The sequence below is a fragment of the Neophocaena asiaeorientalis genome, unplaced genomic scaffold, assembly GCF_003031525.2.
Source record: "Neophocaena asiaeorientalis asiaeorientalis breed wild unplaced genomic scaffold, Neophocaena_asiaeorientalis_V1.1 scaffold72, whole genome shotgun sequence".
NCBI lineage: Eukaryota > Metazoa > Chordata > Mammalia > Artiodactyla > Phocoenidae > Neophocaena > Neophocaena asiaeorientalis.
This window is the reverse complement of record NW_020185336.1, coordinates 9,012,738-9,156,916: the sequence shown is the minus strand read 5'-3', so window position 1 is coordinate 9,156,916 and position 144,179 is coordinate 9,012,738.

Here is a 144,179-nt window from a genome sequence, read left to right as displayed (position 1 = left end):
ACTGAATAGAGAGCCATATCCAGCAGAAAAGACATCCACAACCCAGCAGTTTGTGCTTTACTGTTCTAATGAGGCTTGCGCTAAGTCGGGATAGTGAAGGAAATGGGCTTGATTACATCGAAGAAAGGAAACGAAAACTGTCAGGAGACAAAATGTTGAACTAATTACTTTTATTCACATTGTAGGTGCCAGTGCCACTCTTTAAATAATATTAATTTCGGGCTTGTCCTTTATGTCTAATTTCCTCTTGGTTTTTCAAATTAGAGTCCTTGTCTCACTGGGTGCTGGATCCTTGTTACCAGATTTTTAAGATGGGATACCTTTGGAATTGAGGAATGTCCAGTATAAATGCAGGTGTACTGAGCCAGTTTAGAAATTTCTTATAATTTTTTTTCTCTACCTCATAATGAAATTAATCACCATTCCTGCTAGTCCTGTATGTATCACCTTTGCTAGCTTCCAGGCTAAATATATTTAAAGAAAGGTACCTGTGCTATGAAGGCTCACAGTCCTTTGGGGACTAGGACAGAGCAAGTTCTTCATCTTTCTTTCAACAGTCTGAGATAAAATTTACTTCATGAAAGGAATGTGAGCCTCATGTTCCATTCCTTTTCATTTAACTAATTCTCACTAAATAAAATACCAATAAGGAGCAATGAGTTTCTTCAAGAGAAAAATCTAATTGTGAAATAAATACAGAACTGAAGTTGGAGAGGTAGCGCACATCTGTGCCTGTAAACTGATTTTTCTTCCTCTTTTCATTCTTGCGATTTGGAATACCTGGATTGTTATGTGTATGTTATCTTTAATGTCGAAGCTGGATTTGAAGGGAATTAGAGTTTAATGTTTAGATCACATGCTCCTCATAGGATTCATTTGCAAAAGAAATATTTGACTCACTCAATATTGCTCTACGTAAAAATTCTGAGAAACCATTTTGAGCTTTTTTGTGATCAATTTGGAAAATCTTAAGTCACTTAATTCTATTAGTGCTAAAAGTTTACAAATTGCTTTCGTAGAAATCATCTTGTTTTATCTTTATAAAAACCCTGTGAAGTAAGTAAACATCTCTTATTACTTTTACTTGGCAGGTGAGGAATTGGGAGTCAGAAAGTTAATGTGGTCATTTATGGTATGCAAACCCAGGGTTCTAATTTTTAATTTTAGTGCCCTTTTACTTTTCCTCATGTGTGAGATCACATAACTCATTTCCCTACCTTCCTTAAAAGCAAGGGGGGTGGAAAGCTACGGCCCCCAAAGCTAACAAAAAGCATGTAGAACTTGAAACTGGATAGAAAAACATTTTAAAAACAAAACAGAACTTGAGCCTTCCTGTTCATTCATATGAAGACACATTTAAACCAGCAACATTATCTTAGTGGAAGCACATTTTATGAAGAACCCCATTCCATGCGGCAAAACCAAAGTTTTGTACTTTCTCAACTCCTCCTACATCATCAGTATGCTTCAAATTGACAAAGCGATCCACTAATGTCCTCCTTCTGTCACAGTCAAATTGACCTTTATCTCTCCCACATCTAGTGACACCTTACCACATTGTGTTTATCAGGATTCATACCTGAGGCAAAGGAAACTAATCTTCCAGTGGCAGTATTTGAGGGGCGCATAGGTGGCAAAAGCAATTGTGTTAGGTCTGCCGCCAAACACAAACAGCCCTACCAGGTAAGCCTGGCTAGTCAGTCTCCTTCTGTTAGACCATATTTTCACTGAATCCCCCTTTGAACCTAAGGAATTTGCTTACTACTACCTGTAGAAGAATATGTCCTTGTAGAAATTTCTCTTGGCCAAAATATGCAAGTCCTTATTAGGACAAGAGAGAGCCCGTTCCCTATAGCGATTGATGTCTTTCTGCATGAATGTGTTCATTGACCTTTGAGGCCAGCAACATAATTTTATGTGTATATGGGGGTTGGGGGACGATGTCATTTCTTCCAGGATAAAACAAGAAAAAAATCAGTAAGGTTGCTGCTTTTTACATATGGAAAGAGAAAGAAACACATTTTTCCTGTCTCTGAGTGCTAACACAGACACACACCATAGATTTAGAGGAACTTGTGTGGCCGTTTCATTTTCACATAGGAAGTAGAATTCAAGCAAAATTCAAGTGACATTTTCCAACATGATGCTCAAGTTATAAATAATAATGGTTCCCAGTTTTTTTTTCTTATATCAAAATGAGCCCAAAATGATTCAAGTAGGTATCGCTACTGTAATTTAATCAATTGGTCAAAAAGGAATGCTTATACTAGTGGCAAAAATCTGAAAAACATATTTTTCAACTTTTCAAAAAATTTGCTTGTACATCTGGTCCTGGCTGGAAAAGCAAGAGGTATTAATAGGTCATTAATGGTGACTGTCCCAAGCTTCTTTCAAGAAACCTTTATTAATAAGACAAAATATCTTATTAATACTCTAAATTTTTTTCTAATTCCGTAGCACTTCTTTCATTTCCTGATTTTTAAAATGTTTTCAGACATTTTACAAGTAGCCAAATGTTTTATATATCTGTTTATTTTTTGTCATAGTCTTTCCTAAAGTGGGCTGTTTTCACATTTTCTGTGTGGCTTCTCACTATTTTTGTTAGTATTAATTTGATCCTCTGGTTTAAGTGATCAGTTTGAACAATTTACACCAGGTGAAGGAACATAAATGAACTTCCAAAAGTGAGCAGATACTTGCTGCAAAATTGTTGAGGTTGGAGAATAATTTATTTACATGCAAAGCTGCAGACTTTTTGATGCTTGACAGAATGGAGCTACAGTGGTTCTCAAACAATGTACGTAGACAGTCCCCTCACCCAGCATGGGTGAACTCTGAGAGTTCATTTGTAACTCACTTGTGTGGAACTCAGAATGCATTTTCATGCAGCAACAATATCATAACAGTGATTAGGAGCTCAGGCCAACTTCCCTCCTCCCCCTTCCCCCATACACAATGTTGTTGAAACATTGTTTTACATTTTCAGAGAAAACCTATAAAAATTATGGGTGTTTTCATACTAGCAATCAAACAACACAGGAAAATAACAAAACTGAAAAGGAATATTTTGGAAATGCTGGTGCTTGAGGAAAGCAGGTTTAATTAGAAGAGGATGAGGATGTAGGTGGAGATGGGTGGAAATTCTGAAGGATACTCCTGGGCCCACTCAAAGGCTCTAGCAGTGCCGGGTGCTGGCTTGTGATTATGTCTCATTTCACTTCACAATTGGAGACTCTCCCTCCCTCTTTATTACAGGTGTATCATGAATGCTTATGAGCCATAATTGAGGCCATTGTTTCTCCCTGTAGTCACAAATGGAAGGAATTGCTCAGGGTGCAAAGGATGATTCCGAGGTGACCTTGCAGGAGATAGAAGAGGGAGAATGGGAGTATTGTGTTTGGGAGAGAAAAGCAACATCAAAGGCAGTGACCACAGCAACCACCAAAGTTTTCCTGAGGGGAAATTAACAGGTTATAAATGACCCCTGGGAGGGAAAGATGAGCAGCCAGCACATCCAGGACCCTGAAAGGAAGAGGTGTGTAGTTTGGACACATTCCCACCCTGCACAGGGACTTTCTCTAGAAAACACTAGGGAAAGGGAAAGTTAAGGTAGCTGGATGTGTATAGTATGAGTGAGGGATTCTTTCTTTGTCAGTACTTACAAGTTTAGAAATGTCTACTTTTAACCTATTTTTTTTAGGGAGTTAGAATGAGTGGAATAGCTCCCTATATTTGTTATGCTGTTTTAAAAATTTGTGACTCAGTTACATAGATACGTATGAAACCGAGCTCACAAATTATCTGAAAATGCATATATATGTAATAGACCTATTTGCTTTGTTGTCACTGCCCTCTGAGTCACTCTTAAACTAGACGGCAACAAATTAAGCATAACTGGATTAAGAAAATTTGTCCTTTTTGTTCATCCTAACTACTCAGTGCAAATCAAAGAATTTGTTTCTATGGGCTTTCAAAATGGGCTCTAGTTGCATATTCTTTCAAAATTTGCTTTTCATAAATTTTGAAAAAATAACACATAGTAAAATGTTGAAAGTCAAATTATTTTTTAAGCAGTTTATAAGCTGTGTGTGTGTGTGTTTGTGTCTATGTGTAGGTATACAAAAACAAAACTGATCCTTGGAATGATATATGCACTTGAACAGAATCCTTAGCTGTAGATATACAAAGGCAATAATCCCATTTTATTCCATTTCCTTCATTGATTACTTTTGAAATATTGGAAATAATTTCCTATTGAAAATAGTGAACAGTTTTGATGGCTCACTATGTGAAATGTACTGTGAATAACTCTTCCCAAGAATACTGTGAAATGGGTTTTATGTAAATCCTATGTGTCAAATGAGACAACTGAGACTCGAGGTGTTACATAATTTGTCCAAGATCACACCTACGGTAACTGGTGAAGGAATTTAAACACGAATCTGCTTTATTCAAAATCCACTGCTCCTTATGTCAAAGGTGCTTGAAAATAGACTCTAATGTAGAGAATAGTTAGCATGGAAGAAAAGCCAAGTTTCCTTACTTACTCTAGGTATGCTAAATTCGGCACTGCTTGCTTCAATAGTGAGCTCTGAGGGCAGTGATTACAACGTAAACCGTCCCATTCCCCACAGACTGACGGATCATTCCATTCCTTTGGTGATGAGATGGCCTCCAGCAGCGCCTCTGGTCAGAAGGAGGACAAGTGAGAGGGCTCAGGGAGAGCTTTACACAGTCATTACCACAACTGAAAACAACATCAAATTATTCTTATGTTGGCCAGTTTCCCCTTTCCACAGAGAAAGGACTGCATTTTTGTGAGATTAGAGGTTTTGTTGATCAATAGAGTTACATAGTATTAAATAGTTACCAAGGGCTTCCCTGGTGGCGCAGTGGTTGAGAGTCCGCCTGGCGATGTAGGGCACACGAGTTCGTGCCCCGGTCCGGGAAGATCCCACATGCCGCGGAGTGGCTGGGCCCGTGAGCCATGGCCGCTGAGCCTGCGCGTCTGGAGCCAGTGCTCCGCAGCGGGAGAAGCCACAACAGTGAGAGGCCCGCGTACCGCAAAAAAAAAAAAAAGTTACCAAGCTTGTTTTTAATGTTTGGTTTCTTTCATTCTGGGCTTTAAGTCGTATTGATAAACTTTCAGTTTACAGTGACCTGCTAGACATACATGTTTTCTCTTGTCCTTCCCAGGACCGTCCTCCCATCTGAATAAATGCATAGAAGTATAGAAAGACATAATCTCCTAATGCATAAGAGATTTTGAGGGGTGAGTCAGAAATAAATAGATTTCAACAAACTTCTGAAAGGCAGAAAACAGATAAGCGTGGTAAATGGATGAAATGGGAACACCACAGCCCAGAACACACTACAGCAGAGCTACAGAGAAGCCAGTTTTCTCTCAACGGAATTAGTGGGAAAACCTGGGTGCAGAGTTAGCACCTAATGGAGAGGACTGGTCTGAGATTCAGAGATGAAAATGGGGAGAAATTTTAAAAACGTTTATAAAGGCCAAATGCAGATATGGCTCTATAGGTAGCCAACATTTACCTCCAGGTAGAAAACAGATAGGTCTTCTCTGAAGATATGGCCTAAAATGCCTGTAGAAAACTAAATCTTTGGGGCAGTGAAGCTCTTCTCATTCCTGAACTCAAGAGGTTCCAAAAAGAGTCAGGTTTCTACCTGAGATAACCTATTCTGCCCACTTCATGTGGAGCTCCTGACTGGAATTCTCACCCACAGGTGAGACTGATGGAAAACAATGTTATGGACCTTATGACACAGGTAACCCACACTAGGTACCAATTTCTTCCCTCTTAGGTATAAATCATCACTCTTTTGGTAACACCAAAGAGAGAAAGGGAAGTAAACAAACAGAAAAATGTATACAGGAGGAAAGAGATTATTCAGGCAGCAGCAAGGAGTTTAATATACACTGTGGTCCTCAGCCTGGCTGCTGGTACTTAAGTATTTGTTATTGGTCCTAGAGAAGTAAGAAGCTTGTGTCAGAATCTAAACCAGCTATGGCGTTAAGCATCACACTCTTGAACTAGCTGCTTGTTTTCTCCTTCCCTTTTTTGTTTTTTTTTAAACTTTCATTGCAGGACCTTCTCTGTAAAGACAGAAGAGCACTCATTTACATTGTGATGCAAGATCCTTAACTTATCACAGACTGGGATTTTTAAACAGCACATGTAACTTTCTCAAAGAAATTTGAGAAAATACAGTATCCATGGAACAAGTACAAAACCCAAGATATTATAAAAAGATAATTAGAGAATGAGACAAGGATGTATTGATTAGCAATTATTTAAAAATTGAGATATTTGAAGATAAACTCAAAGACATTCCCAAAGAGAAATAAAAAGGTAAAGAGACCAAAATTATAGAAAATAAATAAAAAAGAAGCCAGCAACCCAGGAAGTTCATTTCACTAATAAGTGTTTGAGAAAAAGAAATAGTGAAAGAAGACAGAGGGAAATTATCTAAGATTTAAAAAAAAAGATCATTTTCCAAAAGTGGTAAAGAATAAGTTTTCTGATTAAAAGTGTACTTGATTATTCAATGGGATGAATTTTTAAAAATCCAGTCCACATGAGAACACACTGAAATTTTAGGAAATAAATAGAAAATCTTAAAATCTTCCAGAGGGAAAAACAGAAGGATCATGAATTATCCAAGTGGATTCTAAAATACTACAATGTTCTCAATGTTCTGGATATACTGAAAAATATATATACACATATAGACATATACATAAATATATTCAATATACAGTTCTATAACCAATTAAACTTTTCATTACATGAGGGTAGTATAAAGACACATTCCTGCATGCAAGAATTCAGGAAGTTTACTTCACCTACATCCCTTCCACATGCTGTTACTTAAAGATACGCTGCAGCAGAGTAAGCGTGTCTTCTAAGAATGAGGAAGAGGTGATCAATCCCAGAGTATGTAGTTTAATTCAATCCAACTGGGCAAAGAAGGAAGGTTTGAGAATATTAATTGTGCCCAATCCCACTAACAACCGGTGAAAACTGGAGCCAGAGGATAGAAGACTCTGAGAAGAGGTTTCGTGGAAAAGGGCAGACTCAATAAATTAGGCGGATTTTTTTAAAAGCCTGAAAAAACTGTGGCTACAAAAAACGACAGAAGAAGAAAATAAACTCCAGAAGAAAATACCCTCAAAAACATCATGATCAAAGTATGAAACAACTGGAAATATGATTGCTTAGATTCATAATTATAGCCTAGGAAAATAGAATCCATTTTTGTTGCTGTTGTTGTTTTTGTTGACCATAGGAACATTTTCCGTCAAGTCTTCCAGAGGTCATAACAGTTGAACAAGAGACAAAAAGTTATATTGCTAGCACACTAATTGGCTCTGCAGTGAAAAATCTTTACATAACCATAGCAATATAAAGTTTTATAGTGTTTTCCAGTTTGTAGAATCAATTCATGGCCAGAGTTTGGAAGACAGCTTTTGCTTACAGAAAGAATTTAAATGTTAACAGTGTTAACAGGTAAAAATGCAAGAGTAATAGACAAAAGGTAGGCTAGGAAAAGCGGGAGAAGAGATAGAGGAAGAGGAGTTAATGTCTTTACCTGACAAAGTAGGGAAAAAGGTGATGTTGTTGAAAGTGATGCATCAGACTTCACACCACAGCGGTATAAGCTCATGTTTTGAAATATCCCTTTCTATTCAAACCACATAGCAATTCTTGACAATATGATTGCATGATCTACTTCCATAAACCCATCCGAAAAAGTCTAGTCTCCCTGGACTTCAGGGGAGGGTGGGCGTGATCTAATCATCAAGTTGCTACAATCATTTCTATCCTGAACTGTGATAGGCAGAATAATGCACTCCTCCAAAGATGCCGATGTTCTAATCCCCAGAATCTATGAATATGTTACCTTACATGACAAAATGTAATTTGCAAATGTGATTAAGTTAAGAACATTGAGATAAGAAGATTATCCTGGATTATCCCATGGTCCCAATGTAATCACAAGAGAGATTCCCTTTAAGAGGGAAGCAGGAGGGTTAGAGTCAGGGAGAGATTTGAAGATGCTACATTGCTGGTGTTTGAAAAAGGATGGAAAGGCCAAAGAATTCAGGTGGCTCTTAGAAGCTGGGAGAGTTAAGGAACAAAACTCTCCATTAGAGTCTCCAAAAGGAACACATACATGCTGACACCTTGATTTTATCCCAGTAAGACCCATTTTGGATTTCTGACCTACAGAACTATAACATAATAAATTTGGGTTGTTTTATGGCACTTAGTTTGTGGAATTTGTTACAGCATCAATAGGAAGCTAATACATAAGCCAATTTACACAGCTTCTTAAGAGAATGGATTTCTACCATTTCTCTGTCCAAGGTTACTTTCAGGTATTGTGGTCAAAATACGGTAGAGTCCAGATGATATGGATAGGCAACTATATTAAGTTTATCTACTCAATATTTCTTAGTAGTGTTTCGATCCTGCCCACACATCAGAAGCATCTGAGGTGCTCTAAAAATATTAAATGCCAGGCCCTCCAGTAGACCGATTAAATAAGACTCTCTGGAAAAGAGGTTTGGGCATTAATATTTTGTAAACGGTCACTAGGTGATTTTATTGGGAAGTCAAAGAGTTGAAAATTAGTGGTCTACACTGACTCAAAGAAGTCATTGGTAGACACAAGAGGTGGTGCTGTACACAAAAATCTAAAACATGTAGGACCACTGTAAGACCTTAGTAATAACCCACATTCTTCTCTTGTTCACCTCATGTTCCATCTCTAGGTGATGTGTTTTTCCACCTGCAACTGCTATATGCTTTATAGTCACCCAGTTCCTTCCCTGTAATATAATTATAAAAAAAATTGAAAGCATTTTTTCAAGACGTCCAAGAATGCTGAATGGACAATTCTAAAACCTTATCTCAACTCAATTAAGTCCTACTGAGATCTTATCTCTCTTTACTCCCTATGTCAGAAGAATGAACACTATTCTCATAGTTTGCTGGCTTCTCTTCTTTGTCTGTTAGATCCTATTAATGCATACTGCCTTTTCAATTCTGTTAACTCATTTTATTTCCACTAACTCAACTGCATACTACTCCTGTACTATACAACCCATTCTCCTTCTGAAAGTCTCCTCTAACTAATTATGTACAGAAAGAGATCAAATGAAAAAGACATAGCCACATTGAACAGCAAAGTAAACCTCATTATCAATCTAAATCAGAAGAGAAATGTGAAGTAGTAAGTCAGGCAGAGGCTGGGGCCTGCTGCATAATTGATCTGTTGGTTGAGGAATGAGGTTCAAGTGTGAAGACAGTAGAAGAAAGGTCATGCTTGAAATCAGGGACTGAAATAGGATATCCTACCAAATGTAAAATAGATAGCTAGTAGGAAGCAGCCACATAGCACAGGGAGATCAGCTTGGTGCTTTGTGACCACCTAGAGGGGTGGGATAGGGAGGGTGGGCGGGAGACGCAAGAGGGAGTAGATATGGGGATATATGTATATGTATAGCTGGTTCACTGTGTTATACAACAGAAACTAACACACCATTGTAAAGCAATTATACTCCAATAAAGATGTTAAAAAAAAAAAAAATCCCTAACCTAGGGAGTGAACTAAATAGAGCTGTAGCAGATCACTGATGAAACTAAGCCTTACGTAAATTGTACTGAATTTTTAAGGAAAAAGGAGGAGACTCAATCTTGCCTCTGAGGCCTGGGTCAAGCCACCCACTAGCTCAAGTATCTGGATGTGAAGTATTCATAATTATTCTGCAGCATAGGAGTAACATGCTTCCAACACAGACAATGTTTTGGCCAGACAAAAATAAATGAAGATAGATAGATAGATAGATAGGGCAAGAGTGAACAAATGCCCAATCAAGAAAGATCTGTAAAGTTTTATTAAAAACTAATGCTAAAAAAGACAGCAAACAAAATTAAAATCAACTACTCAACTACTGGGAAATAAATAAATGCAGACAAAATAAAAATAATAAACCAGCTTGAAAAAGACTTTACATATTTAGAATCTCAAAGACATAAAAGATTAAATTATATCTACTAAAATAAAAAAACTAAGAAATTTAAAAACAAAGCCATTTGTTAATTAATTAAAATAATTATTAAAAAGTTAAAAGACCAGTCTTGGACATATAAGAAAGAGCCAATTAGAAATGCTGGAAATTAACAAAAATTGGGATTAAAAATCTCAAGAGAACGAATTAATATCTAGATGGATAGACATGAAGAGAGAATTCATGATCAGAAGACTGCACCAGGGGTTTTATCCAGATTGCAACACCGAGTGATCAAAAGTAAAAAATATTAAAGAGCAATTAAAAAAACCCAGCAAACATAGGAAAAGATTGAGATATTCCAAGGTACATCCAACAATAAAGCCAGAAGAAGAGAATAGAGCAAATAACTAGGAAGAAATACTGAGGGTAATATGGTGAGTCCTTTCAAGAAATGTAAAAAAATAATGTACACAGGTCCTGAGTAAGACAGAGATAAATATCTACACATATTGTTCTAAAACTGCAGAACATCTGTTATAAAAAGAAAATTTTATCACCTACCAGAAAGGTGACAAATTACCTATAAAAGGATGAAATAAGGGGATTTCTCTGGTGTTCCATTGGTTAAGAACCTGCCTGCCAATGCAGGGGACGTGGGTTTGATCCTTGGTCGGGGAACTAAGTAAGATCCCACATGCCGCTGGGCAACTAACCCCGCGCGCCACAACTACTGAGCCCACGTGCCCTAGAGCCCCTGCACCACAACTAGAGAGGATCCCACGTGCCTCAAGGAAAGGTCCCACATGACACAATGAAGATCCCACGTGCTGCAACTGAGACCTGACACAGCCAATAAATAAATAAATAAATAAATAAATAAATAAATAAATAAATAAAAGTAGCCTTCTCACTAGCAAAAATGGTGCCAGAAGACAAACTAATACTATTTTCAAAATGCTGTTATTCCTAGAAATCATTACAAGCCACACTATTATTCAAGAGTGAGGACAAAATAAGTGCATTTTCAGATACACAAAAACTAATCACTCATACACCCTCCCAGAAAGAATTACTCTGGGCCATGTTTCACAAGGAGAATATAAATAGAGGCAAGGAATGATTACAAAAAGAATGGTCACTACAGAAACTGGAAAATTTTGTCAATAAACTAATCATTTTTTAAATAATTATATTCTTAAAAAGGAAGATGCAGTTAAAATGTAATAATAGGAAGGAAGTGGGTAGAGGTGCAAATAAGCTTTTTTTTAATTTGAGCAAAAAATAAAAATAAGGACTATCTTGGAATTTTTTATAAGACTACACAGGTATTTCTGAAAGTGTATGGAACAAGAAATACATGTTAAAACATTTTTTTTTTTTTTTTTTCCAGTATGCGGGCCTCTCACTGTTGTGGCCTCTCCCGTTGTGGAGCACAGGCTCCAGACGCGCAGGCTCAGCGGCCATGGCTCACGGGCCTAGCTGCTCTGCAGCATGTGGGATCTTCCCAGACCGGGGCACGAACCCGTGTCCCCTGCATCAGCAGGCGGACTCTCAACCACTGCGCCACCAGGGAAGCCCCATGTTAAAACATTTTAATTAAACTTAGATATTCAACCAATGTAAGATTCAAACAAATTTGAGTACCACGAAAGAGAGAATGGAGGGAGATAGTGTGTGTGAATCAAGTAGATAATCCAAATAGATATGGAATCATTAGATTCAAAGGGGTGCCTCTATGTGGGATTGCAGTTTGTAAAAGGTGGGATGGAAGGGGTTTTTTTGTATGAACTCTTCCCTACTATTTTGTTACCTTTTTTGATAAAAATTAAAAAAGAATCCAAGTTAATGTACGGTGTTTGTGATAAATAGTGATCCATTTGCTAAAACCCAGCAACACTTAACTGTCATTGATGTCAAAGGCATTTGTTTATTATAAAATTTTTCCACTATTAAATTGGGCAGCACTTGCTTTCATGAGATGTAGTTTGCTGTTACGAATAACAGAATTGTTTCTATTTAGTTTAAAAGCTCCCTTTCCTGAAAACAGCTGGGTTTTTCTACAACTAAATGTGGTTAAAATAACCCTTCCAGTCTAAATAAGTCTTCCTATTCAATTTTACAGAAGGAAGCAGAAGACAAAATAAAACCACCCAGATTTAGAACTAAGATATGTGCTTGAAGATGCCAGTGTTCTCTAATGAGCTTTTCAGACAAAGAACTCTGAACTTAAAAGACTCAATGACACCTAACTGAAAAGAAAAGTCTCAAGAAAATAAAAAGAAATTTTCTTAAATTTAGATTCTCTTTGGGGATTGGTCATAGAAGCTATTTGAAAATCTCTGCATTTCTTCACAGAAAAATTTTAACGCCGTTTTATGTATTTCTTTTTTTCTCATGTTTATTTTAAACACTAAAATAATGTTTCTTTAAAAATTTATACGTTGCAGAAAATTTAAAGGAAGGGAAAAAAATTACCCATGGTTTCATCATAGGATTTCAATTTCTGTGAGTTTTATTGTTGTGTGTATAGTCTTCCATTCTTCTTTTTAATCTCTTTGCGTGGGAGGTTTGGTTGCTTTTTAAATTTCTCTTTACATAATTGTAATCAAACTGCATATAAAATTCTGCTCTTTTAAAGTAAGCATTTCAAGAAGTGGTTCATCCTCTTTAAGTCCTTTGGAGAACTACACACTTTATTTTTTGATATGTAACAATTACATTTATTTGTTCAATGAATATTTCCTAACATATGCCAGGTACTGTTTGTCCTGGGTGCTAGAGAGAGAAAAAAATGATCTTCCCTCCTGGAGCTTACACCCTAATGGGGGAAAAACTCACACTGAGGATAATAAATAGTAGTTTATATAGCATATTAGAAAGTGGTGTATACTATGGGAGATGTATATCTGAATAGCAAGATGAGAAGTGCTGGGGCAAGGTTCCAGTGCAGGTAGGGAAGGAAGGTCTCACTGGGAGATAACATTTGAGCAAAGATGTGAAATTGGCAAGAATGATGATCCACGGTGATTTCTGAAAGAAGGATGTCCAGGCAGGGTGAGCAGCCAGCGCAAAGGCCTTGAGGTGGGAGCACGCTTGGCCTGTACAAGGAAGAGCAAGGAAGCTAGAAGGGGTGGTCAAGATGTAGGGGAACAGAAGAGCTTAGTGTAATTGGTGGCAGAGGGCAGGTCACATAGTAGGATTCAAATCATTAAGTTCTTTGACTCTTGTTCGAAGAGAAATGGGGGGCCAAATTCACAGAAATTAGTTTCTGTGGAAATTTGAGCAAAACATTTAATATATAAAAAACTAAACTGGAGAAAATACTATATGCTGTATTGTAAAGAGGAAGTTTTCAGGTCCTTTCAGGAAGGACTAAATGACCTTTCAATCTTTTACTTCTAAAATTGAACTCTGTTTAGTAACATTCTATTCAAAAATGCTTTTGGAAGAAAAATGTAGTATGATGGGTTTGTCACTGAGTTATGACACAGCAGGGTATTTAATCTGCCCTTGATTTAATCTTGAGACACTTGGTGCCAGGGCATTCTGACTATGGTCTCTGCTATGGAATTCTCTGCTCAGGTTGTCTTTTCATTTAAAATTAATTGAAAAAGTATCTATCTGCTGCTGTTTTCAACCGTCTGAAAATGCATAAACGTTGAGTAGCCTGCAAAGTGTTTTTGGACTTCTCTTGTCTTCCTGTGTATTTTGTGGATGGGAGAACAGAGCAGTAAGATCAATGGGGTTTTAGTTTTATCATTATAGAGGGAGTCATACAATTTTTACATTGCTATGCTTTTCATTGCATGAATGATATTTGGGATAAACAAATACATGTAAAAGATCTACATGAATATGTTAAGAGTTGTAAAAAGGATACCCACAGTCCATTCTGTCTTTTATCATTGATGTGATATTCACTCACTTAATATTTATTGACTTCTTATTCTGTATCTGGAGCTGTTTTAGGTACTACAGACACAAAAATGAAGAACAGTATAGTTCCTGCCTTTATAGATTTTAAATTAGCAAGTCAATGTAGTGTGTTAAATGCTATGATGGTAGAAGTAAAAGATGCTATAAGAGCATATAGAGGGGGCATCTCATCCAAGATTAGATGTGCAGTGTTATTCAGGGCATGTTTCAAATACTTAAAGCACACATGCATGCACACAAAAATTCAAGCTTCGCATTTGCCTTTTTAAACACCTGAAATGGAATGTCCCTGGGACTGTTTTTCCTAGTAAGCAGGGTTTTTTAATTAGAGAACTGGGTCTGCTCCTCATTCTAAAGAGATAATCAGAGGATGTCCTTGATAAAATAAAGTGAACAGATATTTACTATTTCCACAAACTCTGAACTTTTGGATGGTCTATTCTTTCACCTCATTAGAAACTTCCTACTCCTAGCAGAGTTCTAACCTGGGCTATAATTGCAGCAGATACTACCAGATTTTCAGCTAGTTGAAGTCAAACAAATAGCTGGCTTCACCATCTTGGTTACTAGCAATTGGTATAGCAATTGTATTACATGTAGATACCCAATGGAAAACAACCAAGAGCCATTTTGAATGGAAGCCTTAAAGTTCCACAGAAAAAAAATTGACTGCCTCAAGTAAACTGGTTGGACAAACTGGATTTGGGATTGTCAATACAGGTGTCACACCAGCAGCAGAGGACAAGCCTCTGTTTTCCCTTTCCTTGGATGTACTTTAGAGATAAGACATGAGTCCCACTGTACTATCCAATAGTGATGGAAGAAAGAGTATTCATGGTGATTTTTAGTTTTCTACTTAGCCTGCAGCTGCAACCTGATGTTTTCCAATGTATAGTGTTCCTGTTTTCACAATCACTTTTTTCCCATGAAAAACTAACAGCTTCCCCTTGTGTTTTGTTGGCAAGGAGTTGGGATTTTATTTCAGCAAACTAGTAAAGTAGAAACATTAACTCCCATGCCCTGGAGGAGAGAGGATGAGTCAAATATCAAGATAAAGACCCAACACTTGCCATGCTGGAAGGAGTTAGAATAGGTCCATGCTTTGAATAGAAATCCCTCTGTGTGCCACAAACAAATGTAAAAAGTCTGCAAAAGCTTCCAGCAGGAAGTAATTTCTAAGCCCTGAATTATGGGAGGAGTTATCCCAGGGAGGAGTGGTGGGGATGAATTTCAAGCAGACAACAGGTTGTGTTACCTGAAGCTAGAGAGAAAATGAAACCTATAAAGAAATGAAGAGGTTCATATTCAGTATGAGTTGAGTGAAGAATATGAGAGTACAGTATGTACCAATGCACTGAGAAGGGCTGCGTGACCGTTTGAAGAATCAATGACTGATAAATGTGTAGGTTTGTCCTGAAGAGTCGCAACTTATTTGAATTGTGATTATGAAAAATTTGTGATTTTCAAAAGAACTGGCAAAGCTCACTACAATCCTTTTCTTGGAGAAGAGAATGAGATCCAAATTTTAATTTTTGGACAGAGCTCCAAGTCCCAGGGCCTTAACTTTAATGGAATATCACTGTAAATAAAAGAATAAATTTGACTCTATAATCCTCCAAATGTATTTTGAAGACATTTTATGTAAGTGAATCTACATACCAAAATGTTAAAAATATGATGCTCTAAGAAAAGTCCTCAGATACACATTATTTAAAATAAAAAGTTCTTAACTTTGTAGTAAACAAAATCTATTTGTAATACATTTTTTCCTAATATTTAGATGATACATTATTCTTGACTTTATTTTTCTCATATGTTACATTTTCTGGAATCGAATTAATTTAGCCTTCATGTACTTTGAAATCATATACTAGGTCACCTCAAACTGATCTTTTTTTTTTTTTTTTTTTTTTTTTTTTTTTTTTCTACTGAGAATATCATCTTAACATTTTCAGTGGAATACACATTCCAGACAGTTGGTATCATTTCTATTTCTCTATCCAGTTCCCCTTGCTTGCCAGTAATATGTAAGTGTATGATATTCACTTGGAATAAAGAAGACTGCATTTGCCATTAGGCTGAACTCGTGGTGTCTCCATAATGACAACAGGTTTCTGACACATGGCTTTAGTTACTTTATATAGTGTTGTAGGCTGGAAAAAATGTGAGTTCTAGAGACTCAGATCTAAGCCTGAAACTTAGCTCTTCATTTAAGACTAAAAACTCAGGAATATTCATTGCCTTCTCCAAATCTCAGTTTTCTAATATGCAGTGGTAGTAAGGCCAACGCTCCAAGGTTGTTTTAAATATTAAAAATTTAATGAATATATACAAAGTGCCTACAACATGGTTGAGACTTAATGAATGATAGTTGTGACTATAATAATAATGATCACAGTATTTACATAAACCAATAATATGTATTTATGGAGATTGAGAAAAGAAGTTAGAAATCTTAAAGAAATAGCTTTTTTTTTTTTCTTTGCGGTACCCGGGCTCCTCACTGTTGTGGCCTCTCCCGTTGCGGAGCGCAGGCTCAGCGGCCGTGGCTCACGGGCCCAGCTGCTCTGCAGTGTGTGGGATCTTCCCGGACCAGGGCACGAACCCGTATCCCCTGCATCGGTAGGCAGACTCTCAACCACTGCGCCACCAGGGAAGCCCCCAAGAAATATCTTTTAAAGAGATATGTGATGCTTTCTTACAAATAATTTAAATGAGTGAAATCATCAAGTTAAATATTATATATCATAAAATAAAAATTCAAATGCTTCTTATACATAACTAGTTGCTGGGTATATAAAGGATAGAAGTGTAATTTGAAAGATTTTAGCATTTCTGTAAAACCTAAAATATAATTTTATTGCATATTTGTTTCTGGGACTTTCACCTTGTTATGCTATGTATTAAGTTCAGAAGTTTCCTATAACTACACTTTCACTTTCATTGATCAAAGATTATAAAATGACATAATCAATAAGCATAATAAAAATGAGTATACCCTATTCTTGATATGATGAAGCTTATTCATTTCTAGTAATATACAATGTTATTATAGTATATACATTATAAAGTAAAACTACATAATGACTATAATGTTAGCAGTCATTGATGATCATTGCTTGTATCAGAGGTCAACAAACTATGGCCCATGGTTTGTTGTCATGCAGCTTATTTTTGTAAGTAAAGTTTTATTGAAACAAAGACATTTATTCATTTACGTATCGTTTATGGTATCTTTCGCGCTATAACAGCAGAGTTGCAGCAGAGACCACATGAGTCTCAAAGTCTGAAATACTACCTGACCCTTTACAGAAAAAGTTTGCTGATCTCTGGCCTAAATTCATTATTTTATAAAAATGGTCATTTTAGTTGTGTCTTTCCTTCTTCAGTTATTAGCTGACCTATTGCAATAAAGAGAAAATTCCTCTCATCATCTACTTGGATACCTTGAAGTGCAAATTGTATAGAAGAAGCAGAATAAGTATTTTATTTGCTAGTTTTAAAAGTAAGTTGGTTTCTTGGCATCCTCCAGAGGCCAGCGATGAGTTGTGGGGTTTTTTAAGAAGTATTGTTATCACCTCATTGATTTAAATATTTTAGATGTACTGTATTTCAGTTCCTTGCATGTTCCACGTTTACTGATGCTAAGTTGTCCCAGCTTGTACTATTAAAAACATCAAGTAGGCTTCCAAGTCATTTTATGATTACCCTATCAGTCTGTTTCCTTGCTTTGGTATGACGAACTGTTTCAGGCTCATAATTATATATCCTGCCCAAGGTGTGGAATCTGCCATTTCCCCCGAGGATCCTTGTATTCTTTTAGAGAAAAGTGTTATTAGAGACCACTATAAGGATATAGGGATCTTGCTAGATCATTGTGTCTAGGATTTTTTTAAGTAGACTTAGCTAAAGAATTTTTTTTAATACATCACAATTACTTATCATTCATCAGGACTACAGAATTTTTACTTAATCTCATCTATCTTATGTCTGTATCCTGTTTCTCCCTTACCAAACCTCCCTGGTTCTCAATGAAACCATAATAATTACTTATTTGGTTTTTATCTCACTATACAATATACATACACAAAAATTTAAGAATAATGATACCAATTAACTAAAGATGCTATTTTTCCCCCTGTAGGTTTTATCTCACTATATATATATTTAATACACAATTAAATATTACACATTTTAAAATTATTTGGTATATTGCTGTTCTGTATTTTGTCACAAACTCAACTACAGAGTCAAGTTTCATATGTTGAGTCATTATCTTTACTGTCTTCTCTGATCACAGATTATACTCATAACTCTGGACAGTCATCTTAAGGTTTTTATTTTTCACTTCAACTAGAACTATGAAAGAGACAGTTTGTGGTCCTTTGGTTCCCCTTGCCCTTTTCAGAAGAAACATCTTTCATGCATAAGCAGTTCACCACTGAGCAGATATTAATACAATGATTGCTTGGAATGTGTATTTTTCTTATACTGGGATAGCCAGCCTTATTGGTTAGTGCTGCTGTGTACGAGCTTAGGTTTTAAGTTAGAAATATAGCGAGAACAAGGGTATATATGGTGATAATCTTGTATGCTTTCTTAACTGAATAATTTGGCATTCTAGAGTCATGTTCTGCTTACTCTGTGCTATTTTTTTTAATATAGAAATATGGGAAATAAACTACTTTAAACATCTTATAAACAATAAAAAAACCCCACATGATTTAGGATAGTAACAAGGGAAACGTAATACTTGATGGACCCAACGGTCTCAACTACTGCCTCAAATATTTCTCATAGTCAATACAACATTTAGGTAAGATTTTGCATATGAAAATCTTAATTCTTGGAAGTGAAATAAAATATGTCAGTGTCAAGGTAGAATAAGAAAATGGCTATTAAACAGCACTATGCATGCCAATAAATCATGGGGAATCTCTCTCTCCCTTACTCGCTCTCCCTAGTGGGATAAACATGGTTTGTCACATTCAGAGAATACTGTACACCGTAGGAATAATCAGAACATATTGTTAGCTCCAATTTTCCATCATTTATTTTTCACTGCCAAACAAAATAAACCTCACCACACAGTTTAGTCATGGGTAGAAAGAGAATTAGCCTTTTAATGGGAGCCGCTGTTTTAAAAAGTGGCTCTTAGAAGTAGAAGATGGAAGGAAACACTGCTCATATTAATGAACAATTGTCCATTGTGCTTACTAATGCTATATAGAAAAGCCTCTTTAAAAAGTTTTCATTACTACATATTTTGCATAATGCCCGTATTAAAAATCAATGTACTATTTGCCTCTGAAAATACTGCAGCTGATTTCGAAGTCCGTTTGAAAGAAAACTGAACTCAATAGACACAGACTGATTCTTCATCCATCTGACATGTCATGCCAACAAATGGGTTTTTTGTGTACTCTGTCAGGGTCTTAATCAGTGTCAAGACAGCCCCCAGCACCAACTCAGCTCTGAAAGCTCTCCTCACACTTAATCCTTCAACTTGTATATGTTGTAGAGACATTCAGATGAGGCATGATAATACACATGATTTACTTGGTTCTGTCAATTCTTGGATTTGTCACACATCAAAATTGCATAAAGCTGGATCTCTCCCACCTGAACTACTTAGAGAGTACATTGCAAAGATAATAATTCTAATTGCCATGCAGAACTATTTATTGTAACTTGATGTTTGCATTTTTATAAAAAGAGGTTTCGATGAACCCATTAGTAAAACTCTGTAATAATTAGGTCCTCATGAATAGGTGTTTGTGTATAGACGGTTTTCTTGCTTTTTAGCTACTAAATATATGTAAATTAACACATGGTGTTATGTGAGTTAAGGTTGAATAAGTGTTTGCTTTATTGGAACCATTTAAAATTAAAGCCTTTTGGTGAATACATATATATGAACAAATTAATTTTTTTTCTTTTTTTTGAACAAATTAATTTTTATTTAAAACTCAGCATATTGCTTATGTGTTTCAGATTAAAATAATATTTTATAAAGGAAAACAGTTGCACGAAACTGAACCGTATACATTTCTTAGTTTGAAGTATAGATTGGCTTATGTCTCTCTAATACTGACCCAGGAACTTCATAGCTGGATTAAAATTGAGGATATATTTTTCTCTCCTTCTTCAGAGAGAAAGACAACCCTGGTGCAGGATGAACAAAGAAACCTTTCTTTGTTCAATGGAGAAAGGATGACAGGACAAATGAAAGGTTAATTCTATGGTATGAGAAGCTAAAACAATGTCTAAAATACTGCTAGAATTGATAGAAGAGTTCAATTATGTGACAGGATATGAATTAAATGTATATAAATAAAAAATTTTGATATGATGTTAAAATTAAGACCTTATAATTAAACTGATTATACTCAAATACTTTCTAGCTATTGCATCATGGATAAAGTTGCTTAACCTCCGTGTTTCAGTTTCCTCATCTATAAAATGGAACTAGCATTAGTAATTGCTTCCCAGAATTGGGAACTATCCAACTGTATTAATATGTTCAGGAACTTAGTTTGAATGGTGGACATGTGCATACAGAGATGAAGGCTATTGGGCTAGATAGACACTGTAAATAAAAGGCAAGTTAAATGCCAGAAATGAAAAGTACATTACCAGACATAATGTAAGTCTTAATCAGAGTATACAGTAAATTGCTAAACGTGATTCACAAACATCTAAACTGATGAAAATCAAAACAAATACAGCGAACATTTAATTATACTGGGATTTTAATAAATATACCCCTTTGCATATTTCAACAAGAGAGAAATTTTACAAGGTTATTTGCTTTCTAAGAAGTGTTCCCTCTTCCAAACTTTTGATTCAAATGCCAGGTATTTAAACTCCTCTTTCCTGTGTATTGTACCCAGAGTTGCTCTGCCAACTTCTGAACATTACTTGCCTTTTGTCTTCTGAAATGTATATAACGATAGCCAGCTTTGCAGGTCATACCGGATGGGAAGTCAAGCGAGCCTTTATTTGACATCCAGTTTGTCTGGCATCTGACATTAGCATTGCTAACTACCTAATTGCTAAGTGCTACCAATTCAGATATTGTACATCATTCATGGACTCTGGCAACCATTTTATTTTTAAAGGAAAACAAGAAGAAGTATTTTATAGAGTATCAGGTATAGTGAAACATACATTTGGCTGTATAAATGAACTGATTTCAGATATATACACCCAAATATGCATGTATACATATAGATATATATGTTAGCAAGTAAATGATAGGAAATAAAAGTTCTTAAATATTGAAATAGTTTAATAAAGGTATTGGATTCATTTTTAGATGTTTTAAATTTAAATTTTTTGATACTTAACCTGGATTTGTTCAAATTTGCCTGAAGAAAAGGGTTAGGTTTAGATTTATTCTCAAAGAAAGGCATCTAACACTATAATAGTGAAGAAATGCTATACACAGAGGGAAGTCACAGAGGGAAGGGAAGACTACAATCTAACATTACAGAATAAAAAATAAAAGGGAAAGATTTAAATATATGTAATATACCCAATGAGATTTATTTGTCTAAAATCCTTCTATATATATGGACCTGTGTGTACACTAAGTAACTCTCAAGGTGTAAGTTTAAGGATAAAAGCATGTACAGTAGAGCTTGCTGAACAGGTTCTGTGGAGACTGGTGGAACATGATTGACAAGCAGTGACGGGCTGTAGCTTGGCGGAAGAGACCGGTCTGCATAGAGTGAGTGTGAATGTCGAGGCCTGCAGGAGGCTTTATTTGATTGGATCACACATGAGTGAGTATTTCTGAAAGATGAGGACAGTACAATCAGGAAAAGTTCAGTTTGAAGATTGGAATAAAGTCTTTGAAACTAGAAGCTTTCTTTTTTGAATTATAGAGACAAAGTATGCGATCTAAACACAGTGCCCCTTGTTTCATTAAAGAGAAAGCAAGAAAGAGGAAGGGAGGGAGGGAGGGAAGAAAGAAAGTAGTAAAAATGGTCAACTGCATGACTTGGGAGTAGACTGGGACATGTGCTCTACCATGTGTAATTTTCCTCAACCTTGGAGCACTCTTGGGGCCATATAAAGTTTAGGTTTAATCTGACCTACAGGTAAAGAGATGAACTAGATACCCTTATACGCTTTCAATATCCTTTCCAACCCTGTGTTAGCTTCTATTTGTGCTATTCTTAAGGAAAATCATGGCTGGTGGAAGGAGGGTATAGACATTCTAATAACTACATATTTTGAGATCTCGACTTTTCTGTTTTTAGTTACATTAGAATGCCTCTAAGGGATAGAATTAATTTTTCTGAAATAGCGACTCGCTCGTACAAATAACTCACGTGGCTTAGGGCACTAGTCAATTGCAACTTCATTGCCAATGTACTTCCCAGTGAATGTGTGTGTTTTCTTTTGAAAACATTGCCCTGTGTTCTCAGAGGCATATTTGGGCAAAGGCAAATGTCATAACCCAAAGGTCTCCAACAAAAGTATACGCTGCTTAGAGACGCTGCCATTGAAGAAATATGGCACCGTGGACTGCCAAGAAAATATTCAGCATCCAAGTCTGAGTGAGGATTGTTTTATTTCATAGTGTATGAAACAAGCCTGTCAGAAACCTTTCAGTGCATGCATACATTTCACTATGAAACCAAATTCTCATGCCTTTCTGCTACCACTTCCTTCTGGGAGAAAAAAAAACAGAAGAAATAACTAACTAATAGAATAAGATAGTATAACTCTAAATCTTGCACAAAATGAATCTTATTCACTCATTATTCAACAATTATTTATGGAGAAAATAAAAGCTGTATTAGGTTCTATGAAACTGCAAAGAATTTTAAGACCCAGAAATTAGAATATAGGTTAAGATATAAGACACACAGGGAAATTGGAAAGCAAATGGAACCAGAAATCCCTTTATTATATAGGCTTTATTTTTTACATCATTGCTAAATTTTCACAAAGAAATGGGAAAGATTTTAACAAGTGTTTATTCGCTTATTTAAGAGTAGCAGATATAACAAAGACCACCCCCCCAGACTGACCTCTCTGTGGCTCAAAAAAATAAGTCTACTTTTCATTGACTTCACAGTTCCATGCAGGTCAGGCAGCTCTGATTGATAGGCTTTGCTAAAATAATAGGTATGGATAATAAAATACTGCATCAGCTCTCACTTAAGCATAGTCACTCGGCAAAATTCTAACCATTACTACATCTGATTCTGTGCCCCTTCTGCATTTCTTTGATCTGTTGACTTTTCCACATGGTTATTTCAAACCTCCTTTTCTCTCCTCAAATCTGTACGTACTACCTTTTCACCTATCCTCATCCTCAGCTGATGACCCAGTTCTTATTTGAGCAAGGAAATTTAAGCAATCAGAAGACAATTTCTACCAACTTCCAACACCACAATTACCCACCAATGGCGTCTGTACACTTATAGGCTGTCCTCCTCCCCTTACTATGGGTGAACTGTCCACGTTCCCATCTAAGGCCAGTCTCTCAATTCTGCACTGGATCGTCTCTACTACTTAAAGATACCACCTCAGTGATTCTTCCCTTTCTCTTCTTTTTCATTTATTTTCTACCCTCTACTGGATACTGTTTATCAGAAATATGATTTTATTCCCTTCATCTTAAAAAAGAAATTCTCCTGACTCCAATTATGTCCTCTCTTACCCCACTTCTTTGCTTCCCTTAATACAGAAAGTCCTCAAATCTGTGTGCACATTCACTATCTCCAGTTCTTCTCTTCCTGTTTTTGCTTAAACCCACTCTAATCAAGTCTGGTTTACATCTCAAACCATTATTAATGGTCAATTCTCTGACCTCATCTTACTCTGTCAGCAGCGTTGAACACAGTCACACTTTCATTTTGCCTTTTTTTTAAAAAATTGAAGTATATCGTTGATTTACAATATTATGTTAATTTCTGCTGTACAGCAAAAGTGATTCAGTTCTGTATATATATGTACATTTTTTATATTCTTTTCCATCCTGGTTTATCTCAGGATATTGAATGTAGTTCCCTGTGTTATACAGAAGGATCTTGTTGTTCATCCTTTCTATATGCAGCACACTCTCATTTCGAAATACTTTTTTTCAAACATCTTCCTGGACAGTAAGATCGTATTGCTACTCCGCCCAAATCCTATCCGTAGTTCCCATTTCCCTCCGAGTGAAAGCCAGATTCTTAAAAGGCCAGGGTGCTAGGCAGCTCATACTAGGTCATTTTGTTTCACCACAAAATATGCATATCATTATTTTTATTCTCCTAATGAACTTCAACACTGTTCTTCTTGACTTTCCTATTTCTATCAATTATTTTGTCTCTAAATTTCTTTGTACTCCATACACACATTTACCCAGTCTTACTGGATTTTGTTCTCGATGTCTTTTTAAGCACAAAAAGATTGTTATCGTGTTTTCCCTAAAAAGTGTGAGTGAGCCTCGGTAGAATTCTACCTTACTCCAGCAGTCATCAGCTTTTAAATTAACTATTTTATCTCCATGTGAATTATCTATATAATTTATTTCTCTGTATTAGTGCAGATATCATGACCTCTTAAAGCAAGATAGAAATGCCCTTCGCCTTAAGGAAAAACAGCCACACAAATGAATTTGACTTGTAAACAAATGATTCCGCTTTTGTTTAGTTAAGTGCTGAAGAAACATCAGAGGTTACTCAGAAGCATAGGGGAAAGAATGAATCCCTGGGCTGGACTGGGGAGGAAGGAGCCGAGGCGTGCTTACCCTTGGGCAGGGACGCTGAAAGCGGTTCCTGAAAGATGAGGAGTGTGTCAGTGATGGCTGAATCCGTAGACGTGGTTGAGGTCTCGAAAGGACCAAATTTGTGTTAAATGAAGATCTAGAGTTAAGAACTGAATTCCTGTCACGTGAAACTGGTCAAAGTTTCCTGGGTTTGGAAGATTACTCTTATTTATTGAAACTGCAATGATATTTAAACAGTTTTTGTGAAAATCCTTGAAAACAGCAAGGAGTAGTAAATATATTTTGGCAATTAGGATTATGAAAATATCTAGGCTATGATATTATAACTGAATTTAGGTAGAGAGGTTGCAGAACTAATTTAGTCTCATCTGAACATAGCTGTGAAATGTCAGAGTTTCAGGAATATCGATTTTATACCGTGTACTATAAAAAGAGGATAACTCATGACATGATAAGGAGTAGCATCTCCTGTTGAAATCTAATGCTTCCTTATGATCAGTTCAACACATATTTTAAAGTGCATTATGCAATAAATTAAAAATAATGATTTTGAGAGAAATTAAGCCATAACAGTCTGAAATCAGTTTGCCCACACAGTTAGTATGTTGATTAATGTCCTGTTAGGCCTGAGACACTCATTTTTATCTCATTATTCAACCCAGTGTTTTCCCACAGCTCTTGAATAAAAATGTAATTATTGCTCTAAATTATGTTATTATTAACTTTCACATGGCATTTCTTGATAAACAGCAGCACAAAATAAAGGACCACGAGGAACAAGAAAGAATAAAAACCACGTAAGTATGTGGAACCCTTCACTATTCTCAACAGTGGAAAGAAGAGAGGGTAGTGTTTTTCCCTACAGAATTACGATCTAGAGAGTATCATATTAAGGGTTTTAAATATTGATGTTGCTGAGCCTGCATTTGTCAAATAAAATGCAGTTGACAATAATAGCAAATATTGAATCTTGTTCTAAAAATCTGTGAATATAGGCAAAGGCTCTTCTCATCTGCCCATACTTATGGATTCTTGACAGAGTGATCAACACAAAGGTTATTCACCCCAATATTGCCATATTTTCTTCTAATATCTGAAGTTTCAAAAGGAACATTTTTTGGTGACCTTTACCTGAAACAAACATGACTTCGGAAACAGAGCTCTGGGATCAGATCTGCACCTGGGTACTTAAATGGAATACTTTCTTCTTATATCTTGTCAGAGATATTATACAATGCAGAATCACAGAGCATTTTGGAATTCTCTAAAGATAATGTATCAATCCTCTGCTTGAGTTTTATAACTAAGATGGACCTTTTCAGAGTTAGGCTTTTGACATTGTTGTGCAAAATGGCATTTTCATGCATTAATCCCCACAAGAACACTGAGTGCTACCCAGTAATGTTATCACATTCAATAAAAGAGACTGCACCAGAGTTTGATGGCTGCAGTTTCTTTAGCTTGATTATTAAAAAGGATGAAGTGTTAAAGCATCTGCATTTATATAGAAATACCTGTATTTTAAGCCATCCTAACAATATGCCAAGAAGCTAATAATCTAATAAATAAGCATCAGTGCTGAAATTCCATAACAGGTGAGGCTCAAGGCCAGAAGGACAGCAGGGTTTAAACGAGAAAAAGACTCAGTCTTTGCTGAGTCAGCGTCCAGAGACTCAGCAAAGCACCATTGACAACAATGCCAAAGACCTACAATAAGGGCAGCAAAACTGGGGTAGAACTCGAGTCACAGATGCGTTATTTTATATTATGTTAATTTAACACAAGGCTCAGAGAAGTTATATAAGTTGGCCAGTTGGCCAAGATCATGCAACTAGTTGGTGGTAGAGTCTCCTCAAAAGACTGTGTGTGTAGAAAGATAGGAACATCAGGCATAGGAAGCCACATCCTGCACTAGAGGCCTGCTACAGCAATCAGAACTTAATGATAAGAAAAAGATTCAGGGGCTTCCCTGGTGGTGCAGTGGTTGAGAGTCCGCCTGACGATGCAGGGGACACGGGTTCGTGCCCCGGTCCGGGAAGATCCCACATGCCGCGGAGCGGCTGGGCCTGTGAGCCATGGCCGCTGAGCCTGCGCGTCCGGAGCCTGTGCTCCACAACGGGAGAGGCCACAACAGTGAGAGGCCTGCGTACTTCCAAAAAAAAAAAAAAAAAAAAAAATGAAGTGGTATATAAAGAAATATTTTATCACTTTAATTTTAGATTATAGATTACTTAAGAATTTCCCTATGCTCACATAATCGAAATAAACACAGAACTTACATTTCTTTTGCTGCCTATTATGTTTGAAATTAGTCCAGCTTTAATGTTACATATCCTTAAAATTAATATACAAGCTGCTGAAACATGTGAACAGTGCTGGGATAGAACTGAATTATCTGAAGTCCATTATTGGAAGTCTTTTGGCCTGCTCTTTTTTATTCACCTGGAGTTGTCATGTAGTTAAATACCAATCTCACTTATTACATACAATTTGACTTAATACTTGGGCTTTTTGCATGTACTAAAAAGGCTTATCTCTTGTTTGTGTCAGGACTGTGGACATAAGTGTCAAGAAAAAGAGACTCTTTTCTTTTGAAATGTGCTTCTGATCATAATCATCTTGATCAACTTAAGGGTAATTATCTTCACATTGATATTTGAACTCCAGTCCTGAGAACTTCAGGAAGAGTTAGCTTTCACTTTCATTCTTCAATTGTCCAAGACCTGGAAAGAGATTCTCAAAGACCTGCTCAGTCATGCTGCCAAAAGATAATTCCAGAAGACTTCAGTCTGCTTTCAAAATATCAAATTCATTCTCCAATGAAAATTTTCATTTGAGGAAATCTAAAGAATAAATTACAGACTTGAAAGTAGTGAAACAACAGAAATCATAATACTCATTTGACTGCTTACGTTTTTGCATTTTATTGCCAGATTGCTTTATAACCACATCTGTTTAATTTAAAGGATTTCCATACATATGGTCAAATTTCTTGCTTTCTCTCCAAATGTACATTTCCAGGTGACCTGAGCAGGAGTTTACAAACATAGCTGCACATCAGAATCCATGAAAGATTTTTAAAATAGATTTTAGAGGCTCATCCCATATTTACAGATTCAAGCACTTGCAGATCACTCTCTAGAATATCTCTAATGGGATATTCTTATACTTGAATGCATTTAAAAACTGAATCATCTTTTTCACACCTAACTATAATTCTCTTTATATTCTCCTATCTTATCAAAGATACCATTGATCCCTGGGTTTGGAAAATTCATTATATTGGTACCCATCTTTTTCTCATCTGTTTCTAACTGATCTCAAAATCTAAATCATTATAACTTATTGAAAGTTTTATCTTTCTACAGTCATGAGTAATCTGCTCCTGTTTCAAACAAATCAAAACCAAACTAACCAAACAAAATATTACATAAGATCCTTAGTGACAGTGAATCCCAAGATTCTGGTCAGAAATTAGAAGAAACATGGGAAGTTCTGTTGAGTAGGTATGGAAATCTAGTTCAAAGCAGCAAGGCTATCTTTAATATCTCCAATAGGTGCCTGGGAGCAGCCAGTCACCTGTCACAGTTTCTTCACACATATGCACACATGTGTGCACAATCAAAGATGGCACAAAGACAAAGTTCTCCAGCCCTTGGCCTTAGCTCCATATTTGTGTTCCCATACTTGCATGTGTCATTGAGATAGCAACAAGCATTTAAATGTGAGCTGTAAAAGGTTTTCAATATTATTTAAGGAAAGAGGGAGGAGATCCAGGAGAAAGCCATTCTCCCTATTTCTGGATAAAAATCTTACTATTTGTGGCTAAATAAGTATGGATAAGTTAAAAAACAACAAGCAAACAAGAAGTAGGGCTCTTCAGCTGGTTCTTTGCATAGTAAAAAGTGTCCATTGAATCCATAAATTGGAAGACCAAAACACTTAAAAATTATTTCTTCAGGAAACAGTAAGATTCATACCATGGCTACTTTTAAATCTCCATAAAAACAATAGAAATTAATTTCTTTGAACAAGAATTGCATGGTGAAATAACACATGGAAATGAAGAGGAAACTAGATGAGAAATATTGAACAGAAATAGAGAGAGTCAAAGAGATGAGTAAGGAATATTATAAAACAAAACAGGCAGCTGCATATTTTGAAAATATAAACAATAATGAGCAGAATCAATAAAAGAGGTAAAAGAAATGAGCTGAAGGTTTTGGAAGCCAATCAGTGAAGAATAAACACATAGATGGTATTTTTGTTTGTTTTTGGCATAGATCAAAACAAGTAAAACAGAAGTTACATTCAAAAAGAAAAGAAAATTTCCCTGAACTTAAAATGCGCACGAGACAGCAGAAAATGTTAATAGCAATAGTTAACTAGGTCTTGATAAAATTATTGAATATTAAAGACACTTTTTTATATTAAATATTAAGAAAACACCCAGTATGAATGAACAAAGTTACTCGCACAATGAAAAATTTTAACCTTTTAGATTAGTCATTAGAACACTAACTGCCATAGGATGACATAAGGAATTCTGAGTTAAATAGATTTCGACCCAAATGTTCCTTACTCAGTTTAGTTGATTAACCATTCATTAACACATATAAAGGGGAAAAAATGTACACCTGTAGAAACACATTATAGAAATTTAGTAGTGGTAGAATATTTAAATATACTGGATTCATTCTTGACATATCAAACATATATAGAGGATTTGAATAATATAATAATATGATTTATTGATTAGCTATGCCAAACTGTTATGTCTGAAAAATAAAATGTACGCTTTCTTTTCAAACACCTGTGGAAGTTATTTTAAAAACTGATTATCTACTAGATCTTTAAAAAAATCTCAATATATTAAAAAAGAAGCACAAGTCCAGCACACCAATTTCCATTAAATCCATGAAATAAAACTAAAACTTAATAACAAAGCAAGAAAAATACAATATGACCTCTTAGGAATTAAAAAAATACTGTAAAATAACATTTGAATAAAAAGAGTCAAAGGATATCAAAGCCATCATAACAGATCATTTAGAAACTCAGGACAGTGAGAAAACGATATCACAGTTTATACAATGTATTCAAGTCCAAAGTCAAAGGAAAATTCATAACATTAAAAAGATTGTACAACTACAAATAAATATATTATAAGTAATTATTATTATATAAGCATATCCAGACAATACATATTATATAACATATATATCATAACACATATTATATTATGATATAACATATAACAATATATACCAGATTGTATAATATTATACATACTAATATTTAGAGTATTCAATGTAAAGGCCATGTAAAGAATACAATAAACTTAGACACTGTAGTAGAAAAATAAATATAGATAAAATTAATAGATTAGAAAAAAACCCTAATTTATAAATTTGAGGGTGCATTTTTGAAGTGATTTTTTTTTTTTATAAATTTATTTATTCATTTATTTATTTTTGGCTGTGTTGGGTCTTCGTTTCTGTGCGAGGGCTTTCTCCAGTGGCGGCAAGCGGGGGCCACTCTTCATCGCGGTGCGCGGGCCTCTCACTGTCGCGGCCTCTCTTGCTGCGGAGCACAGGCTCCAGACGCGCAGAGCTCAGTATCTGTAGCTCACGGGCCCAGCTGCTCCGTGGCACGTGGGATCTTCCCAGACCAGGGCTCGAACCCGTGTCCCCTGCATTGGCAGGCAGACTCTCAACCACTGCGCCACCAGGGAAGCCCTGAAGTGATTCTTAAGACGTGGTAAATGTCTTGTAAGAATCCTTAGCAAAAGTGAAAAACTACAAAGTTAAAACGTTACAAATTAGAAAAAGGATGTAAATACTGATGTTCAGGAGAACTAATATCTGTAGATGAACACTATGCAGAATTTCGTAACAATAAATTTGGAAATCTCAAAGAAATGAAGAATTTTCTAAGAATATATGTATTAGTATAATTGACAGAATTTTAACCAAATACATTATAACTTAAAAGGAATTTAAACAAACTGTCAAAGAACTACTCCCAAGAAAGGAACTTGACTGAGAAAGCTTAAATACATTCATCACACATTCAAGAATAGGTTAATTACTAGATTTTTAAACAATTTCCTGCACATGTACTAAAAAAGAAAGGTTTACCAAGTTATTCTATAAAGTCAGTATAATTCTGAATTTAATACAAGAAATTTAACATGCAAAAATGTCAAATGCAGACCATTCTTACTTATAAATATTAGCAAAAATCTAAATATTTACAAAACAAATTCATCAGTATAATATCCATTGGATATATAAAATTTATTCTCAGGATGATAGGATGGATCAATGTTAAAAAATCAATACCTCCTCATTTTAAGGGGTCAATAGGAAAAATACTTATTGTTAACTACACATATACCACAAATAAAATGGACAAAAATACAATCACTATTGATTAAAAAAAAATAACTCGTTATAAAACAAGAGTAGAAGAATGAAGAAAATTACAACCTATCTCTATCTAAAAGACAGCATCATGCCTTAAAAAAAAATTTGTGAGGAAGACATACATGATTAGCACCACTATTATTTAACATCATCCTAGAATTGTTATCTGATGCAATTAGTCAAGATCACAAAATTAGAGATATAAATATTTAAAATATTGCTAATGTTATGATTTTTTACTCATATGATGGTCTATACAGAAAATCAGTTAAGATGGCAGACTGTATAAAGCAAAAGCAAGCAGTAAAGCATAATTACATTAAAAATATGTTTTCGGACTTCCCTGGTGGCGCACTGGTTGAGTCCACCTGCCAATGCAGGGGACACGGGTTCGAGCCCTGGTCCACGAAGATCCCACATACTGCGGCGCAACTAAGCCCGTGTGCCACAACTACTGAGCCCGTGTGTCACAACTACTGAAGCCCATGTGCCTAGAGCCCGTGCTCCGCAACAAGAGAAGCCACCGCAATGAGAAGCCTGCGCACCGCAATGAAGAGCAGCCCCCACTCGCGGCAACTAGAGGAAGCCCGTGAGCAGCAACAAAGACCCAACACAGCCAAAATATTAATTAATTAATTAATTTTTAAAAATACATGTTCTCAATCAAAATACTTATGGTGCTGGTATTGGGGAGTGGGTAATGACAAAATCATTTTATAAAGGAGCTATTAAAACACACTTTGAAAATTCCCAGAAAATATATTAGCAAGAAAAGTGATGTTGGGGGACTTGCTCTGCTAGATGTGAAAAGAAATCTGACAAATGTGTCAAAATGTGTATACAAGAATGATTATCTCAGTCTTACTAGTAATGATAAAAAATGAAAATAATTAAGAATTCATGAAATAAATCTTGGGAATCTATCTATGGGATATTCTCTGGCCACTAAAATAGTCCATAGCTTTTGAATGGAAAAGATGTCTACTTTTTACTACTAGGTTTACAGAGTAAGTATATTCCAGTCTGATTACTTTTTTGTAAAGATAAAATCAGCATATACGTATTTTTACATGTCTGAAAGGAGAGCAAGTGTAATGAGGATAATGGACATGCTCTATTTTCTTTTTTATAGTTTCAGGTACCCTTATGCTAAGATCTTTTTAGTCTTATAACCTTAAAAACAATATTGGTATTGAAATGAGGGTAATGAAAAAGTAATTTATCTGTTCCTCCTTTCTCCAGCTCGTTTTAAAATTCTCTTCAACATATTTCAAAAGTTCCTCTCCAGCATTTCTTTTTTTCTCCAGCTCTGTGGAGCTGTAATTGACATATAACACTGTGTAAGTTTAAGGTGTGCAAAGTGTTGATTTGATACACATTATCTTGCAACAGGGTTAACATTGTAGCATTAGCTAACACCTCCATCACACCACATAATTACCATTTCTTTATTGTGGTGAGAATATTTAAGATTATCTTTTATTTTTTTTCTTTTTAAAAGCTGCTCCTGGAGCAATATGTCCAAGAAAGAGGAAGAAAATATCGTCCATGTACAGTTGAAAAATGATTAAACCAAGTCAATCATAAATATAAAAGTTAAAACCCTCTTAATGAGGCATAGTAATACCTGAATTACCACTGGTTCCCTAAAACCAGAAACAAATTGAAATAAAAACAATACTCATCCCATTAACAATATATATTTCACTCCCAAAGGTTTAATTGAAATATTGTTGCAATGCTGAGTTCATCTGAAAAATTAATATTCAGAATGATGTGTCAACAAGCAGGCATATTTGCAGTGAGAGGCCCGCTTACCGCAAAAAAAAAAAAAAAAGACAAGTCTAAAAGAAGTTGATTGAAATGTTCAAAGTTTTTAAAGTAGATATTGTTTATATTCTGATTATAAAAGTAATATACTGTTGAAATTTGGAAAATAGAAAACAGTTTGAAGAAAAAGGCTTTTATAATCTTACTGTTATAATTGCTATTAATATAGTAAAAAATAATATAATATCTTTGTATGATGACAAAGGTGGTCAAAAGATATATACTTCCAGTTATAAGATAAACAAGTACTAGGGATGTAATGTACAGCATGATAAATATAATTAACACTGCTCTATGTTATATCTGAAAGTTGATAAGAGAGTAAAATCTCATCACAAGGAAAAAATATTTTTTCTTCTTTTTCTGTTATTTTGTATCTATAAGAGATGATAAATGTTCACTAAACTTATTGTGGTCATCATTTTATGATGTATGTAAGTCAAATTGTGCTGTACACCTTAAACTTTTACAGTGCTGGATGTCAATTATATCTCAATAAAAGTAGAAGAAAAACATGTCAATTTTCCATAAATGAAATTAATTACATTTTAATTGGTTTCTCATCAGAATTTATTTAGAACTTTACTAAACCAATGCAGGTTAAAACAAGATGCTATTTTACATCCAGGAAATTTTGAAAAATTAAAAGATTTTGGTAATATGTAGTCTTGACAAATGTGTGAGGAAATAAATACCTACTGGTAGGAGTGTAAAAAAATTTTTTTGGTGTTTTTCCTTCAGTCCTTTTTCATTTTGGAAATATTTTTCCCCAAAATTGAAATCATACTCCACACATTGTTTGCATCTTTTTTTTTTTACATAATGTTATATTATAAACATATCCCCAAGTCACAAAGAGTTCTTCAAACACATTGTTTCATATTATTCCATTTTACGCATGCATGTTAATACATCTAAACATTTCCATAAAGTCGGACATCTGGGCTGTTTCTACTTTTTCAGTATTAAAAATAATACTTCAATAAACATTCAAAACATATATACATATTTTTTGTATCCATTTCTAATCTTCTCCTTAGGAAAAATTCCTGGAAGTGAAATTTCACAGTAAAATAAGACATTTCATAGATTCTGGATATAACTTCTTTCCAGAAAGCTTGTACTGATATACACTCTCAGTAGGTACAAGTATGCCTGACAAAAACACTGGGAATTTAGTTTCTTTTTTAAAAATAGATTTCACTTCATACCAAGAGTATAGCATCCATAAAATTTTCCGTACGGTTATTCATTTCACAATAAAGGGAATTTTCATAAGGGAAAGACCAAGGAATTTCTATTTCTTCCCCCCAAACAAGTAATTTCAGTTTCCCTTTGAGGTAGTCCATCCTTACTATTTCCCAGATGTCAGTTTTCCCTTCTTATTGGTTTTCTGTTGCTCTGGAAATCTCTTCCAAAGTGGTTATATGACCTCTGAACTAATTGTCATCTTTTGTACATGATTCACTATTTCTTACCATCGGACACTATACCTGTACTATGTATATCTAAACCCTTGTGTTTCTTACCAAAGAAAGCATCTTGACATGGTAGAAAGAACATGAATTCTGCCTTGAGAAAAGAGTCCCAGGCCCTCCTTTTGCACAATGCGGCTAAATTTTAGGAAGCTGAGCTTCCATAATTCAAGGATTGTTGTGAAGATCACAAAATGATGAGAAGGTACCTAGAAACTAATATTAATTAGCTACTGAACACTGTCTTTATGTTTATGAGGTATGAGTAAAAGAGCTAGAAATACTAGGTATCATTTAGAATTAAAATAATCCCCACCTATTGTATAGGTAAACTGAAAATTAAAATGTGTTGTATTTTGAAGGTGACAGCAGCAATAACTCAAAATTCAAAACTCCTTCACTTATGTTTTTTAAAGGAATCTCTAGGAGAACAACACAAATTAAGATACTTTAACAGGCTAGAAATTATTACTGAATCATGTACACTATTCCTGCAAAGGGGGTTGCCTGATTTCCTTTTTTTTTGGTGGGGGGGTTGCCTGGTTTTCTTTTAAGTGATATACCAAATCTTCATTGGAACTGACTTTCTTTAAAAAGAAGCCTGTGCCTATCAAATTGCTTCTAATATGACATAGGCATGTAAAAAGACACGTTTCTATATTCCACTCCAAATTCTTCTTGTTGCCTCTAAAAAGTTAGGGGATATAGTGCTTACAATTTTTCTGTGGTGATTGGAAGACTGGAATGAAAGCTATTTTCTGAGCCACACACACTGTTAAAATCCAGTAGATTTCATCAACGATGATATTCTTAATGAATTTTAAGGGGAAAGAAAGGGATTGTGAATAATTTTGATACCATCTTGTCTTTCACCAGTTGCTGCTAATCTTTTGAAAGCTTTTCTATTTTTGACCTACATTCATACAGACCCTGCTGTTTGACAAAGACTGTTTTCAAGTCTGATTGACAAGAGCATTGCAGGGACTCCAAGACTTGGAGATATTTCTCCTAGAAATATAAAATTCCCTTTGGATAATTAACCAATGCCACAGGGAACTTGAAGTACCTAGAAATCTGACTTTCCAGGACAACATCACTCTACTGGAAGCATTGAAGAAACAAAGCCCTTCTCCCAGCATGCTCTTCACTGAAAACTGAAGTCAGTGGCCTGTGGGGAAGAATCAATGGATCGGCGGGACACCAGACAGCTAAGACAAACACTGGGAAAAAAGATGCAATTACTGTATGTCTAAAGTAACCTCGTGCAACAAGGTACTGATGTTTGAATGAACCCTGCAAACAATTTTTCTCACAAGTTTCAGTTGTAAAATGGTGGACTTATGACCCGAATATTTGGTTGCTTAAGATTCCTGCTTTATGATTCTATTTCTGACTAACTGTCCTCTAATTCCTTTCTCATCTCTCTTATGTGCAAGGTCCACCTTAAGTGTTACCTCTTTTCTCAATGACCGCTTTCTCTGAATTCTCATTTTTGAATACCATTTAAATATGAATGGGGTACTTCATCCTACTCAAATATCGTCATAAGTATTTGGAGACACCAATAGATTACGTTATCACCAGACAATAGACAAATGAATGTTTAGTAAATCACGTACCTAGGATTCTATACCATTGAGGATAAGAATGAAACTTTGAGACTGATATTCCTTATTTCATGACCCACATTACAAATGTTCCCTGGCTTCTCTCCACAGGTTTCCAAGGAGATGTCTTATGAGGGATGGCTCTGGTTAACAAGATTCAACCTTTACACCAGAGAAATTCCTCTTTTATCATTTAAAGATATGGTTTTACGTGAGATTTCTTTTGAATCTTCTGCTCCAAACAAAACAAAACAAAGCAAAACAAACAAAAACCTCCAGAAGCAATCAACTATACCTCTTTTAATAGTTTCAACTGATATTTATTTCTATATTCCTATTCAATAGATGGGTAGTGCTATTTTTAAATTTTCAGTTTTAACTATTTTACCATTTAGGGTCCAATCAGGAGACAGAAATCACAACAATTGTTTCACCAAAGAAAATTAAATATAAAGAATCGTTAACCATGTATAAAGAATTTTTAGCTAGGTAACTGCAAAGGCAAAAAGGAAAACCAAGTTATCAAAGAGGTAGCCACTAAAAGAAGCAGCTACCAATCCTAGGTCTATGGGAACAAAGAGAAAGGGTTGGAATTGTTAGAAGTTTGGAGGGACCCCAAAGTGCTGGGACTCCAATCTCAGAGGAAGAGGGGCCAGCCTACTGGTGAGCCCCTGCGATATGACTGGTTCTGTAAGTGAGGCTAAAATTACAAACTGGATTCAACTGGAGTGATATGCTGTTGCTGAGGTGAAGAATATTATAATATTATTTATTGTCTTCCCGCTATGTAAGAGGAAGGTTTAGTTCTCTTACATTCTCCACCCCTCCGTCCCTCTGCCTACTTCCTGACACTCCCTTCAACTCCCCCCACCCTGTACACAGCACAGACACAATACAGTTGTATCATTATCTTAGTTTAATCCAGAATTGCAGTGTTTACATTACTTGATCTATGTAAATATATTCACAGCTGAGCCACCTAATGGACCATGAATTACTTATGAGTGCAAAATTTATATTCCCTGGAGTTAATAATTCTTTGGTGTTTTTTCTGTTTGTTTGCTTACTTGCTTTTCAGTGCCCCCTTCAGTAATGAACCCTCTCACTGTTGTGGCCTCTCCCGTTGCGGAGCACAGGCTCTGGACGCGCAGGCTCAGTGGCCATGGCTCATGGGCCCAGCCGCTCCGCGGCATGTGGAATCTTCCCAGACCATGGCAAGAACCTGTGTCCCCTGCATCGGCAGGTGGACTCTCAACCACTGCACCACCAGGGAAGCCCATGGTTCTGCTTTTTTATGTGGACTAGTTTTATTCCTTTTGGTTGGTTGATTCCCTTAATTTTAATGGAACACATCCTCAAATATTTCCTTAGAAAAGGAACATGACAGGTAAATCTTTGAGAACCTGAATATCTAAAATATATTTCATTTAATTAATCCCTGAAATTCATTTTCAGCTTGGCTAGGTTTGGACTTCAACAAATGATTTTTCCTCAGAATTTTGAAAGCATTTCCATAGTTTTCCAATTTCCAGTGAGGCTGTTGAATAGTACCATTTACATTCTTGTTTTTTTTTGTGTGTGATCTGTTTATCTCCTTTGGGGGCTTCTGGCATCTTTGGTTGACTACCGGCATTCTGAAATTTCATGGTGATATGAGCTGAGGTGTTTTTTTCCCCTCTCTCATACTAAGTCTTCAGTGGACCTTTCCATAGGGAAATTCATGGCCTTTAGTCCTGGAAAGTTTTATTTTATTATTTCTCTGGTAACTGCAGTTCTCTTCCATTTTATTTGTCCCTATGTCCTGGAACTCCCACTATCCACATATCAAACCTCCTAAAATAATTATGTAATTTTCTCCCATATTTTAAATCTGTCATTTTAGTCTAGCTTTTGGGAGATCTTTTCCACTTTATCTTTCAATTTTCTATTTCCTTTAAAACATTTTGTTTTTAATTTCCAAGGGTTCTTTAGGTATTGTTGTTTTCTGAGTGTTACATTTATATGACATGTTTTTTCATGGATTTTGAAAAATCTTTCTAAAGCTCATAATCTTATGCTTTTACATATTTAAAACTTCTTTATCTACATATTTATATATTCTTTTCAGCTCCCTGTTTCCTCTGAGTTGCTTTTTCTTTGGTTTGGTTTCATTTTTCGTCTTAAAAGTTTTCGTCAAGCATCTGGGCACCTTTGGAGGTTGGTTAATATTTAAGAACAAAGCACTTAAAAGCTGATCAGAAGTTCTGAAATTCCCTGGTATGCTTCCCTGGAGAGTGATTTAATGAGACACTGCCATTTTTTGGGGACTAGGTGAACATATTTTCTCTTGGACCAGTCTCCCATAGAGGAAGACTGGCAAGGTTCTTGGAGGCAAGTTGTTGAGGGAGCAGGACCTTTCCCTGGACTCCATGGAGTTCCATATGGCTTCTTCCCCTGTTTCCCAGCTCCTCATCTCCCTGCTGCCATGGTGATATTGGTATCTGAGGTTCATGGTACTAGTTCAGTCTTTCTTTATGCAAACCTCTTATTATACAAGAGCAGGAAGGGATCTAGATTACTAACTAATTTTATTCAGACTTTTAGACAATCCTCATGTGTTCAGCCTCTCATTTTCCCATATGTCAATGCCAAGAACCTGCTAAGACTCTCCAGGGTACTGAGACACAAACAGGATTCCTTAATATCCTGTCAAATTAATTACCACTGATGCACTTGCTTCCAAGCTATTGACATTTTGTTAAAATCTCTTTTATGCTATTATTGATGCTTCTATTTTCTTTGCCTCTGTGGGTTTTTATTTTGACCCTTGTCTTTCATTATAGTGAAGACTTTGGAGTAGCAGGGATAAAAGTAAATGTTCAGTCCACCATATGAACAGAATTTTCAGTTTGATTTATTTAATGATCATTGTTTTTATTAGCTATTTCTATTTTTAAACTAAGTTTAGAAGTTTATGGTTTTTTACCAAAATTTCAAATGTGCATATCAACATGGAGATTTTTAATAGTGCTGTCCAATGAATTACTGAGTCTTTTCTATATTAACAATTATGACCATATTTGTGTAAGTTTATTTCTGAACTCTATTATGTTCCACTTATCTATAATATGTCTGTTTTTATGCCAATATGATACTCTTTTGATTATTGCAGCTTTGTAAAATGATTTGAAATCAGGAAGTATGAGGCTTCCAGCTTTGATCTTTTTTCCCAAGATTATTTTGGCTCTTCATGGGCATTTGTGGTTCCATATAAATTTTATTATAGCTTTTCTCTTTCTGTGAAAAATTCCATTTTGGTAGGATTGCACTGAATCCATAGATCACTTTGAGTAATATGAACATTTTGACAATATTAAGTCCTCTGATCCATGAACATAGGATGACTTTCCATTTATTTATGTCTATTTAATTTCATCTCAACAATGTTTTGTAATTTTCAGTTTAAAAGTCTTTTGCTCCCTTGGTTAAATTTATTCTAAGTATTGTTTTGTTTTTGACACTATTGTAAATGAGATTGTTTTAACTCACTTTTCAGATTGTTTGTTGTTAGTGTATAAAAATGAAACTGATTTTTACATGTAGATTTTGTATCCTACAAATTTGCTGAATTTTTAAATTAGTTCTGACAGTGGTGTGTGCGTGTGTGTGTGTGTGTGTGTGTGTGTGATCTTTATGGTTTTCTATATATAAGATCATGTCATCTGTGAACAAAGATAATTTTACTCTTCCTGTTCTATTTGGATGCCTTTTATTTCTTATTCTTGCCTAATTGCTTTGGCTAGTAGTTCCAGTACAATGTTCAATAAAAGTGGCAAGAGTAGGCATCATGTTGTGTTCTTGATCTTAGAGGAAAGGCTTTCCATCTTTAATTATTGAGTGTGATGGAAGCTGTGAGTTTTTCACTTATGACCTTTATTATGTTGAGGTAATTTCTTTTTATTCCTATTTTGGGTTTTTTTATCATGAAAGGGTATAATATTTTGTCAGATGATTTTCCTGCATGTATTGAGACACTAATTGATTTTAGCCATTAGTTCTGTTAATGTGGTTTATTACATTACTTGATTTTGTAATATTGAACCATTCTTCCATCCCAGGGATAAATCCTCCTTGGTCACGGTGTACAATCTGTTTAATGTGCTGTTGAATTTGTTTGCTAGTATTTTGTTGAGGATTTTGCATCTGTAATTTTCAGATATATTGGCCTGTAGTTTTCTTTTCTTAAAATGTCTTCTTGGGCTTTGGCATCAAGATAATTCTGGTTTCATAGAATCAGTTTGAAAGTGTTGCCTTCTCTACAGTTTTTTGGAAGAGTTTGAGAAGTATTGGCATTAATTCTTCTTAAATATTTGGTAGAATTCCCCAGTGAAGCCATCTTGTCCTGGGTTCTTTGTTGGAGAGATTATTGATTACAGATTCAATCTTATTCATTCTAGGTAAGTTTAAATTTTCTATTTATTCATGATTTAATCTTGGTAGGTTGTATATTTCTAGAAATGTATTCCTTTCTTCTAGTTTATCCAATTTATTGCCAAATAATTATTCATAGTAGTCTCTTATGATCCTTTTAACTTCTGTGGCATCAGCTATAATGTCTCCTCTTTCATTTCTGGATATATTTACTTGACTCTTCTCTCTTCTGCTCCTAGTTAATCTAACTGATCATTTCTAACAAAATCAAGCTTAATTTTGTTGATTTGTTTCTATTGTTATTCTAGTCTATATTTCATTTATTTCTGCTCTCATCTTAATTATTTCCTTCAATCTGCTAACTTTGGGCTTAGTTTGTTCTTCTTTTCTAGTTCATCAAGGTGTAGAATTAGGTTAACTTGAGATCATTTTTTTTAATTGAGGTAACATTGGTTTATAACATTATATATAAGTTTCATGTGTACAACATTATAATTTGACTTCTGTATACACTGTAGTATGCTCTTGAGCCTCTCTAGTGAATTTTTTTAGCTCAAGTATTATAGTCTTCAGCTCCAAAATTTTTGTTTGGTTCTTCTTCTTATATTTTCTATATCTTTGCTGATATCCTCATTTCATTTATGCATCATCTTCTGAGCTCATGGAGCATCTATATGATGGTTGTTTTGAATTCTTTATTCATATATTTCTATTTCTTTAGGATCAGTTTCTAAAAATTTGTTTTGCTTCTTTGTTTGAGCCATGTTTCCTTGTTTCTTTGTGTGTCTCATAACTTAGTGTTAAAATCCACACATTTGAAAAAATAGCCACCACTCCCAGTCTTTACAAACTTTAAAGAGGCTTTGTATGAGGGAAGACCCTCACTAATCAATCTGACTAAAAGTTCTGGGAGGCTGTGAAACCGTTTTGAGGGAGATGCAACTTCTCTGGTCTTGTGCATGCAATTTCTCAATCATGCACAAGTTTCATTAGGACCCATTTGTTTATTTTTGTTTTTATTTCCATTTCTCTAGGAGGTGGGTCAAAAAGGATCTTGCTGTGATTTATGTCAAAGTGTGCTCTGCCTATGTTTTCCTCTAAGAGTTTTATAGTGTCTGGCCTTATATTTAGGTCTTTAATCCATTTTGAGTTTATTTTTGTATACAGTGCTAAGGAGTGTTCTAATTTCATTCATTTACATGTAGCTGTCCAGTTTTCCCAGCACCACTTATTGAAGAGACTGTCTTTTTTCCATTGAATATCCTTGCCTCCTTTGTCATAGATAGTTGACCATAGGTGCATGGGTTTTTTTCTTGGCTTTCTATCCTGTTCCTCTGTTCTATGTTTTTGTTTTTGTGTCAGTACCATACCTTCTTTCTCAAGATTGCTTTGGCTATTTGGAGTCTTCTGTGTTTCCATACAAATTGTGAAATTTTTTGTTCTAGTTCTGTGAAAAATGCCATTGGTAGTTTGATAGGGATTACATTGAATCTGTAGACTGCTTTGGGTAGTATAGTTATTTCCACAATGTTGATTTTTCCAATCCAAGAACATGGTATATCTCTCCATCTGTTTGTATCATGTTTAATTTCTTTCTTTAATTGCTTTAGGTGTAAGGTTAGGTTATTTATTTGAGATATTTCTTGTTTCTTAAGGTAGGATTATATTGCTCTAAACTTCCCTCTTAGAACTGCTTTTGTGGCATCACATAGGTTTTGGGTTGTCGTGTTTTCATTGTCATTTGTTTCTAGGTTTTTTTTGATTTCCTCTTTTATTTCTTCAGTGATCTCTTGGCTATTTAGTAGTGTATTTTTTAGCCTCCATGTGTTTGTATTTTTTACAGTTTTTTTCCTGTAATTGGTATCTAGTCTCACAGCATTGTGGTCAGAAAAGATACTTGATATGATTTCAATTTTCTTAAATTTACCAAGGCTTGATTTGTGACCCAAGATATTGTCTATCCTGGAGAATGTTCCATGAGCACCTGAGAAGAAAGTGTATTGTGTTTTTGGATGGAATGTCCTATAAGTATAAATTAAGTCCATCTTATTTAATGTGTCATTTAAAGTTTGTGTTTCCTTATTTATTTTCATTTTGGATGTTCTGTCCATTGGTTAAAGTGGGGTGTTAATGTCCCCGCTGTTATTGTGTTACTGTCGATTTCCCTTTTTATGGCTCTAGCATTTGCCTTATGCATTGAGGTGCTCCTATGTTGGGTGCATAAATATTTACAATTGTTATATCTTCTTGGATTGATCCCTTGATCATTATGTAGTGTCTTTCTTTGTCTCTTGTAATGGTCTTTATTTTAAAGTCTATTTTGTCTGGTATGTGAATTGCTACTCCAGCTTTCTTTGATTTCCATTTACATGGAATATCTTTTTCCATCCCCTTACTTTCAGTCTGTATGTGTCCCTATGTCTGAAGTGGGTCTCTAGTAGACAGCATATATACAGGACTTTTTTTTGTAATCATTTAGCCAGTCTGTGTCTTTTGATTGGAGCATTTAATCCACTTACATTTAAGGTAGTTATTGATATGTATGTTCCTATTACCATTTTCTTAATCGTTTTGGGTTTGTTTTTGTAAGTCTTTTCCTTCTCTTGTGTTTCCTGCCTACAGAAGTTCATATAACATTTGTTGTAAAGCTGGTTTGGTGGTGCTGAATTCTCTTAGCTTTTGCTAGTCTGTAAAGGTTTTAATTTCTCTGTTGAATCTGAATGAGATCCTTGCTGTGTAGAGTAATCTTGGCTGTAGGTTTTTCCCTTTCATCACTTAGTATGTCCTGCCACTCCCTTCTGGCTTGCAGAGTTTCTGCTGAAAGGTCAGCTGTTAACGTCATGGGGATTCCCTTGTATGTTATTTGTTGCTTTTCTCTTGCTGCTTTTAATATTTTTTCTTTGTATTTAATTTTTGATAGTTTGATTAATATGTGTCTTGGTGTGTTTCTCCTTGGATTATTCTGTATGGGACTCTCTGCGCTTCCTGGATTTTATTATTTCCTTTCCTATGTTAGGGAAGTTTTCAACTACAGTCTCTTTAAATATTTTCTCTTCTTTTTCCCTTTCTTTTTCTCTTCTTTTTCTGAGACCCCTATAATTCGAATGTTGGTGTGTTTAATGTTGTCCCAGAGGTCTCTGAGACTGTCCTCAATTCTTTTCATCCTTTTTTCTTTATTCTGCTCTGTGGTAGTTATTTCCACTATTTTATCTTCAGGGTCACTTATCCATTCTTCTGCCTCAGTTATTCTGCTATTGATTCCTTCTAGAGAATTTTTAATTTCATTTATTGTGTTGTTCATCATTGTTTCTTTGCTCTTTAGTTCTTCTAGGTCCTTGTTAAACGTTTCTTGTATTTTCTCCATTCTGTTTCCAAGATTTGGGATCATCTTTACTATCATTACTCTGAATTCTTTTCTGGTATACTGCCTATTTCCTCTTCATTTGTTTGCTCTGGTGGGTTTTTACTTTGCTCCTTCATCGGCTGCGTATTTCTCTGTCTTCTCATTTTGTTTAACTTACTGTGTTTGATGTCTCCTTTTTGCAGGATGCAAGTTCAAAGTTCCCATTGTTTTTGATGTCTGCCCCGAGTGGGTGAGGTTGGTTCAGTGGCTTGTGTAGGCTTCCTGGTGGAGGGGACTGGTGCCTGTGTTCTGGTGGGTGGGGCTTGATCTTGTCTTTCTGGTGAGCAGGACTGCGCCTGGTGGTGTGTTTTGGGGTGTCTGTGAACTTAATATGATTTTAGGTAGCCTCTCTGCTTATGGGTGGGGTTGTGCTCCTGTCTTGCTAGTTGTTTGGCCTGGGACATCTAGCACTGGAGCTTGCTTTCCGTTGGGTGGAGCTGGGTCTTAGCATTGAGACAGAGATCTCTGGGAGAGCTCTTGCCTATTGAGATTATATGGGGCCAGGAGGTCTCTGGTGGACCAATGTCCTGAACTCGGCTCTCCACCTCAGAGGCTCAGGGCTGACACCCAACGGGAGCACCAAGACCCTGTCATCCACACGGCCAGGTACATGTGGATTTTCTTGCCTTTTGGGAAGTCTGAGGTGTTCTGCCAGCATTCAATAGGTGTTCTATAGGAGTTGTTCCACATGTAGATGTATTTTTGATGTAGTTGTGGGGAGGAAGGTGATCTCCATGTCTTTTTCCTCTGCCATCTTGAAGGTCCCCCTTAGTAATGTATTTATTTTTATTCATTCTACTTAGAAATTGTTAAATTAAAGATTAGTTTCTTTAATTCTGGAAAACTTTTAGCTGTTATTTGTTCAAACATTGCTGTCTTAAATTTTTCACTATTTTATTCTGGAATTAATATCCAACATACATTGGAGCTTCTCAGTGTGCTTTTAAAACTGCTTTTTCATATTTTTATCTCCTTCTCTTTCTGTGCTGTGATCCAGATAAATTTATGAATATAATATTTCAATGCTCCTAATAAAGTCTATTTTGATAAGTTAAAGTTTAATAACATCTATAATAATTCCAAGTTCTATAATTTATTCTTTTTCGTGTCCACCCAGTTTTGATTCATGTACACCATTTTTTATTTTATAATTTTTGATTTATTAAAATGAAAGTTATAACTTGCCTCAATGAGAACAGTCAACTCAACTTATTTATTTCACATTAGTTTTCAGACTATTACATAAAGTTAAATTCACCTGGGGTCAACTTATATTTTGACAGTAGGCTGTTTTAAAGGGAATATTTTTGGTTTATTTTTTACCTTTCTCTCTCTCTTCACATTTCTCGTACTAGTGGTTTTTGAAGTTTTCTTGTCTGGCCTCTATGCCTCTAATACGGAACCAACACATAAACCTCCTGCTCTATTGTGAAGTGGGAGAGAGTATGTAACACCAGTCTGCTGAATTACTTTGTTCAATTTCTGGTCAAAGGATGCTGTTTGTTATCCTATCTTTCTAGGCTCAGCTTGTTACTGCAAAATCCCAGTGGAATTCAGCAAAGGCGACTAACTTCAAAAAGTGAGTCCGACTCTTCTTCTTCGTCTTGTGAGGAACACTTTTAGTTTCATTGAACCAAAAGTGCCGAAGTCTGATTGATTTTGCTTCTGTGTCTGAAGACCAAAAGTCCTGTGGTTTTATACATTTGTTCCTTTTTCTTCTTTAGAGTTGTATACCCCAGGGCTACTATTTATAATCTCTAATTCTTTAGTTTACTGCTTAATATGATGAGAAGAGTAGAAATGTGCCTTAAAACATGATCTCATTGAACCTTGTGAAGGAACATTCCTACCTACCTTTTTGTGCAAACTTTCTGAAGATCCCACTGATCTACTCAGTGGGAGTCATCTCACTTCCCTCACTTCACTTCATCCCTAAACACTGGAGCAATAGTGGTAAAAATAGATGCCAGTTTTAAGCTCACGACCTTATTTTCAGAACAGAATTTGTTTCCTCTACTGAACACGAGTGTCTAAGTTGCAGAGCTAAACACATTTCTGGAACTAGAAAAACTTCAGGATACAAATTAACTTAATATCTAGAATAAGATTCAGTATAACTGTAATAAAACCACTTACACAGGTTTTAGTCATTAGTAAAATAAGTGTTATAAAAATCGACTACCATTTGTTGAGTATTAACATGTCTTTTATATATAATTTATGTACAATTCATTCAGTGCTTACAACATAGTTTTTATGGACCTTTTTAAACACTAGAAGGAAATATGTACTTAGTTCAAGCTCTTTGCCAAAGGAAATCCAGGAAATTAGTGACTGGACTGGAGTTAGAACCCAAGTTTGTATGATTTCTTAGTTCATGAGCTTAACTATTGGTTTGGCCAAAAAGTTCTTTCAGGTTTTTCTGTAAGATGTTATGGAAAAACCTGAACAAACTTTTGGGCCCAATATATTACTACGACTACATTGACCTGATGTAGCATTTTGAACTCTTTTAGTCTTGACAGAAAACAGTATCCAAACTTTAAAAAAATAGATGTTTGTTCATATAACTGGGAAGTCTTGGGGTAAAAGTGGCTTTAGGAATGGCTATATATAGGCTCAGACAACATCATTAAAATGTGGTTTCTCCCTACTCCTGGGAGCCTCTCCTCCATGTGTTGGCCTTATTCTCTGGATCTGTGTAATAGCAGAATGGCTACAGCAGCCATAGCTTCACATCCTCTCAGGCTCAAGACCCAAGAAAAAGATATTCTCTTTCCAGGAGCTCTCAACTTTTCCTTAAAAATTACCCTTATTGTAGCAAGTTGGATCCTGAGCCCACCTGTTTACAAATCACTGAGGCCAGGGGAATTGACTGTGCTGATTGGTCTCAACCTAGGTCACAATGTTTGTTCCATCTCTGTAGATAGGAGAGGGAATCCCACCCAAAGGGGTGGATTACTGCTCCCAAATCATCAGCAGTTACCAGAAATCAATATGTGGTTGTTAGGGGACCAAAATAAATGCATGTCCACCTTGACTGTAATTAATTAATCTTGAGAAGATTTTACTATTAAAAAGTATCATCCATTAGCATCAAATGTCTCCTACTTCTGCAAGAGGAAATCAGATTTGTAAAATATACTTTTGAGCTGGGAGAAATGATTGGTATTGACAATATTCTTGGAATGATGTTGCTCTGGAAGCACAGTGTGAGGCAGTATTACCAGCAAATTGATGCTTGCCTTTTATTCACATGAAAGAAAAGACGTGGATGCGCAGCAGTTGAGAAGGAGGTGTGAGGGATGCTTAGCTTGATTGAGAAAGGTTAATTACATGTGAAATGAGGCTGGGATTCCGAGGATGTTTGCTCTAGATTTTGTGTAGTGTTATATTAACACTGGGATTCTCTTTATTCTATTAACAAAATAAACTCATTTTGTTTGGTTTCATTTTACAGTTGCTTTAATCCCACTGAACATTTATACTATTATTTAATTTTACTAAACATTTGTGGATAGTAAAATACGTATAGAATCAAGCAACTGCAGGATATTAAAGACATCCAGTTCTTACGGAGACTTGATCTGCTAATTAGCCACACCAATTTTATGGATCATTGCATCTCACTTAAAATGTATTATCATACGTTTATAATCTTTCCATAATAAGCTTTTATTGAGTGCATGAGCCAACTTCCGTGTGATGTACAAGAGAAACTCCCCTTCCCCCACCTAAAAAATATGTTCACAGGCCTGGTAAATCACAATAACATTCCACTGAAAATGGTCTTCCTGGCTTACATGGGACCACAACAGAACATGCAAATACCTGAGGAGCAAAGAGTCAGAGTGCTATCCAAAGAGGTTCAACAAAAGAGGAGGATGGAGAGGAGGAAAGCCAACAACTAATATACTGATGGACAATATAAATTTATGAAGAAAACATGTGAGGGTCACTTCCCACTTATTGTCCAACCTTATAATATTCAGAGAGCACTTGGATTACGGGTCTGAATAGAGAAATGCTTTCAGATAATCATTAGCCCATATACCCCAGTAACTTGTACTCAAAGACGGGATGGAGTTGTAAAGTGCTTTTATAATACAATATTATTGTTAAAGGCAAAAAAAAAAAAAAAACACTTAAATGGAATAAATTAACATTTTCTAGTTTCTTAACAGGTATATTCATTTTCAGAATTAATGACTTTTGAAATAAATTTAAAAAACTTTAGATTAGCTACTCCTTCTTGAAAAGAGTCAGGTTGAAATGCTACTAAGTTAAACAGCGATGATCAAGAAATCACCCCCAGCCTTCCTTTTGTGTCCTAGCAAATGGCTCACTGTAAAGAGCCACCTTTCTTCATATGGCTTCGATAAGACTCATGAATGAGCCCCTTATTTGCTTGTGACAAGGCTAGATGTAGAGCCTCCAAATTCTTCATCTCATAAATGATTAGATGAGTTGTTTATTCCTACTGACCAATTTGGACAGAAAGCCCACTAACTTGACTTGACCAAACTTAGGCTGTTCTCTTTTCTTCAGGACCCTGAACTTTAGCCCACACTTGAGCACTGGAACATTTGAAAATCCCCTCCTTAATGGCCCTGCCAGAGAATTAGCTGACCTCCAGAAAAGACATTCCCCAATCAGCTATTTAGGCTCACCCCTCTCTCTAACACCAGGTCCTTTTCTAGCCTTGTTTACTCCTCCCAACAAAAGCAAAGCCATTTGCTGCCTGACTTTTGAGACCCTCACAGATGTAATGATGGGAACATTTTCTCTATTGCAATTCATAGTCCCACTTCCCTTATCATAATCATTCCTTTCCCTCATTGTAATAGTTCTTCTGAATAATTTCTTTCCTTACCTACTTCTGGGTTTTTTTAATTTGACACTACAGTTACTTAAATCAACTTAGAGTATTTATCAGGAATCATTTGCAGACAGAAAAATCTCAATAACATTTGTTCTCTCTTTTTATCTTAACAGAAATGTAATAGTATGTTTTTAGAGGTTCTAACAGTACAAATAAAATTATTAATAGAAAGATATATTTACTACACCTTTAAACACCAAACAATGCCTCACAACACAAACCAAACACCTTAGCCTCACCACCAATTACCTTTCTAAATTCTTACCTCTTTTAATGAGTCATCATTCCCTATGCTGCCATGTTGGACATTCCAGGGTCATCTTTGAATCTTCCCTCAACCTATTATCCATAATCAGGCAGTCACCAGGTCAATTAATTTTACCTCTAATTAAAGTCCCTCACGTTTCTCCCTTCTTTTTGATTCCATTGTCATCATCCTAATTCATACTCTCTGTGATACCTCATATGAATACTATTACAGTACTTGCTTGATCTCTGTTTCAGTGAGACTCCCCCTCCCTCTGGCAAGATGAGTGTGGGTTTGAAGAAAGATGGGGCTCTGGCAGAATGTTTGGGGTACAAGTTGAATTTTAAGGTCAGAAGTCAAACCAGGAGTTGTTCTTAGAGCTCCTGAGAGATTTGGTAGCAAGATTATAAATGGAAAGCTCAAGGCTATGTTTTGAGAAAACCCTAATTTGAAAGTGCAATGAAGAGAAAAGAGTTGAATGGCAAATATAGAGGAAATAAAGGAAAATAAACATCTGAAGATTAAAGTCAAGATCTGAAAGACAAGAATTATTAGGTGGATTAAAGAAAATCAGGCTGGGATTATTTTGTATGTGAGAGGAAAATATGAAGAGGTACAAGGTGATTCCTGTGTAATTGTCTCCAGAGTTGGGACTTAGGTCCTGGTGGTTCAGCAGGGGATAGTGTCAGGATGGGTATTCCTGAGTTAAATAGGCTGGGTCAGTCTGCTGGAAACTTACGTTTTCCTGACTTAGCCAGAGCAGTATATCTTGAAATGTTTTGAGACATTATTGAGGTGAGAGATTGGTTCCCATGTCTGTTCTATATGACTTTTTTAAAAAACACCAAATATTGTAGTTTTGGTGCTATGATGACCTAGTCCTTTTTTTTTTTTGACAACTTTATTTCCCCATGATGAGTGATTCAGTTGGGTGATTCAGGAGGGGAGCAGGCAATACTTTTGTGGGCTGGCAAAGCTTTCCTCAGGCTGGTTCCCTGCTCATGAAGTGGCTGGCTCTGACGGAATAAAGGCACAACTTCTCAGCCTGGTAGTATTATCTGGAATTAGAAAGCTTCCAGGATCAGAGGCCAGCTTCCGTGGCTATATTTTCTCCACAGTGTTTTCTTCCCTGGAGTAAGTGTCATTGTGTTGAGAAGACCGATTAGTTTTGAGCTAAACCTCCAATACCATTTAAAGCACCACATTTTTCAGCCCGTATTTCTTTGATCACACTATTCCCTTTTCTTGGATAATGTTCCTCCTCAAGAATATAAAGCCTCACGGGAGTTTGAACTATTTGTGAGCATGAAATATACATTTACATAAAAGTATATTTTATTGGAAACTTCCTAACATAACAGAGTCTAGTACAGTAGTGTTGTGATGGTTGTGAGAATATGTTTCCTCTTCTTTTAGAAATAGATCCATCAACCTTCAGATGGACACATGATTGCCAAACACAAATATTACATGTTCTAGCCTCTCTGGTTGCTAGGTGTAACCATGCAACTAAGTTTTGGCCAACTGGGTATAAGTGAAAATAGCAAAAAAAAAAAAGAAAATAGCATGTAAAACTTCTGGGTGGTGTTCTCAAAGGGAATGAACATGCCCTCCATTTCTTTTTTTTTTTTTTTTTCCCATTGCCTGGAATGCCAATAAGAATTTGATGCCAGGATCTGAAGCAGCTATCTTGGCCATAGAATGGAAGCTGTGTGTGCAAGGAGGCAGAATCACCATATCAGTCTTGGACTGCTTAAACGTGTTTTTTTTTAACTGTTGCAAAATTTTTAAAATTTTATTGGAGTATAGTTGATTTACCATGTTGTGTTAGTTTCAGGTGTACAACAAAGTGGTTCAATTATACGTGTACATGTATTCACTCTTTTTCAGATTCTTTTCCCGTATAGGCCATTACAGAATATTGAGTAGAGTTCCCTGTGCTCTACAGTAGGTCCTTGTTGGTTATCTATTTAAATATAGTAGTGTGTGTATGTTTATCCCAAGCTCTTAAGTTATCCCTCACTCCCATGTTTCACCTTTGGTAATCATAAGTTTGTTTTTGAAATCTGTGAGTCTGTTTCTGTTTTGTAAAGTTCATTTGTATCATTTTTTAAATTAGGTTCCACATATGAGTGATATCATATGATATTTGTCTTTCTCTGTCTGACTGACTTCACTTAGTGTGATAACCTCTAGGACTGTTTACGCTTGAACTACTAGAGGACACAGAAAGGTATTTTATCTCTGAAGGAAAGGATGAATAAGAAGTACTGTCATTGGAATTGACCCCTCTATTCTGCCTTGGCTTAAAAGACTTGACATTGTATGGCTGTCCCAAGTAGCTTAGTCAGAAGCCCCAACCTGGAGGGCTTTGGACTTGGTTTGTCACACAAACATATGTTGATTAGCCCATATATTGTTTTAAAATTAATTACCAACATTTCTACCACAGCAGATTGCACATGAATATTCTTATACCTGGATCTCTTAAAATATCACATGATATAGCAACACTCAGCCCACATCCTGGCCTTCACCAAGTGACAGGAGTCAGTTGTGCCTTTGGATGGTACTTGTGTTGTTACACCCACCAGTTCAGACCAGTTTCACTCATTTGTGTGACTGCCTGCCTGTGTGGCCATTTGAGTTTGTGACCTTCCATGTAGTATTCTAATAAAAATAGACTTCTGTTACTGATGAACACATACTGCTTCACACTCATACATACTATTGAAATGGTCACAGTAAAACTGTTTTACTGGAATTTTCTTCTCTTATTAGCTCTTCCAGGTCAGAAGCTAATTACCCTTTGCCCTTTGTCCTTTACACACACTCTGCTGAAAACCACACTTCTAAACTGTTTTATGGCCTCCAATCTAATTGAAGACAGTCCTGCATGAGTTTAATCTCTCAAGCAGTTCTCAGCATGAATAACCCTTCCATAAAGAGTCAGCTTCCTCTCATGGGTTCTCTTCAAGTCATTTTCCTGGGAGCCATGTTACTTGCCTCTCTGCACAATAAATAGGCCTTATTAATAATTAGAATTCTAGCCCAATCTGTCATAATTGGGAGAAAATCTCATCTTCACAACCTAATAAACACCTCAGAAAATCAGCATCTTCATCTGACTTACAATTTATTTCTTTGTATGAAAAACACTGACACTTGGAGTAAAAATTACCTAATGCATTGCTGAGAATTGGTAATTTAAAACCAGTTAAGGTGACACTGAAGTTTCTTTAATTGGAAAGAATCACAGAAAAATTTTAAGAGCACTTACCTTTCGATAGAAGGATGGAGGAGGAATGATGACTGGAAGGGACTACTTACACTTTATACTGTTCCAGAATTTTTACTTTATATCTATTCATATATATTATAGTTGTTTACATAAAATTAAATGTCCCAATACAGAGACATCTGGGTGATGAGATTTTGGATACTTTACATTTTTTAAAAAATTAAAAATAAATATGCTAATAAGGAAATATAACTAAGATATATTATGAAATAAATACAGTGTTATATTATAATACATATAATACAATTCTATTTATATAACTAAAGCCTTTATCTCCATATGTACATATGCACATGTAATAACATTGAAAATGAGCTACCACTGGGAGAGAACATGAACAGAACAAAAGGAGACCATCATGTGTACTTTACATATGTTTATATTGCTTAATTGTTTCTGAATTTTACATATTACTTGTATAATTTTAAAAAGTCATCAAAACTTAAATGCAAGTCATAACCTTGACCAATAATTCCATTTCTGAGACTATATTAAATATAGTAAAATGTGCATACAAGTGCCTTTGTAAAATAATTTGTTTTGAAAAATTGAAAATAATTTAGATATCCAGTTATAACACACATATTAATTATGACAAATCACAAAACTTAATGTTGTTTAGTCATTAAAAATCATTATTACCAAGCGTATGTAGAGTCACGGAAACATTTGTGATGTAATAGCAAGTGAAAAAGAGTTAAATATTCAACTTGGTAATAAAATAAAACAATTAGAAAAAAATGCTAGGAGAAGATACACCAAATGTTAATGTTACTGTATTTTCACAAAGCATTATTTGAAAATGAAAGATTTTTATAGCTTCTCAGTCATTGGGTCCACTGTGCAGCCTGTAATATGAACATAAATATCATGGAAACAAAGTATACCAAACTGTTTTTTTTTAATATCCAGGAAATTAAAGTTTTATCAGTTGGAACCAACTTCAAATTACCTCTAGATATATTTGTGAAGTTTTTTTTTTTTGGCCTCTCACTGTTGTGGCCTCTCCAGCCGCGGAGCACAGGCTCCGGACGCACAGGCTCAGCGGCCATGGCTCACGGGCCCAGCCACTCCGCGGCCCGTGGGATCCTCCCGGACCAAGGCACGAACCCGTGTCCTCTGCATCAGCAGGCGGACCCCCAACCACTGCGCCACCAGGGAAGCCCACTTGTGAAGATTTTTAAAGGCACTCTAACTTAATATGTAAGGTGAACATTAGAAACAAGTGGAATTTTGAACAGCCACACCATTTTTACACACATATTTCAATGTGAATTTACGTATAAAGAAAGAATAAATTCTCCCATGTAGGCAGAGTGTGGACTCACCTCATCTCTGGGAATATTATTTGGTAAAGGTAAAATATACTTTCATTATAATCACAAATATATTCTCTAGCAAACTCCTGCTAAATGACTTTTATCTTACTGAAATTAGCATCTGAACGGTCCACTTTGCCTGTTTTTTTTTTCTCATTCATTTGGTTAAATGTGTTTTTGTTTTAAAGTTTTCTTCTTTCTACTACGTTTGCTATTTTTCTAGTACAACAGTGAAAAAGGTGTGCCTTTTAGACATTAACAATTTTCAAGAAAATTCAAGCAAGACTTTTATCTTCCAGGCTTTCTTGCATCATTCCTGCCATGGAAAGAGTCTAAGTTTTCTGATTTGCCTGTTCATTGTATTAAGTTACTTAGCTGTGTGCCAGAGAAAACCCCTCATGGACTCAAAAATCTCCTCTAATCACCCATGGCATGGCAAATTTCTTCTCCCATAAGTTCTTGCCTTTCTCCGCACAATATAAACCCCCTATACTCTTGTTCTATGTTTAATGTTTGAGTAATAATGCAATGGGATTTGAATGACAATCTGGAGAACATTCAATAAGTGATAAACTCTTTTCACCCTTCATCTTCTCTTACCCTGAAGTCTTTCCCCAGGTAAAGCCCCATAACTTTCTGCTGGTCACTTTTCTGCAGAGTTCAGCAGCCTTAGCTACTGTTAGTATATATTTCTACAAATATTTCTTTTCATTGTCCCTTTTTATTTTTACATTACCATATCTTACTTAATCTTTTGCAATATAATCTAAACTTTAAGTCACAGTCGCAAATAGTGGGATTCTACATCTTTATCAGGAAAGCAGGTTTAACCTATAGATATCTCTCTTTGTGGTCTCATGACCAAACCCTATGAACTACCAGATGAGTGAAAATTGAATAGTTCTTATTTTTGTAGGCACACCTAAGTTTCAGTTTATACCTAGATGACTAAATTGTATTCCGATTTAGAAATATCATTTTAGTACAAATGTTTCCCTCGAAAATGACTGATACAATATTACTTTTTCTATGGTCCTTATAGAATTTACTATAGTAATTCCATTGCCACCTTACTTTTCTCAGCTGTCCATTTCCATGCCATTTTCAGGTGCATTAAACCATGTGTACATTAAAATTATAGAGTACCACCACTCTGGGGGCCGGGGGGCACACAAATGATTAAATAAATGAACTAAATACTTTTCTACTTGATTTCTACCACTCGATTAAGCAACAATTATTGTTCAGATCTAAATTAAACATATTCTGCAAAGGCATTCTTCAATGCTATCTTCCTTTACCACCTTAAAAATCTACATCTTCTTGATATCTATAAAATAAATGTTAAAATATAAAGCAATTCTTTGAAAATCAAATCATATTGCTAACCAAAAAAATATGAAGAAAAAGGAGGTTTGACTCCCAATCTAGGGAACGGTAGAAACTCCCTGAGATGTTTGGAGTTATTTTAGGTGTGTCAAGGGGTTGATTGCTTCTTCCGTCAGAAAATAATCATTACGGAAAAGACCTGGCAAATAATTGTGTAGTCTGGGAAAACACTCTACATGTATCAAGAGTGAAAAAGAAGCTCTTATGAAAAAGGGAAAGAGATACAATTTTAGTGGACACAGCTTAAAGTAAGTTGAAATGGGGAGCTGCTATTTATGCTGAGATCCTTTGTCATAGAGTGTTTCATTCTATCGGCTGGGAAAGCTATATTCCATACCAAAACAAATTGTCACAGCTTCCAGTAAGCCAGAAAAGAAAAATCCAGTCCCATACATTTTTCTTAGCACTACACTAGGAAAATATTATCCCACCTCAACAAATGCGATGTGTGTAGTGATACGTGAAAGAATAAAAAGATAGGTATATATATGTATATAGTATTCATGCAACATATTCAGAAAGTTCACTCTTCAAAATGGTTGAAGTTAAAACACTCTTGTATTTTTTAAACGATGGGCAATCTTAATGTTGACAATCTGATGGGGAGAAAAGAGTGTAGAAGTACAGGTGTTCTCCTTAACCTAACACTTGGTTTTCCATCGCTTTCTGAATCTTTCACATTTGCATTTAGAGAGAAGAAAAAAAACAAATCACTCTCTTCAGTACATGCTTTACATATCAGTATAAATTAAAAGTAAGAAACTTGGAACCTCCCTGGCCATCCAGTGGTTAAGACTTCAACATAAAACAGAGGCAATATTATAACAAATTCAATAAAGACTTTAATAATGGTCCACATGCAAAAAGAAAATCTTAAAGAAAAAAATAAAAGTAAGAGACTTCACATGGAAGAAAAAAATGAATGGCAGGGGAACGAGACTCCCTCGGCTAGAGGCTATTCATGTTATCTCACAACTGGTTGGTTGTGCCTGTGTCTTTACATCAAGGTCAGATTAGAGAGTTGTTGGGTTTTTTTTTTTTTTTTTTTTTTTTTTTAGGGGTTTTTTTGAGAAATAGAATGAAAAAAACATGGAAAGTCAGCTATGGATATCTTTAAGTCTTTAATATATTAAGAGCAATATCAAGGCATAATGTTAATGTTTTGTCTTGCTGAAAACCATGCGCTATTTATAAGCATAATAATAATAATAAAACCAATACGAGGTTTATGTTACTGAATTCACTTCTTTGTGTAGGAAAGTATTCCATAATGCCCTACTCTTTTCAGATGCAAAGATGGAAAAGAGGGTTTTTTTTCCTTTCAGTAAAAAATCATTAATATATTCAAGGTTTAACTTTCCTTTTACAAGTGTTTCTGAGTGTACCATATGGCACCAGTTAGATTTGAAGGAATTCATTTGCTTTTTAAAAATCTGAGTGAGGTTTCCTTTCATAAGCTCATACATACTGGTTATTTTTTAATAAGCATAAAACTTCTATATAACACCAAATGCATGATTTAACAGGAAGGAATGAAAAATACATGGCGATATAATAATTGGCTCATTTAGTTAAGAGCTGATTTGAAGCTTAATAGCAAAAGATAAGCAGTCATTAGCTTATTAGCTCAAGTTGGACCCAGTACTTACTTTCTAAAGTAAGTGTTGGAATACATATCTTGACAAATTGTAAAATGCCTCTCCCCCTTTCAGTGCCCCCTCCCTACTTCTGTATTCACAAAGAGGAGTGAGCTTGTTCCTGCCAACTGAGTCAGTTGGGATGGAAACATTAATGTATTTGAGCAGATGTGTGTCAACATCACTGCAAAAAAAGGTTGTCTGTACTCTGCATTGGCACAACATCCCAAAGTAGAAGCCACTAAGATTCTATACTTCTATTAGAACTCTCCTGTAAAATTACAGTTGAAGACTATAATATAGAAGTTTCAAAGATTTAAATGTACTTGGTGAAATCATTCATTAACAGGCCCTGCTGACTCTTATGAAGGAAGGAGGCTTCAAACAAAGATATTATCAGAACACTCTTTAGGAAATGTGAGTAGGAACTAAATAGGAGCTATACTAATTAATAAGCTAGTCTTTCTTGAGCCTTATTATATTTTCAATAAAGGAACTAGTACAATAACCTACTGTTGATGCATTTAGGTAAATTGTTCCCAAGTTTGAAGGGCCTAATTTTTTTCTCTACTAGATTTTCAATTCAGTTTATGTTAATTTCTAAAAGGAGTCGTCTTACTCTTCAGTCACAGAAAATTTGTCTATTTTTCTCCTACACAATTTTTTCCAGTAAAATTAATGGAATAAGATTGTATCTAAATATAGTAAGAACATTAGAAAATGAAGATATTGGAATGTGCAAGGCAAAACAGTTAGGTTCCTCAGTAATAGGTACAGAATTCCCTGGGGAATTACATAATTCTAAAGCTGACATTTAAAAGGATAAATGGCACATACAGTGTTTATCTGACTTTTACAATTTTATCTACCTGTATATTCAATAAATATGAACTGAGCACATATTCACTATGCATCATGTGAAATTCTTATGAGTGACATGAAGGCTGCAGTTCATATTCTCAAGAAACTAGCAGTCCATGAAGAAAGGAGACAGGTACAATTATACAAATTACAGTACAGATAGGTACACAGAGTTATAACACTAAATACCAGGTTATTCAAAAGACATGACTTCAGGGGACTTTTGAAAGATTAGTAAGAGTTATCCTGGTAGAGACTGGAGGAAAGATGGGAGAAACTTGAAAGCGGTGAGAGTACATGTTACAAATTAGGAAAAAGTTGTAGCTGATGTGGCCTGAATATCAGTGTGGTGGATTAATGTGAAAGGAAGTTAGATGGAAGTTGCAGATAATTTAAGGCTTTATATATCATCTTTATATGCCTGGTCTTTATTCACCTAACAGGGAAGCACTAGAGGATTTTAAGCATAGGAGTAGCAAAATTAGATGACAGCAGTGTAGAGAGTAGGTGAGCCGGAATATGAGAATTTAGAGGAAGCCACTGCAGTAATCCAGGTAAAAATAAAGGGACCTTGAGGTAACTAATGACAGTATAGATATAGAAAGATTTGTAAGAAGAATAAAGGAGAGACTGTGGTGACAAGGTGTCCTGTAGAGAAGTTTTCTAAGTGCCTTCTATTCTGACTTGGGAGATTGATTAGGTGATAGCACTAATCTTCCAACTGGGGAGTATAGGAAGAAGATCAGGTTTATAAGTTTATACTAAAGAAGAGCTTTACAAGTTGAGTTTAAGATACTTCTAGAACATGTAGTAGGTATTTGAGTAGATGTGTCTTCAAGAAAGAAGTTAGAGCTTTCGGAGAATCTTTAGCATACAAATAAATGGTGAGGGTAATTCAAGAAAAGAATGTATATCCAAACTCACAAGAAGTAGTGAGAAGTGTAGTGAGAAGAAAGAGGGCCAAGGGCGTGCTGCTTGGAACACCAATATTTAAAGGTAAAGTAGACAAACTAAGAGCATCAGCCCACAAGAGACAGGAAAGCGAAGGATGCGGGAAAGACACATAGAAAGAGTGGCATTGTGGGAGTGGAGATGGGTAGAAATTCAAGACAGAAAGACCAATTAACTGCATTAAATAGACAGAAGTATAATAACATAAGGCCCATATTAACTATGTCATTTGGTGACTTTGGGGAGAGAGTTTTCCATGGGAGAGGAGGAACCAAAAATCAACCTATAGGAAGTTTCAAGAGGTTGGAAGATCAAAATAGTGTACGTTTAAAAACTAAAGTTGGTTTATTGGACAATAAAACATAATCACAGAATTTTCCTACACTTCCAGAAAATGAGAGAAGATGCCAGACATTCTATAGGAATTCCCAGGAGGAGAGACATTCTTTTGCTCAATTTATTAAAACATTTATCTGAAAATAAGAAGACAATTTATATTAATACTAATAAAATGAAATGACTTGGCGAGGAAAGGAAGAGGAAGTTGGACAAAAGGAATGCAGTGAGAGTTAGAGAGGGAATTAAGATGGTTGAGTTTAAGATTGCAGAAGCAAATGTGTTCTCTCTGAGGTAAAGGTCTAAGATGTGGCTATGGATACAAGGTGCTAAAATGGAACAGAAAAAAATGATATTTCAGGTGAAAAGGTACAGAATTATGACAAAAAAGTGATAGCCTCACTAATATTTTTGGAGTTTCCAAAAATGATGGGGAAAGCTCTAAGGCAGAAAACCTTGATTCTGATACCAAAGTCATCAAAGTTTGTGGGAAGCCAATAGTAAAGTAAATAAATGACACTGATAAGAAGTGGTCTTATCTGAAAGCAAAGGTGATAGTGAAAAAATGGGGATTTTGAATATTGTTGGCCCTATTTCCTTGGCCAAGGATATGCATGGTGTGAATAAACAGCAGCTTCTGTTAAAAAGAGCTGAAATGGGGGCCGGAATCTAGTGTTAGAGCCACATTTTGGTAAGTGCTAGAGAAAGAAAGAAGGTCCTATGATGTGTATAGGAGTTTGTTAAAAAGAAATGGTGATCTTAGGGGAACAATTAGTGTCAAAACAAGCAAATGGTCATGCTTCTTAAAGTGAGTCTATCTGCATCCAATAAAGCTCTTTTGGTCATCGTTGCGTACTCTCACGTCAAGGCGGCCAGTGTTTCTCCTTCATTCTAATATGTCCTGAGCACTTACTAATCACTCTTGAGTGATTCTTAGGTAAATTGAATAGCCTAAAATTTAGTCTCTTCTGTTCTTGACTCAGATTTTTGACTCTCAGAGCTTGGGGGTCCAGGTGGCCTAGTTCATCCCATTATCCATTTAGAAGTCGCAAACAGGCTGCTTTCCCAAGGCTTTAAGATACATTACTTAAAAAATGTTATTGCTAGCAGTAATAACCAAGTTTACTCTGAGACTTGATAGAATTCAATTATACACTGGCATTGCGGTTAGCAAATTAAAAGAAATTCGTATTGAAGTCATTATTAACCAATGAGTATAATTGGGTTTAACTTTATGTTGAGCCCCTTATTCTATAGATGAAATCCCTGGAAAATTTTTCCTTTATTTTAAGGCAGGCACACCAATAAGTTATTCAACTTTCAAACCATCTGCTTAGTTCAAACGGTTGTGTGGATTCATCCCTTGTTAGGCTTTATTAAGCTGGCACCAATATAACATTTTAACTTCTAAACACAGGAAAAGCAACAAACAGGTGAAGATCAACAAACACTGCAGGAAGATTTTAAATGACTAATCAGATGGAAGAAATGTCTAAAAAGAGCAGGCAGGAAAATGGAATGCCAACTGTTGTAGCCACAAGCTTGAGAAGGTGAGAATAGATGGCTGCCTGCCAAGGAAACCTCAGGCCCTGAAAATCCAATGTGTTATTACAAATAGAAGCACTAGCTCAGGCACGCCCGGGAGTGTGCACGTGTGTGCACATACACACATACACACACTCTCATAGGAAAGCAACAGCAAATTTTAAACAGGGATCTGTGAAAACCTTCAGGGTTTTGCTGGGGAACTTGTACACCCTAGATTTAAGTTGAAGAGAAAGCTTTATAGAGAATGTTCAGTAAGGATGGATTTAAGAATCAGAAAGATTAAGGTAAAAATGCTGATTTCCTCACTAAATGATCAGTTGCCTTGCACAAGTACTTTAAACCTTTTAACATTTCTACTTCTTCAATTTTAAAACAGGAATTAAAATCAGCACCTCCTTACATCCAGGGTTGTTATGGAGAATTCATGCAGGAATGCAGGAAGGGTCTTCAAACCAAACTTTATGCAGAGCAGGCCCTTCTCACATTCTGGTAAATACCCATTAACATGATGGCTTTGTTTTCATGCTGCCAATTTCAAACCATATCGCTGTTGTCCTTTAAAGTGATGACAGTTTCCTGTGGCTTGCCCTGCCTTTCAAACACTGCTCTAGTTTCTCCTTCCTGGCAACCCAAGTCTCCATATAATTTAGATGCCTCTATTCCCAAATAAAAGTTTTATGCCTTTTCCCCCTTAAAATGTATTTCTTTGTTCTTCTAAATGCCTTCTCCCTTTCTCTTTGCTCACCTTTTTGGGCACTTTTAATGCTTAACTAAAATCCAAGTACTTTCTTTCATCAAACTCCTATGTTGGTCACTTATTTAGCCCTCTTAGTATTTTTATAACATTTAAAAAATGCATCAGAATATATCTTATTGGTCAATAAACCAATTTTTCTTTTTAAACATATACCCTCTACCATTTTATTTTTAATACTCAAGATTTAGACATTTCCATAATTTTAGCTTTATCAAGACACAAACTCAAGACCTTTTAAGTATGCTGCAAGGGCTTGCCTGGTGGCGCAGTGGTTGAGAGTCCGCCTGCCGATGCAGGGGACGTGGGTTCGTGCCCCGGTCCGGGAAGATCCCACATGCCGCGGAGCGGCTGGGCCCATGAGCCATGGCCGCTGAGCCTGCGCATCCGGAGCCTGTGCTCCGCAACGGGAGAGGCCACAACAGTGAAAGCCCCGCGTACCGGAAAAAAAAAAAAAAAAAGTGTATGTAAATAGAGAAGAGGGTCAAAGGTCAAGAATCAAAGCCTCTATAATACTGAGGTCAGAATGAGAAAGAGAAGCTAGCAAAGACTAGGAAGAAGTAGACAATGGAGCATGAGGTAAATCAGGATATCCTGGTGCAACTAACGTTAAAAGAAGAAAATATTTCAAGAAGGACAGGTAGCCAACTGTGCCAAATGTTCCTGAGAGAATGAGTGAATGAGAACAATGAAGAAACTATTAATTTTGACAATATGGAACTCACAGAAACATTTTCAGGAAGTAGTGTGACTAAAACCTTAAGGGAGTATTTTGAGGAGGTACTCTAACAAAAAGGGGTGGAGACATTGAACGCTGACAACTCAGTAGTAATTTTCTATGAAAGAGGAGAAAAGGGAGGCAGTAGATACAGGAGAATTTATGACCAAGTTGGGGGGGGGGGTTACTTTTAAATTGAAAAAAAAAAGACATGATTTTTTTCTTATTAAACAGATCTGGTAGAAAGGGAGGAGTTGCTGACGTTGGAGAGAGGAGGAATACCTGTAAATGTAAGGTCTTCGAATGGGCAAAAGTGGAGAGAATCAAGACTGCGTGAGATTTGGGACGTTTCTTCCATTGGGATTAGGAAGGGAAGCAAAGCAAGTGGGCTGAGATCCATGTAAGTCGATAAAGTTGGCGGTGGGAATTTATGTTTTTATTGGATTTGTTGGTCTTCAAGGAAGATTAGATATATTTCCCAAACGTTTCTTATCTCTGACAAGAAATTGCATGTTGGAGAAGAACAAAGAGAAACATTTTCAGAAGAGAATGACTATAATTAGAAGAGGGTCTCAAATTTGTATTACTTAAAGAACGAGTACGGGAACTGGGTATACTTAGTCTCTTGAAAAAGCTTTGGGAAGATGCTTCAGATAACTCAAGTATAGTCATGAGGCAACGGCAATGGTCTTTTGTGTGTGTGGCTCCAGAACACAGAACTGCGACCAGTGGGTGGAAGTTAGAGGGAGGTTGATTTCAATTCATAATAGAAATGAGGTTTGTAATAACCACAATATCACAATGGTGAAGTTGTGAAGTTTCCTTCACAAAAAATATTCAGAGAGCTGGCTGACCTCCATGAAGACATTGTAGAGAAAATGCCTACACTGAAATGAGAAATTTTGTTAGGCACCTTGAAAATGTACCAAAAATGAGTTCCATGAATTCTGTGGCTGGTTCAACTTTTCAAATCATTTCTCAGCAATGTTTTTTCTTCCCTATATTTTGCTCTCAACTGAAGCATTGTAGCATCTCCATTGTTCTTAATGAAGATTTTGAAAAAGTTGTGGAGAGATAGGAAACATAGCTTAGATTGCTTTTATGGTCGTATTTTGCAAGCTTTACAGACAAAACATGTTGGATGATAGAATTCTCCTGACCCAGGGTTGTCAGAGAAATTGGAGGACTCACATATCCAATTTCCAGTTTCTCCTTCTCCTTTTAATACTTTTGAACTTGAGTCTGTGCATAAGATGCTTCAATGGGTTATTGCTTAATTAATTAGAGACAAGAGAAGGATAAAATTTTAAAGAGAGAATGGTAGATTACAGAGTCGGCTGTTCAGCAATGACATGAACTAATTTGACAATTGAAGGGTCAGTACCTGCAAAAGTAAGGACACTGCTTACAAGCATTAGCATCCAGCTAGTAACAATGTGCCTGCCAGGATAATGAACTTAAAACAATAGTAATTAGCAGGCTAAGACAAAGGATTAAAATTAAAACTAAATGGCACAGTGCTTTCTGCTTGCTTGTAAAACAGCATTAAGCCAACTTAATCCATTTTAATTCATTGTGAAACCTGCAGTGCAAATGAGATGGATTCAAGGGTCAGGTTCAGCTCCTGAGAAAGTGCGATACATTCACCTGTGACAATTCTTTCTGGAATGATAAAGTAAGGGAAGTCTCTTAAGAACTCTGAGTGACTCTATAAGGTCCCCAGAGATCAGGTGTCAAAGTTGTCTATCAGATGCCTGAAAAGAAAAAAAGGAAGCATTACTCAATGCTATTGTGAGACAGTTGTCATTGACTGATCAGGCCTTTGAAGCACGCTTTCACAGTCAATGAAACCACCTGAATAGATGAAAGCCAGACAGCTTCTGACAAACAAGAGTCTATGGAATATTCATTGTGCATCTGGGAGGGAAAGATTAATGTATTAGAAATTAAAATGGGACCAGAATGTATGATCTTGCTCTAACACTTGGCCAGACCTGTGTCACCCACTGCTAGTGCCTGAAGTCGACAGACAATTCTGCCAAGGTAACTGAGAATCATTAAGCATCCGGCTATTGTGCGTGGTGAATAATAAAACTTTCCTCCTATTCTTTGCCTGGAGCTGACAATGAATAATTCTGGAGCTATTTGCAATGTTAACAGCACCTATCTTGCCCATCCATGCCTTTACGATAAGGATGGAAATATGCATTTCAACAGTCTGTACAGATACTGATTCACAGGCATTTCAAAGGACACCTGTCACTCAAGTGAAGGACCTGTCAGTCTCCAATATATGACGGTGCCAAGAAAATGGCCAAAAAGATTATCTGTACTTTATTTCTCCCCTTTTTCAGATGAAAACACTGTTACATTTGCCATAGACTGACAAGTGATTTACACTGGCAACTGTAACGTGTTTAAGACTAGAAAAAAAGCTATTCTCTTAGGCAGGCGTATTCTTCCAAGGTTTACAACTATATCAAATATACTATCACAATTGTGATCTAGACCATACAGAATGTCATTATGCTGGATACTCGAAGCGTTTAATCTGTTTGCTGACATAAAGGTGACATTGATAGAGCTGTATTTTTGACGTCAGTACCCAAGTAAATTTACTTTTAGGAAATTACAAGTAGACTGGAGTCTGAGAGTGTGACCAGTTTGTATTGGACAGCATCATTAAAGTTATATATGAGCAACCGAAGATTTTTCTTCATCAGTATGTCATTGAATGTGCTCTTTAGAAAAGAACAGCTTCCATAATCAACAGAAATTTTCATGTCACTTATTCCAAAAGTTAAAATCCAGCTACCAAAGAGAGTCTTAAAGTTTTGTGCCCCTGGACAAAAGTATGAGCACTATATACATTTTCAGAGATCTTCACAGTTTTATTCCCCTGAGCAAACACTGTGCCTCTCATTAGGATCCCATTTTTATTAAACAAATTATTCTGCCTCTTTCAACTGCAGTTAAATTAGTAATTAAATTAAATTGTAAATTAATAAACACCAAAGAGGTCCACCTTCCTCACCCCTGCTGAAGGTCATGAGAGCTCTTCTTCTTACCAGGGTGTCATGGGTCTTTATTTCCTGAGAGTAACAAGCCTGTTATACTCCCTGTTGACCACAAGGCAATTCTTGGAAGATGTTTTAATGACGCTCAAGTACAAAATAAGGCTTGCATTTGGTACATTAAGGAACTGAGTTGTGGATTTCTCCAGCCTCTGGCTGTTGCGTGATCTCTGTCTTCCTTCTTGCAATGTAGTTCTTATAAATGGCAATCTCTTTTTTCCCCTTAAAATTAAGTCTTTGGTCTTTTCCCCCATGGCAGTTCATAGGATATATTATAAACCAGGGAGCTGTTCTGTCAAGAAATTGTCCCAAATCTCCCTAACACCAAGGGGTACATTGAAGCAATTTAGAACCAAATTTATTGCTTTTCAATAGATGATAGGTGATAGATGATATAGATGATAGGTAGGTAGGTAGATAGATAGATAGATAGATGATAGATGACTTGATCTTGGAAAACTAAACATGATCTAATTTGAGGCTCTCAAAGTCATACAACTATTGTAAAGTTGCAAAAAGTTCATTAAAATCACTGAGAGTGATATAATACAGTTAAAATTATCATATCAAAACAGCCTCTCACGAAGGACTGCTATAATGAAAGTGGATGAGGCCAAGAGATAAAACAAGAATTGTTTTTGGCAGAGAATACACTGATGGCCTGTAGCTAGATTCACAGTACTGTGGTCTATAAACATTTTCATGAGGGGTCGATAAACCACTAATTTTCTCTTTTCCTTACAGTGATTTTTTTTTATAATCAAAGTCTAGGATCCAGTCATTACAAATAACTTTTCCAGAGTTAATTTCTGAAAAATAGATTTTTGCAACTTCTAAACATTGACCAAGAATTGTTTTAAATGCTTTCTTCAGCATTCTGCCTGTAGTAAATTACAAAACAAAGGTTTTAGGTCTCAATAAAATACCAAGCTTTTCAGTGGCTTTGTAGAACACTAGGATGTTAGTCACCTATACATTCTCCAGAGATAACTCATTTTAAGTGGTTTCCATTTACACTGCTCTTCTAATTTACCTAAACATCTATGTTTTAATTTAAATTTCTCAGTGTTTAACTCAGTGAGAGTTTCTCTTTCCCATCATACTAATATCAGTTTACAGAATACTCATTTAATTTTCATAGCACTCTGTTGAGGATCTATTATTATCCCCATTTTACAGATATGAAAACAGTCCAAGATCATGCAACAAGATTTAAACTCAGCCAGTTTGACACCAGAGTCCATGCTGTAAGCTATGAATCCAGACTTATTTGTGAGAGGAACCTTTTTTAGCGTGAATTTACAATCAGGAAGTAACAGGCAACATGATAGATAAAAGTTATCATACTTTTGACTATTATCTCTTTGAGAAATGAACTTGTCTTACAATATTTAATTGCATAACGCATATATTATCTAATTAATGGGTATCTAAACAATAATAAAGCCAGGACAGTTTAATAATGTCCAATAAAGTGTTTATTAAATGATATCAGCAAAGGAAGAAGAAGCATTTATATTCTTTACCCTTACCATTACTTTTGGGCTCTGCGTTTTCCTCAGTAAAGGCTATTTCTACTAGCTCCAATGGACAACTGATCTAAAATTCAGTGCTGGCTGACGTTGTGTTTACAATGTTTAATCATTACAGCACAACATAATAATATAATCTACATCTACTGAAATATAGATCAATCAAAATTCAGGTAAGGAGAGAATAGCAACAGTGCAAAGCATTATTTAAGATTTTCTAACTGATTGAAAGCAAAGTCTCTGTGTCTAGACAAAGCTACAGTGAATTTTTCCCCTACCGATCTGCCTATTTATAAACATATCTTCAACTTCCATTTCATCAACAGACATAAATTTGCAGATTTTATCAACTGACATAGAATTTTATTTGTAAAATTATACTATGTACTCTAGTAGCCCAGAGACTAACTAGGCTGTTATCTGCAGATTATTAGGCAAATATATATATGTATATATATGTTCTTCATGAGGTGATAAATGGCCTGGTTTGGGAGTGAGAAAGATGACATGAAAGTGAAAGATACTTCTGAACCGCATGATCCAGTTTATCCCTGGCAGAAATGTGGCCGTAACCACTCTTCTATGGAACCTATTTGTAGGAATTTATCTTTTGACTGCAGAAGACAGAAGAGATTTGAGTATGATGGGGCATGGGAACATGTTGCATCCATGTCACATGGACTCTGGAAGTTGACTCTGAATCTCCCTAAAGATAAGGGTTAGCATGAAAAGCTGAAGAGTTTTCTTGAGAGACTTGGTGAGGATCTTGGAACACCCAATGTGCTTTGATTCACAGTAGATGACTTGATGACTTGTCTAGGGTAGGCGAGAGCATCATTCTGCATCTCTTACTCTCACCTCTGGCCTTGGTAGCATATTTGGCATCCAGCTCATTTGGCAGTGGATGAGACCATGAACCCTGGGAGAGCTGTGAAGCAGTCTCAAGGTGCTTTCTCTTTCAACAGATCTGGCAGCAGGCGTTGCTGTGGAAGCCAGAGGGTAAGAATATCAGAAAATTTGTCTACAAACACATGTGATACATGCTGTAGATAGTCCCAGAATAACTAGGGAAACTGGATCCCAGGGCATAGCTAACAAGACAACAACATAATGATACAATGCCCACTCCTCTCATTTGTAAACATAGTCTGATTAAGCTTAGGGACACTAGGTTAAATTTTAATGAAAAAAATTTCCAGGATGTGGTATTTGGTGATAAGAAGTAGGGATGTGCCAAAAGTATAAAATATACACTGGATTTCAAAGACTCAGTATTAAAAAAGAAAAATATCTCATTTATAATGTTTATATTGATTATATATTTAAATGATAATATTTTGATCTATTGGGTCACATAAAATATATTACTGAAAGTAATCTTGCCTGTTCCTTTTTACTTTTGTGAATGTGGTTACTAACAATTTAAAATTGCATGTGTGGTTTCAGTGTGTCTTGTAACATATTCCCATTGGATAGCGCTGTCCAGGACAGTGTTTCTCAAGTTGTGGCACAATTGGAATTCGTGGCAATCTAGGTGATTTTAGGTGATAAAGAGATTTATTTTAATAGTCATGCATATATTTTAATGTATTAGAAAAAAATAACCAACATATCAAACCAAAAGCTTCACACATAGTATCGCTTTAACATAAAGTAGGGAGCATTATGATAATCCTGTTTACATAGACCCAGGAATTACCAATACCTTCCAGTACCAACTGTTCAGAAATACTGGTCGTGTAGATGATTCCAATCGCTGGTATCTTCAAGTTATGTATTTATTCCTGAATTTTTTCAATTCACACCTCCAAACTTATAAAATAAAATCTACTTGTTATATATATGAGAAAATCTTGAGTTACTTTAGATGTGCATCAAGAGTTAGAATTGGTGAAAGGGTTTGATTTGTCAGTCGTTTTAGGCTCAAGCCATTGGATTCTCAATTTTTTTTTTCTTAGTTTTCTGAGGAGAAGAAAATGAATATAAGGTTTTGCATTAAGAAATCATCACTTGACTATATGTAGTGTGGGAAGAAATTCAAGGCTTTCCAAATAAAACTTCTAACCTGAAAAATCTTATACCTGCTTAGAACGAATATATGACTATACCTTGCACATATATGTTTATTTAAACAATAAAAATTATTCTTGCAATGCATACTTCTTCTGTCTCTAGTCCCTTAAAAGACCACATGAACCACATGGAGCTATAAGGTGTTGGATTCTCTCAATTCAGATCTGGTTAGGAATTCAGCTAACAGCTCACTGAAAATGCACTCCTACGTTCAACAGATATTTTCCACATACCAAAAATGGTTTTAGGGTCAGTTGATAAGGCAGTGAACACAAAATCCCCAGCCTCCAGGAACTTACTTTAGATTGAGAATAGAGGGAGGAGGATAGAGGGACGAATACCTAAGGTTCTACAGGGCTTTCTCGACCACTGTAAAGACTGTGGCTTGTACTATAAGTGGGCTAGGCTTTTGGGCAAAGTGATATGACCTTATATCTTAAAAGAATAATGCAGACCACTGTATGGAAAGTAAGTAGTTGGTTTCTCGGAGACAAAATTACAAGCCAGGAGACCAGCTAGGAGACTGTGACAATAGTCCATAAAGGACCTGATGGGCACTTAGAACAGGGTATTAGTGGTGGGTCTGATGGCAGATGGTTGGATTCTGCATATATTATTTCAAAGGAAAAGCTCATACAAATTTCTGATTGATTGGGTATGAGGTATAGAGGAGAGAGAGAGAGAGAGAGAGAGAGATTAACATTGACTTCAAGGTTGGAAATATGGTGACTCTTATGAGGATATGTTTGAAACAGTTGTTGAAAGATGGTCACGCGTATTTTTCAAAACCAGATGGTAAAAGTGAGTGAAAAAAAAAAAAAAAGTGAGTGAATAAGAAATGCTGGTTTGTACCAGTCCACGAATAGGACAGATTCAAAAGAACAAGTTTGGGATATTGCTTCATATGGTTTCTTGGAATAAGAATATATTGCAAAAGAATCTCATATCAACATGATTAGTAATTAGTTCTGAGTATCTAAACCTATCAGAGGAGTTAGATGAGATATCTTGCTCTTTCTCAGTAGATACAAGTGTGAGATGAAATTTTTATTCCTGAAGAGCCTCCAAACAAAAAAAAATGCAATTTACTTTCTGATATGAAACCCAATCTTTTTCTTCTGTTAGGTATCATCTAATCTAGTGACACTTCATACTATTATAAAATCCACAGTTTCATTATTTTAAATGACAAACTCACCTTTTTTAGGTGAGAAGTAGGCTGATTATTATTAATTTCTTTTATATTTTAATTTTCAAATTAATCGTGTTCTTTTGTATTGTGTTTGTTTTCATGGTTACTTTGATTCATGGCGAGTGACATTGGTCATACCGTGTTTTAGGCATTTAGATAACATGATTGAATTAATTAAGGAAAAATATTAAGTACTTCAATAGATGGTATGGGACATGACAAAACTTACCAAGATTTGCGTTAAATGATTGAGGTCTGGAGAAATGTTAACATTTCCTGTGATGCCTGTCTGCAGGTCATTCCTGAGCAAGTAGGAACATCTAGCCTTCGTATGCATGTCTGTCATCTAGCTGATTATTATCAAGTATAAAACATGTATTTTCAGTCCTAATGTGACATTGTTCTAGGGACTATACTTGGTAAGTTGCAAGGACAATGTTCTTATCTTTGAGAAATGCATAATTTTATATATAATAAATATGTAATTTGTTAAAGGAAAATACCAACAAACATGAATAGACTATCAAATAAGTCACAGACTTTTCTTCTCCTGATTTCCAGAAATCCAAATTTTTTACTTCAAAGCAGGGTTCAAAGCTTCAAACTCCACCTCCCTCATAAGTCTTTCCCTCTTAAGGGAAATACCACTCTATCTTATTGTAATTTGCACATATCCCTTCAATATATATGTTCACAGGGTTTATTATAGAACTTAAATACTGCTTTTTTGTGTGTTATTTTCTAATTAGTTATACATTTCTATTAAACTATAAGTTTTCCATGGATTAAATTTTTTTTCTTTCCCCAGATATTGCTGAAACAGAATTAACATCTTATTTTTTCACCTTTTATGGCATCCCCAGTTTCTTTCTTTCTTTCTTTCTTTTTTTTTTTTTTTTGATGTGGACCATTTTTAAGGTCTTTATTGAATTTGTTACAATATCACTTTGTTTTATGTTTTGGTTTTTTGGCCACAAGGCATGTGGGATCTTAACTCCTCGACCAAGGATCGAAACCGCACCCCTTGTATTGGAAGGTGAACTCTTAACCACTGGACCTCCAGGGAAGTCCCAATGGCATCCTCAGTTTCAGTAACTACTCTTCTTATAACCTTGTTTAATTATCATTTACAGCTTCAAGATTTTTCTCTTTGCAGATTTACAAGTCCAACATCAAACCTTCACAGTTTATCGTTTGCCCAGCATAGTGCATGGTGACACCATTCACTTTCTGTATCCTCCACGTGCTATGCAGAACAGCAGAGAAAAGGAGAGGATAACATCAGAAAACAATATCCCACTGGCCAAATGGTTAGGCTTGTACCAAGCTCCTGGTCATGTCCAGTCCCAGGAAAATGTAGCCCAATTAAATAGTATCATCTTATTAAGACAATGAAAGCTGACTTTAAATAAATAGAAAAAATAAAATAAAGTTCAAAGTTAGGATCACCTCTGGTTTTTTATTTAGGCCAAAAAGCACATTTCTCTAAAGATCAGTCTGAAAACCAGTCAGGGACTTCGAATTTGCTCAAAAGTCACGCTGATATTCTTGTCTCATTTCCCTTGTTGTACTCTTTTGCACTGAAAATTAGCATTTAATCCTGTTTGTCTTTGATGTTTTCAGCTTTAATGATTTCCAACTCATAGAACATCCTATTCACTAGAGAATCCATCTGAAGTCCCCACCTTTTTCAATGACTGGAGAACAACAAATAGACTGACAACAAAGGCTGCTTAACTACATGCAGGATGCAGAGCAGCATGAAGGCTATGCCTTGTCAAAAGAAATTAGGTCTTGCAGAAATTTACCTATTAATTTGGGTGGGGGGCGGAAATGGATAAAGTGGCATGATTTTAGCAAAAGGACTTGGGGGAATCTGCATTTTTAAGCTGCTTATCTGTGCAGGTTGTGGACTTGTCTTCAATATTTTCTGTGGGTATCAGGTTTATTGCACTCCTAAAAATAATTTCTCTGAAAATTTTCCCTTTAAAGCTTTTTTCAATTCTTAAAGGGAATTTTTTCCTTTGAGTCATTTCATTTAAAATATTACAACTTAAAATTAACTTAATGACAAAAATTTTATAAGCACGAATTAGCAAGATAAAGTTTAGAATCCAATTTAAGAGATTGTGGAATGATTTTCCTTCTCCAAAGAAGCTGAGTGTTTATTTGGAAACTAAATTTTTAAATGAAGGTTAGTAGTAGGTTTCAACCGAAGGTATAGATAGAAAAGATCAGTCTGGGCGAAAGATTTGCTATCTTGGCTTAGAGACTTAGAAAACTGTGTAAAAATCTGTGTAATGAATATATTGATAGTTGTGATCTAAAGGACATAAAAATAGGCAACCACTTCTATGGCCAATTTCCCCCCCCAAAATGGTGAAATAGAGTCAGAAATTCAGAAGCAACACCAACAATGCGTTCACAATCAGTATGTACAAACGTATTGAATGCCCTCTTTCTATGATTCTACGTCATGTACCCATGTCTACCGTAGCCCATATGTTTACCAAATTGTGAGCTCTAAGCCATAGGCACTGTGACTTGTCCATGGTTATTTACGAGTGTTCAGCGATAAGCCTGGAACACTGTAAATGTTCAAAAGGTGGGAATGAATGAACAAGTGAATGAGTAGGTGTACTGATGAATGAAGTAGTGTAATAAATAAACAACAATTTTATGTTGCTCAATTTCACAGTGTCAGTTTTTCCTTAAATGTTTCTGGCCACAGAAATCATTTGTTATAAATGCAAGCTCCTGGCCCAGACTTAATGAATAACAGTCTTCAGAGATTCCATATTTCAGACAGGAAACATCTATTTTCAATTAACCAGATGATTCTTACTGAGTTTTGGAATACTTCACATTTGTATGTGGCTTCTCTTTGCTAGAATTTTAAAAATCTCAAGTAATTGACTTATTATTTAATTTTCAGGAGATCTGCTTTCCTTGTCAGTTAAAATGACTGTTGGGTAAATTTGGCAGCATAACTCCAATCTTACAGTTGGCTGTTAAGAAAAATAAGGATAGTGTCTAACCTGGGACCGAAGAGATTCTGCTTATCAAGGCAACTTTGGAGGTTGGATGTTGGTCATATTGCTTTAAGGAATTTTTATACTAATAATTTTAGCTCTCTTTTGAAGCAAATAACACAAAAATCTCTAGATAGCAATACAGTATATTCCTGTCAACCCGTGCCATATGAGACTTCGCTCCACCCTTACCCCAGAGCCTAAGACTGATGAATTTGGGGGATGAGGGTTTTGTGCTTATATTACAGAACTATGTCACTTATGTGAACCCTGAATGAATCTATCACAGGTGAACTAACACACCTATGTGAGATGTTTTTAATGAAACTTTACTGTAGAGCTTCTTAATAGATCAATTTAAAAAAAACACCATTTTTTCCATGGTCAGTAAGAAGAAGGAAACATTTTTAGAATGTTTAGAAAATCTGCTCAATAACTCTGTGAAACCAAGTCTTGCTCACGTTGCAAGAGGAGATACAAAACCCTACTTTCAAGAGAAAGAAGGTAGCTTATAAGCAAGAGGAAATTCCATATTGAGATGCCATACTGTCTAAAATGTATTAGAACTGGGTTGACATGTTATTGTAGAACATCTAACATGTCATGATGTTACACACAACATCTAACATAGCATGATGTTGATTATGCAATTGGCAGTGACACTGAGAGGATGTACTACATTCAGAAAGTATACACAAGGCTTTAAGATGTTGTAACATTTACAGTGGTCTCCATAAATGACTCATAAATTGAGTTATTCTCCAATTGTGTAATACGAATAATTGGCAAGAATGTTTCATAACATTTTTTCGTCCAGCTAGCAAAATATTGAAGTCACCAGTCTCTCTTCAAGACCTTGGTAATCATACAGTTGATGTTAATAAAAACTACAAGTGAATCTGGAGCGTGGTATCACAGGAATATGGAAAACAACCCATCCACTTAGATCTTATAAAATATCTCCAAAAGCTTTCACAGTGACAAAGAAATAATAAGGTGTGACTCAAAATGATAAGGACATAATTTGGAAAAGGTATTTGATGTGGCCATCTGGAGGGAAAAAATTGCTTACCCCTACATACTTTAATTTTAAATTAAGAATAATTGAAAATAAACTAGTCTAATGAAGAACTTACAAAAAGAACAGCACAAACATTAGTCAAACAGAAGAAATATATATCCATTTATTTTATTGTTTTAAAAATGTTATTTTGTCTTTAAGAGCTACATCCATGACAAATAAACTTATAAAACAGACAAGGCTCTGAAAGTCTAATTTAAAAAATACAACTCTAAAGTGAGGGATAATAAAGAGACTTTAATATGGAGGAGAGTTAGAAATCATAATGAGGATATAACAAAAAGTCACAATAAAATAGCAGGCATACAAAGAAGCAGGAAAATATAATCCACAATGTGAAGAAAAGGAAAAAAACAATCAATTGAAACAGACTCAGAAATTAGATAGATAATAAAATTCATTGACAAGGACATTAAAACAATTTTTATAATTATATTCCATATATCTAAGAAGGTAGAGGAAAGTTTGAGCATGTTAAGTAGACACATAGAATAATGTCATATCACATATAATAAAATACCTTAAAGCCAGTGATAAAGAAACAATCATAAATAAAGTCAGAAAAGACACAACAGAGACAGAAGCAAGAATGACATCAGATTTCTTATTAGAAACACTGCAAGCAAAAAGATTGTGGAGCAACATCTTTAGAGTCCTGAAAGAAAAAACTGTCAATCTAGAATTCTATACATAGAATAAATATCTTTTGGATAAAAATGAAAGACTTTTACAGACAAAAAAGATGAAAGTATCATCAGTGAACCTCTACTACAAAAGATGTTAAAGGAAATCCTTTAGATAAGAAGAAAAATTATATGAGATGGAGATATTGATCTACAAAGGATGAAGAGCACAGAAAACAATAACTATATGGATAAATATATGAGATATTCCTATTATTATTTTAACTAAAAAGTAACTGTTTAAAAAACATAAAAGCTGTATGTTCTGGAGTCTGTAACATGCAAGGAATGTACGATAACATTACCACAAAGGCTAGGAATTGAGAAATAGAAGAATACTATAGTAAGTTTCTTATAACTGCAAGTGAAGTGGTATATTATCACTTGAAGGTAGACTTTAATAAATAAAGATCTATACTATAAACCCCAAAACAACCACTAAAATAAGGCAGAACTATAGATAATAAGACAAAAAGGACATATAAGGGATTACAAAAAATAATCCAACAGAAGTCAGAAAAAGAAAAATGATAGCATATCATATGTATGTGCTTACCAGATACTATGCTAGGTGGTTGATTACTTATTTAATCTTCTGTGAGTTAGACTTATAGCCACAAGAACAAAAGGAAAATAAATAGCAAGATGGTAGATTTAACCCAATCATATAAGTAGTCTATATACTTCAATTAAAAGGCAGAGGTTGTCATATTGGATGAAAAAGCAAGATCCCACTATATGCTGCCTAGAAGAAATCCACTTCAAAAATAAATACACAAATGAATTAAAAGGATGAAAAAAAGACAGCACAATAACACTAATCAAAAGAAAATTGGAGTGAATATATGACTATCAGATAAAGTAGATTCCAGAACAAAGGATATTGCTAAGGATAAAAAGGAGTATTTAATAGTAATAATGTGATTAATTCTCAAGGAGGATATAGTAAGTTTATGTTTCTAGACATATTTTGTCCATCATCACAAATAAAACTTGTTTCCCTAACTAGGCTACACAAACCTTAACAGCCTCACAGGGGAAACACTTGAAAGAAAATTAAAAAAACAAAATAAAACAATTTCCTGTAGCAGACATAATAAGGGCCTAGCTAAAGATGTTCACTGTCTAATCCCTGGAAGCTATGAATATGGTATTTTACATGGCAAATACCACTTTTGAAATGTGATTAAGGATAAGGACCTTGGGATGGGGAAATTATTCTGGATTAAATGGATGGGTCCCATATAAAAATGTAATTCCTTAAAAAGTGGAGGATCTTTCCCAGCTGAGTCAGAGAAAGATGTGATGGTAGGTGAGCCAGAGAGATGTGGCATTGCTAGATTTGAAGGTGCAGGAAGAGGATCACAAGCCAAGGGATGTGGGTGGCCTCTGGAGCTGGAAAAGCCATGAAAACAGATTCTCCTCCAGAGACTCCAGAAAGGAACACGGCCCTGCCAACACTGATTTTAGCCTAGTGAGACCCATGTTGGACTTCTGACCTAGAGAAATGTAAAATAACAAGTGTATTTTTGATGCCTCTAAATTTGTGGTAATTTCCTGTGTCAGAAATATAAAATTAAGACAATGCCAATTACTAAGAATAATCTGATAAGGAGTATTAGAATATATTGAAAACTTTATATTTTAAACCTGTTCAACTGTAATATTTCTCACTGAACAGTAGTTCCTAGTTTTGTGGTTATTGTATTTCCAGTATAGTAATGTCTCAAGATTTGCTTCAATTGTCTCTTTCTAAATACATGAAATGCCTTTCAGACAATATGGGTAGAATCTAAATGCTTCTTTATCCACACCAATTAGTTTACCTTATTATTTTACTCTACAATCAGAATAAATCTCTGGATGTATGGCACTGGACTGACATGGGTTCTTGCTTCTGTAATGGAAGTCGTAGTGCAAATAGAACTGGAGTTGCTTAAACACAGAGATCCACTGTCCATAACTTTTAGAAAACGTTCTCTGTCTTTCTGTTTTCAACTGTCTCTTTTGAGAACTAACTGGACCGCAAAGTTAAGGAGTCAGTAATTTTTTGTACCCGGAAATTGCTTATTTCCACTCATCTTGTTTTTCCATCATGTCTTAGTCCATTCAGGCTGCTATAATAGAAGACCATTGTAAGACTGTGTATAAGGCTGGGTAGCTTATAAACAACAGAAATTTATTGCTCACAGTCTTGGAAGTTCAACATCAAGTCTCTGGCAGATTTGGTGTCTGGTGAGAATCTGCTTCCTAGTTCATAGATGGCCAACTTTTCACTGTGTCCTCACATGGCAGGAGGAGCGAGGGAACTTCCTGCTGTCTTTTGTAAAAGCACTAATTCCATTCATAAGGGCTTCACACTCATGACTTAATCACTTCCCAAAGTTTTACCTCCAAATCGTCACATTGGGTGTTAGAATTTAATATATGCATTTTGGGGGCATACAAACTTTCGGTCTATGGCACATAATATAACTCAGAATCATATTTGTGAAAATGTCATAATATGATTAGGTAAATAAGGACTTTTTTTAGTTGTATTTTTAATTTTTGCTTTTTATGGATGTCAAGTGATATTATTGTTTATTGTGAATGTTATATTCCTTTTAGTCTTTTGTAGCCACAGACTGTATTAATTTTAGCTGGAATTTGCTCAAAAGTCTTTTTTAATACAATGAAGGATTGTTTTGCAGACCTGCTCATCTCTGGCCTGTTTTTATGTCCACTTGAGATAAAGTGACAAACCACAGCAACAAAAAGAAAAAAGAAATAAGCTTTTTTTTTTTTTTTAAATGTATTTTGATATAGGATGGTCCTGGTACTCCATTTAGGGTTGTAACATCATAAACAACCCAAATGATGACTGGTACTTTACTGACTGTGAGATATGGAATTCTTATGTAATGAGAATTAATCTCTAACTACTTTCCTAGATTTAGTTTAAGAACATAGGAATTTCAAAAAGACTGGGGGATGATTGGCAGAAATTTGAGCATGTGTATAAATATAACATTAAAAATGTAATACATTTCAAGACAGCGTAGTTCAATTTATTTTCAAAAAATTCTTTTAACTTAATTCATTTAAGATTATGTGTTTCCTAATAAGTCTTAAAAAGATGTGCATAGGAAAAGTTAAATAACTGATTAAAAATAGATTTAAAAAGAGGTGTAAATAATCCAAATTTCAGTCCAATGCAGTGAAATGCAATTCAAGTAAAGAAAGGCCTACAGTTCATTGAAAGAATACTATGTAATCATCAGGTATTATTACTAAGTACTTTATTTCTTATTTAATCTTTCGCCACATTTCCATGAGTCAGACTTATAGCTATTTTAAAGATGTGTACACTGATATTGAGATTAAATAAATTGTGTAAAATCTCTCAGCTAGTAACAAACGTTGGATTTAGTAACATATATATTTAGGTTTCCAAAATCTATGTTATGTCTTAACTCACTGCCTGTCCAATATATGCAAAACAATATACTAGTTAGTGAAAGATGTTAAAATGAATAGGATTAGGTTTCTGCTATGGAATTTAGAAACCAGAAAGCAAATGCAGTGTAAAGTAAAATAGCATAAAAGCTAATGATTCCGAATTTGCAGTTAAAATTACATGATTTGCATCACTCATCACCTTTCTATTATGCTACATTCTACTCCTTTAGTAAAATTCTTTTTATTCATCATTCTCTTCTTGCTTTGCCAACGTATGCTCCCAGATTACTTTACCTTCTTGCTTTTCTCACCTCCCATATCAACTGCTATTGACCTAGGCATGCGGTGGTTGAGGCTCTGCCTTCTCAGCTTCTCATCCCTACTGTCTGGCCCACACCTCCCTGCTTGTTAGCTCTCCTCATCTCTGAAAGGCCAACATGGACACAGTCCATTGCTGCATGGGACTCACCCACCCCAAATACCTTTTTTTTTTTTTTTTTTTTATACAAAAGCTGTTTACCTTTTCCTTGATCTTTTCATCTTTACTTCAGTTTAGGAGACATCCAGGTTTCTGTGAAAACCCTCTCCAAATGTTACCTACTGGCCTGTTCTCCACTAAAAAAAGAAAAAAAAACAACCTCAATTATAATCTAAATAGTAAATTCCATCAGTGAAAGATTACAAAGAATCATGCGACTCCAGTATGACCTCATCTTAATTAATTACATCTGCAATGACCCTATGTCTAAAAAAGGTCACATTCTGAGGGTTCTGGGGATTAAGATTTCAACACATATTTGGGAGAAACAAAAGTCAACCCATAACACCAACTTTTGGCTTTGTTGTTTTTCTCTATTATATCTTTGATTTCTAATTCATTAATTTCCAAACTTACTTTTATTATTGTCTCCTGTCTGCTTTCTTTGGGCTTTATTTGCTGATCATTTTCTAACTTCTTAAGATGTATATTTAGAGAATCGAGTTTCAGCTTCCCTTCTTGTGTAAGATATGATCAAAGGTTATTACTGTTATTCTAAACACAACCACAGTTCTAATATATCATATATTTTTATTATCGAAATTAACATATATTCTAATTCCTACTGAAATTTATTATTTTACTTATGTATTATTTAAAACTGAGTTTACTTTTTATTGTACTGAATTTAGTTTAATTTTTTTCTTGACTACAAATGCACACATTATCAGTTAGACTTACTCAACACGTGAGCTCACTCAGCATCAGGCTTTACTAGTAATTAGCAAAGGATTCAAGATAGAGTCACAAAAACCCCCCACAGCAATAGCTCGGAGACCCCAAATCCATTAACACAGCTTCCTTGGACACCTTTTTCAAACCAGGATGTCGTTTAGATTCGGAATAACAAAGACTAACATTTTGTGCTCAGTGAACCAGTTGGGGATGTTTAGTTTGGGGATCTCTCAACTTTTATATCCCACTAGTCACGTAGTCAGAGTAAGTGACTAATTTCCATTTTTCAGGACCATAATGGCTCATATATCCAAATATTGCAGGTTTATTTATATACCAGGTATTTTCTGCGGCAAACATTTCTCAGACATATAATCACACGTAAGAAAATCTCTGAAAAATCCTCATTTAAAATCTAGATAGCAAATTTCACCAGTCACAAATTACAAGGAATTTGGTTAAGGTCAAAATCAGCCTCCAGTTTCCTGACAAGAGAGGAACTAGTTACAGACCCAATCTTAACCCTTTTCTACCCAATTCCACTGTGGTCAGATTACTTACTCTGAATTAAGCCAGTCCTTTGAAAGTTGATAAAAATCTGGCTTTATGGCACAATACATGGTCAATCACGGCAAATGTTCCCTGTGCTCTTGAAATAAATATATAGTTTTCTATTGCTGGGGGCAGAGTTACACTAATATAATTAGGTTAAGTGACTTAAAGATGTTTGGCTTTTCTGTGTCTTTACTAATTTTTGTCTGTTTGTTCTCTCTGGTATTAGAAGATACGGTAAAAATTTTTCCTCTGTGGTTGTGGATTTATCTATTACTTCTATTACATCTGTCATTTTTGCTCTATCTACTTTGAAGCTTACTAAGAGTGTAAAAATTTAGAATTGTTTGACCTTATTGGCTGACTGCCCTTTTATCATTTTAAAAGTCCCTTTTGCTTTCTAGTGATGCTTGCTGTCTTCCTACCCTTACTTTTAAACTCTTTGTGTCCTCATATTTAAGGTACATAAGTTGTAAGCAGTATATAATTAGGCTTTGTTGTTTTTAATCTATCCTGTAAAACTTATTTTTAATATTTAGACCAGTCATGTTTGGTATAATTATTGATCTACTTGGGTTTATATTTACTGTTTTACTATTTGTTTTCTATTTGAACCATTAGCCTTTCAATTCCTCACAAAGAACATTTGCACATGTGGTTCCTTTAGTCTGAAATGCCCTTTCTCCTTTTCCTATATTCACTTAGTTATCTCTCACTAAGACTTTAGCCATTTCCTCACCGGCGATCATCTGGCCCCCTGTCTAGGTATGGTTCCTTTTTGTAGCCATTCTTGTAGCATCTTGTTCTTTCTCTTCAGAGCACATAACTCAGTTACTTTGTGTGACTATTTGGTTATTGTGTGTTTCTTTTTCTAGACCATCACTTGATGATGGTAGGACTAATTTTTTTTTTCTAATCATAATTAAATACTTGCAGTATTAACAAGTTAACATGTAGAGTCTAAAGCCAATGTTACCTTTCTTCACAAAGGTTAAATCAATACAAATAGAGCCTTTAAGAAATGATTGACACATTTCCTCCAGGTAAAACAATACCATCTCATTAAGGCACTGCTGTTATATCAAGTCTAAAGTGTCCTACCATCACTCGTGTCAGACTCCCCTTTCATGCGATGCTTTGCAGCTTCTTTTGATGGTAGGCTCATTCCTATGTAAGAAAAACAGATTTCCTGAAACAATTCTATTTCTTTCACACCCACATAGAAGGAGAATAAGACTGACCAAGTGCTGGTTTATTTCAAATATTTTCCAGATTATTTGATGCAAATTCTTTTTCTACAATATTCCATTGTCATTTTTAAGTGAACTTGGCAAAGCTAAGGGCTTTGACTCATGAATGTACACTTTCTTCCTGGATTAAGTAGGCAGTCACAGGCAAAAATGCCCGATGATTCAAAGTTTCTATGAGTGTGCTCAAGTTTTTTCCCTTTTGGAAATCACTCCGAGTACAAGTGGAAGAAATAATGGTGTGCTATGTGTACTTCCTGTCATTCCCATGCAAACAGTACACTGTTCAGGACTTTTATTCTTTCAGACACATTTCAGCTAATCAAGATCCTCTGATCCATTGTTTTATTAAAGGAAAAAATTATTTCTTCCAATGCATTTACTTTAAGAAAGTTTATAACAAATAACTCAAATTAAGCAGAATAACTATTATGGAAGTTAGAGAATGTTAGGTGAATAACCCGTTGCAAATTACCTGGAGGCTTGAACTGCCCTTGAGTTGAGTTGCCTTGTATTTTGGACTAAATATGTTCTCATGAGTTTTGATGACAATCCAAGGAACAGCACAGCCTTATCATCAACAGATATATTACTCTGCTTAATACAGTAAATAGAGAAAAAGAATGGATCTCCCTGGCATTAAGAACTCAAAATCTGTCGGATACATATTTTAAAAAACCAAAAAATTTAGTATCTAACTCCTCAAAGAAATCACTTCTGCCTCTGGTTCCTTGGAAATAATGACTACTATCTTTAAACCACATAACCTTCACAGTGATAGATTTGTTTCCACACCCTCCCTGCACCCCAGATGTCCAACAATTCAAAATTGGTTGAAATTTGAACTGCATACTGGGTCAGAAGTTGTATTTCTAGCCTAGAAAGGTAATCACCCACCATTTTCATGATATAATTACTTAGATTTTCATATGGACCTTCACATACAAAATTTAAATCATGAAACGCAGAATATATAGGTGGGCCAGAAGTAAAATAGCCAGGTATTCATTTCACCAAAGCATAACAGAATATACTGTGAACAAATTTAATCTGGGCTTCCCTGGTGGCACAGTGGTTAAGAATCCGCCTGCCAATGCAGGGGACACGGGTTCGAGCCCTAGTCTGGGAAGATCCCACATGCCGCGGAGCAATTAAGCACGTGTGCCACATCTACTGAGCCTGCGCTCTTGAGCCCGTTAGCCACAACTACTGAAGCCCGTGTGCCACAACTACTGAAGCCTGTGTGCTAGAGCCTGTGCTCTACAACAAGAGAAGCCACTGCAATGAAAAGCCCTTGCACCGCAACGAAGAGTAGCCCCCGTTCGCTGCAACTAGAGAAAGCCAGCGCACAGCAACGGAAGACCCAACTTAGCCAATAAAATTAATTAATTAATTTAATTAATCTTAAAAAGTACTAAAAAAATTTAATCTATATATTTATGAAAACAAATCACAGATAAAAACAATTTAATTTCATAAAAGAGGAAAACTACACCATACATTTGTTTTAGCAATAATAAGTAAATCCTTCTTAAAATGTTTAAAGAGGGCTTCCCTGGTGGCGCAGTGGTGGAGAGTCCGCCTGCCGATGCAGGGGACACGGGTTCGTACCCCGGTATGGGAAGATCCCACATGCCGCGGAGCGGCTGGGCCCGTGAGCCATGGCCGCTGGGCCTGCGCGTCCGGAGCCTGTGCTCCGCAACGGGAGAGGCCACAACAGTGAGAGAGGCCCGCGTACCGCAAAAAAAAAAAAAAAATGTTTAAAGAAAATCCAGTCATTTTCAGATTTTTTTAGAATTCCCATTTCTATATATATTCACACTTCGTGGAGAATGAGTTTCCTGAAGAAACTCATTTTATTTAGTACCACTATTTTTTTTGAGAAAGTGTTGCAGATATAGCAGATATAGCAAATGCTCTGGCCTTTGAGGGTAAATGTCCAATTGATAACCCATTAAGTACTGGCCCTTCCCTTTTTTTCCCCCAGAATAAAAGAACATCCTGTTTTACTGAGGTCTCCTCCCCTAACACACCTGGGAATTCCTGAAGAATGCTTTGGTATTCCTCCAATTCAGCCTCTTTGCCTTTATATTCTCAGCCAGCCATTCTCTTCCTTTTTTTTTTGCGGTACGTGGGCCTCTCACTTTTGTGGCCTCTCCCGTTGCGGAGTACAGGCTCCGGACACACAGGCTCAGCGGCCATGGCTCACGGGCCCAGCTGCTCCGCGGCATGTGGGATCTTCCCGGACCGGGGCACGAACCCGTGTCCCCTGCATCGGCAGGCGGACCCTCAACCACTGCGCCACCAGGGAAGCCCCAGCCATTCTCTTCTAATCCTCATTCTGTTCCTTAGAGGTGGCATACTACCACCACAAAACACCTTCTCAGGAGTGCAGCTGGAATCCTGGAGCCTTTTGACTACAATTGGAGCATAGAGTCTAATCTAGCAGAAGGCAGATAAAAAGAGACGATGATATTTAAGAAAAACGTTACAGAGGCTTAGGTCATCAGAAAAGAATTAAATGCAGGGGTAAAAAGCTTCAACTGGATACTGGGTATCACAGCTTCTAGAGTCTATAGGGTTTGTCCATACCAAAACCAGTTGCAGCCTGCTTTTCCTCTGCAGGACTGTTGTTGCCATATTTTCATATACCAGGCTTCTTTGACTTTCCAGCTTTCTCTGGGGCCCAGCAGGAGGAAAATCAGTAGTTCGCCCTTCACCCATTGTCTCAGCCAACATTTGATTGTACTTCTTAACTATATAATAACAATTTTGCCCCCGGGGTAACAAATTTTGACATCAACACACTGAACATTTTACTCTTCATTATGACAGATCTCTGCATTCCACCATAAACTAGGGTTTTGATTTTCACATAATACAACACATAGGCTCACTGGCCAGAGAGACTGATTTTCCCCTCCAAAGAGAATTTAATTCTTCTCCAAGATATGAACTGGGGAAACCCACTTCTGGCCATGACAGAATAACCATGAGTAGATTTGCCTTCCATGTTAAAAAACTAGAAGAAACAAAGAAAATATACAAAAGAAATTGTTTTCAGAGATTACACAGTGCAGTAATATGATTCTGTGATAAGGGAAACAAATAAGATGATCTCTAATGCATAATTGGAATTTGAGGCCGATGACATTTCCTCCACTGCTAATGAGGTTCATATTCTATAAGGAACATTCAAAACTTTTTTCATAATAAGGACACAATAGAAATGATAAACTGAGGGAGATAATAGTTTCAAGTGTATTGGTCACTTTCATGAAGACAGAAATTACTCTAGAAATTTTGGGTAGAAAGGAATTTGACACAGAGAACTAGTGCCTGTGTCACAGTTGAAGGACCGTGAAAGGGTTCAGGGAAAGCCACTGCTGGATTTTAGGAAATTAGGAAGTGAAGGAGCTGCAGGTATCCACTGTTGATGACCCCAGCTACCCATAGCACCAAAATGGGTGATTTTCAATAGGGGGGTCAGAAGCTTTCACATCTGTCCATTGCTCCTCAAGAGCAATGATGGCGCCTACTTCTCTTTCTCTTTTTGAGTATTGAGCAAGGACCTTTCATTGATGGAGTCTAAGCAGGACTCTGATGGTAGTAGGGATTCTTGGAAATGCATTTCAAAGTTTTCTGACTACTGTAAATACAGGAAAGTAGAGACAATCTGCCACAATAAGACATGCAAATTGTAAGACATTTTATTCATACAACAAATATTTTTGAGTACCTACCTACAATACACAAGTCACTACACTAGGCTGTGAGAGGAAGCATGGATAAATTGATACCTGTCCTCAAAAGAAATTAGAATTTAGAGGCAAAGATCAGACTTGTAGCAAATATTACAGCTGAGGGAAATATATGGTTAGTGCCAAATCTAATTTTTCTGATCATGAAAATCACAAATTTTCTGATGATGTAAATAACATGATCAGAAAATAGAGAAAGCACTTATGGAGGTCCAAATTTTATGTTGTTCAATTAGTTGTCTAGTATTGAATATTTTATATTAATAATTTTTAGTAGTATCTGCATTGCAAGAAGCATTTGCCATAAACTAAATACATTCCCATTTAATTAAGTATAATCCATTGTAAGTGACATATTTTCCCTATGAACACTGAGCCATTGCTGGCTGTTGAGTTTATAGATGAACTGTATCTTGGTGGAGCTTCTCGACTCCAGAGTCCAGACCTCAGCTATGCACGTGGAGAAACCTCTCTTTATCAATTCACTCAGGGATTAATATGTTCCAGGGTCTGACTCACACTAAGCAACCCATTAACAAATAAATGTATAAGGCAAAAGGCCAATGTTTTAATTTACCATGAGAGACCCATCCAACCAGATCACTGAGATTGGTTGTATAAACGGTGCATAGTTTTTGGTAGGAAGAGCTAGTGCCCAAGAGTCAGTCCAGGGCAGGGTTATCCAGTCTTTGGACCCAGTTGTACACTTGCTGAGGCAGCAGATATTTTTGTGGACAACATACCATCCGAATAGACAGAGATATCCCCCCAAGTCCTTTCTTTATAGCAGTGCATTGGACTAATGACAAATTCTTATTCAGAATGTACTTTCTACTCTTACACATAACACTACACTTGTGTTTGTGATTACCATAGGCATGGAATAATTTCTGGAGTTTTCGTCTACTGTTTCTCAGTTTTATTATTATTATTATTTTTTTTTGCAGTACGCGGGCCTCTCGCTGTTGTGGCCTCTCCCGTTGCGGAGCACAGCCTCCGGACGTGCAGGCTCAGCGGCCATGGCTCATGGGCGCAGCCGCTCCGCAGCATGTGGGATCTTCCTGGACCGGGGCACAAACCCGTGTCCCCTGCATGGCAGGCGGACTCTCAACCACTGCGCCACCAGGGAAGCCCTCAGTTTTATTATTGATTGGCATCTGCCTGGTAAGTTTTTGGCGACATCCCGGACTTATTTACAAAATATCTCCTATTGTGGGTTAACTCTACAGATGGCTTATTGTATTAATTTCTGTTGATTCTTCTTAGCTACAATTTCAGAGGTTGATATTTCCAACTGGTCTCTAAATGCTAGGGCTGTGCCTCATTCAATGTTTGGAGATACAGATACATTGACTACAGTTAATACAGAGAGTGAATATTCATATTGTACTTAAAACCATTTAAATAGCTTCTGAATATTTTGGAATTATTTTTATGGTTATGAAACATTTCAAAACTACTTTTTATTATTTTATAAATGGAATACACACTGCTTTTTAACAGTCATGCAGATGTCAAAAATTGCTCTCATTACTCAGAGAAAAGTGACACCATATTGTAAAACATTATACTTATCTTGGCAAAGGTTTAAAAACAATTTCATTCTGATCCCCAGCCTCTTATTCTGCTTAAACTCCCCTTTCATATGCAGTGTTGTAGATTTCTATTTTAAGTTACTAACAGTTTGTGATTTTTGTCCCTTTCTCTATTTGCAATGATAATTGGCTAATTAGAGAGTTGATCATTCACAAAAAAAAATACAGCACTGGTGAGAAGCTGGCTTTAGATATGCAAATGTTCTTATGTATCAAAAGGGATAATTTTTAATATTTTTCCCCAAAAACTCAAGTGTTACTTCTTTTTCTTGTCTTCACTTCTGAAAGGTCATTGATGATATTTTTTTAAACACACCAAAAAAATAAACTGTGATTAATTTGTTTTACGAACTTTGTACTTTTATGTTTGCATACATTTTTTTAAATGTGCCACTGTCATTTGTTGATGCATAAAATCTTGGCTCAACGAACTATGGCATTAACATTCAGTTTCATCTTTACATGTGGTCATTAGCACATTGAGTTTTTAAGAATCATAGAGTCTCTTTTCGAAATTTTTATGGGAAAGGTATAATTTACTCAAGGAATATAGATTTAGAATATACTTTTGGCAAACTAAATAGGGGACTAAACAGAAGCACGTCTTTCTCTTGGCCCCATGGTTCTGGCATTGTATAAAACGTTTTTAATAAAGCAGGAAATACAGAAAATCTGAGGTCTTTGAAACCAATTATTTTGCAAATAATTTCTTCTGTTTCTTTCTTAATTTTCTCCAAGTAACTTTTGTACCTGAGCATCTATTAATCTTAAGGCAATATAAATTTATTTTAAAAACTGGTCTATCATTTGTTAGGTGTCTACTATGTACAGTTTACAGATATTATTTCACTTGACCCTTGAGTAAACTCCATTGAATATTAACAGCAATTTTACAGATGAGGAAAAAGAGGCCTAAAAAATCTGAATAACTTACTAAAGTCCTATGGATAACGAGTAGCCATGAAGTGAGCCTATGGCTGTGAGCCATAGTCTGTGTTTTTCTTAATCCCTTTGCTATAATCAAGTACTACTGTGGACCAGTTACTGCAGTGGAAGACAAAAACTAATATATGTAACAATATTTAGCTTAAGGAGTGAGTCTCATTTTGGAAAGGAGAACACTTCTCAGAGTTCAGCTTTTCTTGGAGCAGACTGTGATGAATGTTGAACTGATTTCAGTGCCTGAAGCTATAATATCTCTTAGCTTTCTCTCCTTGTTTGTCTATAGTGAGCCCCTTCTAAGAGATTCCTTCTATATATACAAGGTCAAGTCACATGACCCAGCCATCTCAGCCACAGATCTTTTGGATCATCTGACCCATAGTATCCTACATAAAGGCTGGTTTATTATCTAGAAGAAGTCTAGCCCAAAGCTTCATTCCATAGGGATGGTGATGATGACTTGGGTTAATCACATAGTCTCTTAGTGGCCTAAGCAGGAATATCTTGATAGAGAGGCAGAACCTAAAAGGTGACTAGAGAGAGAAGCAGAAATAAAGAGTAAGTCAAACACAATTGTGAACCTATAGACATATTCCTGCTGCTGAGGTGTCTTTGATTATAACCTGGTAACTAGAGCTGCCTAGAGGAATAAGGACTATACAGAAGAGAGGGGGAAAATCCAGGCAGCTAACAGGAAAGCAAGTTCATGAGCTCTTGCCTACCTCCTCCTTTAATTCTCCTGATGAATGTTCCCATCTTGTATATCCGGCATGCTGGGTTCAATCTCCAGCTGTAGTACCTACTAATTTGGTGTCTTAAGCAAATCTTCTACTCATTTGAGACAATTTATCCATCTATAAAATAGACAGGACAGATACTATGTGATAGTTCCTGGCAAACGGTAGACCCTCTAGAAACATGACTTGAATTTATATGTAAAGAAGCAATTATGCATTGGGGCTCCTGTTCAACATTAGGCTCTGTTCCTACTTATTTTGCCCTATTTTCTCCTCTCTCATATCTTCTCTTACTTCTCCTTGTGATGAGAGTAGAGGGGACCTCAGTCAAATTTCCCTCAGTTCCATCACCTGCCAGGCTTCTATACTTATATTCTATTGAAGACTATTCACTTTGGAACAGACTCTAAACAGAAGGATGCCAATGGATGTAATATACCCCATATCTCCTTGTATTAAATTCCTAGTCCCTTTAAACTTATTTCCAAGAACTTTTTTTTTCTTATTACTCTCCCCAGATTTATTTACCATATACACATTGTCCCTTATACCATAGTTCTTGGTGAGACTATCTTATCACCTCATCAAGGCGGCAGTCTCTATAAGGGCAAAAGCAATATGTTACTTATTTTGCATCTCTAGAAGTAAGTAACATAGTGCCTGGCACATGGAGGTTATTCGATAAATATTTGCATTGGAATGCAATGTGCTGAGCCATGGGTCAGGCTGCTTGAACAGAAGCAATCACCAAATCAAAAGGGCAGGAAAATGCTTGAGCTGGATTTGCTGATTTCAGGCCTCCAGTCCTTCCTGGATGTGGGAGAGTCACCTTTAATTGTGCACGTGTGGCTGCTTTGCCACAGCCCAGAAGTGCAGGTGCAGATATTAACATCGAGCAGATTGGCACAAGCAAAAACTCTTCAATTTGTCATGAAAAGCTAGGATTCCAAGAAGGGAGGTGATAAGTTGAAAAATTAGGGGGAAATATGTTGTAAGACGAATCTGGCACACCCCTTCCCTGCCTCAATATTAATGAAATGGAAAGGGTGAGGGAAGGAAATGTTATGCTATACGTTGGCAGGAAAATTGTGTGTGTCCTGCGAGCAGATGAACATGGGACTGCGAATAGGAAGCTGATTATTTCAACACATTATATTTCTCACTGGAAATATCATCCTGGAGGAAAAGTCCAATATCTCTACTTTTGGAGCACCTACTGCTCTAACTTTCTACATAATCTTGGGCTTGGAGATAACAAGAAGACATGTAATTACCTTAGAGGAAGGACATTTAAAAATAAAGTGGATAGATATTTATTACGTTCATGTATTCAGTTCAACACTGACCTCCACTTACCACCATCACCATTTCCTGGGAATTACCTATCTTTTTCTTTCTCTCCAAGCAGCTCGTGAGAGTAACTCATTTTTACCTAATCTCTGTCCAATGCAAAACACTCCCTCTTCCCTCCTGCTACCTCCTCCTCTTCCTATTTGATTGTCTCAGAGGTAGGAACTGAAGATTAATGTAGACTAGTCAGAATCTCTTTCTAAAACTGGGATTTAAAAAAATGAAATAATGCCATTTGCAGCAACATGGATGGACCCAGAAATTATCATATTAAGTGAAATAAGTCAGAGAGAGACAAATACCATATGATATCACTTATGTGTGGAATCTAAAATATGACACAGATGAACTTATTTACAAAACAGAAATAGACTCACAGACATAGAAAAAAACCTTATGGTTACCAAAGGGGATAGAGGGGGGCAGAGACGGGGAGATAAATCAGGAGTTTGGGATTAACAGATACACATTACTATATATAAAATAGATAAACAAGTACCTATTGTATAGCACAGGAAACTATACCCAATATCTTGTAATAACCTATAATGGAAAAGAATCTGAAAATATGTATAATATATATATGTATGTATATTTTATATGTATATATATATATATATATATACATACACACACATATATATTCTGAATCACTTTGCTGTACACTTGAAACTAACACAACATTGTAAATCAACTATACCTCAATAAAATATTGGGATTGAGATGAGAGAAGATTCAGTCTACACTGTCAAAATTGCAGGGTTTCTTTCAGCCAGATTGTCCACCCTATGGACCAGAGAAGTAGAGAAACCTAAAGTAGGGTTGAAGTAATAATGACTAAGAATAAAGCAGCTCTAAAGACAGGAGAAAGATGGAGAAAGGGAACTATTTGAATCCTTGGTTCCAAATTTTTCCTGAGGACCATTTGTTTTTCATTTCTTGACTTGTGAGACATTCCCATATCCTTAAAGATAGCTCCCTTTCCCCCCTTAAAAGGAGCTGAAATTGTTTTCTGTTAAATTCAGTTAAATGACTCTTAAGTATTTCCATTTCACATCACATTGGTATGTCTAAGAATGACCCAAGCAGCCTCCTCTCATCTTTAAAACAGAACTATTGCATGTTTACCCAAGACTAAAAACATAATCAAAGTTAACATTATATGCAAACCTGTAAAGATGACTTGAGCTGAGCCATTAAAAAAATAAAAAAAGGTAAGAGTTGCAAAGGTTTTTGAAACAAGAAATAATGTTTAATAAATCACAGAAGCAAAAGATATCATGCAGTAAGTAAAAGCAGTCACCTTCATCAATCAATAGAACAAGTTTTTTTTTTGTGTGTGTGTGTGTGTGTGCGTGTTTATTTCGTTAAATTCCACAACAATAGCTTAAAAAAAAAAAAAAGATTTGTATTTAAAGCTCTGCTGTGCAGTGGCCTCCCTAGTTCCCACATGGAGGGTGGTATTTTGAAAAAGGTAAGACACAGGTGTTCATCATTTGAAATGGAATTCATTAACAGGTTGTATTATTTTACTCAGCCTCCATGGAACATCACAATGGACTGATAAGCTGCCACGCTTCAGGCAGACGGAGGCATGTCAGCAAAAGTTTCCAAATGAAAAATCTGTGGGGTTAGGAACATATACAATATGCCCCACGCCAGCAGATTTGTCCAGCTGGACATGGGAAAAGATGATCTTTTCTTAATATAAGTGCGTTTTCAGTGTGATAGAGCACCGAATTCATTTACTAACCCCACTAAATTACTTGGCAAGGGCTGGACCCTATTTTTCTTTAGGAGAAAAAAGTACCAGCACAATAAGATAATTTGTAGCTCTGGGTTTCTAATACACAATAATTCTGACCATTTAAAACAGTTTTTGCAGTGAATATTTTATAGTTAGAGAAATAGTTTTTGACATTTTGGGGGGAAAAGAACAATGGGCCGTTTACAGGTCTACACAGCAGATTAATGAATCTAATTGAGTCTGTAGGGAAATGTTTCAGTTTAACTACTGGAACTAATTTATACATTCACTACACCGTAATAAGTCAATTTAAGTTTCTGGAAATAAAACTGGATATCCTGGGTATAGATTTGAACTATAAATTTCTGCAAGAAAGGAGTCTGTGTGTTCATTATACATTGTAAAATTACCATATGGACCTGTCAACACTTCTTAGCACAGCTTTGTAATAATGTCATTTAGTTTAACATTGTAATGTGCCAACTGAATTAATGTGTATGACACAAAGCATGCCTCCCTCCCAACCTCTGCTTCTGAGGAGCTGTGCAACTTTTAAAGATTTTTCTCAAGGCAAGAGCCTCCTGCATTTGCATTGAGAACTTCAGTACAAAGATTGAGTGTAATCGCATTTACTGGGAGCAGCTGAAAAGCAAGCAACAAGCCTCTGATGCCTAAACTTTCCAGAAATATGTGATCCGGAAATATGGGAATAAATCTTTACCTGAGAAACCCTACTTTACAACCAACACTAATTTGCATCCAGAAAGCAATAGCTTCCTTTATTAATTTTTTTAACATCTTTACTGGAGTATAATTGTTTTACAATGTTGTGTTAGTTTCAGCTGTATAACAAAGTAAATCAGCTATATGTATACATATATCCCCATATCTCCTCCTTCTGCGTCTCCCTCCCACCCTCCCTATCCCGCCCCTCTAGGTGGTCACAAAGCACCGAGATGATCTCCACAACCCAATCCAAAAATGGGCAGAAGATCTAAATAGATATTTCGCCTTCATTAATTTTTAAATTGCATCAAACTCTTAAGGAGAGTTGAGAAACTATTCTACAAATTGTAACACTTGGTGTTACTTTATTACTCAAAATGTTCTCCTCAATCTGGATATTTATAACACAAATATAAAAACATCTTCCATCCAGATAGCACTAGACCATGACATAATATAATCCTGTGGAAAAACAGTCAAGCAAAATGGGAAATGGGAAAAAGAATCGCTAACATTTATCATGTGTGAAATTATACCAATTATACTATGTATATAATATGATTTGATTCTCATAACCTGTTTTGTAGATGAGGAAACCAGAACAGAGAAATTGGGTAGTTTCTCCAAGCTGTTGGACATAGAAAAACTGGGATTTGAACACAGTTATATCTAATGCCAGAGCCAGAGTTCTTAACCAACATACTGCACTCTCTATCCAGAATAATAATAATTACTAACTCTTATACAGAACTGGTACTGTTCCAGATAATTAAATCATTGGACTCATTTATCCTCAAAACAGTCTATTATTATTATACCAATTTTATGGATGAAGAAACTGATACATAGAGTGTATAACTATCTCAGAGTCATATTGCTAGTTAAGAGGCAGAGCAAGGGTTTGAGCCATTGGCAAACTGACTTTAAGATTTGATTTTCTTCACAACTACCATATAGATATACTTTCCTCCATGGCATATCTTAGCGAAAGAGTGGGTTTCATCTCTTACATTTGATCCTAAGAGCTTCGCAGGTCTTTACCTGTATAAAACCTTGACCATAACCATTCTTTGGGTTAAGGTAATGCCTTTAAAAAATCCCTTTTCCCTTAGAAAAGCAGTACACTGTCATATAAGCATTTCTGAACACACTAGGACAAATGAGTGGATCTGGTGAGCTAGCTGCCATTATGCAGAGAGTTAAATTTCAAACAAAGGAACCTGTTTAAAGTCTTTGATAAATGTAAAAATTTCAAAAGGTCCTTGTGCTCCCTGAAAAAGCCATGCCTGATCAGGAGTGAAACTATGGCAGGTCCTGAATAAATGGGCCACCACTTCGTACCACGAGGAAAAAGGATCCCTAAAAGAAAACACTGTTTGCCTCAGACTTGGACCTTTAAGTCAGCCTGACGTATCCGAACACCAGAAATAGGATGACCAAAAAATTTGACTTATTCACAGAAACCTTCTTGCTTAGTTTCAGACCAAGCTTTCCCTCAGCTCGCTTATTCTCTTTCCACTCTGTTCCTACCACTTAGACTGGACATGTGAACTTCAGTTTTCTCACTTTTGATCCTTGGTGGTCTGGGATGAGCACCCAGAGTGCTTCCACTCTCCATGATCCTAATCATGCTGTAACTGATGACTAATAACTTGGAAGGGAACAGCCTGGGCCCTGTAATGAAAGTTCCGAGGCCCTGAAGTCAGATGTGTATTTCGCTGCTTGGAAGTCTTAATGGCATGCATGGTTGATTATGCCTATGATGACAGTTCCAAGAGGAAGGAGCAACAGTGCTCCCCCTGCCACCTCCACCTCCACCTCCACCTCCAATGCCATTCTCGTTATTTTTATTTGTCCCTTAAACAACTGTCCTGAAAGATCCTTTGTCAAATTTTATGGGATCCCCTGCCACTCATTCAGTATTGATGGCTATTTGCTTCCTTACAGAAAGAAGATTGAATAAACATGTTGTGACTATTAAGCAAGTTGCATCAAAATCTGGGAGTGCTTCCCAGCAGAGAACTTACCTTTACAAAAATCCTGTATAAAGGTCTCTATTTGTCCAGAAAGTATGCTTAATTGCTGTTTCTTGTTTCCATGAAAGATTATAAAGAAATCCAACCCACAGTGTCTACAATGAGGTAACAAAGATTGGATGACACCATTTAACCCACCTCCAGTGAAGTAGAGAGAGGTACAATTGTATACTTTCAGACACCATTATTTATGCCCCAGAGGAGGGAAAAGGGGAAATAAAACCCCCTATTTGTGAGCAGTCACCTGGTGAAGCCTACAGTGACACTGAGTTGAGGCCAAACACCTTTAGCCAAGGGAAGTCTGTGGGTCAGACCTATTCCTCAGACATTCACAAGAAAAAACCCACACCAGCAGTAATCTGAAAACATGGAAAATAATCCCTGGAGAGTGAAACAGCACAATAGTAATGCTTTCTGATTGGCCTCTGTTTCCACGTTCTGGAACGTCTGTGTCACTGGCTTTAAAAGGAAGAGAAGTATGGAAAGATTCCAAAATAACCATCTTTAACCGAAGAAAATATAATTCCTAGGAGAGCTGAATTTCCCATATGACTCATGCTTAAAAGTCGCAAGACTGTGCTTCCCTGGTGGCGCAGTGGTTGAGAGTCCGCCTGCCGACGCAGGGGACACGGGTTCGGGACACGGGTTCGTGCCCTGGTCTGGGAAGATCCCACATGCCGCGGAGCGGCTGGGTCCGTGAGCCATGGCCGCTGAGCCTGCGCGTCCGGAGCCTGTGCTCCGCAACGGGAGAGGCCACAACAGTGAGAGGCCCGCGTACCGACAAAAAAAAAAAAAAAATCGCAAGACTAAGTCTGGGTCTAATAAATTATCTGAGTAATTTGCTCAGGTTGAGAAATCAGGTCCGAAAGCTCACGTCAGAGCCTGGTTTCCTACGTTGATCAGCGGTGGGACATTGGCCTTGATTCCTCTTTCCTTTCCTTTCCCAGGTATTGGTATAGTGTTGGGCTATGCAATCCATGATGAAGGAAGTGTTGATAATTATCTCAGAAATGTAGGCAGTCCAATTTAGATCCTGTGGATTCCAAATTGGGTGTTTGGGCCTTGGAATTAAGTTCCAAGAACATTTTAAAATAATCACCTTCATGGGGAAGTACTGACTTCGTTCTGTTAACAATTTCATAAGTATGAGAGAAATTGTAATACTATACCATTTTAATAAATTTGTATTCTCTTTTTTCAGCCGTTTTATAGGAATGCATGCATCTCTTTTGTCTTGCGATAATGATAAATGGAGAGAAATGTAAAGGATCATTCTCCGTTTTTTGATTACACTTGCACTTTTCCATCCAACTATTCCTACTTCCACCTACCCCCTGCCTTCAGTACACGCCTAGCTTTGTAATTTGTTCAAATTGTCCTTTCCAAACTTTAAGAAATCCTATCTAGTGTATGAGGCAACACATGGCTTTAAAATACTTAGCATTTGTATGACGCTGCTCATCTTCAATGCACTTTAGAAATATTAGCTAATTAATTAATTAGTTCCTGATTACAAGGGGGTAGAAGTTCAAGGAGAAAATTGACAACACTTCTCCACCTTTGTAAAGAAAATCTTGCTTATATTAGAGAACATTATTTCTCCTTTTGAGTAATCTGTATTATCATAGAAAGTGTTATACATGCCCTTTGCTGGGACTAGATATAATATAATCATTAAAAATGGAGAATAGTAGTAATAATACTAGTATAAATACAGAAACATTTTGTAAGGTAGATACATATTTGTTAGACTCTGTGCTCCTTAAGAGCAGGAACTGGGTCTTGTTCTCCTTTGTGTTCTGACACCTAACAGTGCCTGGCACAGAAAATATAAATACATTAATTTATAGGTAATGAAGTCTAATTTATAAGCTTTATTTCATAGTGATAAGTGAGATGAGAGTCAATGCAAAACAGAATTACTCCCTGTAAAAAGAAAAGTAAGCAACTCAACAGTGTGGTTAATTTTCTTATCATGAGATTATATCTACAAGTCATTAAACCTCAGGAAGTAAACAAAAAGAAAAAAAGGAAAAAAATATCAAATATTAGCATAATCTGTGTGTAGAGGATAGATTTAGCTTTTGATGTCATTTTGTACAAAGAGCAATCTAATTCATTCAAACAAAGGCTCAAATATATTTTCTTAGAATAGTTACCCGGATATTGTAACAGTTGATTTAGCTGAGAGTGTAATCCCTCCTCATCCATCTGATGCCAAACAGCTAGATATTTCAAACTGACCTTCTAGTTTTACACATGAGTTCCTGATTTGAGATAGACACAAAACTAGGCTGTCCACACACATAAACTGTACAATTTTTGAAGGCCAAATTACATATTTGGCAATAGAAATAAAATGATTGCTATCATTTTTAAATGTAAAGAACACTTCATAATTTTGTACACTGAATCATCATCGAAGATTAACACTTCGTTTTCTGGACAGAGAAGGTTCTGCTTCTTCTCTATTATTGGGCAAAACCAAGTCAACAACTGATAACTTATTCTGGTATATAATAGTGAAGATATGTGACCAAAATGATTGCAAAAGCAATCTAAAAGTGTGGATTTGTGAGCTTCTTACAACATTAATGTATACATATACAAATAGAAAAATAGCTATTAAATCCAGCAGTGCAACAGTGGTTCTTAAGCTTTTTTTTTTTTTTTGATATCTGACCTCTTTGAAACGCTGATAAAATTTCTAAAAACTTTCTTCAGAAAAAGTAAAAGTTATACAAACATAATATTTTGCACTTATTTCAGGAGAGTCACACACCTTAAGAATCCCGTGCCTGGGCTTCATGGAACCAGTGTCCCTTGGAAGATGGTCTTGGCACCATTGACAGAAGTTAAGACATCCTGAGGAAAAGGTCTAGGAGAGTAGATTAGTTCATATTTGGGTGTGTTGAAAGTTTCAGGTATCAGTAAACATTGAGTCAAAATGTTCAGCATGTAACTGGTAAATCAGAAGCTAGAGAAAGAGAAGTTAGGGCTAAAAGTAGAAATTTTGATCATACACAGAGGTGATAACTAAAATCATGAGAGTGAGTGAAATCATCAAGGGAGAAAATATAGGATTAGGAAAGAAAATATGGTTGAAAAGATGGTGAGATGTCTACATGTTAGCAGTGTGGGAAAGAACAAATGAGAAGAAAACACAAAGCGAGAGACCAAAGATGTAGAAGAAAAGCCAGGAAGATCAGCTCCTTACCAAGAGAAATTCAAGCAGCAGGTAGTCAACAGTGTCCAAAGCTTAAGAAAAACAGATATTGAGAACTGAGTAGAGACCATCTAGTTTGGTGAATAGGAGATCGCAATTAAACTAGGAAGTGTCAGTAACTAGATTTTTATGGATTAAAAAGAGAAGGGGAGAAAGAGTAACAAGGCAGAGAAGCCACCGTATTGAGAAATCTTATAGGAGAAAGCATTATAGACAATGCTTGGAGCAGCAAACTAGTGAGCAGGTTCCCGCAACCTTCCCTTTTCCTATCTGATTGTTGTCTCTCACGCATTCTGCTTTTCCTGAGGCATCAGAAGTTGCTGAGCTAGGATGCCTGGAGGATTTGGCAAAGCCAGTTGCTCCTGTTTTAGACAGAGAGACACGTCTTTTATATTCATTATATCGGGTTTATGAATTGCTTTAAAAATTAACCAAAAAAGAAAAATCGTTAAAAAGGATCCTTGACTTTTTCTACCTGAAATAGAGGGATTTCCATAGTCATAGAGAAGTCTCACCTGCCTGGAGAATAAGCCTGGATGATGTGGGCTGACTGCTAATGTTTACAAGCTGAGGAAGTGCTGTGAGATTTCCCTGTGGAGACAGTCTTGAATAAAGGACTAGCTAAGTTACTACAACCCTACCTACTGCATCAGTTGAACAGGCTAATCCCCACAAATGAATAGGATTTAAGATATGGTTATGAGATTTTTATCCAATTGCATAAATCTATGTATGGATGTAGGTTCAGATTTGTAGACACTGCATATAACAGAAAAAGACACGGACATTTTCATCTAGCAACTTTTATGTACATTTTAAATCACTGTTTATTATGTATTTGTCTCAATAAAATAGCATGCTGAAATGGAGGAATTTGTTGCAATAAAATATAAAGTCAAGCTATTATGTTACTAGCTCAAGAGCAGAATGCCTTAGATATTTAAGTTTGTGCGGAGGGAGTTATATGTAAACTCTGGCTAAAGCCACCACATATGAAGTTGGAAAGACAACATCTATGTATGAGTGAATAGAGAAGTTTAGAATCTTACTTTTAAAAAATAACCTGTTTATAATATATACACATGAGAATTATTAAAATTTTAAGTATTCTTTTTATTTAAATACAGAATGCAAATGTATTGCAGTGGTGAGTGTACATATATTTACATTTAAAACAGAATTTCAAATACTTACACTTTAGATAAAATCCTTTGCCTACCTATTTGATTACTCCATATAACTGAACTTTATTTTCTGTATTACTATAAACTAGCTTTCATTTAAACTCCAAGAGTAATGAAATCTTAGATTACACACACACACACACACATACACACACACACCCCACTCTGGATCATTTAAGAGTAAAGGAATTTTGAGCATGTTTAGTTTAACTCCAGCCTCGAGTTAGCAGACATGGAACTGGGCTCACAAGTGAGTCCTTGGCCTCAGCCCACAGTGTGAAAAATCTGGTGAGTACTTTGACCTTTAGACTCAGAGTCAACCTACTTTCTCCCATATTACTCTCCTTCATCACTTCACAAATATCCTCTGTAAATGTCTCACATTTTGACTTGGTATATTATGCCAATATGCATTCCCTTCTCCTGTACCTAAGACAGTCAGGATGATTTCCTATATTCCTTCAGACACAGCAAATAAGCTAAATACATAAGGGTCCAATGTCACGATGTTAATCTAGGCTTTTTTTTTTGAGATGATTCTCTTCCCAGATGGAGATGGCTGATTGGTTTCAAAAAATAAATATTTTAAAGATAGGAACAGATTCTTTGTATTATCTCTGTCCTGGTCCCATTTCTGCTGGATCCATAAAAGAGACAACATCACATGACTTTATATACACTGATCTTTGAGGTTTGTATAAGGTTTCTAGTCTGAAATATTACCAATAACACTGTCACGTGCCTACAAAACTTCTGGCAGAATATGTATCCAGTGGGTCATTTGAGAAGTTGTGTTGTCCACTCCAGGCACCTTTTTGGAAGCCTGTGCCAGGTGTTGTTGAAGAGCTAGAATGAGGGGGGAACAACTGTAGCTCATCATTCACACTCAGCCTAAATGAAGGGATCTTAGATAAGACTCACCTCATCCTTGACTTTAATCCAGGGTAAATTTTCAAATAAACCATTCTATTTCTTCAAGTTCTTATTTGTCTTTTTCTAAGAAAGGAATAAGAATCTATTGCTGTGGAAGATGCCTGGGATCTCCCCTGAGATGAAACCATGTACTATATTAGGCTAATATAGTAGAGCCCTTTATGGTTCTGAAGTACTTTAAAAGACGTTTAGATTAAGTGTTTGGGAATTATGAAAAGTAAGACTTAAATGGATATTTTTCAAGGTCATGAATCTAACACATGTTCTCTTTGTTATTTTTGTTCTCAACTGTTATTTTCAGTGTTAAAGCTCCAAGTACTCTGTCATGCTGACAGTTTTTAGCCTGCATGTAGAATATGGTGTCTACAATTAGGGACTGTTATGGCCCAATGGAAAGGACATATTAAAAAAAAGGTAAGAGGGTCATAAGCTCATGTGAGTGCTTTGCCACCAGCAGGCTGTTATCATGTGCCAGTGGGTCTTTTTCCTGGGTATCCTCTAGGGTATTAAATATTTAACTATTTTCCCCACATACCATAATCTCTAGATCTCTCTATCAAATGACTTAGAGGCCTCAATAAGAGTATTCTGAGAGTCTGGGTCTTGAAAGTTATATTTTGTCTTCCGTTTCTACTTGTGAGCCTCTTTGATTGAAACCTCCCTTACTGATGTCATCCAGATCAGTTGAAGTTAAACACTTGACAGGTCCATCCGTGTCCATAGTCACCCACAAACATGGGAAATTGCTACCCATCTGCCTCCCTATCCTTTCACTTTGTTCTCATCCTGGTTATTTGTTCTCGTATAGCCACAAGGGATGTTAATGCCCTCCTCCCTCCGAGAAATGTGAAGAGAATGGATTCTATGGGATCTTGTGTTCCCAAAAGAAGGCTGTTATAGACATGGCATATCTCACTGTGCTGTTATTTATGTGTGTCCCACAAATTCTCTAACAACATCCTCACATTTCAAAGAATATGTTGCTTAACTTCCTGAGTTAGATTTACTATTAATCATTTCAATTTAAGTATGACTCATTAATTATTCTGCATGTACCCCAAATGGATTTTTCTCTCAAGGACAAAAAATGTTATCAATTCAGGGACGCTTTTTAGATTCAATGACTTTGTGTCCTATTGCCTGCATTAAATGATGTCATTGACTATTAACTAATGTTACCAAGAGATGACCATTTGTATTAGTCTTTTTTTTTACCTTGGAGGAAAACAATTCACTTTACAGTAAAACAATGCCAGGATGATTTTAAAACAGAGAAAATGCAAATAAGAAACTTAAAGCAGTTTCTGAATCTGAAGCAATTCAATTTTTTTCTTTTTCACATTCCAGGGGCGTTTCTGTATGAAATTCTGATAGTAATTAATGAGTCTAAAAATAACATTACGATTCAAACAATTCTGTAAATGTGATAAGAATTCAGAATAGCTGGCAAAATTCAAAAGAAGGGGCTTCCCTGTTGGCGCAGTGGTTGAGAGTCTGCCTGCCGATGCAGGGGACACGGGTTCGTGCCCCGGTCCGGGAAGATCCCACATGCCATGGAGCGGCTGGGCCCGTGAGCCATGGCCGCTGAGCCTGCGCGTCCGGAGCCTGTGCTCCACAACGGGAGAGGCCACAACAGTGAGAGACCCTCGTACTGCAAAAAAAAAAAAAAAAATCAAAAGAAAACAAATATGTCAGTGAATTTAAAAAAGGGTTACTTAAATCAATTTTAATCATTCTTTAAAAGAAGTAATATCATTTGAAACAGATATCTACAGATTACAGCTGAGTGTACAGATTTGCAACCATGTCATATGAATTCAAAATCTTGTAAGATATATCCATCCACCGTTGTCATGTAGCTTTGGAATAATGCAAAGAACCAATTTACTGTTTATTTGACATTGCCTCTCAGATTCATTTTCCTCGGTAGGTAAAAACACTCATACTGTAAGAATATGTATGAGATGCCAGATTATAACAGTGCAAAATAATTTTATTTAGGTAAAGACTTTATGTGTATTTTTAAAATCTGCAGTTTTTTCTTTAAAAAAAAGATTTTTGTTGTGATTTATCTCTTGATGCTCCAAAAACTTTAAAGGATTTTTAAATCTCTAAATGTATTTTGGAACATACAGTCAATTTAATGTCTATGACTAATGCAAAGTTCACTTTGTTCAAATGAAAGTTACTGTAAGTATTATCTGAAATGACTTGATTTTTTTTCATGCTTTTATTAGGTAACTGATCTTTAGGTTAAAAAAAACAAGTTTGTTAAATGAGATAAGCCTCAGTTAATGTTTTAGAAGATGAATTATTGTTATGGTTATTGATTCTTTCCTTGTTTTATGTGGAAACAAATTAGAGGTGCTTAAAATTCTCATTTTTTTTAATCTCGGAAAAATGTGTACATAATTAAATATATTTCTGTGCAAATGCAATAGCACCCTCTGGAGGTCTAGAACACTTTGCATAACTTCCATAAATCACTGTCTTCTTTTGTTAATCCTACATATTTTTGTTGACTTTGACATTTCATATTTTATATTCTGATAATCATATTTGCCTCCTAAAATGATTAAATACATTTAATCTATTATTACTCTCTATCATGCATTCATCGTGATTTGTGTGTCATCTCATTTGTAATGCTACAATGTAATAACAAAACATACAATTCTGCTGATCTTGGTGATGTCTCCATAACTTTTCTATTTTTTATCATGCGAAAATATTTTCCAAACAAGAGATGACAACTTTCATTTCCGAAATCTCTTAATATCTGGTTATATGTAGACAACAGGGAACTAATTTTACCTCCTTTGAAAATCCTCATGGAAACAGTTACTTTCATTCTTTGAGTCCCTGATCAACAAACACAGCTGTGGTTTTTCTGCGGTTTTGAAGCAAATTTATCAGAGATGGGAGAATATGGAAAGGAGCATAGGTCAGAAAACATGGGAAAAAATACCATGACTCACTGGAACACATTAAAGGACCAAAGTGACTTCTTTTGTGCCGTAATAATATAAATAAATGATCCCATGATCATTGGCCTCTCTGTAACAGCTCTGTACACAAAGATGTTTTTGAAGTCCAAGAAGATGCAAACAGAGTTGTTCATCCACTATAAAAAAGGGGATGAGCTTATGACTAATATGGGGTGAGAGGAAATATTGTCATGCAATTCTGAATGAAGACCGGGCTTGCCTCTCCCGGAAGGTTGTTGAAGAGGCCACCTCTCAGCTAGACAGGAGGGACATTGGAGTGGGGCTAAAACCTCCATGAAATATGGCACTCAGTTGGGCTGGGCTCTGGGAAGGTTGGTCTTGTTCGGCTCTAGTCAGGGGAGCCAGGGGATCCATCCAACACTGTTCCCCTGAAGGGAAAGGAATGACTGCAAGGACATCACACACAGTCCTTGCAACTGTTACACTCAAAGATAACAAACAAACACAAAGACAAATAGGATTATAATTCTAGCCCCATGCACTTGAATACACTTGAGCATGGATACAAGAAGATGTATAAAATCATAATTTCTAAAGAAACTAAAACGTATAGGAAAATTTAATACTGAAATGATTATATATCTAGTAGGAAATAGGAAAAAAAAGATTGGAGAAGTTAGACCTGCCTCATTATCTCCTCAGTATTCTGTTTCTTCTCCCTCTCTTGCTCCTGCTCTCTCCCTTTTTTTTTTTTTTTTTGCAGTACGCGGGCCTCTCACTGTTGCGGCCTCTCCTGTTGCGGAGCACAGGCTCTGGACGCGCAGGCTCAGCGGCCATGGCTCACGGGCCCAGCCGCTCTGCGGCATGTGGGATCTTCCCGGACCGGGGCACGAACCCGCATCCCCTGCATCGGCAGGCGGGCTCTCAACCACTGAGCCACCAGGGAAGCCCTGCTCTCTCGTAATGGTATCTCATCACCTGGAAGAGTCAGGTCAAAACTCTGCCAGCAACACTGGGAACTTGAACCATATTAATCATTAAAGAAGTTAAAGATGTCTACGCCGTGTCATCTGACTTTCTTGAGTTTGTCCAGGGTAAGTTTCATAAGCTCTCTGTGCTTTTATGTACATAAATTGGTGAGGACAGTTAACGGATGAGATGCTTGCAAAGCATTAGATAATGTCTAGCACATAGAAACAAAGGCTGCTTTTCATACAGTGTTAATTATTTAACAAATGTACTTAGCACCTTTATGGCCTAGTCATTGTTCAAAGTAACTATCAGCCAATTTACTCTTCCTAGCAACTCTACAAGGTAGCTAATGTACTATTATCATTACCATTACCTTAAGAGGTAAATCTGAGACACAGGTTAAGTAATTTCCCAGACTCAGACAGCTAACAATTTCTAGAGCTAGCATTCAATCCCAGGCAATCCAGCTGCAGAGTCTATACTTTTAGCTGCAAGGTGGTTCTGCAATGGTGCCACTGCTGTCATCAGCATCATTATTGGACAAGATCATCCTATAACGTTCTGTTTCCAAATTTGTCGAATAAACCTATATCACAAGATAATAAAGACAACCCAATCTGCGCATGTATACACAGTGGCATGATTGAAATACCAGTAAAAGAAACGAAATGTATTGAGAAATAATGATTTGTTTCTAAAATTGTCATTAACATTTATTTCTTTACGTTCATTCTTCTCTTGGCCATAAATTCCTGAATGATCATCCCCCTAAACTTCAGATGGATTTAAGTAGCATCTGGGGATCAAATGATGAAAGGAAATAAAACAAGGGCTACTGACCCCTCTTGTATCCTTTGCACCCAGCTTTTTGATTCTGCACATGCCCTGTCAGTGCCATCACAGTGCTGTGGTTTCTCCATCAGAATCATTTCCCAGTGGTTCTCACAGGTAAAGGCTGGAACTGTAGAGAGGCCCATACCTCTTTGGAAAGTATTTGGCTTATATCTGGTGGTATTTGAGCTTTTTGAATCATAAAAGACCAGTGGCAAGAGCCCTGAATATACCTGGGAGTTTTTTTGTTTTTTTTGGTTTTTTTTGCGGTACGCGGGCCTCTCACTGTTGTGGCCTCTCCCGTTGCGGAGCACAGGCTCTGGATGCGCAGGCTCAGCGGCCATGGCTCACGGGCCCCGCCACTCCGCGGCACGTGGGATCTTCCCGGACCAGGGCACGAACCCGTGTCCCCTGAATCAGCAGGCGGACTTCCAACCACTGCGCCACCAGGGAAACCCCTACCTGGGAGTTTTTGTTTGTTTGTTTGTTTTGCGGTACGCGGGCCTCTCACTGTTGTGGCCTCTCCCGTTGCGGAGCACAGGCTCCGGACGCGCAGGCTCAGCGGCCATGGCTCACGGGCCCAGGCGTTCCGCGGCATGTGGGATCTTCCCGGACCGGGGCACGAACCCTCATCCCCCGCATCGGCAGGCGGACTCCAAACCACTGCGCCACCAGGGAAGCCCTACCTGGCAGATTTGATGTCATGTTTTTGGCTCTCAATGGCTTTGACCTGGCTCCCTTTGTAAAGGATTCATTGCTTAGCCTAAGACTCTGAAAGGGTGTCTGCCCATATTTCCTAATTATTGGTTCCCAAACTCCAGTGTGCATCAGAATTTCCCCCAGAGATTCTGATTCACTGTGTCTACAAAAGGACCCAGAAAATTTTGAATTTTCCGGTGATTCTAATGCAGCTGGTCCAAGTACTGCACTTAGAGAAACATAATAGGACCAGTAGTTCTAGGGAGTCCGGGGAGGGGGTGGTCTCCTGGGGAGCTATTTCAAATCCATGTCCCTGCGTGCTTCACTAGCCACAAAAAAAAAAAAAAAGGAATTTCTGGAAGAGAGAGAGCTGAGCATGTGTTTTTGGAAAAAGCAGCTGAAGTTTCCTGTGATGCCCCTTAATCTTGCTCTGTTCTAGAATTGTTGTTTGAAGGCTATGCTGGGTAGAGCCCCAGAAATTGAGGAGGTGCTTCAAAGCCTTTTCTGTGGCCAAATAGGCAGGAACCTCCCTGCAGTCTTCTTACTAAAGCTCTGTTTATGTCACTTTTTTAAAAAAATGTTGGGATTCCATGGAGTGTACATTTTTTAGGGGAGAAAGGATTCTGGAAAAAAAAAAAAAACAGAAAAGAGAAAAAAATATTTCAATACCACAACTCTAGAAATAATATCGGACATTCCACTGAGGCTATAGAGTTAATCCTGATCATTTTTTTTTTTCAACCAGCTTTGTATCTAACTGTATTCCCCCTTCTCCAACAGATAGAAGGTGTGATATTGGGAGTGTCTCAAATTGTAGAAATCTCTAAATTAAAGTGTTATTCACAAGTGGTAGTAAGAACCTGTTGATTACATTTTAAGCCTATTACCTAAAATGCAGAAAGAAATACTTTTCATTATTATCTAAAGATAATTTTATAGAAATAATCATAAAAAATCAATCGACAGCTAAATCCATAAGTTAGTTATCACCGACTTTTTGCAAGCTTTCTACTTCCACTCAGCATCAAGAAAAAGGCTGATTTATTCTCTCTAAGCTTCAAAATGAGCACATGGACTGCACTGAATGTTCTATTTACTCCTGGTTACAAACTGACAAGGTTGCCATTGAACCAAGAAAAATGTTTCTAGTGTGATTATTAATATCTGTTCAGAACCCAGGGTCTGGATTGTGACCATAAAATTTATAATATAAAATGTATAGTCTGTCAAACAATGAAAGTCAAAAACTAAAAACAGGAAGCAAACTAAATGTAAAAATACAGGTGAACTGGAGAACAAGCCTTACCAACTTTCTTGACAAATATTATTCTTTTATTTTTAAAGATATTTTGGTTTGAATGGGATCATCTTGAGGTTCAAAATCAACTTCTTATGATAATTTGAACAGGAAATGCTTATACTCACACTTTCTGATTTTGCTGCCCATTGAAATGAACAGCAGTCAATGAAATGCACTAAGTAAGTTCAAAACTCATTTAGACCACTGTTTACCTCCTCTGCTCATCAGCTTCATGCCTCTTTAACAGAGCCTCCAAGCAGCAGATGCGAGCCATATCTCCTCTATTCTGTTCTCTCTCCCCAAGCACCGGAAAAACAGGGACAAAGCTCACAGGCAGGCTCAAGACAGAGAAGAAATACAATAAAATGTATTATGGCTGAGAAAAAAAGTTTAAAAACATTTTTCAGAAATAGTATCTTTGCTCAGTCATCCATTTAACAAATATTCATGGAGTCCCTTCCACGGTCTAGGCATTAAGGATGCAAAAATAGGTAAGAGGCAGTTCTTTGTCATCTCGGGGAGAGTTTTTCAGATTGAGAGTTGTGGTCCATTATTAGGTTGTGAAATCAATATATTTAAAAGCAAATAGAATCATAGTAGAAACTATCAGAGGGCATCACCCACAGAAAGGAAGTACATTCTTTCATGGAAGCTGTGTTTCAGCCTGTCTGTGTGAGTATGTGCATGTGTACGTATGTTCTGGATCACAGTGCAGAAATGTATTTCTAACGGTAGTTGCATTAAAATAGTTTGAAAGCCATTGCCAAAGAGTTTACCAGAAGAGGCAGACGATTAAGTCGATAATTAAAACAAAACAGGGCAAGTGGTCTTTTTACAGGTGTGGAAAGTAACCCTGAAATCTAAAGCAAGAGAGTGGCTACCTCTGCCTGGAGAGTTGGAAATGACTATTGAAGGTGTCTTGATATTTGAACTGGGTCCAGTATGATAAAACTGAAGGCCGAGAGGGAGACCTCAAAAGGAAATTCCTGGAAGAAGAAGCCAACAGTGAGAGGAGTTCTGAAAAGGAGCACTGTGTTTACAGAGTGGTGAGAATGCATCTGTGGGAGAAGCTCAAGGTTTATGGGGGCAAGGGGAGGGGAACAACATGTGATAAAGATGGAAAAATGCATCCGAAACAGGCAGTCCATTGAGGAAGGGAATGACAGATCCAGTTTGTTTAGCTTTGTTTTTCTGCTTGTTTGTCTGTTTTTCAGAAGTTAACACTGTCACCAGGATGGACTGGAAGGGAAAGGTAGACAAGCGAGGAGATTACTGTAATCATTCAGACCAGTGGTGATGGGGTTCTGAACACAGTAAGGGTGGAGAGGAAAAGATGCCACATTTACAAAGATACTGACATAAAATCCATATGATGTCATGACTATTTATGCATGTGCATTGTGAGATAGATGATTCAATAATGATCCTATTACTATAGAACTGCAAAGATAAAAGCATCAGAATGTAAGAGAGACATCTATTTTTTCCCTTTAAAAATAATCTTATTTTCAGTGGCAAGAAATTATCTAATGTTTCGAGCCTCCATTATTTTGCATCTTTTGTAGGTTTATTGGTCCATTTCTTTAGGTTAATTAATGTAAAGAAATCTTTTTAAATTTACAAGCTATTAGTTTATCAAGCAGTACTAATTGAGCCTCCATTTCTTTTTTAAATCTGCTAAATGGAGATGTATGTAATATAATTTAAAAGCCTATTTAATAAGAGGTTTATAACTTTGTACTCTTTTGAACAGACTATGTTTTAAGTCAGAAAGAAAACAGACCATATTGGTCATTATCATTGAAAAGAATAGGAAAACTGTTTCCCTTCCTAACCTTGTTCACACCAAGAACACACAAGCCTCTAAGCGTTATCTTCTTATCCTACCATAATGGGAAAGAACCTTTGTGATCTTTGCATTTGCTAATAGACACAATTCAAACCTTCCATCTGGGCATTACAGAGTTACTTGCACCCCAAAGGAAGGCATCCAATTCATAGATGAATGCAAAGAAAAGCAAGCCAACCCAAGCTTTGGGGGTTCCTTAGACTGTAAGGCTTGTAGCCCCAATATCCGTTTAGCTGCCTTGAACAGGCTTCTGCCATTTCCCTTCAATATACGAGTATTGAAAACCACTCTCGGCAATAATTTTTTTAGAATCATAAAAGTTCACATTAAAATAAATTCTTAGTTGTTGAAAAAAAATGATTATGGCTGAATCATGCTCCATATGTTGGGATGTATAATGCCCTGTAAATGTAGTAAAGTGGGGATTCCTTGGTGCTTTGTAATAAGAGCCTTATGGTGGATCTCCAGATGTTGTGGACTCAAGAAATGTTGTTTGGAGAAATCAAAGATCACGACTGAGAATTTACAGGCTCAGATTCTAGGCTCCAGCTGACAGATGTCAAGTCTTCAAACTTCCTTAAAGTTTGCTTGCCCATAAAATGAGGGGTTAAGATTCGATGGATGCTAAAATCCTATCAGCCCTAATATTCTCTGATTTTATGAAAGGCTTATAAAATGAAAGAAAAGGTAAATTGCCATTCTAGTGATGGTTTGGATAAATCTGAATTGGAAATTAAACAGAAAAAAGTCATGAAGAACTTGAGTTCGGGCACTGTCTCAGAGACCCCAGGTAGAAAGGAAAGGCCATGGCTGTTATTGGACTCTCCATCTTGAAAACAATTTATTTGTAAATGCCTCTAAGAATGGTGTATTGTGCCCTTTTCTCTATAAAATGCTTTCTCTTGTTCACAATAAAGTGCAGATTTTATAGTTTCACATGACCAGCTGAAGAATTATTAATAATACTTATTTGTTCACTATTCTGCACGTAGGTGGGAAATAAAGAGCAAATAAAGACTCACTCTCTCATATTTTCCATATCTAGGATTTCTTAAACTTTTGAAAACCATTAGTCCATGTAAAGGGACATTGTCTTTGAGGAAGTTTATGGCCTTGCCTTCATAAAAGAAATTAAAACTGCATATCTGGTAATAAAATATGATTGTGGGTATTTACCCAGATTCCCCCAGGGAGCAAATCCACTCTCATTGAAGTGTTAGACTAAGCTCCTCTATTGAAAAACTTTGAATCTCTGGGAAGTTTATCCTTTTCCTAAATTTTCAGTTCTGGAAAAATCTATGCAAACAGAAGTTAACAGATGTTTTGAGAAACCATCAGAATAATGTTTGTGTTGAAGAATTCTCACAAGTGCCCTGTGAGAGTGTTCCCATCTGAAAAGGACTGCAGCTGTCTTTCAGCGTTAACTGGATGGGTAATAATAATGGGCCCATCAATTCTTTTATAGGAAATCACCTCTTAACATCAAGGTAAAATTAAAGAGCTATTTTAATGGATTCCTCCAATCTGGCTTAATTTATCATATAGCACCATGTTGAGTTTAAAGTGGCCCTTGTATAGATTATCATCCTCACTTTGCTAGAAAAAGAAGAACATTTTGCTGTTTAGTTAGAGAGGCTGGTTTGAGCGTACCTGCCAAGAGCTGAGTGTGATAAAGTGACTTGAAATGCGTGCTGTTCTCTGGTGGATTTTTGTGTCAAGGTGGTGGTCAGGATGAATGGCTTTCCAGTGGAATGTGAAAGCCTTGCAATGATACATACATATTCAATACATGCTATTACTATTTGTATGTCCAAGAGGAGAAATATCTGTTCAATAGTCAATGCTTCCACCACTGAACTAGATTACCTGGATTATAGTTCATGCTTGCAGCATGCTAACAGTTTTAGTTCCAGGGAGTTTGCTTCTGTTGTTCAATTCTGTCTCTGCCAGCACTGTTATGTAACCACACGTGGCTAGTGGTTATCATATTAGACAGAGAGAGTCTATACTTCGAATTTCAGAGCATCCCCAGATTTTGGTTAGGGGCCACCCAGATATCCTGAAATCCAAGAGAATTGTTCCTGACTGTCTGCCATTCTTCAGCTGCTCAAAGTGCCCTTTTTGTCTAATGAAGTATAAGTCAATGTCAGAGGGGTTTATGTAATATTTAGACTTGTATTACATGAAATTAATCTGAACATGAAAAATCTTTTGATTACAGAGTATGCTTTGTCAGTGATTGACTGACGAACTCATTTATTCATATAGTAATGCCACCATTTACTTCTGTTCATATTCTTGAGCTGCAACAGAAAGTTTCTACTTGTGCTATGCTAGTAGGTGGATTACACAGTTATCAGAATCTTTCTACCTGCTTTACTAGGCTCTCTGGAAATAACTTCTCATTTTCTTTGTTAAGAAATGATGCTCTTTGTTAAGAAATGATGCTCCCTGAAAATCACTTTCTTCATACAGAAGCAAAGTTTGGGGATGATGAGGTTATTATTTATAGGGACTTCTACTCTTTTCCCACCTTTGACCTCTGCCTCCAGCTCATTTGTATAGAAAGAATAAAATATTTATGTTCATTATTTCCTCATGAATATTTACATTTGGAAGAGAAGGGACATATGTAGCTCCTTTATATAAATATAATGATAGCATCTACATAGGTGATTGACTCAATACTAGAGAAGAGTTACTGATTCATCTTAATCTATGTTGGACTTAAAAAAAAAAGGATTATACGTAGTTGCTAGTGAAAGCCCTTATCCATTCTTTTATTCATTGAAGGATAGGAAAAAATATATCCCTTCAGAGTTTTGCACAAAATATTTATTCAGTGGATGAGAAGCAGGCTTATCTTCAAAACCCACACTTTGACCCTGGGTTATACGGTTTTGCATTGTTCTTGCATTCTTTGTCTCACCATGTATAAAATGAATTGAGGACGGTAACAATAATCTTCTAAACTGTTTTATTTTCTTACATTAACAGGATAAGTGATGGTGTGCAAAGATTCATAAAATCCCATATGTTGATTTCTTTGTTGACCAACACATCCATAGTGAAGGAAGCCAAGAACAAGCTCATTGATGAAGCAATTAATCAACATTTACTTATTGTCTACTATATGCTCAGTTAATGATTGGGACCCCAGATCTCAGAAAACTGCATGTAGTTTAGAAAATCAAGAGGTTGAAGTTAGACTGAAACAATATGAAATTATTTCCTACATCTTTGTAGACAATCTATAAGCGTTTTATACTTTAATGCTGTAGGACTTCAGAAAAGAGAGGGATCAGTGAAGACAGGAGAAAACAAGGAAAGATTCACTTCAGCTGTGCCTTGATTAGCAGATAAAATCGGATAAGACCCCAAGTAAGACAGATGACATTACAAGGCATGAGATACTCAGCTGGAAAGGAACTGAAAAGAGTCAATAGTGGTAGAATGGAGAGGTTGGCATGGATGAAAGAATATTGAAAGGAAAAGTGGAAAGTAAGCTCTAGCTGCATGTGTAGCATATACGCAATGGAGGATCTTTGTCCTCTATTCAATAATATCATGTTTTAACAAGAATTATTAGGTTCTAAGATTTCTTCTGATCCACAGAGCTGCAGAGAGAGATCAGGTGGCAGTGGCAGCCTCTCCTCCTAACTTCTTTTTTGTATATTTTTTTCTTTTCTTTTTTTTTTCGTGTTCTGAACACCATGAACCCACTTGATATCAGAGGACAGATTCAATCCCATTTGTATGGCCCTCTCCTCACAGAGGTGATCAAGGAACAAGTGGGTGATGAGGAAGGAGAGGCGGCAGGATGTCATAAACAAGGAAGGTTTCAGAAGCTGAACTCTGGGTGCTCAGCATTTCTTTCAGCATTCTCTTGATCTCTCAAAAAAATATTTCACTGGAGTGATACAAAAGTGGCAATTGAAAAATCCAAAGTACAACATTATACAAATTATTTCCAATTTATACCTAAAGTTTCTCCTTGTGCCTTTTACATAACTAGGGTAGTCTTTCATCGTTAACATGTTAAATTAAGAAAAGCGAATCTAAAAAGAAACAATACAGATGAACTTATTTACAAGACAGAAACAGACTCACAGACTTAGAGAATGAACTTATGGTTACCAGGGGGGAAGGGTGGGGGGGAGGGATAGTTAGGGAGTTTGGGATCGACATGTACACACTGCTATATTTAAAATGGATAACCAACAAGGACCTACTGTATAGCACAGGGAACTCTGCTCAATGGTATGTGGCAGCCTGGATGGGAGGGGAGTCTGGGGGAGAATGGATACATGTATATGCATGGCTGAGTCACTTTGCCGTGCACCTGAAACTATCACAACATTGTTAATTGGCTATACTCCAATATAAAATTAAAAGTTAAAAAAAAAGAAAAGAAAAGTGAGCCACTTTCTAGATACAATTTGCTGTCCCAAGTAATTAAATGCCATTGGAGGACTAGAGATCCTAGGCAGGAACAGTCTAAAAGTTGAGAAGCCTTTTATCTTGCTCTTCACATAAGGGAGTTGCCAATTCGATTCACTGATATTCCAGCTCTTGATATTTTGTTGATCTTGTTTCAGATTTGAAAAAAAATTAAATCTAAATCCCTTACCACAAACATAGTGTTCATATACTAAGATATATGACAAGCGTATGTAGAATATGGAATAAATACATGCCCAGAAGCCAATCCTATGCAAATTTTGCTGTAAATTGTCTATTACTGTCACCACTTGTCAGCATGTCACCACAACAGTAGTATCTTAGACCATCATTCTCTCTAATGAGTAAATTAGAGGATTGTGGAATTAGAAGAATGCATATTTTTAACAGTAACAATCATAATATAATTATGATGAAAAAAATCACAATAATATGAAGTCCCTGCCTCCTGCTACAAGAAAAGTTGCAAAAGGAAATACTGAAAAGATGGCCTAGGTTAAAATCATCGTTACTACTAGAAATCACTTAATGTTAATCTAAAAACTTAAAGAAGATACATGGATTTATCCTTTGCAATGCATTTTATGGATGTCATGTTTCAAAGTATGGTGTAAGCATATAAGGGAGGCATAATCTCATACACAGAGGTAAGCCATAGCATCTGGGTTTATCTTCTTTGCTAATCTTTAGATTAATTTTTCTTTTCTCTGCTTATCCCTATTGTATAATCAACCCGGACAAAAATTTACTTCACCTACCATAAGCATTTATCACAGTATCCCGTGAGGAAACTTCAAATTCCAAGAGATATGCACCCATGTAGACAATTCCAGTTCATGGCAGCTTAGGTACGTTATGGGTATAAAAGCATGTCATTGCCTTCCCTTGTTATAATGAATAATGTTGTAGAAACCTATGAAGATTCATACTTCCTAATGCACCATTTACAAGTTTCCTGTCCGTTTTTAAGTCAGCCTGGGGCTAAGAAATGAAAACGGGATGTATGTCAATTTAGTAAATAATTGTCAGCCCCTACATGTAGTTAAGAGACTTTGGTATTAATATTTTTTAATTGCTGCTGTCTCAATTAGTGATACTACAATTAAGATTTTTTGCTATTAACTTAGTTAATTAACCCTTCTGAAAGGGAGGGTCCAGGTCAATGATGTAGATTTAGAAGCATCATTACAAAGGGTAAAAATGAAATTCAAAGAAAATCTTATTCATATATAATGCTGTGTACTGCAAAAACATTTATTGGTGCAGTTTTAATATCAGGGATTATACTATGTTATTAAAACATTAGAAATATATCAGAAAAAAAACCTGAAAAAGACAGGGGATAAAGAAAACAGGTTAATTTGAACAAGATATATTCCCAGCACCAATATTGATATGATTGAGCCCTGACCTTTGGAATATTGCATGCATTATTAATCTACTGAAGGCAGTAGGTAATATGACTTTATATGCTTTTTAGTTTATAATTTGCATAACTGGGGATATAGTTTATTTTTTCAGCGCCTTGCATGCTGTGGGTGCTCAATAAATACTAAACATCAATAATATGGTATGTGGCATATTCCTGAGCCTTCATTTGCATGGCCATCTGGAAAACTCTTGTGTTGTAAACACTGATTTTATTTTGAGTAAGAATGAAATTACTGCAGAAGTTGTTTAGCATTCTTGGTTCAAATTTTTCCTCCTTTTCACCCTTTCATTTGGTAGAAAATGTGAAATAATCCAAAGAATCTAAAACTTTTCACTGTTAGAAGTGAAAGATTTGGATAGATTATATGATGTCAAGTATTTTCTTGGATTAGCTTTTCATAACTCTTTTAGAAATCTATATCCTTTTGATTTTTATAAATTCTTTTTAGTTTCATAAATTCTCCTCTTTACCAATCATATATGTAGGAAGATACTTATCAGAAGAGGCTTAATTTTTTCTGCTCATCCAGGTATCTATTTTTATAATTTTTATAATTGAGATATAATTCACATACCATAAAATTCACCCGTTTAAGGTATGTAATTCGATGGTTTTTAGTAAGTTCACAGTGTTGTGCAACCATTACCACCATCAGTTTTTAAATATTTTCAGTTCCCCAAAAAGAACCATGACATCCATAGCAGTGATTCTTCATTTTGCTTCAGTCTCTCCTATACCTGCCATAGGCAACTGCTAATCTACTTTTTGTCTCTATAGTTGTGTTTATTCTTAACATTTCATGTAAATGGAATTAAACAAATGTGGCCTTTTGTGACTGGCCTCTTTCGCTTAGCATAATGTTTTCAAGGTTCATTCATGCTGTAGCGTGTATCAGTAATTTGTTTATTTTTATGTCAAATAATATGCCATTGTATGGATGTACCATATTTTATGCATCCACTCATCAGTTGATGGAAATTTGCGATGTTTCCACTTTGGGGCTATTATGAATAATGCTGATATGAATATTTGTGTATAATTTTTTATGTGGACATAGGTTTTCATTTCTCTTGGATTTTGACATAGAGGTGGAATCACTCGGTGGGTCATATGGTAAATCTATGTGTAACCTATCGAGGGACTGCAGACTATTTTCCAAAGTGTCTGTACCACGTTATATTCTCACTAGTAGTGGATAAGTTTTCAGTTCTCCACTTCCTTGCCAATAGTTGTTATTATCTGTCTTATTGATTATAGTTATCCCAGTGAAGTGGTATCTCACCATGATTTTGATTTGTATTTCCTTGATGGCTAATAACTATTTATTTTTAATCTGCTAAATAACTTATATAGCCTAAAAGTTGTTGGAAAGGGTGATCCGTATAAGGACCACTGAGGTCAATTGAGAGAGAAAAGATAAAGGCAAATTCTTCCCCCCAGACCACTTGAATCAGATTCAAATTTATTAAAACCAGTCAGAGTGGCCCAGGAAATCCACAAAGTTCAGGAGAAATCAATAAAGTCCTGAGATAAACCCACATGAAAACATAAAGATATTGGTGGACTGGCCTTTATATTGCACTTTTGCTACAGTGTAAGACATTCTCAGTACTAAGTGTTTGGGCATTTATCAGTTAGGATCCTGGCAGGAAACAAATGGCATATTCAAAGGAGGTAATTAAAAAGAGTTTAAGAAAGGGACTATGTACAGAAATGTGGGCAGGGTTCAGGGAACCAACAAGGAATAGTGCAGCACCCAGGAACTAGCAATAGTGCTAAACCATTACCACCCTTAGGTCTGAAGGATCAAAGTTAGGATACAGTATTCCCCCAAACCATTAAAGGCCGTAATCGTGGGAGAAGAGCCACCAAAAGGAACAATGATCTCATGTAGAAGAATGCAGCCAATATTAAAGCCACATCCCAGAATGGGGGTGAAGAGGAATAATTACTCTGACCTTTCTCTTTTCCCACATTCCCAATCTCTCATCAATGCCTGCAATTACTTAAACCCAACCAGAAGGCAAAAAGCAAAGCAGCGTGTGTATGAGATCCATAGATACCAGCATCTTAGGGCGTAGAACATGGCAGAGAAGAGCAGATAACAGATCTGGAGTGGCAATCAGACAACCCATCCAGGGAGAAGAGTGGAAATGTGCCCTCCATGCTAGCAGTGGCAACAAAGACATAGACGGACTTGTCAGTCTTTCTACGTTTGACTTGCTTTCCCAGAGCCTCTGACTTTGATGGAGTCAAAAGCAGCATGGAGGTCCATCTGAAGCAACTAAGTTCAACTCCAAGTCATTCTACCATTGGGCTCTGGACCCAGCAGCGGAAAGGAACAAAGAGATGCCATTTAGTCACAGGGGAAAACACACTTCAGCTCCACTGGGAAGTTGAGAATTGATTGATTACATTCTCTAGCCTTGGCCACTGGAGTTGGCAACAAAGGTGGAGCAACTCATTCCAGGAAAACACCTTCAGGTGGCAGGGGCAGAATGTTTCCAGTGCAAGGAGTATATCTGTATCTTTAAAATATGAACAGATTTGACTGGTCCTTAATGACAAAGCGCTCTGAGATTTTTCCTACTGTATCAGGTGAAGGGTGGTCCATACCAGAGAAAAGAAATAACGAAATTCAGGCAGTCTGGGTTGCTGGGCTCTTAAGTAGTATTTGGGATCACTATGGTGAATCTGCCATTTACACTCTAATCTGTAAATCATGTATCTTACATTAACTCTCTCTCCTTAAAAAAAAAAAAAAACCCAGAAAACAACAACAACAAAAACCTAGCCTGGATATTTACTTATGGAAATGGCAATGATGCTTGAATATCATGATAATCATATCTCTCACAGTTGAATTATTAGATATATTTTCATATTAAAAATGAGGTTCAGGGATTCCCTGGTGGCGCAGTGGTTGAGAGTCCGCCTGCCGATGCGGGGGACACAGGTTCGTGCCCCGGTCTGGAAGGATCCCACATGCCGCGGAGAGGCTGGGTCCGTGAGCCATGGCCGCTGAGCCTGCGTGTCCGGAGCCTGTGCTCCGCAACGGGAGAGGCCACAACAGTGAGAGGCCCGCGTACGGCAAAAAAAAAAAAAAAAAATGAGGTTCAAAGCATAAAATCTATTGTTTCAATGCATTTTCAACCAGAATCAGACTATCACTACAAAGATGTTCTAGAAAACTGATGAGGTAGAACAAAGACGAGTTCTTGGGAAAGAGTTAAACAGCTTGGTGACCTACAGGGTAAGGAAGGGGCTGTTCCAGACAGATAAGGCTATGCAAGAGTGACTTCAGAAACAAACTGAAGGTATGTTCAGATTCTAAAACAAAATAGAACAAAACTAGAGAACATTTTTTTTCATGTATCTTTGTACCATAAATACTTATTCTCAGTGGGAAGCTCCTCTTCAAGTCAGTTGATTTGAGAATCTGAATTCTTCACAGCAGAGTTAATACCAGCCATATTACCCACGTTGGAGACTTGATGTTCATTAAAAAGTGTTGCTCTTTGGATATCTCACATGTCTGTGGGTAGTTTGTGTCCTAATCTTCACCCCTTCTTTCCACCTTAAGCACAGAAGATCAAATGACAAAGAGCAACTTGTAATTAGTTCCCTCACTAATCTAACATCTAATTGACTGGCATAGTTCAGTGTTTCACTTCTTCAGAGGATAAATGTCCCAGGAAATCAAATAATTCTAACATGGCCCCAGCTATCAACACATTTCCTACTTGTTGGCAAACGTGTGTGTGTTTTTTTTTTTTGTTTTTGCTGTACACGGGCTTCTCTCTGTCGTGGCCTCTCCCGTTAAGGAGCACAGGCTCTGGATGCGCAGGCTCAGCGACCATGCCTCAGGGGCCCAGCCGCTCCGCGGCATGTGGGATCTTCCCGGACCGGGGCACGAACCCGTGTCCCCTGCATCGGCAGGCGGACTCTCAACCACTGCGCCACCAGGGAAGCCCCGTGTGTGTGTTTTTACAACGTCTCACGTGGTTTCATTTAGAAAAACTGTATTGTGTGGGGGTTTTTTTTTTGCATATGTATAGGTGATCTTGTTAATCAACACTTTACATAAGCATGTGTACTGTTCCTCATTTTTATGCAAATCGTTTCTGCAACCAGACAGGTGTATTGTCTGCTTTCTATGCATCATCAAGAAATCCAATAAGTTGGCTGTGTACCTACATCTGGTTAGGGTTTGACCCAATATGTATTTGAATGTGGATTTCAAATACAGGCAGGTGTTGAGCCTATCAGAACTACCAGCAATAGGAATCTCACTCACCCCTGCAAAGGCAACCCGTGATTTAAAAAAAAAAAAGATTAAAATTTGAACTTTGATGCTGAGGTCTGTTTTCGGGGGGAGGGTTGTTTATTTAATTACTGAAGCACCACTGAGTACCAGGTTCTCTAGAATTCTGTGATGCAGCGAAATATGGCTGTATATAATTTTTGAAAACTGACATAGAAAATGAGAAAATTGAATTAAGTTTCAAAATCACAGGAAAACACGTGGCTTATGTTTTGTGGTGTATTTTTTAGTGTTTGCCTCCAGAAGTGGCCTCCTCATTGGAGCACAGAAGTCAAGGAAGAGCTGGACAGTGGGCACGAGACAAATCATCCATAATAAACGGTAACGCTGTCCTCTGACTCTCCTTTGCCAACACCCCTTCCCCACCCCCAGTGCACTGGAAGAAGGACACGGATGCCAGTACGTATAGGCAGCTATTAATCAAAGAGCCCATTTTGGATCCTAACATGTTGGGAAGATTAAAGCCTATTTTTAGTTTTCAGGGAACAGAACTGCTAACACATAAGGTCACAACTGGTTGCTCTACAACAGTGAAGATTTACATTCCCACAAGAGAGAGGAAGTAAAATACAAGAAAAGCCAAGATGGCTTTGAAAACTGTCTGTCGTCTCATGGCCATGCAAACAGCTTAAAAACCCTGGGAGAAAAGAGAAAAAAGATGTGACCACCATATCAGTGACCAATTTACAACCTTGTATATATGTGCCCTTAATTCCTAAGGCATATTCTTTTGTCAGAATAGACACTTAGTAGAAAGAAAAACCACTTTGTCCCTAAAGCAGAGAAAAGAAATAAGGGGAGGAGGGAGTTGTAGAGGGAGTGTTGAAAAGGCAGGGGCTTAAAAATGACTGAAAAAAATATAATGACCTCATACTGAGCACTAGAGAGAAGGAATGAGAGAAGAGGACAAAACAGAGGGGAGAAACAGGCAGATTTAGCATCTATTTTATAAGAAGGGGGAAAAGGGAGAGAGAGAGAGGAAGAGAAGGAGGGGTGGAGAGAGGGAGGGAGGAGACATGTAATTTGCCATTGTAGAGCATCCCTTCTAGTAGGCTAGACAGCAAGTTGCTTCTGGAACTGACTCAGGGCCAGCTCCTTCCCACTATGGCTGCAGACACATAGCTGACACCTCTCTGAGGCCAAAGGAACATGTCAGGCCACCATGAACCTAAGTTAGTGAAGAGCTGCCTTACTCAGATAAAGACTTCTAGATAATGAACAAAATTCAACTAAACTCTGAGGGTAAAAACTACCTCTCAAATAATGATCATGAATTAGAATATGGCAGACCTGGACTAAAACAGGGAACAGAATTGAGTGAATCTGATTGCTATTCAATTTGCTTCACTGAATGCCTTAAAGTGAGAGCTGCCGGAATACACCAACTTCAAATCTAGGAAATCTGCTTGCAAGAGACAGATTAATCTGATCTACTGGTATAAAGATTTTAAACTGAGTGAAATAAGGGAAGAAGTTTAATCCACTGGCCAGGGGTGACTAATTCTACCCAGAAATACCCTGACAGTGGGAATGAGACCAAGATCCCACAGGTCAATAAAGTATTTGACTCACTCTGTTCTACTTTTTGTCAGCAGTGGTTCTACCCATCGTTGCAAAGCCTATTGCTTCACTACGCATTTTGTAAACTGTTCTAAAATTTTAAATGTTCTCTTAAACATTGGTGGCCTGAAAATACTAATGAATATTTCAAAATTGTCTACATTGAACCTAGAGGGGCTTCTGACTTGAGTAGAGCTGATTCTACAGGTAACATACAAAATCCTTCCGAATTACTGTATGTATTGTTCTGTGGAGCATCACGGTTTGATGTGTTCATGGCATTCAACAAACATTTATGGAATGACTGTTTCAATTATTTTCCCAGATGTTGGGAGAAAGGAAATATGAGGATGAATAAAAAGTGTATCTGTCCATGAAGAGCTTGGAACAAGGCAGAATGAAAAAGTACTAGCTCTTACTTTAATGGTTAACAGAGTTTGAATTAAAAAAGAAAAAAAACCTCTCAGCATTATTTCCCTGACTTATCCTAAGGGTGAACTAAATGTTTAAATGTATTATAAAAGATCACGTTCTCTTTACTATTTTTTCTTTTACCGGAGAATTCCCGTCAGCGTTGAAACTGGAAACATAGTTTGTGGTTTCTCACAATTTCACTGACTTCAGCATGTTAAAAAGAATACCCAAAAGGCAGGTATGTTTTCCTTCTATGCTACTTCTCAACTCTTTCTTCCCCTCCTCCTGCACAGAAAAAAAAAAAAATCTTATAACTATAAACTGGTCTCCTGCTTAGATTAATTTTCTTCACCAAAACAGTGACCATTGTCAAATGCCTTCTTGCATCTCCATGGAAACTGTTTCCTTGGCCATAGACAAAGGTCTGCCTATAATACAATGCCAGGAGAGTGTCTGAGGTTGTAGACCCCTTGTTTAAAATCACAGTGCAAGGGTGTAATGTAGATTTTATATTATTTCTGCCTGTCTGTTTCAGCTGGTAGGCCTCCATTCCAAAATAATATTTTTTCAAATGAAGTAGCAGAAAAAAGCTTTACATTTTTTTTATCCCTTCCAGCACAAAATAAAAAATGCCTGTGCTGCCACTACCTGATTCAATCAAGTGGAGTACATTCGATACCCACGGGCTACAAGTGCTGGAAAAGCTGACTTGTATTTTAATTAATAATGTGCTACACTTTCTCAACAGCTAGGCCTTTGGCAATCTGATTTGCTTTGTTCATTATTTGCTGTAAACAATTTTCAAACAACATGTAGGCAACTCTATTTCTGAATATCTCCTCCTAATTCATAACATTAACAAAAATATGGAGGAGAATTTTTTCTTCCTTGCCAAAAATAATCCTGATTAAGCTTTAATCATAGCCAGTAGAGGTTTGGGGTTGGGAATATTGGGGTTTACAAGTCCAAGAGATAAAATTAAATACAAAAAAACACAATAAATTATATATAATAAATATATACTGCCAGTTAACTAAAACACATATAACCAGGATAAGGCGTAGGTGTCCTTGAAAATTTGGTGACACAGTATGAATAAAATTCCATGGTCATTATTCGGTCCATTGCCATGGACTGAACTGTGTCCCCCAACAATTTGTATGTTGAAGTCCTAACCCCCCGAACGACAGTATTTGGAGATAGCATCTTTACAGAGGTATGAAAGTTAAATGAGATCATCAGGGTAGTGTCCTGATCTTGTAAGATTAGTATTCTTATAAGAAGAGACATCAAACAGCTCACTGTCTCTGCCGCATGGGAACACGGTGACTGGCTGTCTGCAAGCCAGCAAGAGATCTTACCAGAAACGGAATTATTGAGCACCTTAATCTTAGACTTCTCAGCCTTTAGAACTGTGAGAAATAAATTTTTGGTGTTCAGGCCACCCAGTCTGTGGTATTTTGTCATGGCAGCCCAAGCTGACAAATACATTTTGGAGAAGAGGCAATTGAAAGTATTGAATCACTCTCTTTACGTTAAATAGAATATACACTCCTTCCCCAGATGGAGGTAAATGGTTAATCTTCACATCCACAGGACAGGAACTTCTTAGAATAGTATTAAAGTTTAGGAAAGAGGACTTGCTTTAGATATGAAGAATAACTTTAGAATTAGGGACATATATGGATGGAAGAACAATTTCTTTCCTTTGTATGGCACTTTATGGCTTACAAACCACTTTCCTACAGATTGGCTTTACATCATCCCTATAAAGTCTAAAAGAATTAGCATCTCCAGTTTTGAAATGAGGAGGCTGATCAAGATTACACAAGTTATAAGTGGCAGCACAAGGAACAGGTAATAAAGCATATACATGGTGGAACAAAGGTTAAACTTCTGATCTTGAATGTAGCACATAATGAGAGGCATAAAAGGACCAGTTTTGAAGCCCATTTTTGAAGTATGAATGACTTAATAAGATAATTTAAGTATTTAACTTTCTCCTCTTTCAAGTTAAACTAATACTGTCTTTCAAAAGATAGTATTCCCATCATATTAATGGAATCTACTAATTTAAAACTTTCATAAGACAATAGTGACAATAACTACAGCTGAGATGAACCTGGGTTGATATCGTCACATACAAAACTATTGATACATTTATTAATTTACTTATCATTCATGTAACAGATGTGTAATGAGCACCTATATTTTTTCAGATGTTGTGTTTAGTACTGAGTATACAATAGTGAAGAAAATAATCATGATTCCTGCTTTTAAAGAGCAGACATCTATTTCTTTCTCTTTTTTTTTTTTTGGTGTTAACAACCTTGAGCATATTTATTTATTTATTTATTTTTATAATTAATTTTTATTGGAGTATAGTTGCTTTACAATATTGTGTTAGGTTCTACTGTACAGCAAAGTGAATCAGCTATACATGTCTCTTTTTGGATTTCCTCCCCATTTAGGTCACCACAGAGCACTGAATAGAGTTCCCTGAGCTATGCAGTAGGTTCTCATTAGTTATCTATTTTATACATAGTGTCAATAGTGTATATATGTCAATCCCAATCTCCCAATACATCCCATGCCCCCCTCTTCGCCCTTGGTATCCATACATTTGTTCTCTATGTCTGTGTCTCTATTTCTGCTTTGCAAATAAGATCATCTATACTATTTTTCTAGATTTCACACATATGCATTAATATACGGTATTTGTTTTTCTCTTTCTGACTTACTTCACTCTGTATGACAGTCTCTAGATGCATCCACATCTCTACAAATGACCCAATTTTGTTCCTTTTTTATGGCTGAGTAATATTCCATTGTATATATGTACCACATCTTCTTTATCCATTCGTCTGTCGATGGGTGTTTAGGTTGCTTCCATGTCCTGGCTATTGTAAATAGTGCTGCAATGAACACTGGGGTGCATGTGTCTTTTTGAATTATGGTTTTCTCTGGGTATATGCCCAGTAGTGGGATTGCTGGGTCATATGGTAATTCTATTTTTAGTTCTTTAAGGAACCTCCATACTGTTCTCCATAGTGGCTGTATCAATTTACATTCCCACCAACAGTGCAAGAGGCTTCCCTTTTCTCCACACCCTCTCCAGCATTTATTGTTTGTAGATTTTTTAATGATGGCCATTCTGGTTGGTGTGAGGTGATACCTTATTGTAGTTTTGATTTGCATTTCTCTAATAATTAGTGATGTTGAACATCTTTTCATGTGTTTGTTGGCCATCTGTATGTCTTCTTTGGAGAAATGTCTCTTTAGGTCTTCCACCCATTTTTGGATTGGGTTGTTTGTTTTTTTGATATTGAGCTGCATGAGCTGTTTGTATATTTTGGAGATTAATCCTTTGTAAGGAGCTGACATCTATTAATGCTAATTCCATTAAGCCAAAATGTATCTAGGACTTACTAGGCAGCAACCCCTAGATAGACAAAAATTTAAATATACAAAAATAAGGTTTAATGATTATCTGTAAGAAAAACATTGTGCATTAAGAATTTTAATACAATATGATAGGTACAATCACATAGAAGTATGTGCTATGTGCAATGGTGGCATAAAGTCAGAGATGATCAACACTGTCTGAGGAGGGGAAACTCAAAGAAAACATCTCATTTGAATGAAAGGAGGAATACTAGGTACAAATGGTGAGAAAGGGGATTTCTTTCAGGTGTAATAGCTCCTATAAATATACACAAGTCAAAATTAAGTGTAGGTCCAGAGAAAAATCAGTCAGTTTCACATACTTTTATTTTTTATGTAGATGGGTAAGGTATAATTATGGGTATATTATGAGAGATAAAGAGCAATGAGGCTGGAGATAGAAATGGAACCAAATCATAAAGAGTTTTAAATGTCACACAAATAAATTTACTTTATTTTATAGAAAGTTGGAAACCACCGAGGAGTTGTAAACAGAATAGTGAAATAATCATATTTGTGTTTTAGAGAGACATCTAACAAGAATGTGGAAGATGAGGTAGAGAAATGCGAGACTGGAAACCAGGAGATAATTGAAATAGTCAAGCTGAAGTGAATAAGGACCTGGACCAAGGCAGTGACAGTGGCAGTGGCAGTGAAACTCCTTTATTGCTATAGTCAGTCAAAAAGATCATCCAGCTCAGTCTCTTCTTTTATGAACAAGACCTTCAAAGTCAGTGAGAACAAGTGACTTACCCAGTGGCACATAGAAACAAGGTTTGATCTTGGATCCCCTCATTTCCGTTCCAGCCCACCTGTACATGGAAAGGCCTCAATTTCATTTTTATCCTATTGCACATAATGGTAGAACTGTATTATGTGGAAAGATTATCTAGAAAGATGACCTTTCTCTTGGTCTGCTCGTAGACTCCCACTCAAGCCTGGTGACTTGTTGATCACATAATCAAGTAAAACACAACTTAGGTGGAGAATTAAAGGGTGTCCATGCAGCTGAAAGACGCTTCTTATTTCCCAGGGCTTTCAGTCTTAAAATAACTCTTCATCTACTAAATGCAGGCTTATAAAGCTGCCCTGTAACTAGCCAGTCACATAATGTCATACCAGTCCAGCCCCATCCAGAAGAACAGGGCCTGCAAAGGAATGTTTGCTAAGGACATCGGTACCATGAAGAGTCCCTGTTCTCATGAGAGAAGCATATGGTGTAACTTGGACCTCTTTGGGGCCAAGGGGTGTACTTCTTGGCAAATCACATCAGCCTTAGAAAACAACCTACTTTGAATAGTATTAAGTTACTGCATGGGGTTACAATCTGTCCTACTATTTCTAATGTTCCCAACAAATTTCTTGGCAATTTAACCTTAGACCCATCAGCTAAATTTCTATGTTATCCTCACAGTTTAGAATAGTACCTCAATTCCCCCATATTGGTATCACTAGGTTAAAAGCATTACTTTGTATTGAGTGGAGTTGTTCACATTGGATTTGCTCAATTGTTCACTCTATCTGCTGAGTTTAAAGGTACTCCTTCACTTCACCTTACTGTGAGAATTGAATAGGATTTCCAAATTCCCAATAGACACTAATCTTTGGGATTTGGGAATGAAAAACTGGAATTTAAAAAAATTCTAAAAAATCATAAGTTATTACTGTATTTTTCATAACACTTTATGTAATAGTAATGAGTGACCATCGTAATAAACATAACTCATTTGCTGTGACAGGGTTAAAGTTTCAGAACTTTTCTGTTAAAAAGAGATATAGTATTAAACGAACATGTCATTTTGATTTAAAACATGTCTGACAATGAGCTAACTGATTTCCTCTGTTCCTTAAGATACTTTTAACGTTTTCAATATTCTTTAGTTGATATTATAAATATCATAAATTATTTAATAAATAAAAATTATTAAGTGTAGTAATATTTACAAAGAACTGTAACCTATAGAGTATATTCAAACACTGGAAAATGCCGATGAATATTATTGGGTGGTATTGAACAAAGTAACATGCTGATCTCCCAGCAAGGTTAAAGGCACTACACAGAATCAAATGTCGAAATTACCAATTTAAGGACTTATTTTGCTTTCAAAACTTGTTTATTCTTGGAGCATCACTCACAGGATTTATATAATGTATACCACGTGTATAAACTTGTTAATATTTATTTTATTTACAAGAATGATGAACCACTAGCTAAAGACAGGACCACAAACACACATTTATAACCTGGCAACTACTTTTCCCATTTTCTTGATTTCTGAACTGATTTTTTCTCAGGATTTAGGATTCATAAAAACATTAATTCTCCCAAGAAATACCAAGAAGAAATTCCTGCGTGGAAACACTAGACCCAATCATTCCCTTGCAATCTGAAGTTACAGCAGACACCAGCCACTAGAGCAGCCAGTCCAGGATTTTGGGAATGTGGAAAGTGAGTTAATGTCCACAGAATATCCACATGGTCCAAAGTCTGTATTTATACTCACATAAAAAGTTCTTAATTTCAATTAAAAATAATTTTATTTCAATATACCTTAGCCAAATGACTAGAGAAGCAATTACTTTTAAAAATTTCATTCAGGGCTTCCCTGGTGGTGCAGTGGTTGAGAGTCTGCCTGCTGATGCAGGGGACGCGGGTTCGTGCCCCAGTCCGGGAAGATCCCACATGCCACGGAGCGGCTGGGCCCGTGAGCCATGGCCACTGGGCCTGCGCATCCGGAGCCTGTGCTCCGCGACGGGAGAGGCCACAGCAGTGAGAAGCCTGCGTACCACAAAAAAATTTCATTCAGTTTGTACTATTTATTTTGGAATCAAGGAATCAACTTGTATCATGATACTTATTTGCCCTGATGTCTGGAAAGATAAGATGAATTTAGCAGGTTATTCACTAAATCGATCTTATTATAACAAATACAAATTGTATTTCTCAGCCTCTCGGAAATTTCATAACCTTCTGTAATAGGTGAAGTACATATATAAATAGTAATTATTAAGGGATAATTATTAAGTTATGCCATTGCTCTAAAGAGAATAGTTTAATCTTTTTTAATTTATAAAACCAGAATAGGCTCTGTACTCTCAATGATACTATTATGGTCATTGTTTATATAATCCTTGCATCCTTTTCATGGATTTCACCTGGATGCTATACACAAAAAATAGAGACCAAGGACCCAGTACAAGCCCCTGACATGGCATTGTGACATCGGGTTCACTGGAGAAAAAGGGACATCTCTGTCAGGATCTCTGCTCTCTGATTAATGAGGAGGCATTCATTACAACTCAGGAACGGACAGCACCTCCACAAACTAGGAAATTAATTTATTAGTCTATGGGCAGAGGTTAAGGAACATGAGAAAGAGAAAGAAAAGGGGAAAGGACAAGAAAACAGCTGAAGCAGTACAGAGATGTGAAGTCACATATGTCACAGGCTTAAGAATAGTAATAATGACTCCTGGAAATCAGCACATATTTTAAATAAGTATAAAATTCTTTAAATGATTAAATTAAATGAAAAGATCTAAATATTAATGATTCAGCTAAATGTGTTATTTTAAATGTCCCCATGTCACTGTCATTTATCAATATATGAAACTGATTATATTAATTTTTGTTGAAAGATCAAAAGAAAATGAAGTCAGCTACTAAAAAATAGAATTTTTTAGAACATGTTTACCACCTACTGCCTAACTAGCTGGTGTCTCAGTAGCCAAGCCAATGGGAACATATTAGATAGGATTGCCTGCTTACAAGCAGGACCATTCCGTGGGTCTGGATAGAAACCAGGGCTGTCTGGAAGCCAGAGACCCAGCATAAGGTTTACGGTGGAGCTGACTTCTGCTTCCATCACCCCTCTCCATGGTCGCAGCAATTCTCCGAGAGGGCTGGGACCTTTGCCATATCTTCTTCCAAAAGTGTATGTATCATATCACTTCAGGCAGTGCAAAATGCAGTTATTCAAAATCTCTTACTTTGAAAGAAATAAATGCCTTTCTTCTAGGGATTGTTGTATAAAGTGTAACATCCACCACGGAGTTTATTATCACTGGAACTAATAGTGATGTGATGTCATTTTAATGTATCATACCTGCGCCAGATGCTGGCTAGCTCTTCATCAAACCTATTTCTTCTTCTTCCTCAGAACACACCTAAACTGTATTTTCTTCCCTTCCTTGTAGTTGGGTGTGGCCACTAAACTCAGCTCCAGTGAATAACTTTTGAGTGGAAGTGACTGACGCACAAAAGCCTCCCACACAAAGTCTTTCTCTCTCTTTCTCTTTCTGCCAGCCCGCGGGGAGGGGAGCCTTGGCTGTGTCTGGGTGCCATGCTTGAAGAAGGCAAGACCACAAGATGAAAAGAGTCTGGCTCCTTGAGTCACCACTTAGAGGAGAGGTAGCCACCAATTCAGAACACCTGTTTTGGATTTTATGAGACAAAAATATAAATTTCTGTTGTATTTGTTCCATTACACATTTGTCACCGCTATTGTTAAGGTAGCTAATGTCACTTACCTATTACAATAGTCATTGTGATGGAAAGCCATGTTTTATCCCACATTGTTCACAAACCTTCTACCATCTGTAAGGCCAATGTGAATTTTCACTACAACAGAAACATGTCACTCATGCACCATTAAATATATCACTTTAAATAATTAATTTAGAAAAATGTAATTAATTATTGCTCACCACTGTATTTCCAGGATCCTCTCTGCCTTATTTTCCTCATTCAGTTATAAGTCTCAGGTCTTACTTTTTAAACTTTCAGTGTGTTAAGAATAGTAAATACTAGTTGATGGCAGTAGAAGGAAGCTGATTGAAATCATGAGTGTTATTATTCTGAGATTTATTATTTGACTTCATATTCAACTTATACTTCCATGGAAGTGAAAAGAGCATAAAGACATCAGAAGTTAATTCAGTCCAAAATAAGCCTATGAACACTTATTCCCTCCCAAACAAAAGCGAAACAAATTTAATTTAAAGGCAAAAGTATATAAGTAGTTGGAAGGTTTTTAAAGTGTCATCAAGCCATTTTAAATTATAGCTAATATATGAGGAAAACAACAAAGACTGTTTTTGTAATATTGAGAGTTTTGTAAAATTGATCATTTAAAAATGATCATCAAAATTATACTGTGCGAAGTAGCACAGTATAATCGAATAATTTCTACTATTTATTCTGTCATATCGTTTCCTTCATTAAGCGTTTTGTTTAGAAAGAGAGAAAAGCTATGGAAACTGCTTTTCCCTTCCCAAAAGAGTATCTGTAAGTCACATATGTTATAATACATTTGCATTCTTAAACAAATAGAACTCAGACAGACAAATTAAAAATGATTATTTATGCCCTAAGAAGCCCCGTTACCCTGAAGTGCCATCCAAAGGTCAACCATTGCCTCAAACTCTGCTGCATCTACTGTGACCTGGAAGTACCATTGATAATGACCCCTCGGCTGTAGGACTTGAAGACTTAATCATTTGACATACAAGCTGCCCGCGGCATTCAGAGCTGGCATTTTCCTTTGTGAGATGTACACAAACAATATGCATTTTAAACAATTCAAAGCCCCAGTGCCTGAAATAGACCTGGCACGGCTCTCCTCCTCAGGAGCAGCTTCTCACCAGCTCAGCTCTCCCTCGGAGGCACAAGCTGGGGAGCATGGAGCTGGCGGAGGCAGCTGGAACGAGGCGCTGCACGTACTATTGGCATTTCCCCCACTCTTCAAGGCACGCTTGTCATCTGTATCATAGCAAACTTAATTACAGGGCGATGTAACTCCAGCCTCTTGGGGGAGGAATTTTTACGCATTGTTCAGAGAAAGAAAACTCTTTGCTGGGGAAACTTTACACCCCGCTCTTTTTCTAAGTGACACCTGAATTGAAGGCATTTGCATAAGATATCTTGATTGCCCTGTTCCTGTAAGTTGTGCCACTATATCTTTATGAAAAGAAACAGATTATCGATAGAGTGATCTCGACTATCATTGAGATTCACCCAAGGCCTCTGGAGAGAGCTCGTGCTATTGTAACTAAGGCAGAGGAAAAGCTGTGCGTCTAGAATCTGTGTTTTCTAATGCTAGAGAGGAAAACGGAGGAGGGTAGAAATGACAGTCCTTTGCAGGAAAGAATCCTGAAGGCTAATAAAAATGACTCCCAGCTTGTCAGTTGGAAATTTTTTCTTTTTCTTGGAGTATAGTTGCTTCACAGTGTCGTATTCGTTTCTGCTGTACAGCAAAGTGAATCAGTTATACGTATACACATATCCACTCTTTTTTAGATTTCCTTCCCATTGAGGTCACCACAGAGCATTGAGTAGAGTATCCTGTGCTATACAGTAGGTCCTTATTAGTTATCTGTTTTATATATAGTAGTGTGTATATGTCAATCCCAATCTCCCAATTCATCCCACTCCCCCTCCCCTCCTTGGTAACCATAAGTTTGTTTTCTAGTCTGTGACTCTATTTCTGCTTTGCAAGTAAGTTCATCTGAAACATTTTTCTAGATTCCACATATAGGCGATATGATATGATATTAGTCTTTCTTTTTCTGACTTACTTCACTTTGTGTGACAATCTCTATATTACTAAGCCATGAAAAGGAAATTGTTGTTTTAAAGAAGAACTACGTCTCTTTAATGTGAAAGAAAAACGAAAAGGATCAGGGGATTCCTCTGTTTAAAATGGCAGTTTCATCTTTTTGTAACCAGAACTACCCAAATACCTACCTATCATTTTTTAGATAACCAGTGCGAAAACTCACTCCTTTAGCAGATGTCTTTTGCTGAGTTGCACATGGCCTGTGCATCCAGAAAGTGAGAAGAGCTTCCATTCTGCACAGCATGCAGACACCTCAAAACTCAGCCCTACCTACTGAGCCAAATGAGATGTTCTGAATCAGCTATAAGGTCGTTTGGCAGGAAATCACCATCAGTAGGCATTGATTCAACCATTTATTCATTCAACAAACCTTTGCTGAGCTAAGTGCTGTATTTGATAGGAAGACGGCTCTAGGGAAAAAGAGCCAGCCAGATGTGTATACAGATCGCTAGAGCAGGCAGTGTTGCAAACGCTAAGAAGATTCACCCTGGAGTTATTGGTCACAGGTATTTGATTCTTTTTTGCTATTTAATATTCCTCATAATTTATTTCATTCAATGAAGGATTTAATCTTAATAAAAAGGCGGAGGGGGGAAGAAAATAAACCAAAACACAGAAAAAGCTTAACATCATGAAATGTTATATCCCTCTCCTATTTTTCCATCGCCCGACACCAAGAAAATGAGACCTTTCTCTTGCCATGTGTTGTGTTTTAATAAACAGTACATTAGCTTCGTTCAACCGCTCGAGCCCCTGGCTATCCAGTTTTCTGTACATTAGTTTTAAATACACATAGCTTGCAATAACACCATAGCTGAAGCTGTGCCTCAAGTTGAGAAATGGTTAGCATTGCTTTACATTTGCAGTCCCATTGAAAACATTTATTCAATCAAAGGGAAAAAATAAATGTGGTCCCTCAGCTCTGTCAAGTATAAACTGTTATTGATCCCCTAAATGAAATTTGTTCATGCTGATCGATCAAACACATTATCTTTTTTTCCAGTCTATTACCAGCAATTGGAAACTCTCAAGCGTCAATAGTTGTTTGACCATATACAGCTGTAAATTTAGACAGTTGCTTTCAAACCTGAATTATTTTTCCCCATCCATCTCTCCCAAAAAGTGATGTTGACATTGAGATGATTTCTCTCTGAGCTGATTGTTAAAAAAAATAATTGAATAACATGGTGACAATAATTGGTGTCTCTCCTGCTAAGCTCCATGGTAGTAGGAAAGAATCAAGCTGTAAAACATGGCTTTAGCAACAGCAGACCCACCAGCCTCCTTTCCTTCTCCTGGTCTCCTAACACTGGGGGCCATCTCAACTTCGTCATACATCGTTAGCCACATTTGACACAGGATCATTTATTATTCAACTTTCCTCCTTACAAGTTCTGTTAGTGTTGGGTGGCACCTGACTTATTACCCCACTCAAGTTGTATGCACCTTACATAACAAATTAATCCACTAGGAGCACAACCTCTCTATAGAGCAGCCAATGTTCATATCAGAGATGTACTTCAGGGGAGATTATATTTCCACAAAGTTTTAAAAAGCAAGACTGACCCAATAAAGGCAATGGATTCCACTCATTCATTCATTCACTCATTCATTTATTCATCCAGCAGGTTTTCAGGCCATTTGTTCGTTCATTCTAGTCTCATAGTTCTGCCTTATATTTCTACTTAGATGCCACTATAAAATGGTTTATTATATCACATATTTATTGCACTGCAAGTCGAATTTATTTCCTGTATACACAGTGAAATGCAGTACAATAAGTTGATTATATGGATGTTGAACTTGCCCCAATACCAACACGACATGTTAGGTTCTATAGTCATAACAACATGAATCTGACAAATCCCAGAACAGATCTAAATTGTCTAACTAAAAATGTAAATCATTATAGTTAACCAGAGAAACATAAGCATTTGTTTGAAATAAGACAATGATTTCACTCCCATTTCAGTATACAGGGAGAATTCTACTGTTCTTATATTGTTTCTCAATAATGATATATTTATATTTTATGATAATAGATCATTGTCTACACAAATTCTGTCAGTGAGTGGATACATGTATTGGGTAGATTCAAGTATTATAGTCTTTTCCCCCCTAGTTGACCATTTGACCACTTACCAGAGCAAACCTTCTGCTTCTAGGTTAGACTATAAAATCAATTTCCCACTGCTAGTTTCAGTTGTCAGCTCTCTAGAACTCAAGTTGTATCTTCAAAAGGAACTTAATTTATTGTTGACTGTATTTTTAAAAAGGTAACTTTTACCTCTTTTTTTTTGACTCTTTAATTTCTTTTTTTTATTGAGGTATAATTGACATTTAATATTATATTAGCTTCAGTTATACAACATGATTATATATTTGTATATATTGTAAAATGGTCACCAAAATAAATCTCAATAATGCTTGTCACCATACATACTTGCAAAATTTTTTTTTATTCTGATGAGAACTTTTAAGATCTACTCTCTTAGCCACTTTCAGGAAAGATGGATGCAAAGACAGAGATCTATAGTGACAAATGCGTGTGTAAGTGAGGCACAGAGATGTGCCAAGTAAGGGATGGCTGGGAGTGAAAAGCTTCTACACAATTAGAGTAATACTATTATGAAAACAATGGAGAAGAGGTGACTTGGGGTAAGAGATCTACAACTCTTTGCATTTAACATGATTGCCAGAGTCATGGGTGTGGAGGTGGGCAAAATGTCTAAAGGGGTCAAAAGATATAAACTTCCAGTTATAAAATAAGTAGGTCATGAAATGTAATATACAGCAATGTGACTATGGCTAATAACACTGTACTGTCCATCTGAAACTTTTACTTCTTAATTGCTATCATTAGGGACCTACTTTCTAGAGCTGTCAATATCATACATGTTTGTCTTGTATCTTGCTGATAGGTAATAGTTTTCCAAGCAAGCTTAGAGAGCAGTGACTCTTTATTAAAACTAATAAAAGAGGGAATCACAGGATTTTAAAAATTCCTCTGGAAATTATTACTGACAAGACTGTCTTGAATTCCTAAGCAGAAAAAACACACTGAGAAATTAACATGCCTTGTCAACACAACAAGCTAGTGACTTTTCTGCCTCATTTGTATAAAAAAGTACTTTTTAGCAGGTGTCATTCTACTATTGTCTAAAGTTCCATTTCTCTTATGAGAGCAATAAAGGTCACGGTCTGTTGAAGGAGAAAATAAATATAAAATGCATCAGCATACAAAACCAGATTTCAATGATGTTTACTGATTATAAATCTTAAAACTCCAGATAGAAATATGAGAAGCAGTAGACAACAGATAATAGAGTCAAAACTGGAAAGATATAAAACTCTAAGAAAAGGCGTTATTGAATAGTAAAGCCCAGAAAAGGGAATATCTGAACTAAGAAGTTCGGAAACTAGAAATAACTTCAAATGTTAGAGAACCATATTCTTCTTGTAGACAAAATATAATTGCTGGAGAGAGATCTTCAAGATAAAAAGCAGTGTCGTTGGCCTGTTTACTGTCTGTCAAAATCCCCAAATCATTGTTTCTTCTACTTCCTAGTGAATTCACAGAAAAATAAACTTCACGTTAACTCTATTAAATCAATTACCAGTCAAGAAGTCTTTTTGGAACGAATTCCCATAAAGTAATGGATAATATAAAATTTCATGATTCCTGCTAATTAGGACAGAAGCAATTGATGTCACATGTAGTTTAATTTTAGAAATGGCACCATACACAATACAATGGGAATAGGGCACTTCAAAATTAATATTGACAAATAGTACTGAGGGTTTCCATAATGTTGAAAAAATGCACACTTCAGAAAGTCAAACGTAATTCTCATTTTCTCCTCATAGAAGAATCAACACAATTGAAAGAAAGTCCAAATTAGCTGGAGTTCATTTTCATCCTGTACTATTGGATGTGAACAAAACTTGATTCCTCAATTCATTCAATCTTCTTCTTCCTATATACTTAATGTGACCATTTGATTCTGGTTTATGGTTATATGGACGGGAATCCTTAAAAACAACAACCAAAAAACCCCAATATTCGTAAGGTCAATATTTGTGAGCATACTTAGAACTCATTATACTATAAAGAAGTTACTCACAAAAACCTTAATCTGGGCAATAAACTATTTTAATTTGAACCATAACTGTACAGAGTTTAATTAGTAATAGGTTGACATCTAATTGTGTATAGAAAGCTGCTGTTCAGCCCTGATTTGTTATCTCTAAATGGTTTTGGCCGGGATGCAAAAGAATATGGGTACACGTCATATGAATGTCTAAGCCACACTGCCTTCGCGTGACAGCTCAGAGTGCAGAACTGGATCCCCACAGACGCAGAAAGCCTCTCTTATTTTTGTTGAAGAAATATACTGTTTCCTTTAAAATTAAGGAAAAAAACTGTACAGATAAATACTAGAATTATTTTGTTTCTAAGCCAATATTAGAGTTACTCACCTTGGATTCATCATATTTAAAAAATTTTCCAACAATAATAAGAACTAATGCTTATTGAGGCAGTGTTATAAGTGCTTAAATGTATTAATTCTTTCCACCTTCACGTTAATCTTCTATGGCATAATAACTCATCTTGAGTCATACAGCTCGTTAGTGGGAAAACCAAGATTTGAATCCAGAAAGGCTTGCTTCAGAAGCCTTTTTTTCTACACTATTTTGCCTCTCAAGTAAAACAACATGACCATTTATGCCTCTATTGGAACAAGCCCAGTGCTTGGGCTAATGTCTTTGCTGCCATGTAGTAGACACTGTGGTTTCTGGAGGTTAAACTTGAGGACTTGTTGCAATAATAATGATAGTAAGCTATCTTCCTACAAACTGTAGAATTCTTCACAACGAAAAATCACAGCCAAATTGCCCATTTTTTTCGAGTGCACATTAAACATTAACCAAGATGGGCCATATTCATAGACCATAATACAAATCTCAATAAATTTGAAAATATTCAGGTCCCACAGAATATGTTTTCTGACCACAGCAAAATTAAGTTAGAAATTAACAACAGAAAGATTTCTGGGAAAGTCCTAATTATTTGGAAAATAAATAATACTCTTTTAAATATTGCATGGGTTAAAGAAAAATTAAAAGAGATATTAGAAAGTACTGTAAACTAATGAACATAAACATATCAAAATTTGTAGGATGCTGCTTAGCAGTAACCTACAGTAGAGGAAAATTTTTAGAACCAATCCCCAATATTATTAAAAAACAAGTGAGGTCTCAAGTAGTAACCTCATAATCAACTTTAAGATATTAGAACAAGAAGAGCACACTAAACCCAAAGTAAGCAAATGAAAGTCACAGAACCTGGGATGATGCTGGGACACCCCTCCTAGACAACAAGGACTGAGAAGGACCACATTGTAAACAGAAGAGGAGCACTTTTACTTTGACCGCATCCCCCTACCCCCAGGCCCACACGGCACCGCACTGAGAGGGTCCTCCTAGGCCTACAGTTTCTCCAGGAGATAAAAAAGATCCCAAGGTGGACCTCCAGCTTGGCCAGAGTTGTGGGATGCTTCCCAGGAGGCTCACTCCAGTCTCATCTCATGGAGATCGTTGGAGGGATATTTGGAGCTTGACTACTTGGTATCAGATAGAGATGGAGAAGAGGGGTGAGGGCTTACAGCAACCAGCACTTAGATCTTGGTGGGTAATGTGCCCGCTCACAGCAGCACCTGAGCAGAGATCCCAGCCAGCAGTTCTGCTCATCTGCAGAGCCAGTGGCCCCATCTGGCCAGGGAACTGGGTTGGTTTGCATTCCCAGCCAATTGGCCATACTGGACATGGAGCCCATTCTACAGCCCCATCCAGAAGGAAAGCAAATTCCCAGTCTACTGCTCAGGATAACCTCAAGTCCCACCCCTCTGGGAAGCCTGGCCACAGATACCCAGAAGCTGCATCCTACATCCCACTTTGGCAGGGAGCTAAGCCAGCAGCCCCGCCCAAATGTTCGGCATAACAAGGGACCCCAAAGAGTGACACTGAGAAGCCTCAGAGCCCAGCCTCTTGCACTGCCCAGCCATGGTGCCCAGCCCTCAACCCCACCGAGCAGCACAGCCGAGCATATGATCCTACCCAATTGCTGAACACAGCATGCAGCCCCACCCAACCAAGGAGCCAAGACAGTGACCCCACCCAACCATGGAGAACAGTCTCTAGCTCTGTCCAGCTTATGGGGTAGAACCATAGGCTGCACCTAACCAGAGGCCCTGGCTAGCAACATTGCCTGCAAGTGGACCACTGTCAGCTGCATACCCATCCTGAAGCCCAGCTTGTGGCCCCACCCAATCTGGGTCAAATCAAGGAGGTGAAAGATCTGGTCACTGGAAACTATAAGACATTGATGAAAGAAACTAAAGAAGACACAAATAAACGGAAACTATCCTGTGTTCATGGATCAGAAAATTAATATTGTTAAAATATCCACACTACCTAAAGTCCTCTATGGATTCAATGCAATCTCTGTCAAAATTCCAAGGGCATTTCTTTTACAGAAGTAGAAAAATAAATCTTAATATTCATATGTAACCACTAAAGACCCCCACTAGCCAAACAAATTCTGAGAAAGAACAAATTTGGAAGCATAACAATTCCTAATTTAAAACTATACCACAAAATTATAGTAATCAAAATAGTATGACATTGGCATAAAGACAGACACATAGGCTAATGGAAAAAAATTGAGATCCCAGAAATAAACTAATATTTGACATCAGAACCAGGAATACTGAACGGGAAAATTCTTTTCAATAAATGGTGTTTGGAAAACAAAATATCCACATGAAAAAGAATGAAACCAGACCCTTATCTCACACCACTCACAATTAATTCAAAATGGATAAAGACTTAAAAGACCAGAAGCCATAAAACTCCTAGAAGAAAACATAGGGGGAAAGTTCTTTGACATTAGTCTTGGAAATGAGTTTTGGCTATGACACAGTAAGAACAAGTAACAAAATAAAAAATAAGCAAGTGGAACTACATCAAACCAAAAAGCTTCTGCACAGCTGAATAAATATCAACAAAATAAAAAGGCAACCGACGTATTGAGAAAATATATTTGCAAACTCCTCATATACCTGAGGAGTTCATACCAAAAATATATAAGGAAATTGTACAACTTAATAGCAAAAAGTAAATAATGCTATCAAAAATGGGCAAAACGTCTAATAGACATTTCATCAAAGAAGATATACAAATTGCTAACAGATACACAAAAACATGCTCAACATCACTAATCATCAGGGAAATGCAAATTAAAACCACAATGAGATATCACCTCATACTGGTTAGAATGGCTATTATCAATGGTCAAGAAATAAGTGCTGGAGAGGATGTGGAGAAGAGGCAACTCTATGTACTGTAAATTAGTATGCAGCCACGACAGAAAACAGTATGGAGTTTCCTCAAAAATTTAAAAGTAGAAATACTGTATGATCCAGTAATTCCACTTCTCAGTATATGTTCAAAGGAAATGGAATCACTATCTTGAAGTGATACCTGCACTCCCATTTTCACTGCAACATTATTCCCAATAGCTGAGATATGGAAGCAACATAAGTGTCCATCAATGGATAAATGGGTAAAGAAAATATGGTATATACACACACACACACACACACACACACACAATGGAATATTATTCAGCCATAAAAAAGAGGGAAATCCTGCCATTTGTGCCAACATAGATGAACTTTGAGGACGTTATGCTAAGTGAAATAAGTCAGACAGAAAGACAAATACTGTACTATATCACTGATAAGTGGAATCTAAAAACAAACAAACAAAGAAAAAAAATACTCTGAACTGATAGAAACAGAGTAGATTGTTGGTTCTCAAGGGCAGGAGGTAGGGGAAAAAGATGAAGGTAGTCAAAGGATACAAACTTTCAGTTATAAGATGAATAACTTCTGGGCATCCAATGTACAGTATGGTGACTGTAGTTAACAATATTGTATACTTGAAAATTGCTAAGAGTAGTTAAGAGTTCTTACCACACACACAGAAAATGGTAACTATGTGAGGTGATGGATGCATTAACTAATTGTGGCACTCATTTTTGAATATATATGTGTGTGTATATATATTAATATATATATCAAATCATCATGTTGTACAACTTTAACTTACACAATCTTTATTTCAATTACATCTCAATAAAGCTGGAAGAAAAAAAATGAAAAAAAAATAGATATCTGGACTAGCCATATATCAGTTAAAGAAAATGCATTGTAGTTTATGACTTCCCACAAAGAAAATTCTAGGTACAGATGCCTTCCCTAATGTATTCTAACAAACAATTAAGGGAAAATGGTACTACACAAAATTTTCCAGAAAATTGGAGTGAAAGGTCTACTTCTTGATTCAATCTATGAGACAAGCTCTACATTTACACCAAAACCAGACAAAGACATTACAAGAAAAGAAGTAATTCTCAAAATTCAATGGTAAGAAAATAAGCAATGCAATTAAGTAAATGCACAAAAGATCTGAATAAACACTTCCCCAGAGAGGATTTATGGATGAGATATTATCACAAGAAAAGGTATTCAATATCACTTGCTATAGAGGAAATGAAAATTAAAATAGAAATGAGGTATTACTACACACCTATTAGAATGGCTGAAATATAAATACTGATAATCCTAAGTGCCAATAAGCAACTGGATCTCACATACATTGTTGAATGCAAAATTGTACAGCCACTCTGGAAAAAGAGTTTGCAGGTTCTTTAAGTGTATTTTAAACATGCATTTACTGTAAGACCAAGAAATCCTATTCCTAGGTATTTTGCCTAGAAAAATAAAAAGTATGTTCTCACAAAACCCTGTACATAAATGTATTCATAGTCACCAGAAACTGGAAACTCAAATATCCTTCAACAAATAATGGATAAACAAACTGTGGTATAGCCATACAACGTAATACTACCCAGCAATCAAAAGGAACAAACTATTGATACAACAACTTGGACGAATCTCAAAGACATTACACTGTATGAGAGAAGCCAGTTTCAAAATGTTATCTAGTATACAACACAATTTATATGACAGTTTTGAAAAGACAAAACTATAGTAATGGATAATAGAGCAAAGGTTGGCATGGGGTGGAATAAGACCACAGAGGGGCAGGTAGAGGAAGTTTTTTTGGGTTGGTGGAACTGTTTTGTATCCTAATTGTTGACGTGGTTATATGAAATTATACATGTGGTAACACTCATAGAACTGTGCACCAAAAAGTCATTTTTATTGCATGTTAACTTTCTTAATAGAATAATATATTTAAAAATAGAAAATATACTTTGATATTAAGAAAACAACCTAATTAAAAATGAGTAAAAAACTTGAACAGATATATGGGTGGCAAATAAGCACATGAAAAGATGCTCAACATCGCTAGTCATTGGGGAAATGTCAATTAAAATTGTAGTTCTAGGGCTTCCCTGGTGGCACTGTGGTTGAGAGTCCACTAAAAAAAAGTGTACTTCTACTCACTTGTTAGAATGGCTAAAGTTAAAACATCTGACCATACCAAGTGTTTGGTGATACGGAGAAACCAGAATTCTCAGTGCTCAGCGTGAATCTAAAATGGTATAACCACTTTGAAAAATCGTTTAGCAGTTTCTATAAAATTTAAAAATATACCTACCATATGTTTCATCCATTCCACTCTTATTTATCCAAAAGGAATTGAAAGCACATATTCATACAAAGGCTTATACACAAACGTCATAGCAACTTTATTTGTAATAGCTAAAATTTAGAAACAATCCAAATGTCCATCAACAGATAAACAAATTGTGATATATCCTACACCATTTGGAATACTACTCAACAAAAGGAGATTACTAAATCACACAAGAAGCTGGATGAATTTCAAAATAATTATGCTGAATGAAAGAATTGTTACAAAAATGAATACATTCTGTGTGATTCCATTTCTATAAAATTCTAGAAAATGCCAACCAATCTATTGAAACAGAAAGCAGAGCAGCGGCTTACTAGAGGAGGGGGAGGTGGTAATGGGGAGAGGTGAGGCAGAAAGACAAGGAGGGGCAGGAGAGAAGGATTTAAAGAGGGCACATGGGGCTTCCCTGGTGGCGCAGTGGTTGAGAGTCCGCCTGCAGATGCAGGGGACATGGGTTCGTGTCCCAGTCCGGGAGGATCCCACATGCCGCGGAGCGGCTGGGCCCGTGAGCCATGGCCGCTGAGCCTGTGCGTCCGGAGCCTGTGCTCCGCAACGGGAGAGGCCGCAGCAGTGAGAGGTCCGCGTACCGGAAAAAAAAAAAAAAAAGAGGGCACAAAAAATGTTTGGACATGATAAAGATGTTTATTTCTTGATCTGTGTGATGGCTTCATGGGTGTATACATACTTCAGAACTTATCAAATTGTATATATTTAAAATGTGAAGTTCATTGTACATCAATTTACCTCAGTAAAGCTCTTTAGAAATAAAAAAATAAATTTAAAAATATGAAGCATGAGAAAGAAAGAGAGAATTTTGAGAAAGACATTCATAATTATTTTTACCTGTTCAAAAAAGTGCATAAAGGTGAGTGAAGGTGACCACTTGCCCCTCACAAACACAAGCCCAATTTCATCTGAACCTCTTTTTCATTCCTCACTCCCACTCATGTCAAATTCTTCACTTCTTAATATGATACCAAAATAGCCATGAGGAAAAGTAAAAAAAAGGGCAGCAAGTTTGGTAAGGGTTTGTCTTCTTCCTCCTGATCTCCTTGGATGCCCCAGGTTGCAGGGAAAGAAAGAGCTCATTGCTCTTTTCTCCAAATGTCCCAGACAGAAGTGGGTTGAGTTGGTTTGGGGAGCATGTTTACACAGATAACTCATCAGGACCATTGTCAGGATTGTCAAAAACACAGAAAAGCTGTTTCTGAACCTCCGGCAAAGCATGGTTCCATCCAAGTGAGAGCTGAAAAAACATCTCAGTTTTTCTAGGAAAATCCTATAGACCCAACAGATTCAGTGTCATCTGAATATTTCACATGCAGTTTTGCTTCTTTACCCATGTCTATTTAAGCGATTTTTGAAAGCTGTAATTATATAAACAGAGAGCCTCCCACACTCTGACAAGTGGAAAAATACATATTAACTCCAGACAAAATGTGGGTGGTGGTATCTTTTTTTCTTTCTGTCAGAAACTATGAAACACTACTGCAAACAGCAATAAATGACTAAAAGTCTTTTATATTAGAAAATGCCATGTAGTTTCCTAGGATATTATTTTACTTTTTTATCTCTGCTGGATAAACAGCAAAGTTCTTAAATCTAATTCTTCCTTCCCTATAAAATGATGTCAATCCATCCCATTTCCCAAATACTTCTGTTTGTAAGATTTGGCTAATAAGGGAAATGCTTGTGTTTCTATTATGAGGTGTATTGAATGGGTTCCTTCTGATATTGTGATTTCTCAGAATTTGAAATGCAAGGTATGGGGAACGGGCAATGGAAAAGAAAGATAAGACATAGGCTTGTCCTCTGGCTTACAAACTAGGCACATCTAAGGGAGAATTTCATGTCAATATCAATGTGAAAAACAAGGTCACAAACCAAAATCAGATGTTGGAATTGGCGCTGTTGTAACTGCTTACCTTGGACTAATTTTACCTTTTAAATCATTCCTTTAGTGGCTCAGTATAACATTAGTGTTTGTTGAATGTTTGTCATGTAAAAACAGGCATAAAGAACTTAAATTCACCCCAGAAAAATTAGGAGGAAGGAGTAAAGCAGAGATTAGAATTCGGTTAGCCAAGCTTCAGAGCCCTACTTTCAACCACCATGCCATGCTTTATCTCAAAGTTGCAATTCATATTTATTCAAAGCTTACCCTGGGCTCAGGCATTATTCTAAGCCCTGTACATTTATTATCTCAGTCAAGTCCCACAATAGGCCTATCATGTAAGCATCTCTATTTTTCCAGTTTTCCTGATGATGGGATTGAAGCACAGGAAAATTAAGTAGCTTACCCATGATTCATGGCAGCAGGCAGAGGAGGAATTTAAACAATGACATCGAGGACAATGAATTAGTACATACTCTGGGCAAATCACCATGTCTAGCACAGGAGATTTATAGATAAAGCCCTCGTCAGGAAGCAGCTTAGAGTCTGGTTAAGGAGTCAGGCAAGTAAGCCATGGTCTTATCTATTCTTCTTCCTCACTTCAGTTTTTATGCTTTCTTCTGTCAAGATTTCATTCTATGTACAGAAAAATAATGGAAGGCATAACTGATCCACCTCTCACTTCAAAATGTTGGTACTACTAGAGAAAGGAAGTGGGAGAATATAACATTCTTATGTTCATCTTTAAAGAGCTTGGATCTAATAATGTTGAGACATACCAGAGATTGACAGTTGCCAATTCACCCAGTCTCTGTCAAATCTGGGTCCATATGTCTAAGTCTTCCCTGGACTATTGGGTGACAAGAACCTCCATTCTATAGAATATATTGTAGCTAGAAGGAAGGTGCAAGTAATTTCAAGCCAGGGAAGTGTTTCTAAGGAATCCAAAGACACATGAACAAAAATAGATCCATTCTGCTGGAGTGGATCATTCCTGAGAGGAAAATGTGGAACATCTGATCAGCAAGAAATAAACCTTTGAGGGGCTTCCCTGGTGGCGCAGTGGTTGAGAGTCTGCCTGCCGATGCAGGGGACACGGGTTCGTGCCCTGGTCTGGGAAGATCCCGCATGCCGCGGAGCAGCTGGACCCGCGAGCCATGGCCACTGAGCCTGCGCGTCCAGAGCCTGTGCTCCGCAACAGAAGAGGCCACAACGGTCAGAGGCCCGCGTACCGGAAAAAAAAAGAAAAGAAAAGAAATAAACCTTTGAGTGACTGAGATTTTTAAAACATTACTTGGGGATATTTTGTTATAACAACTAACATTTAAAACAGAAATTCCTATCAGGAACAGTGTTCTGCTGTAACAACAATTATGAAATTGTATGGCACTGGCTTAGAAGTCAAAATGGTTACAACAGGCTGGGCAGCTGGAAACGCACATTATACCATGTAAAATATTTGATAAAACTGTGACCATTTGGAAGGCAGACTATGTGCCCCCTGAGACTATAGCTTTTAAGGGAAGTTGTTGGAAAATATGAGAAAGTTATGGGCTACTATGTGCAGCTGTTAGCAAGGTATTATAAGAAAGAGATGTCTTCAGGCAAGAATCGGCTCATTTTGAGGTACAAATTAAAGGAAATAGAGAGTCAAGAGCTTTATTTGGTTGAAAATGATGTTTATTTTGGGATCCTCAAATAGTAAGACAGGTAAGTTTGAACAAAGCTTTGAGCATCAAAGGTCCAGTTAGACTTCTTAGTTGAATAAAGCGTTTCAGTCTTGCAGCAAAGATTAACCATACAATCTCCATACCCAAGTCATGAAGTTAAGGTAGAGAGGCATAAGGATCAGGAAACAGAGAAATAAAGTAATAAAGAAAGAAAGAAACTTTGGTTGTAATTACTGGAATGTAGAACTGAACGAAACAGTACAGGTAAAAAATTGAATAAACGTGTGTGGGACTAGTATTGCCCCCCTAAAAAAGAACACAAACAACAATAACAGGAACAGTAAAAATCAACTGTTTGAACTTTAAACAAGCTCAAACTTGAAGAATTATGAAATGGGCATACTATGTAACACCCAACGAGAGTATACTGTCTAACATGCTCTCCACACGTGGCCAAAGGGAATATGGAGGAAGCTCTGAAAGGCTGAGGACATCTGAGACCAAAGGGAACAAGAAACAAGGGGACAGAAGCTTCCAGGAGGCATAATCTGGGACTATGGAAGAATTTCCCTACTGTCGGGGCAAAGGAACTTCACAGCTCCGTTGGACTTTATGATTGAAATAATGAGACCCCCTAAATGCTGAGTTTCTCATTATTGCCTTTCTAAACGGGAGCTTGCATTGCAGTTACCGTCTCTCTGCCCCACTGTTGTGTGCTAGATGGCAGAGGCAGAGGCAGGAGGCAGCAGAGATATCTTGTCTTCAGATCAGAAGCCAGTAGAACATTTGGACCTGAGAGAGAGCAAGCACTGTATCTCCCCTAGAGGTTCTAGATGTTAAACTGGGTTTGTTTATTGGATCGAATTTTGGGTTGTG